The 107,285-nt window shown below is 40.9% G+C and overlaps 2 protein-coding genes, 1 long non-coding RNA gene and 1 pseudogene across 4 annotated transcripts; 2 read left to right on the top strand and 2 right to left on the bottom strand.

Annotated features, from left to right (window-relative positions):
* Window positions 1-41,361: 41,361 nt before the first annotated feature.
* On the bottom strand, window positions 41,362-71,103 carry BST1 (bone marrow stromal cell antigen 1). 2 transcript variants are annotated; one of them, XM_019025295.4, is made up of 9 exons: window positions 70,701-71,103; window positions 68,543-68,669; window positions 66,539-66,674; window positions 62,312-62,394; window positions 58,832-58,908; window positions 58,398-58,490; window positions 55,224-55,310; window positions 51,275-51,334; window positions 41,362-42,403 (listed from the first exon to the last, which is right to left on the bottom strand). In XM_019025295.4, exons 1-9 carry the CDS (start codon window positions 70,898-70,900, stop codon window positions 42,298-42,300), a joined length of 969 nt encoding a protein of 322 aa, XP_018880840.3. In that variant the 5' UTR covers window positions 70,901-71,103; the 3' UTR covers window positions 41,362-42,297. The 2 variants fall into 2 exon arrangements, with proteins under 2 accessions (XP_018880840.3, XP_055241668.2); XM_055385693.2 differs by having other exon boundaries at window positions 70,887-71,042.
* Window positions 42,516-43,407, top strand: LOC101146028 (large ribosomal subunit protein uL1-like; annotated as a pseudogene).
* A 12,477-nt stretch (window positions 71,104-83,580) lies between the features above and the next one.
* LOC101145047 (uncharacterized) lies at window positions 83,581-93,985 on the bottom strand. The gene is made up of 3 exons (XM_004038464.5): window positions 93,981-93,985; window positions 92,128-92,728; window positions 83,581-87,790 (listed from the first exon to the last, which is right to left on the bottom strand). The coding sequence occupies exons 1-3, from the start codon at window positions 93,983-93,985 to the stop codon at window positions 87,728-87,730; spliced, it is 669 nt and encodes a 222-aa protein (XP_004038512.2). The 3' UTR covers window positions 83,581-87,727.
* A 1,699-nt stretch (window positions 93,986-95,684) lies between these two features.
* LOC109026603 (uncharacterized) lies at window positions 95,685-106,437 on the top strand. Its single transcript, XR_010133335.1, has 2 exons — window positions 95,685-100,875; window positions 105,961-106,437. It is a non-coding gene; the product is annotated as an uncharacterized lncRNA (long non-coding RNA).
* The last annotated feature ends 848 nt before the right edge of the window (window positions 106,438-107,285 follow it).

Genomic DNA, 107,285 nt, shown 5'->3' with positions numbered 1-107,285 from the left:
TGCTCTTTGGAGGGGCACCATCTCAGTGGCATCACTGGAAAGTCCAGATTGCCTGACACACTGGTAACCAATTATTGGGGGTCAGGTCCCAACAGGTGTCTGGATTTAAGGGAGTTAAGTCTATGCTGAAAGGTAGAAAGGAAGAAGAGGATTTACAAACGAATGAATTTGTTTTTCCATACCACAAAGCTTTTGTGCCAAGGTGACCATGTGGTCAAAGTCAGGGAATCCCTCCTCCTGGGAGCCAAGAGGAAGTCTTTCAAAACTGCAAGGGGGTTGGGCATGGTGGCTCATGCCTGTAATCCCAACACTTGAGGAGGCCGAGATGGGCAGATCACTTGAGGTCAGGAGTTCGAGACCAGCCTGGCCAACATGGTGAAATTCCATCTCTACTAAAAATAAAAAAAAATTAAAAACTAGAAGGGAAAGGTGTTTTCCCCACATCAATCCAGCTTCAGAGACATTCTATTAGTGACATATGCCCCTTCCCCAAAAAACAATAAAGTGTTCCGTGTACTAACAACATAGCTTTAAAAAGAGTAAAACAAAATTCTGATTTTTATAAAACTTGATTAAAAAAAAAAAAAGTAGGGCCGGGCACGGTGGCTCACGCCTGTAACCCCAGCACTTTGGGAAGCCGAGACGGGCAGATCACGAGGTCAGGAGATCGAGACCATCCTGGCCAACATGGTGAAACCCTGTCTCTACTAAAAATACAAAAAATTAGCTGGGTGTGGCGGCACGTGCCTATAGTCCCAGCTACTCAGGAGGCTGAGGCAGGAGAATGTCTTGAACCCGAGAGGTGGAGTTTGCAGTGAGCTGAGATCACACCATTACACTCCAGCCTGGTGACAGAGCAAGACTCCATCTCAAAAAAAAAAAAAAAATTGATAAAAAGTAGTATTTCAAACTGTGCAGCCACCAGAAGTACACAGTTTTCAAAAATGCACACACTTCCCTCGGCACCCCCAGCACCTTTGGCTTTCTGTGTGCCACGTCTGTTCGGGCATCTCCATTTTCTGCAGGGTTATCCGCTCCTTGCCAGCGTCAACTTTTCCCTTTGGGTACTTTCTCTCCCTTCTTTGCAGGGGTCTTTTTAGGCTTCGGCTCTGGCTTTGGAGGGGCAGGTTTAGCAGACAACTTGCAGATCTACTATGTGGTTCATGCTTCACCTTGGCCTTATCTACTATAGCATCCCCTTCAACTGTTCTCTTGGGCATGGTGGCAACGGCAGTGGGACATGGGCACTGGGCGTGGGATGCAGCAACGTGTGGGCTTTGGTTGGTCCAGGGATTGTTCTCCCCTTTTCTTCACACTTCTCCTGGTCAGAAGGCTTTGAGTGTCACCAGGAAGCTCAGGGTTAACCTGTTTTTTTTTTAGGGAGGTTTTTTTTTTTTTTTTTTTTTTAGGGAGGTCTTTGTCTCCTCAATATGTTTTGTGCCTCCTCAAGTCAGGATACCATCACGAAAAGAAGAATAGATAAATGCTGAATATCAAAAACAACAGAAAAGCATGCTCGTTGATGCCACACAGATCACACCTGTGACCTGCTTCTTTCTAGCAGATTCATGTAAGACAGCTGCATGATTTCTCCTCCCACATCCTGAAACCGAGCAAGGCTGAATCTTGTATTTACTACTCTTTCTGTATTTTTAATGAAATAAGAGTAAATAGAACTTGGCAAGATGCCTCAAAATGCTTTTAATTCACTTGGGCTGCCTGCCCTTCATTCTAGGCTTCCTTGTTTATTTCATCAGAGTAAAGACACGAGTTCATCAAAAGTCAACTTCTCAGCCACATCCTCCCTTAGGTCTGATCGCAGCTTAACAGATCTGGTGACTTTTCAGCTCTCCCACTGCCCCACCTCCCTTACCCAGTTGTTGTTCCTTAACCTTCAGGTGACAGTTTAGACACTCCAAATCTGAGACATCTTTTACAGGCCTTCATGTCTGGATTACAAGCTCGTATCATGGATAACCATATGCATCCTATACTTCCTGATTTTTTGGAACAGTTTTGCCACCCTACCTCCATCCCCAACTAGATTATAGAAGGATACCAAACAATCTTTGTCTCAGGTACGTCCTCAGTGGCTAGCAAGTCCCTGGTGCTTAGAGGGCACTGCACAACTATATGTTGATGAGTATCACACTGTAATGCAATTCTTTTGACTTCCATCCCCTTATTCAGCCATTTGTGCATTAAATATTTACTGAGCACCATGAACTATTTTAAATAGTACTGGGTTTATAGCAGTTAAACAAATTCGGTTGCCAGAAGCTTATGTTTTAAAGGGGAATAGACATATAATAGACAAGATAAGTAAACCATAGCACACGTGAGGTGATGATGAGGGCTAAGAAACAAACTCAGCAGGGAACAGGATAAAGACTTGGGGGAAGGTTGCAATTTTGGGTAAAGGACCAAGGAAGGTCTCACTCAGAAGGTGGCACTTGGGTAAGAATCTGAAGAAGGTGAGGTGAAATCTGGGGGAACAGGGCTCCAGACAGAGAAGAGCAATTGCAAAGGCCCTAAGGCAGAAGCAAGCCTGGTGTGTTCAGAGAACAGCAGAGGTCAAGTAACAGGTGCATGGCACAGAAAGAACAAGGAGGAAATATGTGGGAGATGAGGATAGAGATTTAATTGTGTGTTTGGGACCCGGAGATAGGCAGGCGCTGGTGCACAAGAGTGACATGTCCTGACGTGTTTTGTCAGGCTCACTCTGGCTGTTTGTTGAGCAGAAACAGAAGTGGGGCAGGGACAGAAGCAACAAGGCCATTTTGGAGGCCATGGTGCCATAATCCTGACAAGAGATGATGGTGCCTTGAACTGGGTTGGCATCAGCAGATGCAATTAAATTCTGAATATATTTTAAAGGTACAACAGACCGGATTTGCCGATAGAGTAAAGAGACAATGAGAGTGGTCAGAGACAGCTCTAAGATTTTTGGCTTGAGCAACTGGAAGGATGGAGTTGTCATTTACTGAGTGGAGAAAGGCTATGAAAGGAGAATTCATTTGAGGTATGTCAAGTTTAAGATGCCTGTTACATATCCAAGTGAAAATGTTGAGACAAACACCGTGCCATGCTCCACAAAGGTTAACTTGTTCAATCCCCATAAGAACCCCATGAGGTAAGTAGTATTGACCCCATCTTACAGGAAAGAGACTGAAGCCTGAAGCCCAGAGAGGAAGAGTGACTTTTCCAAGTTTACCTAGCTGGTTGGTGGTGGAAGTGGGGAACTGGGATTCAAACCTATGCAATAGGGCTCTGGAATTCATGCTCTTCTACACTTTGCAAAACACACACACACACACACACACACACCCCTCACCTCATTCTAGTCACTTAAGATATTTCTTGCCATGAGCACTCATTGAGCCCATTTATGAGCCAATCACTGCGGCCAGGGACTGGGGTGCTCCGATTAGATTGGGTCTGTGTCACTTTCTGTGGGCCTGATCTTGGGGGTGGAGCCCCACATCTGTTGAGAGTAAAGCAACGGGCAGCTCTCCAGAGGAAAATCAGGGTATCGTCACCAGAAATAGGGTGAATAGATGCTGAATATATATATTTCTTAAAACCCATTCTGATATCAAATTAAGCCCATCATAGCACATGGACAAAATTTATATATGAGCCATTCTTTATATGCATTTCAAACACCGAGAACACCAACTTGTGCCAAAATTTTCTCAAAAGATTTTCTAATAAGATGTTTACTTGATTCCCTAGGACAATTACACTTTCCGTTCTTATATTCTAACACAAAGAGGCTGAAGGTCAAATATCTCAGCTGAGGGGAGGAACACATTCTTGAATATTTAAGAAGCAACTGTGCAATGCTTTCTCAATGCAGCATTTTTCAGAGCAAGTTAAAAACAAAAGCAAACAAAAATTCCAAAAGAAAGCCCCAAATATAATTCATTGAAAATAGGGATACTGAATATCATTCACTGATTTTTTTTATTTTACTTCATTTTTTAGAGCAGCTTTAGGTTTACAGCAAAATCCAGCAGAAAATACAGAATGTTGTCCTATTCTCCCTTCTCCCTACACATGCACAGTCTCCTCCACTATCAACATCCCACCCAGAGGGGTACATTTGTTAATATCAATGAGCCAACATTGACTTCTCATTATCACCCAAAGCCCACAGTTTACATTAGCGCTCACTCTTGATGTTGTACGTTCTAGAGGTTTCAACAAAGGTAGAGTGACGTCCACGCACTATTATAGTATCATACGGAATTGTTTAACTGCTCATTCATCACTTCCTCTCTTCAACCTCAGACAACCATTGTTGTTTCTTTTTTTGTTTACTATCACTGCAGTTTTGCCTTTTCCAGAATGTCATACAGCTGGAATCATACAGTATGTAACCCTTTCAGATTGGCTTCATTCACTTAGCAATATGTATTTAAGGTTCCTTTATGTCTTTTCATGGCTTAATAGTTCATTTCTTTTTAGCACTGAATAATATTCATTTGTCTGGATGTACCACAGTTTATCCATTTACCAACTGAAGAATGTCTTGGTTATTTTGTTTTGTTTCCTGACAGTAAATTTTTCTTACTCTAATAAATTGTAAAATTCTGCTTATTAATATTTTACTAAATAATTAGTAATCAAAGCAAAGTTCAAACGTATATTTCAGAAAGACATTCCTTCATAAAAAGTAATAAGCGCTACAGATAATTTTTCAGGTTATAATAGCAATTGTGTGCTTATATATAATTTTGAAAAATAAGAGTACAAAGAAAAAAATACAACTACTTGTAACTTCAAAATTCAGAAATAAATGGCATTAATATTAATATTTTGGTGTATTATATATACATTTTCCCCAGAGTTTATATCCTAAGATTTTAACTCCACATTATATGATACATATTTTAGCTTATCTTTAAATATTCTTCCTTTTTAAATTTTTTCCTCCTGTATACATACATGGATAAATATTCTTCTGAAATAGCATTTTTATTTATTTTATTTTAATACATATTCTAAAGCTACAAACTTTAAAAGTCATGTAGAAAAAAGTAACTCAGCTCTTTAAATTAGATTGTCAAAAACATCATCAAGAGCCTAGAAATAATTTTTTTCTTTTCAAAAATGCATTTATTATACATTTCCAGATCAATAGTGTAATGCATGGTTTTTTGAAAAGTAATGGGAAAATAACCTCATGTTCATTACAGCATTATTCACAATAGCCAAGATATGAAATCAACCTAAGTATCCATCATATTCACCAATGGATGAATAGATAAAGAAATTGTGGTACGTATATACAATAGAATATTACTCAGCCATAAAAAAGAAGGAAATCCTGCCATTTGTGTCAATTTGGATGAACCTGGAGGACATTATGCTAAGTGAAATAAGCCTGACACAGAAAGACAAATACTATATGATTGCACTTATATGTGGACTCTAAGAAAACCATACTCATAGCAGAGAGTAGAATGTTGATTGTCATGAAGTTGGGGTTAGCAGAAATGGAGAAATGGTCAAAAAGTACAAACTTTCAGTTATAAGTTCAGAGAATCTAATGTAAACCAAACTCATAGCAGAGAGTAGAATGTTGATTGTCAAGAAGTTGGGGTTAGCAGAAATGGAGAAATGGTCAAAAAGTACAAACTTTCAGTTATAAGTTCAGAGAATCTAATATACAACATGGGTGGTGATGGATGTGTTCATTTGATTGTTGTAAGCTTGTATGCTTTGAATATATTCAATCTTCATTTTTAATTAAATATTTTTAAATGAAATAAACTTTAAAAATAATAAAATGTAGACAATTACAAGTAAGCTTATAAAAAACACCCATAATCATAGTACCTAGAGAAAATTATGTTTTTACTTACCTTTCTACCTATGTGTGCGTGTGTGTATATATATATATATATATATATATATATATATATGTATATATGGGTGTGTGTGTATAAAAGAAATTGTATACATACACACACATATATATGCATGGTTTTGAATTAAGTTCTTTTTTTTTTTTTTTTTTTCGAGAGGGAGTCTCACTCCATCACCCAGGCTGGAGTGCAGTGGCACGATCTCGGCTCTCTGCAACCTCTGCCTCCCACGTTCAAGCGATTCTTCTGCCTCAGCCTCCTGAGTAGCTGGGACTACAGGCAGATGCCACTATGCCTGGCTAATTTTTGTATTTTTAGTAGAGACGGGGTTTCACCATATTGGCCAGGCTCGTGATCCACCTGCCTCGGCCTGTCTCGGCCTCCCAAAGTGCTGGGATTACAGGCGTGAGCTACCGCGCCCGGCCGAATTAAGTTCTTAAAACCATCTACAAAAAAGAAAATAGCACATAAACACGAAAATCATGTAACAAAAGCTCACTCACTCATTCATTTATACACTCAAAACCTGTGTTGAGCCTCTGCTATTTACCTGGCTGTGGGCTGGGTTCCAGGAACATAAAGACCTTCAGGACAAGGTGTCTGTTCTGTGCATGTCTATATTCCATCCAGGAGAAGGAATTTCTATCACATAAGAATAATTTATCACTGTGCACACCATCATGCAAGCTCAAGCACAGAAATGTGGTGGCAAAAGTGAGAGAATGGTGAATTAACTAAAATTACAACTTCATCCAGATTCTCATTCATAAGTTATTTTCTCATATTTTATGTTTTAAGCTTGGTTTTCTAGCTACCAAGCTAGCAACAGACTGGAAGATAACAATAAAGAAATTACTTTCTTGTTTTTTAGCACTTCAATATGTTCCCTGTATTATTGTATACATGTATTGCCACATACAATTTTATCTCACTTAAGTTTCATGCTCAGTTAATTTCTTTTCCTTTCCAAGTGAGAAGGTGGCACACAGGACAACACAAAAAAAGCCTCTTTCCCAGAACTGCACAGCTAGAGTAGAATTTTAAAACTCCATTTTTAACAAACAGCAATTGCCAATTTACAAAACTATATGCCCATGGAGAAACCCTGTCTCTACTAAAAATACAGAAAATTAGCCGGGCATGGTGGCACATGCCTGTAATCCCAGCTACTCGGGAGGCTGAGGCACAAGAATCACTTGAACCCGGGAGGCGGGGCTTGAGGTGAGCCGAGGTCGTGCCACAGCACACCAGCCTGGGCAACAAGAGCAAAACTCTGTCTTAAAAAACAAAACAAAACAAAACAAAACAAAAAAACTATATGCCATACATAATGTTTAAACAAAAATATGTTGGCCGGGTGCAGGGGCTCACACCTGTAATCCCAGCACTTTGAAAGGCCAAGGCAGGCAGATTACTCAGGAATTTGAAACCAGCCTGGGCAAAATGGTGAAACCCCATCTCTACTAAAAATACCAAAAAAAAAAAAAAAAAAAAAGCTAGGCGTGGTGGTGCACACCTGTGGTCCCTGCTACTCATGAGGCTGAAGTAGGAGGATCACCTGAGCCCAGGAAGTGGAGACTGCAGTAAGCCAAAATCACACCACTGCACTTCAGCCTGGGTAAAAGAGACCTTATCTCGAAAAATAAATAAATATATAGTATATATTTATTTATGCATGCTTACATATATAAGGAAAAATTATATCTTTACCAGACAACTATTAATTCATTTATTCAATTTATTTTGTTGTTGTTGTTGTTGTTGTTGTTATGCTTCTGCATTGATTTTTTTTTTTTTTATTATACTTTAAGTCTTAGGGTACATGTGCACATTGTGCAGGTTAGTTACATATGTATACATGTTCCATGCTGGTGCACTGCACCCACTAACTCGTCATCTAGCATTAGGTATATCTCCCAGTGCTATCCCTCCCCCCTCCCCCCACCCCACAACAGTCCCCAGAGTGTGATATTCCCCTTCCTGTGTCCATGTGATCTCATTGTTCAATTCCCACCTATGAGTGAGAATATGCGGCGTTTGGTTTTTTGTTCTTGCGATAATTTACTGAGAATGATGGTTTCCAATTTCATCCATGTCCCTACAAAGGACATGAACTCATCATTTTTTATGGCTGCATAGTATTCCATGGTGTATATGTGCCACATTTTCTTAATCCAGTCTATCATTGTTGGACATTTGGGTTGGTTCCAAGTCTTTGCTATTGTGAATAATGCCGCAATAAACATACGTGTGCATGTGTCTTTATAGCAGCACGATTTATAGTCCTTTGGGTATATACCCAGTAATGGGATGGCTGGGTCAAATGGTATTTCTAGTTCTAGATCCCTGAGGAATCGCCACACTGACTTCCACAATGGTTGAACTAGTTTACAGTCCCACCAACAGTGTAAAAGTGTTCCTATTTCTCCACATCCTCTCCAGCACCTGTTGTTTCCTGACTTTTTAATGATTGCCATTCTAACTGGTGTGAGATGATATCTCATAGTGGTTTTGATTTGCATTTCTCTGATGGCCAGTGATGATGAGCATTTTTTCATGTGTTTTTTGGCTGCATAAATGTCTTCTTTTGAAAAGTGTCTGTTCATATCCTTCGCCCACTTTTTGATGGGGTTGTTTGTTTTTTTCTTGTAAATTTGTTTGAGTTCATTGTAGATTCTGGATATTAGCCCTTTGTCAGATGAGTAGGTTGCGAAAATTTTCTCCCATGTTGTAGGTTGCCTGTTCACTCTGATGGTAGTTTCTTTTGCTGTGCAGAAGCTCTTTAGTTTAATTAGATTCCATTTGTCAATTTTGTCTTTTGTTGCCATTGCTTTTGGTGTTTTGGACATGAAGTCCTTACCCATGCCTATGTCCTGAATGGTAATGCCTAGGTTTTCTTCTCAGGTTTTTATGGTTTTAGGTCTAACGTTTAAATCTTTAATCCATCTTGAATTGATTTTTGTATAAGGTGTAAGGAAGGGATCCAGTTTCAGCTTTCTACATATGGCTAGCCAGTTTTCCCAGCACCATTTATTAAATAGGGAATCCTTTCCCCATTGCTTGTTTTTCTCAGGTTTGTCAAAGATCAGATAGTTGTAGGTATGCGGCGTTATTTCTGAGGGCTCTGTTCTGTTCCATTGATCTATATCTCTGTTTTGGTACCAGTACCATGCTGTTTTTGTTACTGTAGCCTTGTAGTATAGTTTGAAGTCAGGTAGTGTGATGCCTCCAGCTTTGTTCTTTTGGCTTAGGATTGACTTGGCGATGCGGGCTCTTTTTTGGTTCCATATGAACTTTAAAGTAGTTTTTTCCAATTCTGTGAAGAAAGTCATTGGTAGCTTGATGGGGATGGCATTGAATCTGTAAATGACCTTGGGCAGTATGGCCATTTTCACGATATTGATTCTTCCTACCCATGAGCATGGAATGTTCTTCCATTTGTTTGTATCCTCTTTTATTTCCTTGAGCAGTGGTTTGTAGTTCTCCTTGAAGAGGTCCTTCACATCCCTTGTAAGTTGGATTCCTAGGTATTTTATTCTCTTTGAAGCAATTGTGAACGGGAGTTCACTCATGATTTGGCTCTCTGTTTGTCTGTTGTTGGTGTATAAGAATGCTTGTGATTTTTGTACATTGATTTTGTATCCTGAGACTTTGCTGAAGTTGCTTATCAGCTTAAGGAGATTTTGGGCTGAGACAATGGGGTTTTCTAGATAAACAATCATGTCGTCTGCAAACAGGGACAATTTGACTTCTTCTTTTCCTAATTGAATACCCTTTATTTCCTTCTCCTGCCTGATTGCCCTGGCCAGAACTTCCAACACTATGTTGAATAGGAGCGGTGAGAGAGGGCATCCCTGTCTTGTGCCAGTTTTCAAAGGGAATGCTTCCAGTTTTTGCCCATTCAGTATGATATTGGCTGTGGGTTTGTCATAGATAGCTCTTATTATTTTGAAATACGTCCCATCAATACCTAATTTATTGAGAGTTTTTAGCATGAAGGTTGTTGAATTTTGTCAAAGGCTTTTTCTGCATCTATTGAGATAATCATGTGGTTTTTGTCTTTGGCTCTGTTTATATGCTGGATTACATTTATTGATTTGTGTATATTGAACCAGCCTTGCATCCCAGGGATGAAGCCCACTTGATCATGGTGGATAAGCTTTTTGATGTGCTGCTGGATTCGGTTTGCCAGTATTTTATTGAGGATTTTTGCATCAATGTTCATCAAGGATATTGGTCTAAAATTCTCTTTTTTGGTTGTGTCTCTGCCCGGCTTTGGTATCAGAATGATGCTGGCCTCATAAAATGAGTTAGGGAGGATTCCCTCTTTTTCTATTGATTGGAATAGTTTCAGAAGCAATGGTACCAGTTCCTCCTTGTACCTCTGGTAGAATTCGGCTGTGAATCCATCTGGTCCTGGACTCTTTTTGGTTGGTAAACTATTGATTATTGCCACAATTTCAGCTCCTGTTATTGATCTATTCAGAGATTCAACTTCTTCCTGGTTTAGTCTTGGGAGAGTGTATGTGTCGAGGAATGTATCCATTTCTTCTAGATTTTCTAGTTTATTTGCGTAGAGGTGTTTGTAGTATTCTCTGATGGTAGTTTGTATTTCTGTGGGATCGGTGGTGATATCCCCTTTATCATTTTTTATTGTGTCTATTTGATTCTTCTCTCTTTTTTTCTTTATTAGTCTTGCTAGCGGTCTATCAATTTTGTTGATCCTTTCAAAAAACCAGCTCCTGGATTCATTGATTTTTTGAAGGGTTTTTTGTGTCTCTATTTCCTTCAGTTCTGCTCTGATTTTAGTTATTTCTTGCCTTCTGCTAGCTTTTGAATGTGTTTGCTCTTGCTTTTCTAGTTCTTTTAATTGTGATGTTAGGGTGTCAATTTTGGATCTTTCCTGCTTTCTCTTGTGGGCATTTAGTGCTATAAATTTCCCTCTACACACTGCTTTGAATGCATCCCAGAGATTCTGGTATGTTGTGTCTTTGTTCTCGTTGGTTTCAAAGAACATCTTTATTTCTGCCTTCATTTCGTTATGTACCCAGTAGTCATTCAGGAGCAGGTTGTTCAGTTTCCATGTAGTTGAGCGGTTTTGAGTGAGATTTTTAATCCTGAGTTCTAGTTTGATTGCACTGTGGTCTGAGAGATAGTTTGTTATAATTTCTGTTCTTTTACATTTGCTGAGGAGAGCTTTACTTCCAACTATGTGGTCAATTTTGGAATAGGTGTGGTGTGATGCTGAAAAAAATGTATATTCTGTTGATTTGGGGTGGAGAGTTCTGTAGATGTCTATTAGGTCCGCTTGGTGCAGAGCTGAGTTCAATTCCTGCATATCCTTGTTGACTTTCTGTCTCGTTGATCTGTCTAATGTTGACAGTGGGGTGTTAAAGTCTCCCATTATTAATGTGTGGGAGTCTAAGTCTCTTTGTAGGTCACTCAGGACTTGCTTTATGAATCTGGGTGCTCCCGTATTGGGTGCATATATATTTAGGATAGTTAGCTCCTCTTGTTGAATTGATCCCCTTACCATTATGTAATGGCCTTCTTTGTCTCTTTTGATCTTTGTTGGTTTAAAGTCTGTTTTATCAGAGACTAGGATTGCAACCCCTGCCTTTTTTTGTTTTCCATTTGCTTGGTAGATCTTCCTCCATCCTTTTATTTTGAGCCTATGTGTGTCTCTGCACGTGAGATGGGTTTCCTGAATACAGCACACTGATGGGCCTTGACTCTTTATCCAACTTGCCAGTCTGTGTCTTTTAATTGGAGAATTTAGTCCATTTACATTTAAAGTCAATATTGTTATGTGTGAATTTGATCCTGTCATTATGATGTTAGCTGGTTATTTTGCTCATTAGTTGATGCAGTTTCTTCCTAGCCTTGATGGTCTTTACATTTTGGCATGTTTTTGCAGTGGCTGGTACCGGTTGTTCCTTTCCATGTTTAGCACTTCCTTCAGGAGCTCTTTTAGGGCAGGCCTGGTGGTGACAAAATCTCTCAGCATTTGCTTGTCTGTAAAGTATTTTATTCCTCCTTCACTTATGAAGCTTAGTTTGGCTGGATATGAAATTCTGGGTTGAAAATTCTTTTCTTTAAGAATGTTGAATATTGGCCCCCACTCTCTTCTGGCTTGTAGGGTTTCTGCCAAGAAATCCGCTGTTAGTCTGATGGGCTTCCCTTTGAGGGTAACCCTACCTTTCTCTCTGGCTGCCCTTAACATTTTTTCCTTCATTTCAACTTTGGTGAATCTGACAATTATGTGTCTTGGAGTTGCTCTTCTCGAGGAGTATCTTTGTGGCGTTCTCTGTATTTCCTGAATCTGAACGTTGGCCTGCCTTGCTAGATTGGGGAAGTTCTCCTGGATAATATCCTGCAGAGTGTTTTCCAACTTGGTTCCATTCTCCGCATCACTTTCAGGTACACCGATCAGACGTAGATTTGGTCTTTTCACATAGTCCCATATTTCTTGGAGGCTTTGCTCATTTCTTTTTATTCTTTTTTCTCTAGACTTCCCTTCTCGCTTCATTTCATTCATTTCATCTTCCATTGCTGATACCCTTTCTTCCAGTTGATCGCATCGGCTCCTGAGGCTTCTGCATTCTTCACGTAGTTCTCGAGCCTTGGTTTTCAGCTCCATCAGCTCCTTTAAGCACTTCTCTGTATTGGTTATTCTAGTTATACATTCGTCTAAATTTTTTTCAAAGTTTTCAACTTCTTTGCCTTTGGTTTGGATGTCGTCCCGTAGCTCAGAGTAATTTGATCGTCTGAAGCCTTCTTCTCTCAGCTCGTCAAAATCATTCTCCATCCAGCTTTGTTCCGTTGCTGGTGAGGAACTGTGTTCCTTTGGAGGAGGAGAGGTGCTCTGCGTTTTAGAGTTTCCAGTTTTTCTGTTCTGTTTTTTCCCCATCTTTGTGGTTTTATCTACTTTTGGTCTTTGATGATGGTGTTGTACAGATGGGTTTTCGGTGTGGATGTCCTTTCTGTTTGTTAGTTTTCCTTCTAACAGACAGGACCCTCAGCTGCAGGTCCGTTGGAATACCCTGTCGTGTGAGGTGTCAGTGTGCCCCTGCTGGGGGGTGCCTCCCAGTTAGGCTGCTCGGGGGTCAGGGGTCAGGGACCCACTTGAGGAGGCAGTCTGCCCGTTCTCAGATCTCCAGCTGCCTGCTGGGAGAACCACTGCTCTCTTCAAAGCTGTCAGACAGGGACATTTAAGTCTGCAGAGGTTACTGCTGTCTTTTTGTTTGTCTGTGCCCTGCCCCCAGAGGTGGAGCCTACAGAGGCAGGCAAGCCTCCTTGAGCTGTGGTGGGCTCCACCCAGTTCGAGCTTCCCGGCTGCTTTGTTTACCTAAGCAAGCCTGGGCAATGGCGGGCGCCCCTCCCCCAGCCTCGCTGCCGCCTTGCAGTTTGATCTCAGACTGCTGTGCTAGCAATCAGCGAGATTCCGTGGGCGTAGGACCCTCCGAGTCAGGTGTGGGATATAGTCTCGTGGTGCGCCGTTTTTTAAGCCGGTCTGAAAAGCGCAATATTCGGGTGGGAGTGACCCGATTTTCCAGGTGCGTCCGTCACCCCTTTCTTTGACTCGGAAAGGGAACTCCCTGACCCCTTGCGCTTCCCAGGTGAGGCAATGCCTCGCCCTGCTTCGGCTCGCGCACGGTGCGCGCACCCACTGGCCTGCGCCCACTGTCTGGCACTCCCTAGTGAGATGAACCCGGTACCTCAGATGGAAATGCAGAAATCACCCGTCTTCTGCGTCGCTCACGCTGGGAGCTGTAGACCGGAGCTGTTCCTATTCGGCCATCTTGGCTCCTCCCTCCTATTCAATTTATTTAATAAATAGTTTTAAGTTTACCATATGTCAGCACTGGATCAGCGATGAACAAACCAGACAAAAATCCCTGCCCTCAGCTACTTTAGAAAATAATCTGGCAATTCCTCAAAATGTTAAGCAGAGTGAACATGACCTGGAAATTCCGCTCCTGGATATCTACCCAAGAGATATGAAAATATATGTTCACCCAGAAATGTACATGAAGGTTCATAAAGGCATTATCATAATAATTGAAAAACAGAAACAACCCAAATGTCCTTAATTGATGAATGGATAAACAAAATGTGATATGCCCACACAGCGGAATATTATTGAGCCAAAAAAAAAAAAAAAAAAATGAAGTGCTAACGCATACCACAACATGGACGTACCTCAAAAACATGCCAAGTGTAAGAAGCTAGTCACAAGAAGTAACATATTGTATAATTCCACTTACATGAGATATCCAGACTAGGCAAATCCATAGAGACGGAAAGTAGATTAGAAGTTCCCTAGGGCTGCATGTCGGAGAATGAGGAGTGATAGCCCAATAGGAATGGGGTTTCCTTGGGGTTGAGAGGAATGTTCTAAACTTGTGTGATAGTCACAAAACTGAATATACTAAAAACTACTAAATCATATACTTTCAGGGCAAATTTTATGTTTGTAAATTCGATCTCAAAAAAAGATGTTAAACAAAATCCCTCCTCACATAGGGTTTATGGTTTCTGGTGTAACTCCCTTCCATTTTTCCTGGTTCTGATATGAAGATAGCCCATTCCAGATTTGATGCCACTGGGTAAATACTGGGAGTGGAGGGGGGAAGAAAAGGAGAAAGCGGGGTATCGAGCATTTATTAACTTATGGTAATATCCAACTAAATAGTAGCTCTTTGGTGCTGTACCCCATGACACCCCCTGTTACAGAAACAGGGAAAATGGTTTCCATTGGCAGAATAGTCATATGCTGCCTCTTACCAACTCTTAGGAAGAGAAATAAGGAATGAGGAAGAAGAAAGGGGATGGAAGAGAAGTGAAGAAGTGAGAAAAACAGGAGGAGGAGGAAGAAGTTAGAGAAAGAAAAAGAAAAGAAAAATGAAAACAGATGAGAAGTTAAGGTAGAAGAAAATGAAGGAGGAAATGAAGAGAAAACATTAACTGAGCATTTACTAAGTGCCAAACACCATCCTGGGGTCTTTCTATACACTGTGTTATCAAATCTGCATAATAACCCCATGAGGTAAATATTCTTACTATACCTGTTTTACAGATTTGAAAACTTGAGTGTGGCGAATACAGCATTTTCAGAGGTACCACTGCTGGGCGTTCTACCAGTCAGCCCTTGAGCAGCACATCCATCTTCTTTCGCCCAGAAATCTGGGTAGTGGGCTCCATAGTGGACCAGTAGTATAATCTGGATGTTATTCTTGGCTCTTTCCTTAGTCCTTCGCCGTCCCTGAGATGCTTGAGCTTCCTAATATTCTGTAATATACACTAGGAGATAGTTTTTGATGTACATAACTAGGAATTTTGCCTATGGCAGACAGAGGTCAGTTAACTTAACTGAGGACACACAGATATATGTGGTGGAAATGGGACTTGATCCCTGTCCACCTGATTCCAAGCATTGACTCTTAGCCATGATTTCCTACAAAAGGCACTGAGGTGTGTAGACCATAGCTCCGTAATCCACCTGCAGTGAAGACAACACCAGCATTCAGGTTGTGGTTCAGTTGGGAAATGTTTTGTTCTGTTTCATTCTATAGAAATAGGTAGGCATTGACGCCAAATACTTTATACATACTAAAACTTAATTAAATGATCTTAAATAATACTGCATATTCTCACTTAAATGAAGAATCTAAAACAATCAAACTCATAGAACCAGAGAATAAACTGGTGGTTACAGAGGCTAGAGGGTGAGGGTATTAGGGAGATGATGAACAAGGTACAAAAATCTCAGAAGGAATATGGAAGTTTCTTTGAAATCTATTGCATAGTGTGGTGAATATAGTTAATAAACAGTATCGTACGTTTCAAAGTTGCTAAGAGAGTAAATTTCAAATGTTCTCATGACGAAAAAATGCTAAGGATATGATTTCATTCTTTTTTATGGCTGCATAGTATTCCACATATTTTGCAGCAACATGGATACAGCTGCAAAAGATGTAGCTTAGGATAATGGAGGCCATTGTCCTAAGTGTATTGATGCAGGAACAGAAAATCAAATGCCACATGTTCTTAACGTTTAAGTGAAAGCTAAATATTGAGTGCACATGGACATAAAGATGGAAACAATAGACGCTGGGGACTACTAGAGGAGACAGGGTGGAAGGGGAGGGAGGGCTGAAAAACCAGCTGTCAGGTACTATGCTCACTACCTGGGTGATAAGATCATTAGTATACCAAACCCCAGTGACACACAATTTGCCTGTGTAACAAACCTGCCCATGTACCACCTGAAACTAAAATAAAAGTTGAAAAAAAATGCTAAATATTTGAGATGATGGATATGTTAACTAGCTCAATTTAATTATCCTACATTGTATTTATAAATTATAACATCACTTTGTATCCAGAAGTATACACAATTATAAATTGTCAATTTACAATAAAAATTGTTATTAAAAATGCTGATGTTATTGGGTTTTTAAAACATTAGACATTTAATGTTTAAGAAAATCCCACCGGGCGTGGTGGCTCATGCCTGTAATCCCAGCACTTTGGGAGGCCGAGGAGGGCGGATCACCTGAGGTCCAGAGTTCAAGACTAGCCTGATCAACATGGAGAAACCCTGTCTCTACTAAAAATACAAAAATTAGCTAGGTGTGGTGGCGCATGCCTGTAGTCCAAGTTACTTGGGAGGTTGAGGCAGGAGAATCACTCGAACCCAGGAGATGGAGGTTGCAGAGAGCCGAGATCCTGCCATTGCACTCCAGCCTGGGCAACAAGAGCAAAACTCTTTCTCTAAATAAATAAATAAATAAATAAAATTTTTAAAAGAAATTCCCTATAAAGGATTCTCTGTAATATTAATGGAAAGAAATGGTGAAGAGGGAGTGAAGTTGAGGAGAAGTTTTCTTTAACAGGGGACCACTTGTTCAGAACAGTCGGCGGGGGGTGTGCTTTTGTCCTCTTTATAGACAGGAGGATCATTATTCTGTTCAGCCAAGGTCACAGGACTAGGACAGTGGAGCTGGTATTTGACCTTGGGCCCAAAAAAATACACTGCAGTTCGTGCAGGGAGAACCAAATGGTCTACCTCCACCCTCCTGGGTTCTTTGGCAGGGCTGTGAATTAAATCAGCATATAACAGATTAGCAAGAAAAAAAGCTATGTTTAACTACACACGTTGGCACAGGGGTCCCGCGAAAATATGAGAGTTGAAGAAAGACCAGATGATTGAAGCTTATATAGCAGCCTGAGCTACAGAAAGGAATAGGAGGAGCTTGGGGCTTCTCGGGGTGGTAGAGACAAGCTATGAGAAGGGGAGGGAGGAAATACAAGGTGAATAAAAGTTTGTCGTGTTATGCAAATAAAGTATCTCAGGTAATAAAAATTGTGTAGGAACAGCCCTCTTCCTGATACAGATAGTTTTACTAATATAGATTTCTTTTATAAGAAACATAACTTTCAATTTACAATAGGCATACATTTCTTTTACAAAGGGCAGCTTTTCAGAGATACTCCTGCGTCTGCAGTTTGTCTGAATAACCAGCTTGAAATATGCCAAGAAGTGTATTTTGGGGTGGCACATCTTGTCTCCCACAGTATGTTTTGAGGTGGTGCATCCTGAGCCCCAACAAACGAGCATCTTGGAAGGAGATATGGTTGGCCATTGCACAGCCAGTGCACAGAAAAATGTGAATAGCCCTCCAAACCTCACCCTCCAAGGCCGCTAGGGGGAAAAACAGCTCTCCACAGCACAACATACCTGCTAGATGTTACAATAACCCAAGCCTATGATGATGACCTGAGTCATTCATAGAAGATATACCCAGTAAGGGCATCATCTTCACAAAACTAGTTATATGCAACACGTCCTATGTCAAAATGTTTCTCAACATGTGTTAACCTATCAAACACTCTCTCAACTAATCTCCACCCAGGTCAGGAAAATGTGGTTGAGTGTCACTTCCTGAGTCTGGCTGGTACTGCAAATATAAATTCAACGTTTTTTCAAACACATCTCACCCCCAGACCTGCCATTGGCATGCACATCTTTAACCACAAACCACGATTGAAAATGAGAAAGAAAACTCTCCTCTAGCTGGGAGCTTCATAGGACTAGCCAGGTGAGACCATCTCTGAGGGTCTTTGGCAGCTCCGTTTTACTGCATAATCTGTTTTCAAGACCCTTTAAAAGACCAGATTGTCTAGTACTTTTCTTTTATGAGAAGAGCTTCCCCCAACCCACACTGCTGTCTTTTAGCAAAAACACCAGAAAGTCAGTTTTTTCCCCCTTGTTTTGTTGTTGTTGTTGTTGTTTGTGGTGGTGTTTTGTTTGTTTCAGTTTTATTTTTTCAAATTCCACGGTTATTTTCAAAATGAAGATCTAGGTTACAGTGTAATTTTTAAGTTTATGTTTATGTTGCAGAGACTGGGAGAACTGTTTAGTCACCACCTTGAGAACCTTAACATCATCTATCAGTTTACACGGTACTTGCCCTGTGGAGGAACTCAGAGCTCTCAGATTGTTTTACCTTTATTCCCTGGAAGCTTTGGACTATTGGAATATAAGCTGGAATAAGAAACTCATTGATTTGAAATTGGACTGAAGTGATTATCTGTCTAATAACCCAATGGTTAAGTTTTTCTTTTCAAATAGGGTTTTCAGAGTACACAAATGAGCACACACTCACACACTCACAGATGCATCAACACTCTAAGACCTTCATCACTGGTGGTAACCACCACTCTACATTGACTGAAGGTGACATCTGGACTCAGCATTTCTTTTTTCTTTGGGGCTTTTCACCCATAAATAATATGCAGTTGTTCAATTCATTGCTAAACCACAGAGATCCAGTGAAGAATGAATACATTAATATTGCAAATGCATTTACGCTTTGACTCACTGACTCCATTTCTAGGAATTCAACCTACAAATATCTCTGCCCACATGAAAGATAATAAATATACCAGATTAGTCATTGCAGCATTGTTTATAAGAGAAACTGGCACCGGGCACGGTGGCTCATGCCTGTAATCCCAGAACTTTGGGAGGCCAAGGTGGGCAGATCAAGAGGTCGGGAGTTCGAGACCAGCCAGACCAACATGGTGAAACCCCATGTCTACTAAAAATACAAAAATTAGCCAGACGTGGTGGTGCGCACCTGTAATCCCAGCTACTCAAGAGGCCGAGGCAGGAGAATCACTTGAACCTGGGAGGCGGAGGTTGCAGTGAGCTGAGATTGCACTACTGCACTCCAGCCTGGGCGACAGAGTGAGACTCCATCTCAAAAAAATAAAAAAAAATAATAAAAAAAAGAGAAACTGATTGCAAACAACCTAAATGATGTTCCTAACAGGGGGTGGGTTAAATAAATTACAAAACATCTCTCCCATGGAATATTATGCAGCTGTAAAAAATAAAGTGAGGGATCTCTGTATGTATTGATACAGAATAATCTCCAGGATGTACTATTAAGGAGTACAAAGTATTTTGTGTTGAATGCTTCCTTTTGTGTAAGAAAAGGTAGGGAGTAATAACATGTATTTGTATGTGCTTGTGCAAAGAAACCCTGGACAGATCTACATGAATCTTTAAACAAGTGGTCATCCGAATTAGAGGTGTGGGACCAGAACAGGGGACAGGAGTGGGAAAGAGATTTTTTCATAGTGTTTTATTTTTAAGCCATGTGTATACATTACCTTTTCAGAAATAACACAAAAATCACCAAATGTAAACTAAAACAAATCTATGTACTTAAATTACAAAAATGGACCACTGGGAAAGAGCCTGTTTTTTTCCATCTTATCAGGCATGCTTATCAAATACTTCATCAGTTGGAAATTCAACAAAATAAAGTATGTGTGCAGCTACATCTGACGTTGATTCTTTATCTCATTCAAAACCACACAGTGCTGACAGCAACATCCTTCCTCTCAGCATTCATGCTTCTGCTACCACCCAGGGGCACTGAGTTCACAGCCAGCTCACAGAAGGTAAGAAACTGCACACAACCCTTAGAGAGGAGACAATCTTAGATATGTGCATGCTTCAGAGAACATCTGGAAATTCTGCAATGTTCCTGAACTCAACATACCCCTGTTTCCTTGGGTTCTTTTAGGCCAGGTTTCACAATGGGGTCACACTAATCCTCACAACCTCTATTTTAGCGGCTCATGAAGCCTCTATTGTTCTGCAGAACACCATCCCCTTTCAAAGAGCCTCCCTCTCAATATTTCCGGGGGTCTTCGTGGGGATTATCTCATCTGTACTCGAAAAAGCTGCCCACAGTCCCATAGGCCTCCATCGTGGTTTTCCTCTCCTTTCAATCCCCACTGATGATACACACAAAGAAGCTGTGGCCTCACACCCCCCACTTGGCCTTCCAGATCTTCCAGCCTCTCCCTTTGGCTCTCTGCCCTGGATCCAGCCCCAGGAGGCTCTCCCAAAGGAAGGAAGGCGACTGAGGTCCGGTTATCCATTCCCTCAGCTGGCTTCCTCCCTGCAGGGTTGCCTCAGGCCACTGGTTTCCTTGACAGAGGCCACTGCTCTTCTCCAGATGACCTCTCCATGGGACTCTCTCCTTCTGGATTCCCATGACCTCCCTATTGCCTCACTCTATGAGGCCTTGGTGCATCTCTGTACACATCAATGCTTTGCAGATAGTCCCTATTAAACCTCCTCCGATTTTCCTGATTTGAGTGTGCCATCTGTGTGTCTGGATGGGGCCTGACCGATTTGGAGTCTCCCTGCCTGCAAGGCAGTTTATGTATGTCCCATCATTGCCTTTGGTGGGCACCATCTCTGCGAACCTCCAGCTGTGCCATGGCTGGGCCGCACTTTGAGAGCTGGGTCCTATCCCAATACTGTTTGTGGCTCTGTGTCTCGTAACATTCTTAAAGACCCTACTCTTTCTCCTTAGGGCTCACCTAATGGAGAGGGATGCTGCTAATAATTATGCAAGGACAAAGGACACCCACTGGCGCGATCGTGAGCCATTCAGGATGTTTGGTTTCTACATGCATACACAGGAGCACACACATACATAAAAAATCTCTGCTACCGATATGATGAATACCTTCTAATTCTTCTCCCTTTTCCAGACCGCCTTTATCTGAAAAAATCCCTCCCACAAATGGACTTCCGAAAGTCCCATGCTATCAGCTCTGACGTATCTGAGCCCCAGAGATAGAGACAGCTTAGACAAAGGCTGGAACATATCTAATCTGAAATTTTAGAAGAAGAATGCAGCGTGCTGTATTTTGGATATGACATTTATATCAGAGAGATGAAGATGGAGGGTGATATATTGCCAGATGAAATGCTAAGAGGGCAGCCACTTTATCTTCTTAGTGATTTATATTTAAATATTTTTTAGTGATTTATATTTATATTTCTTAGTGATTTATATTTAAATATTTCTTAGTGATTTATATGTAAATCACTTTATCTTCTTAGTGATTTATATCTTCTTAGTGATTTATATGTACTATTTACATTATCAACCAGCATCAATGTGCAGTGGCCAGAAGCCTCTCTCCAGTGGGCCTTTACTGGCTTTCCATCTCATTCCAACAAAAGCCAGTGAAATAGCCTGCAAGGCCTGACCTGATCTGGCCTATTTTCTTCCCTCACCTTGATCCTGCCATCCTGGCCTCCTTGCTGTTCCTCATATAGTTCAGACACATGGCTACCACGGGGCCTTTGCTTCTGCTCCTTCTGCTTGTAATGTTCATTCTATAGATATAAGAATGGCTTGGGAGGCCGAGGCAGGTGGATCACCTGAGGTCAGGAGTTCAAGACCAGCCTGACCAACATGGAGAAACCCTGTCTCTACTAAAAATACAAAATTAGCTGGGCATGGTGGCACATACCTCTAATCCTAGCTGCTCAGGAGGCTGAGGCAGGAGAATCACTGGAACCCGGGAGGTGGGGGTTGCAGTGAGCTGAGATCGTGCCATTGCACTCCAGCCTGGGCAATAAGAGCGAAACTCTGTCTCAAAAAAAAAAAAAAAAAGAATAGCTCGATTCCTTCACTCCTTCAAATCTTTGTTTAAACATCATCTTCTCAATGAGGCCTATCCGGACTTCTCATTTAAAACCATAGCCCCAGCCTAGCTTTCCATGTTGTATTATTTCCTGGAGCATGCATCACCTTCGAAAATACAATTTATTCCTTATACAAGCTATTTATTATCTCCACCCACTAGAATGTGCACTACAAGAACATATGCACAATTGCCCATTTACTGAGTAGATCCTAGCACTTAGAAGAACACCTGGAACTCATAAACACACAATGATAGCTGTTTAATGAATTAATGATCAAAGCACAAATCTGATCATACACCTCTCTTGTCAAAGTTTTTTAATCTTTTATGGTTTTCCTTTGCTTTCAGTGCAAAACTAAATCTCCTTAGCATGTTTATAAAACGGCAATAATTCATTTTCTAGTCTTATACAAGCCACATTCCCCACTGCCATGAGTTGTTGCAAGAAATAAATTGTTATAATACACAAAGGAGGAGTGCTGGATTTTGTGTGCTGTGATGAGAAAAGAGACTGAGACACAAGCATATTAAGATGAAGAAAATAGCGACTACAGTGTATATTTATATACACTATACACAGTACATCTATACATAGATGTATATACATAGATATATACATAGATGTGTGCATACTATATGTGGATGTATACATTATATCTATGTATATCTGTATCTAAGATATACATATACTGTATAAATATAGATCTATAGATATACATAGATATAGTGTATACACATAGATCTATATACATAGATATAGTGTATATCTATATACACAGTATACACAATAGTGACTATAATGTATATATCTAGATCTCCACTATGTAGGAAGAGTATTGAATCTTCCCAGCACCCTCCCTTTATGGACCAATGCTACCTTTCTTTTGAGGAATTGCTTCTCTTCCTCTTCTGAATAAAAATACCTGTCTTCTTTCATGGTACCACCTCCCTGATCACAGCTAGTCAATTGTAATAGTCAACCCAGCTTGCCATAGTCATTGGCCCATGGTGGTCATGTGACTCCAGCCCTGCCAATCAGAATGTTCCCCGAGATTTTTTTCAATTAAAGGGGATTATAAGGGGAAGTTATTTCAACTCACAGGCCTAACCACCGCACAGACTACACACTTTTCTACCTTGTAAAACCCCACTCTTGTGACAAATTAATTCATATAACCCCTCCTCTTTAAAATCTTCTCTAACTTGCTCACTCACCTGCCTATCCACTCCATGCACCACCCCTGCTCTAGTATAAGTCTCTGTAGTGCATGAACTCTGTTACACCTGATTCATGCCTCTGGTAGCCCTGTCTTCTCAATTAAATATTACTGTTTGTCTTCTCCAAACACTGGGCTGAGAGCTACTTGAGGATAGAAAATCATGTGGATTCACCTTTGTATTTCCAGAACCTACTATAATGAGTTTTGACTGATATTGCACACCATTCATAGTGGACCACCTGATAATTTATTCTTGATCAGTACTGACCAGTAGAAATATAATATGAGCCATGTATAAAATTTTACATTTTTATAAGCAGCTATATTATTAAGGAACAAAAAAACCCAGTTACAATTAATGTTAAAATATATTTTAATTAACCCAACATATGCAAAACAAGCATGATCATTTCTACGTGTAATCAATATAACAATTATTAATGTGATATTTTATATTCTTTTATCTTTGTACTAAGTCTTTGAAATATGGTGTTCATTGTACACTTACAGCCCATCTTAGTTGGCACTAGCCACATCTCAAATACTCAGTAGCTGCAAGTATTTTGTGGCTACCATACTGGACAGCATAGTTCTGGATAGTAGTTCCTTGAGAACAACATCTGTCTTATTCACCCGGCTTTCTTTCACAGATAATTAATAAACCTCTCTCTAGTTCTAAGCAGAGACATATTAAAAGTCTTCCACCTGAAGGGATGGGAATGAATTGCCAAATACTCTTTGCTTATGTTGAGTGAAATAAGCCAGGCCCAGAAAAACATGCATCACATGTTCACACTTATTTGTGAGATCTAAAATTCAAACCATGCCAGGCACAGTGGCTCACTCCTGTAATCCCAGCACTTTGAGAGGCTGAGGCTGGTGAATCACTTGAGGTCAGGAGTTTGAGACTAGCCTGGACAACAGAGTGAAACCAAATCTCTACTAAAAATACAAAAATTAGCTGGGCATAGTGGTGGGCACCTGTAATGCCAGCCACTCAGGAGGCTGAGGCAGGAGAATCGCTTGAACCTGGGTGGCGGAGGTTGGGCAGCAAGAGCAAAACTCCGTCTCCAAAAATAAAATAAAATAAAAATCAACCCATCTGAACTCATGGACATAGAAGGTAGAAGGATAGTTACCAGAGGCTGGGAAGGGTAGTGAGGGGATGAGAGGTAGATGGGGATGGTTAATGGATCAAAAAAAAAAAAAAAAGAAAGAAAAGAATGAATAAGACCTACTGTTTGATAACACAATAGGGTGACTATAGTCAATAATAACAATTGTGTATTTTAAAATAATTTACAAAGTGTAACTGGATTGTTTGTAGCTCAAAGGATAAATGCTCGGCGGGGGGGGTGAATACCCCGTTTTTCATGATGTGCTTATTTCACATTGCATGCCTGTTTCAAAACATCTCATGTACCTCATAAATATATGCTACTATGTACCCACAAAAAATAAATTTCAAAAAATAAAAAGTACTCTTTGCTGTCATTTGCTCATGAATGACACCTGTGCTACCTTTCAGGCTTGTTATGCTGCTAAGCAGGGAAGCTCTTTAGTTCTAATTGAAGAAGTGATTTCCAGAGCTATTCTTTGCTTTGAAAACGTAATAAAATGACCAGGACGGTGATAGAATAGTAACTCTTTCATCCATGCAGGCAGATCTGTAGCAATAATGAATTTTGAAGTAGAGGCAAAATTGAAAGGATCCCAGAAAAGATCCCCTGAATAAAGTAAAATAACAACAACAACAACAACAAAATCCAGACTCTCAACTGTGAAGCATTTGGATCAAGTGACAGAAAACCCACTCGTAGCAGAAAGTGCTGGTGTCTCGTGCTTATCCATCTTGGCAATGACCATTTCTGGACCCATCCTCTCAACTTCCAATGGGAAGCACCTGTGACTGCCTGCGAGCCTTCTCTGACTTCCAATACCTGTTCTGCCCCCACACGGGGCAGCCTGGAAGTGTCAGGAATTAATATCCTCCCTGGGAGTGCCCTCAACCAATGACTGGCAGGAATGGAGGATAGACACCTCAGCTTCCCCATGTCTTTGATTAATTAACTCTGAGAAATGTGCTACACTGTCAGCCAAAGGTCCCCGCAGGATTAAGCTCCAGTTGCCCTCAGTGACAACTTGCTTGGTAATGTGTCCTTTATGGGCTGCTTCCCTCCCTTGTCTCATCCTCCCTTCCTCTGGTGTGCTGTGGCATTTCAATTACTGCGACTCTTGCATGAAGCGAACTATGACGGAAGAAAGAGAAAGAGATGCACTGACTTACACGCTATTATAGCAACCGAGAGATGTCATAAAATGGTAATCATAAGGAATGTGGAATTAGCTGTTGCTTTCCACTACCATCATGTGCTAAGGGAAGAAAACAACAGGATCAGATCAACTACCAACTATCAACTCGGCTGTAGTGTGAAGTCAGAAGACCTCAATGGCCCTCGACATTGAAGGAGCCCCTCACTCCCTGCAGCCAGAGGGCAGACTGTGCGAAAATCCTACAAGCACAGCATGTTCCTTATGATCACAGCAGAATAATCAAGAAACCTTGGTCTCTATTCACAGCCCTGGCAGATATCCTTCATTAAAGTCAAGGCCTTTGTGGGGAGAGAGTAAGACCCTGAGATGGGATGGGGACACCTTTGCCTATGAAATGGCAAACCTTGAACCCCTAGATTCCCATGACCCCCCAGAGAGTTGGCAGGAGTCGCTTTCTCCCCCTCTTACTGAAGGATAGCAGCTCCCTTTGCCTGGAAACTGTGCACAGCCTTGCATTGCAAGAGGATGCTTGCCTCTTCAGAACCTGTCTCCCTTCACTGCTTCTAGACAGATAACTAAGCTCCAGTATCAGCACCATGCTCCTGGGAAATACTGTCCCTTATTTTGGAGAAAAGGTATTGTTAACCAAAAGAATTGTAGGATCTGCCTAAATATATGTCAGGAATTGGGAAAGCACGCATGAGAATGGTGTTGGACTGATAATGGTGGTACGTAATATTCAAGGCTGGATAAGAAAGAATGAGTTGATAAAAGGGTACTCTCTCATGACTCAAAATTTAATGACCTGGCAAGGCACTTACAGCTGGTCCTAATACAACTGTAGGAATGGCTCATTGAAATCTGGAGAAAAGAAGGCCTGAAATAAATGAGATAAGGTTGGCTGGACATGGTGGCTCATGCCTGTAATCCCAACATTTTAGGAGGCCAAGGAAGAAGGATTGCTTGAGGCCAGGAATTCGAGACCAGCCTTGGCAACATAGCAAGACCACATCTCTACAAAAAATAAGAATTTAAAATATTAGCTGGGCATGGTGACTTGTGCCTGTAGTCCTAGTTACTCAGGAGACTGAGGAAGGAAGATCACATGAGCCTAAGAATTTGAGGCCGCAGTGAGCCATGGTGGGACCACTGTGCTCCAGCCTGGGAGAAGGTAGGAACTTGTCTCTAATAAATAAATAAATAAATGTTTTTAAAAACTAGATAAGATTTATTTACTACTGTGCTTTGGCTCAGGGAGATAAGCTTACTCCAAAGAATGACATAGAATAACACAGCTCGTTGACAATGTTTCCAAGAGAGTCCAAGAAGACGGTCTTCATTAAAACAGTAAAGAATGTGATGGTGATGGGGGTACCGGCTTCACGGGAAAACTCCAAAGTGGTTTATATTCTGAAGCCAGGATTGATGGTAGTGATATCATTATGGGACTGGGATTCCTAGTACCAAGAAGCAAAATAGGATTCCAGAATAGTGGAGGCTTGGTGGCAGCAAGGCAGCCATGACTACTATAATGGCATAAAGGCAGCATGGCAAACAGGGGCCTGACAGGCACGAATCTGAGACTGTGGTTAATATATGCCATGGTTCCTAAGAGCTCTTAGATGTGCAGTTGATAAGGATATTGCTTGACCTTTACAATCAAAAGTGATCAAGAGCAAGAGAGCCAAATGTAGATGATGTCAGCTACCACAATGGACGATCACAGTCTGATACCCAGTTCCCAGACTGGTGTCTGGAACCTCAGGCCCAGATTTAATCACTTAAGGGAGAGGAAGTCCTGTAAGCCACAGCAAGCACATAACATAGTGATTCTCCCAACCCTTCCCCAAAGGGACCCATACCCATTTGTTGGAGTTCCTGTGCATTTGGAGGAATGGAAATACTCAGATCTTCTGATGGCTTGATCACAGAGTCTGAGCTGTCACTGCTACAAGACCCAAAACACAATCATGGGCCCCCTCAGTTAAATAAGGACTTACTGAGGCTAGATGACAAATGGACTCCAGAACTATCTTTATCAGCACCCATACTGTGATCATTTCCCTAGCCCCCTCTCACATTTGTTTTTTGACCTGTGGAGTAAGAGCATTTATAGTAGGGAAGATGAAGTAAACACCCCTGAAGGTGACCACCATTCCAGAGCAATACCACATCCTAGGTTTCTGTGGTTTGAATGTTCCCTCCAAACTTATGATGAGATTCAATTGTCACAGTAACCATATCAAGGGGTGGGGCCTTTAAGAGGCAGAGCCTTCATGAAGGGATTAATGGTGTTATCACAGGAGTGGGTTGGTTATTGCAGGAATCCTGGTAAAAATGATGAGTTTGGCACACTTCTCTCCCTGCCTCATGCACATGTTTCTTCACTTTGCTATGCCTTCTGCCATGGAATGGTCCCACCAGATACTAGTGCGATGCTCTTGAACTTCCCAGTCTCCAGAACTGTGAGAAATGTTTCTTGTCTTTACAAATTACCCAGTCTATGGTATTATGTTATAGGAGCAGGAAATAAACTAAGACACAAGTGTAATGCAAGGGCTTGGAACCACCCTTAGAGACTCAAAAAGAAAGAACAGTGTGGTGATTTCATCATATCCTCCTTTAATTCATCAATCTAACCCCTGGAAAAAACCAAACACTAAATGGACTATGTCAGATAATTTAGCCAAGTAGTAGCCCCAGTTTGCAGTTGCAGTACCAGATGGTGGTATTTTATGACAGCAAATTGTCACAGCCTTTGAGTCTTGGTATACTGCAAACACCTTATTTTCAATCTCCTTTGGGAAGAAGAATAAAATGCAGTTCATTCACCTTGACTATGCAGGTAACTCACCATCTTGCCCAAGGTCTACGTTAGCTCTACTCTCCTCTATCCCTATGTAGTCTAAAAGAACCTTAATCTTTGTCTAAACATTCTATATGACATCAGTCTGGCCCCTTATTGATAATATCATGTTAACTAAAATTAGTAATCATAAGGTGGCAAGTCTTCGAGATGCCTTATTAAAACACATACAGGCCAGAGGGTGGGAGATAAACCCTACAAAGATTTGGGACTGAGATTATAGTGAGCCAGTGGTCTGGGGACATTCCACAGTATCCCCTACAAAATAAAGGATATGTTATTTCATCTTCCACCTCCTATCACTATGAAAGAAGTACAGCCCATGGAAGGTTTCTCTGGATTTTGAAGACAGCACAAGCCACATTTGGGAATATGGTTCTGATCCGTTAGTCGTGTAACTCAGAAGGCTCTTGATTTTGAATGACCTCAAGAAAAAGAGAGGGCTCTGCAGACAGTCCAGAGCCTGGATCTTGACATTTCAGTCATATTACCTGGAAGAAACCATGATTTTAAAGGCAGGGCCAACTACATAATTTTGGGGGCAATGCAAAATGAAAACGTGAAACACTTTGTTCAAAAAGCAGAAAAAAAGTACAGCTAAGTTAAATATACTGAAACAATACATTTTCCTTTAAAAATATTATATTACTGACAAAATGTAATCAGAGTAATAGTTATCATGAATTACAACATAAACCTACAAATTGCAAGAAAATATTGGTGTCATAATTTTATATTTGTATGTAATTCAATGTATAATATATAATTTTATATGATACAGTAAACAATAATACTTTCTTAATGTGACACCTTGATTTATTATGAGATTTCTCTAATTCATTCTTCCATAAATGTATTAGGTATCAAAATTTATGCTTTTTGCAACTTCTTTATTGATCAATATAATTGAATGTGATATAAAACACTTTTATAACCTGCAAAGTTGCAGATAATTTTAATAATTTTAAATTTTGGAAGAATTTTCTGCTAATAAAACTGTTACTGAAATGCTAAACATGTTTTATAGCATTGGAATAAATCTGATAAAATATTTCATTACATAAATTTTAGCATGTCTAGAAGTGATGACTTACAGAAAACTTTTCCCAAAAAATTTAACTCTTCATATCAGTTCTGTGTAAGCCTGAATTTTTATTTGAGCTTTGAACATTCATTACCCTTGTTTTTAACACGATTTTCAAATTTAGATAATTTTTGTAATGGCTGTTTTTAACAAGTGGCTTGCAACAAAATTCATGAAAATTGAACAATCAGCCCGCCTGAGTGGGTATAGGCCAGCTCCAGCACTCCTCTGCCCCTAAGCCTCACGATTACAGTGTCCATCTTATGATATTGGCCAAAGGGAGAAAGTCTTGGAAGTGCTGCTTATTGTTGAACTTTCTTTTGGAATGTGATATGGTTTGTCTGTGTCTCCACCCAAAATCTCATCTTAAATTTTAATCCCCATAATCCCATGTGTCAAGGGAGAGACACCAGGTGGAGGTGATTGGATCATGGGGGCGGTTTCCCCCATGCTGTTCTCCTGATGGTGAGTGAGTTCTCACAAGATCTGCTGGTTTTATAAATGTTTGGTAGTTTCTCCTGTGTCATTCCCTTTCCTGCCACCTTGTGAAGAAGGTGCCTTGCTTCCCCTTTGCCTTCCACCGTGATTTGTAAGTTTCCTGAGGCCTCCCCAACCATGTGGGACTCTGAGTCAATTAAACCTCTTTCCTTTAAAAATTACCCAGTCTCGAGCTGCTCTTTATAGCAGTGTGCGAATGGACTAATACAGAAGGTATGGGAGAAAGCAGGGAAAGGAATCTGTAGGCAGACTGCTATAAAGGAACCACTATTCTTTTCACTTAAATTCAGCTATGGGTGTAAGTCTTCTTTATTCCTCATCTGTATACTACACAGAGGCCCAGAAGGTGAAGGGATTAGTCAAATGTCCAGAAAAGGAAAAGATAAAAGGACAAGATCCCATCCCCCAAGGAAAGAAAGACTCTAATGCAGAGGGAGCAGGAGCTGTGATGGAGATAGCCACTGCCTCTCTCACCCTCCATTCCCATCCCTCGGCTCAAGAAAGGCAGATGTAGCAGAGTGGGACAGATGCTGTTTATTGGTCTGACCAGCGTCCCTAATGGAAGGCTCAGACAGAGCCTCCTATCAGTCCTGGCTCCCATCTTCCCTTTCCTGGGAGCTCATGACTCACACCAACAGAAAAGAGTGTCCTGAGCAGGGGAGGCAAAGCCAGGGTAAAAATCTCAGAGTTGGGATACAAGAGGGGCTCAACATGTGAGATTGCTAGGCCATCCAGATAAAACATCCATTAGGGCAGAAGAGAGACTGTTTCCCTGCACAGACCACTCTGCCCTTGCCAGAAATAGGAGGGGCAGGAGGAAGAGCTTCCCGCAGAGGCTCCCAGCTGGGCCCTTTGTGCCATCAGCATCTCCCAAATGTTGCCCTCAGCTTCCTTAACATTCTGCTCTAGGTAGGATTTTTTTCTGTTTTAGTTCTTTTATTTTTTTTTCTTCTGCTATTTTCTGACTTTCTAACAGTTTATTGTGAACTCCCTCCTTGGATTGAAGAATAAACATTCTTCATCTTCATACATATATCCTACAGCTTCATACAGATTAGTCTCATCCACCGAAGTCATGATCTCTGCATCTGTAAGATGTGCATGCTTTTTTGTTCTGTTTAGCTGTTTGGTCGGTATGTCTGTAAGCTTCACCTTCTGTTGAGTGTCAAAAACTTTGTCTTGAAGCTCTGTGAAGATCCATGGGGGTTACCATCTTGGTGTCTGAATTTTATTTTAAATGTAAAATTATGCAAGGGAATTTTGATGTTTCCTCTGACATTGTAATTTGTGGAAGTTGGTGCAACAAACTGAAAGTGGGTTCATGATTTTCACATACTTCAAAAGGTCTGTTTATGCATCCTTTCACTGTACCTTAAATTATAAGGAAAAATTAATTTCAAAACTGTCCTCCTTGTAAATAAGTGGCTCATCTGAAACTTCATATGAATTTGTTTTCTTTCCATCCCATCTCTGCTGCAGCTGGTGCCAGTTGCCATCTCAGGGCAGGCCCAATGTCCTCTTGGGAGCAGTCCTGAACCCATGACTGACAAGTAGATAAATATCTCAACCTCCTCCTGTCTCAGGTACAATCAGTCCAAGGTGCATTCTGCACTGTATGCCTTAGTTCCCCAGCAGGCTTCAACCCCAGTTTCCTTCAGTGATAACAGCCTGATAACACTGTATTGGCTTCCTGCCATCCCTAACTCAATTCCCACTTCTTCATCAGTGTTTCCTGTACCTTCAGGTAATTTATTACCTCCCAAATGAACTCCCTGGACTTATCCTCTGTCACAGGGTCTGCTTCTAAAGAAATTCAAAGTCAGTCAACAACTTTGTCTTTGTCTATTTAGTGTTGCTGTAACAGAATACCTGAGCCTGAGCAGTTTATAAAGAAAAGAGGTTTATTTGGCTTAAAATTCTGGTGGCTGGAAAGTTCAAGATTAGGCATCTGTATCTGGTGAGGGCCTCAGGCTGCTTCGACTCATGGTGGAAGTGGAAGGGGAGCCAAAGTATGCAAAGAGATCACATGGCAGTAGGGGAAGCCAAGGAGGGAGGGAGACAGGTGCCAGGCTCTTTTTAACAGCCAGCTCTCAAGGGAACTAAGACAGTGAGAACTCACACACCCATCCCCAAGGGAGCACAGTAATTAATTCATGAGGGGTTGACCCCCATGACCCAAACACCTCCCAGTAGACCCCACATCTGAACATTGCCACATTGAGGATCAAATCTCAGCATGAAGTTCGGAGGGACAAACATTCAAACCATAGCAAACTTAATCTGGCTTAAATAATAAAGAGGATTCCTTGATGAGCAAGAGAAGAGACCACCTTCTTCTCCATCTCAAACCCTGAAAAACTGCTTCTGGGCTTGTCACAGCTTTGGCAGCAGAGCTGAGCATGTTAAAATAAAATGGAGTTTTATTTGTTTGTACTGTATGTTGGTGAAGGAGGCAGCAGCAACAGAGACCGGGGCATTATGCACCAACCATATTACGCATCTGGAGATGCCCAGAGCAGCAACTGGGAGAGGCACTACTGAATCCCTCAGACTTTAGGCCATAAGCCAATGAACATTTACTGTAAAAGGTGAGATAATACTTTTCGCTTTGCGGGCCATGCAACCTCTGTTGCCACTGCTCAACTCTGCAATAGCTCGAAAGCGGAATAGATAAGCACAAACTAATGAGCATGGCTGAGTTCCAGTAAAACTTTATACACTAAAATTTGAGCTTCATGTAGTTTTCAGATGCCATGAAATAATGTTCTTCTTTTGATTTTTTTCAACCATTTAAAAATGGAAAACCCACGTGTGTCTTTGGGGTTGTACAAAAGCCAGAATGGGCCCCTGCTATGGGCCATTGACACATGCTCTCAATAAGGCTGTGAATTACAGGTTTCCCTGCACACAATGTTGTAAGCCCCTTGGAGGTTTGGAGATTCCAGCACCTATGACTGATTTTTCATGAAGGTTATTGAGGATGTGAACAGAATGTTTCAGTACTTTCCCCATCTATCTGCCTCAGCTTTCCTCTTCCTACCCTTCCTCCCTTATCAGAAAGCACTTCTATAATAATAGGATTGCTAGGAGCACAGAATTCTCGGGCCATGTTTTACTCCTGGACAAGGTTACTCTACTCCAAGTATGGTGTCCTCCCTGGCCTGTCCACTCTAGCTGTAGACAGGGATGGCCCCTAGAGGGAAGCCTGACAATCCAGCTGTTACATAATGACAGCTGATCTCCAATCTGTGATTCTACTTGTCTGTAGCAGCCCCGTTTGACAACTTTGTTGGAGGAGGAGTGAGTAACAGGGCCAAATTCAATCTTTTGTCGCTAGATATAATACCAAAAAAACTGTCACTGCTCTTCCCAAGACTCCTAATCAATATCATCGGTAAATATTGGCTGAGTAAATATATGCAACCTCTGTCACAACTACTCAACTCTGCGGTTCATGAGGGATAATGAACCCTGTGGACCCCTCACGAATGGCAGAGTTGAGTAGTTGTGACAGAGGTTGCATGGCCAGCAAAGCTGAAAGTATTACTTCACTTTTTACAGAAAATGTTCATTGGCCTATGGCCTAAAATCTGAGGGATTCAGTAGTCCCTGTCCCAGTTGCTGCACTGGGAATCTCCAGACAGATAGTTTGGTTTGTAAATAATGCTCCAGCCTCTGTTGCTGCTCCTTCTTCACCAACATATAAGAAATAAAATTACATTTTATTTTAATATCCTCAGCTCTGCTGTCAAATATTTGTTATAATTTAACAAATTAATAAATTTGTTAAATAAGGTGCAAATGCTGAAGACAAACTCAGTAGTTGAGAACATAAACCTTTGTATAGATTAGTCTCCCTACCTGAAAATATTTCCAATCCACCCCCTCACACCTTCACCTCTCATCTGGCTAATAGCTCTCGTTTTTCCAGGTTCAACTTAAGGAACACTTTTTCTGGAAAGCCTCCTCTCCCGATGCTAGACTATGTTAGGTTTCCCCCAGTGCACAATCCCAAAGGACTCTGTTTCATCTTCATCCCACAAATGAAAGTAGATAATAACTACTAATTTAGGCCCGACATGGTGGCTCATGCCTATAATCCTAGCACTTTGGGAACCCAAGGTGGGCACATCACTGTGGTTAGAAGTTTGAGACCAGCCTGGCCAACATGGCAAAACCCCGTCTCTAGTAAAAAGAATACAAAAAATTAGCCAGGCATAGTGGCGTGTGCCTGTAGTCCCAGCTGCTAGGGAGGCCGAGGCATGAGAATCACTTGAACCTGGGAGGCAGACGTTGCAGTGAGACGAGACGGTGCCACTGCACTCCAGCCTGGGTGACAGAACGAGACTCAGTCCCCCCTGCCCCAAACTAATTTAGTTATCAGCCAGTGAGGATCAGGAGATACACTCTCTCCCTCTCTCTCTATATCCTTATCTCTCTCTCTCTCCCTTCTTCCCTCTCTTTCTCTGTCTCTCTCTGTTTCTCTGTCTGTCTCTCTCTCTGTCAATGTCTCCCTCTCCTTTTCTCTCTCTCACCGATTTCCCTCCCTCCCTTTCTCCTTCCCCCTCCTACCACCAAATTTTATTACTAGCAGCAATGGTGAACAATGACTTCACTCTGATTATAATTCTGTACAGATCATTTTACCCTACAAAATTTAATTGAGTTTAATGTGTTCCCCTGAGAGCTTGTCACTATGTTAACTATTTTAAAATTTTACAAGCACCATCTTAGAGTTACTGTGTCACATGTCCTGTAGCAAAGTCATGAAGGTGCAGCTGGCACAAGTCAAATGAAAACCCTTCTACTTTTGTGCAGGGGAGAAACACACACACACACACACACACACACACACACACACACACGCGGTTTGGCTTCTTAACATGCATTTTTCTCAAATAAGTAAGTCATTTCAGTGAAGTGTTTGGGTAATTCTGACAGCTACCCTTTAATAGCTACATGATAAAAGAAGTTCCAAAGAACCAAATCACGTAACAAAGAATACATGTGCTTTAGAGAACCTGCTGCATTCTACATCTTTTAGGGGGAAAAACAAAACTATATTCCTAAAATTCTAAGCAGAGTGATTTAATACATATACGTTTCATATTGAAACATGTTTTAAAGAGACTACCAAGAAAACACAAATACATAAGACTTCAAGTAATGAGTAATTATGGTGAAATTAGCATAGTTCAGATTTTCCAACCTGCTTCATTGGTTATGCATGTGGGTGTTTGAAACCCTTGCCAGGTCTTTAAAAACAAGCTCCCAGTCTCAGCAATAGCTGTGCCCTGTTCTCCAGCATGGGCTTTCAATTTGCCCTTCTCTTTGGTGCCAAAAGTCTCCTGAGAAGAGTAAGGCTGAGTTCTGGGTTTCAAATGCCTGTGAATTAAGTTCTAGCAACTGCAGAGTCTCCAATGATGATTCATTGTCCTGAGTTCCACTTTCGCACCCTGGGAAACTTCAGAAAGACTGAAATGGAAATGAGCATTAGGAGCTAGGTCCGCTTGCCTGGGCTGTCTCTCAGGTTAGTGGAACTGGGATTACTTCTCAATCAGCCATGTTCGTTTGGCACCTTTGGCAAACCTCAATTTTCACAGCAGGAGAAATAAAAAAAGCTAGTGTTCACTTGGCACATGCCTGCTTCTAGTCTTTACTTTGGAAATGTTCATTGTTGTGTTAGCTTACCAGGGTGGCCATAACGAACTATGAATTTGAGGGAACACAATTCCGTCTGTAACAATCGTGTTGAAGCTGAACTTCAAACAGGCAAGTTATCAGCTGGCCAAGGTGTGGTCATTCCCACTTCCCATCAAGGTTTTTTATTTTTATTTTTATTTTTTTATCAAACTCTCGTGCCTTCCAACATGTATTTTTAAATCAACCAATATTTAGGAATGTTTTTAGGATCTTTTTCTCCTTTTATATTGACCAACATCATAGACTCCTCACCCTGTTTAACATCTTTGTATTCTCCGGTCTTTGTGAATGTCCCTCTGCTACCTTACTAGACACACCAGACTGATCGACTCTCTTATCAAAGAATGACTTATAGACATCATTATTCTTTTTCCCAGGTGTCTGAAATTCCTTTTCAAATTGGGCTTTCATTTTTTTTAATAGCCTTTAATGTTTAGAGCAGTTTTAGGTTCACAGCAAATTTGAGCAGAAAGTACAGAGCTTTCCACATACGCTCTGTCCCCACACATACATAGCCTCCCCCACTGGCAGCATCCCCACCAGAGTGGTGGAGTGGTGCATTTGTCACAACTAATGAACCGACATTGAAACATCATGGTCACCCAGCCTCCGTAGTTTACGTGAGGGTTCACCCTTGGTGTTGTACCTTCTGTAGGTTTGGACACATATATAATCACCTGTATCCACCATTCTAGTATCATGCAGAGTATTTTCGCCACCCTAAATATTTGGGAGTCCATTTTATCCTGTTTCCTCTGAAGCTTGTGGAGAGCATTCATGTGGACGGAGCTGGACTAGGCAGGCATGTAATTGACTCAACTCTTGCCAGAGCCTCTGGAGATTTCGGCTTCCTGGCTGTGGGAGTGGAAGGCATTTACATCTTTGGACTCTCTGACAGTCAGTATCTTCCCCATCATGGTTCCCACAGTTTCGTGTTCAGGTTCAGAAAGTCCCTTGTTACCAAGTCTATCGTGCTAGAGGGAATACAGCCAAGTGTAAGGTACCTGGTACCTAGGACAGGAGAGGAAAGAGAACTCAGTTCTTCATGTGCCCACCCAGTCCTTGTGCTCAGGGGTCTTCCATGTGCATTTCTCTTTCGGTCAAATGCTCAGCATTGTTCATTCACTTGGTAGAAGAGCATTAACTACCCATTAAGTGTGCCAGGCATGGAGCTGGTGCTGGGACCTGTTTGTTGAAGACACACGAGGCTGGTTTTCTTAGCTGCTTTTGCCAGGGCTCCCTGCTGCCCCCTTGCTGCCCAGACCATGGAGGAACCGAGGCCAAGAGAGGTGACCTTGGCCAAGTAAGAAAAGCTTTCTATGTCTATGTTTTCTCATCTGTAAAATAGGATAATAAGAGAATTGATCCCATGGGGTCGAGTGAGGATTGAAAGGGGCCATTTATGAAAATACTTCACACAGTGCCCAGTGCACAGTAACTTCTGATCTGCAGAGAGTGCTGTATTGCAGATGGTGTTTAGACAGCTATCAAACAACTCTAGTAGTAGTAACAATAACACTAGCAAATAACACTTACACAGGGCTGATCTACTATACTCCTGGCACTGTTCTGGGTTCTTTATGCACATTCGCTCATTGAATTATGAGTACTTATAATCCCTACTTACACACACGGTGATGCAGCTCAGGTAAGGTAAGTGAGTTGCCCAAGGCCACACAGCGAGCAAGTGCTGAAGGTAGGATGTGGGCCAACCTGTTAGGTGCCAGAGTCCATGCTCTTGGCCACAATGTTAGGCTGCCTCCCCATTTCCTTTGTCTTGATTCCCCAAACCCAAGGTTCTCACCCAATCTGATCAAATGCTGACTAGGTCATGGCTGGTCAGGGTAAAGCATTATGACAGACACAAAGACAAAGAGGTAAAGTTGCTGTCCTCAAGAGAGAGAGACATAAAAACAAATGGATCTGGAACTAAGTAAGGCTTCGAGGAGGAGGTGAGCAAAGGTACCAGATCCAAAGGCTTATGTTGAGAATAGGGAACTGAGAGAAGGTTCATGGAGAGTGCAGTGGGGTCTCCTGGGACACAGACCTAGTAAGGCAGTTTAGGGGCAAATGGAAAGATCTTGAATAGCAGGTATTTTTTTTTTTGGAGACAGAGTCTCACTCTGTCACCCAGGCTGGAGTGCGGTGGAGCAATCTAGGCTCACTGCAACCTCTGTGTCCTGGGTTCAAGCAGTTCTCCTGCCTCAACCTTCAGAGTACCTGGGATTACAGGCACGTGCCACCACGCCCAGCTAATTTTTGTATTTTTAGTACATACAGGGTTTCACCATGTTGTCCAGGGCTCCTGACCTCAAGTGATCTGCCCACCTTGGCCTCACAAAGTGCTGGAATTATAGGCAGGAGCCACTGTGCCCGGCTTCTTGAATAGCAGATTTTAAAATTTGAAATTTGTCTTGCCAAGGGTAGGAAACCATTGCTGATTTTGAGTGAGAGGACGATGCACTCAGGACCCTAGCGTAGGACATTGCTCTGGCAGCATTGTGGAAGTTAGGCTGAAGGAGAAACCAAGCAGAAGCAGAGAGATCAGTCAGGAGGCAATGATATGTTTGAAACCCGTGATTTACCTTGTACAAAGGCTAGAACCGGCGGTTGTATGGTTCTGCTCTGGGTCGCACTCCTAATGTCCCACATAGCCTCTTGGGTCTATAAATATAAATATGTGCATAAAAACACATAGAAAAATGTCTGCTACTCTGCATGCAGTATGACAGATGAGATTTGCCTTCTTCCTAATTTTTCTGTATTGTGTAGATTTTTTCAAGTAAAGAGCCATTATTACTCTTATATTCGGGAAAAAAGTGAAGTTATGTTTAGTTTTTAAAAATAAAGCCTTATTTTTCCTAGGGAACTCAAAATGGCATTTCTCTAATTGAGTCGCAGGTCACTGTGCTGTGAGTGGCTAAGTCGCCTGGTAACCCAGGCAACATGAAGGCAGCAGACACTGTGTTCTCCAAGCTTGGTCTAAGAGACACCCTTTGGCTGGGGCTCCCATGGGATTGGCCTAAGGAGCCAGACGGTCCTGAGACAAACCATTAATTATGTATTGGAAGTTGGTTGGTTGGGTCCTTTTCTCTTTCTCTAAGCACCCAAAAGTCTTATGCTGCTTGTCATCTTCCCTCACGGCTCCCCTCACACACCCTAGCAATATCACACACTTCAAGTGTTTTATGAAAGTATGCCATAAATACAGAAAAGCATGGCACACCATGTTATTAATCTTCCCTTGTACCCTCCCTGGCCTCCTCCAACAAAAGAAAGCTAAAGAATCCCCCACCCTCTGTTTTCCTCTATTAAACTTAGTTCATTCACACGTGGAAGGTCTACTTCATCCAGGCAGGGCTAGGCTAGGGCTGCAAAGATGAGTGAGTCTGCAAAGAAGCCACAGTCCCAGGGTGAAGTTAGGCAAGGACCCAAACAATGCTGACACCATGGAGATGGGCCCTGTTAGGGAATTCTTTGCTTTTTTGCAGGGAGAGAGGTCAACAGAAGGATCCAGGGAGGAGGTGATGCTTAAGGTATGTCTTAGAGTCTGCCACATGGGAGACAGGGCAGGAAGGAAAATCAACACAGAGAGACCAACATGTTCAAAGACCCTGAGGAGGGAGAGAGTAGAGAGCACGTCTGGGTAGAGCACCAAGCAGCTTGGTTAGAGGAGCCCAGCTGAGCACACCTTCTGTAAGAAGCTAATACCGCTTTTACAATACACACCAGTGTCTACACCAAATGAACATTCTACCATGCCAGGTTTTCATGGATTTCATTCCCCTGCAGTCTCACTTCCCATAGTCTCTTTCCTTAACCCTTCTGAGCGTGGCCTGGTTCCCGCTCCTGCCTGCTCCCTGTGGCAGTGTCCGACTGAAACCAGCCCAGCTGTCCCAGAGACGTGATGTCTACTGTTTTTTGGATAAACATGAAAATTGACCCTCTCATCTAAGATTGAAACTTACATTTGTCTTATCTGAATTCCTTCCTCAGGAAACTGACCCTTAGGCACCCAGTTAGTATCAAGGAACCGAAACTCACCAGACCACCACATCCACACAATTAGATGCCAGACCCTTCATCCATCATGACTCCAGTTTAGCAGCTTCTCTTCCTTACCCCTCCCCCATTCCTGTTTTCTCACATATAGTTACATTTCCTTCCTGCTATGTAAACCCCTAAGTTTAGTCAACTGGTGGAGGAGACAATTTTGAGAATGATTTCCCGTATATATATTATATTTTAATATATTAAATTTGTATCATACTTTAGACATTTGCATCAAACAATTAAGTTTTATATTTTATCTCTTACACATTTTCCTATGTGATTAAATGTTCTTTGAAAACATTTCTTTTTGGCTTACATAAAATAAAATTTACTCTTTTTCATGTACAGGGCCGTGAGTGTTGACAAACACTTGGATTCATGCAATCTCCACCACAATCAAGACACAGAGCAGCTCCATCGCTCCCAAAATTTTTCTCAGTGTCACTTTGCAGTCAGCGCCTCCTTCTAGTCCTGATCATTCTCAACCCCCACAATCACTGGTCTGCTCTCTGCTACTATAGTTCTGCCTTCTCGAGGATGTCATATAAATAGAATCATACAGTTGGTGGCCTTTTGGTGCGGCAGCTCTCACATTTGGGTTTCATCCATATTGCTGCATATATCAAGGTAGTTACCTTTATTGCTGAGTAGTATTCCATGGTGTAGATTTACCAGTTAGTTTATTCATTCACCATCTGAAGGACATTTGAATTGGTAAACATGGCTTTTACTTGTTGAATGATACTCCATTCTACAAATATACTAAAACCCGTGTAAATAGTTCTGATATGGTTTGGCTCTGTATCCCCACCTAAATTTCATATTGAATTGTGATCCCCAGTGTTGAAGGTGGGGTCTGGTGGGAGGTGATTGGATCACGTAGGTGATTTCTGATGGTTTAGCACCATCCCCTAGTGCTGTCTCATGACAGAGTTCTCACGAGATCTGGTTGTTTGAAAGCATGTAGCACCTCCCCCTTCACTCCCTTCCTCCTTCTCTGGCCATGTAAGACATGACTGCTTTCCTTTTGCCTTCCATGATGATCGTAAGTTTCCTGAGGCCTCCCCAGCCATGCTTCCTGTAAGCCTGTGGAACAGAGAGGTGAAGCCAGCTGGCCTTCCTAGGTCGAGAGGGGACTTGGAGAGCTTTTCTGTCTAGCTAAAGGATTGTAAATGCACCAATCAGCACTCTGTAAAAACACATCAGTCAGTGCTCTGTGTCCAGCTAAAGGATTGTAAATGCACCAATCAGCACTCTGTGTCTAGCTAAAGGATTGTAAACGCACCAATCAGCACTCTGTGTCTAGCTAAAGGATTGTAAATGCATCAGTCAGCACTCTGTAAAATGGACCAATCAGCGCTCTGTAAAATGGACCAATCAGCAGGACGTGGGTGGGACCAAATAAGGGAATAAAAGCTGGCCACCGAGCCAGCAGTGGCAACCTGCTTGGGTCCCCTTCCACATTGTGGAAGCTTTGTTTTTTCGCTCTTCACAATAAATCTTGCTGCTGCTCACTCTTTGGGTCCGCACTACCTTTAAAAGCTGTAACACTTGCCGCCAAGGTCCGCAGCTTCATTCTTGAAGTCAGCGAGACCACGAACCCACCAGAAGGAAGAAACTCCAGACACATCTGAAGGAACAAACTCTGAACACACCATCTTTAAGAGCTGTAACACTCACTGCAAAAGTCCACGGCTTCATTCTTGAAGTCAGCGAGACCAAGAACCCAGCGGAAGGAACCAATTCCGGACACAGAACTGTGAGTCAATTAAACCTCTTTTTTATTTTTATTTTTGTAAATTACCCAGTCTTGGGCAGTTCTTTATAGCAATGCAAGAACAAACTAATACAAGTTCCAAACAGTTTCAGTAAATATGTAAATATTACTGGATATTTTGGTTTTTTCCCTCATTATAAGTAACTATTATGGCTGGATGTGGTAGCTCACGCCTGTAATCCTAGCACTTTGGGAGGCTGAGGTGGGTGGATCACCTGAGGTCAGGAATTCGAGACTAGCCTGGCCAACATGGTGAAACCCCATCTCTACTAAAAATACAAAAATTAGCTGGACATGGTGGCAGGCACCTGCAATCCCATCTACTTGGGAGGCTGAGGCAGGAAAATCGCTTGAATCCTGGAAGCGGAGGTTGCAGTGAGCTGAGATCTCCCCACTTCACTCCAGCCTGGGCAAAGGAGCGAAACTCTTGTCTCTCAAAACAAAAAGGAACCGTTAACTGAACATCTTTATACCAAATAAATGAAAACTTTGCAGACCATATATGCATACATTTATATAGTATACATATGTCTTAAGCAATCAACAAGCATGCAGTGTCCGTGCTGCTGGAGATATAGGAAAATATAGATTATATAAAATACAGCTTTATTAGAATTCTCTAAAAATGTTTGATAATATGCAAGCAGTCTGACTCCCAATGCTTTGTGTCATTATACAAATAAGAAAATAACTTGCTTTAATTCTAATGCAGCATTTTTTAACCTGCTAAATAGAACTAATTTCTTGTTTCTAAAATCCTGAACATATGCCTCATTGAAACACCATTTTCAGGACATCGTTTTCCCAGCAAAAAGCTTCTTTAGATAACAGAATCATTTGGTATACACAGAACACGAATGATGACTGCAAGGGGAGGCTGCAGGGCTGGAGGAGGGTTAGAGCAACACAGTTTCCAGTTACAGCTGAGTCGCGGAAGCCAGCACCAGAAGGAGGGGAATGATAAGACCCGCACTTTGTTCTGTATAAAGACTTGGGGCTTTTCTTTGAGTAGCGGCTGCTGCCCTGCAAATTAACAAGGAAATAGAGAAAGTGTCAGTATTGGTGTATGGAATCTACACTCAAAAATATATGTGCAGTATTAGTCTCTTTTCTGGTTAGCGCGGAGCGAGAAGCCATGAGCAGCAAAGTCTCCCGTGACACCCCGTAGGAGGCGGTGCGCGACGTCCTGCACCGAAACCAGCGCAAGCACCCCAAGTTTCTGGAGACGGTGGAGTTGCAGATCAGCTTCAAGAACTATGACTCCCCAGAAGGACAAGCGCTTCTCGGGCACCGTCAGGCTTAAGTCCACTCCCCGCCCCAAGTTCTCCATGTTTGTCCTGGGTAACCAGCAGCACTGTGACAAGGCCAAGCCTGTGGATTTCCACCACATGGAAAACGAGGTACTGAAAAAACTCAACAAGAATAAGAAACTGGTCAAGAAACTGGCCAAGAGTATGATGCATTTTTGGCCTCAGAATCTCTGATCAAGCAGATCCCACGAATCCTCGGCCCAGTCCTAAATAAGGCAGGAAATTGCCCCTCCCTGCTCACACACAAGGAAAACATGGTGGCCAAAGTGGATGAGATGAAGTCCATAATCAATTTCCACATGAAGAAGGTGTTATGTCTGGCTGTAGCTGTTGGCCACGTGAAAAGGACAGACAATGAGCTTGTGTGTAACAGTTACCTGCCTGTCAACTTCTTGGTGACATTGCTCAAGAAAAACTGGCAGAATGTCCGGGCCTTATATATCGAGAGCACCATAGGCAAGCCCCAGTGCCTATATTAAGGCACATTTGAATAAATTCTACTGCTACCAGTATAAAAAAAAAAAAGCAAATTGTGCACACTGTGGAGAAATGTACATAGTATATAGGAAGTTATAAAGTGGAAAGTAAAAGTCTCTTAGTCTCCCCATTTGCACTTTCCATAGAAAACCAACTTTGATAGTTTGAGTTCTCTTTCCAGGAATGCAATGCACACATGCATGCTAAACCTGCTCAATATAACTAATTCCTATTTCTGCAATCCTGAGCACACACGTCATTGAAATACCATCTCAAGACATTGTTTCCTGAGCAAAAAGCTTCTCTAGACAACAGGACCTGCTGCTGCCCTGCAAATTATCCTTAGATGTCTTTAGATATCCTTTTATCTAAGCACAAATGGAATCTGCAACGTGCGTTCTTCACCTAACATCATATTTTGAACATGCTTCCATATTGGTACACAGGGAGTTAACTCATTCTTCCTTGTGGATGAATTCTTATTATACGGATGGAACACAGTGTTAGCCAGGTTTCCTACAGATGGCTATTACATGATCAGAGTTTAAGTGGTGAAGAAAAACCTGTCCTAACATGAAGACATCAACAGAGGGCCTGCCCAAAATATGGACCCTATTCATAGTAAACAGTATCTGGCCACTGGGTTTGTAAAAACAGAAATTACTGAATTCTTTTAAACCAACTAAAAGATGAATTTTTAAAATTATGAAACCATCTAATGTTGGCTTGGAAATATATCCCATGGCTCTGGACTAGTGGCCCTGTCCTTAAAAGTTCCTGACTCCATTTGAATGCTGGTCCTCTCTTCTTTTTTGCTAAAGAAATCTGACCCACAGGTTTGTATTAGTGTTCCACCTACCGGACATTTTCTACAATTGCACCTGTGATGCAGTTAATGTCCCAGACTCGATTCACTCAAAATTTAAAATTACTTTTGCTTTCAAATAATTAACTAATTAACATAAGGTTACATTTTTCTTTACTTTTTTAAAAAATAAAATAACACATAATTAGATACACTAATAATGACAGCCTCCCTTCATCTTTTTCCAGCTCCTATTCCTTTGCCTAGAAGGAACCCACAGTTAGGAGCTTGGAGTTTACTTTCTCAGACCTATTTCTATCACTTACATCCATTATCATGCACAAATAGAAACATGCTGTTTTGCTTTCTTCTGGTTTACATGTCTCGGTTCATGTTCTGTGCATTGGTTTGTCACTTTGTAGCTTAAAAACCTTTTCTTGTCAATGTGAGACTATACGTGAGGGGGTAACTGCACTATTTGCAGTTACTTTGATTTTTAAAATTGATTCTTGTTATTACATTTATACACTCAAAAGCCTAATTTTCCCATGCCCTTTTATTTAATTTATAAATCACATTGTTCTATTTAAAAACCTGGTGAACTCTGACAATAACTCTTAAGGATGTGTCACACTTACTTAATTCCTGTGATGTTTTAAACTCAAGTTATTTCAGGTTAAATTATTATTATTATTATTATTATTATTATTATTATTATTATTATTATTATTTGAGACAGGGTCTCATTCTCTCACCCAGGCTGGAGTGCAGTGGCGTGACTACAGCTCACTGAAGCATTGACCTTCCCGGGTTTAGAGAATCCTCCTGCCTCAGACTCCTGAGTAGCTGGGACCATAGGTGCACACCAACATACCCGGCTAATTTTTTGTTTGTTTGCTTGTAGAGGCAGGATGGTCTTGAATGCCTGGCTGGTCTTGAAAGCCTGGGCTCAAGTGATCCTCCCACACTGACCTCCCAAATTGCTAGGGTTACAGGCATGAGCCACTGGGCAAGGCTTCAGGTTATTTTCAACTTAGATACTAAAATATTACATCTTTTTAAAAAAATATTTTAAATGACTTTAAATTAGCAAAACTTTCTCAATTACTTGATTGTAGTAAACCTAATAAATGTATAAAATTTAATCTTAATTCTTTTACAAATTCCAATACTGGTTCAAAACTTGGTAAAATTCTCTTATAACTTCCTACTAAAAATCCCAACCCTAAAATCAGTTACTTGGCTGAGCGTGGTGGTTCACACCTATAATCCCAGCACTTTGGGAGGCCAAGGCAGGAGGATTGCCTGAAGTCAGGAGTTTTGAGACCAGCCTGGCCAACATGGTAAAACTTCATCTCCACTAAAAATACAAAAATCAGCCAGGCATGGTGGCTCACACCTGTAGTCCCAGCTACTTGGCAGGCTGAGGCAGGAGAATCACTTGAACCCGGGACATGGAGGCTGCAGTGATGAGCCAAGATCAATCCACTGAACTCTAGCCTGGGTGACAGAGCGAGACAATATCAAAAAAAAAAAAAAGAAGAAAGAAGGAAGGAAGGAAGGATGGAAGGGAGGGATGGAGGGAGGGAGGGAGGGAAAAGAAAATTTTCCAGTGTTGCTGGCTTGCCCCTCCAGTCTCAGCCACTTGAAAGGATGAGGCAGGAGGATCACTTGAACCCAGCAGGTTGAGGTTACAGTAAGCCATGATCACACCACTGCACTCCATGCCTGGGTGACAGAGCGAGAACTTGTCTCCAAAAAAAAAAAAGAAAAAAGAAAAAGAATTAGTTACTTAATAGTAACCCATATACTGGCATCACAGGTTTAATCCAACAGCTGTTCTTATATGCTACATTCTCTAAAATATTGCTAATAATTAAATACCAAAATATACAGATTGTCCCTAAATTTACCACAAAACTATTAATAAAATGGGTGGATTTACATCAAGAGTTGTTTATTTCATTTGAAACCTTTGCAGATTAAAAGCCCTTTACCCCACTATTCCTAAACAAGTAGAGATGAGTAATCCTGTCTCTGTGGCCTGGGGCATTTAGGATAGAGACTTCCAGCTAAGTTAAGAGATCTGATGTTTGCCTTTGGCCCTTAGTGCCACACTGAGTCCTCATTCCAGTACTATATGTCTGTTTTCTCATATCATCACCAATCCTGCAGATTAAAAGTCTACTGAATTTTTGGCTAATATTATAACCTATAAGCACTAAGGTTGGTTTTTTCCCCTTGGATTATTCCTGGGGTCTTCTGCTTGCTGTATGATTATCCTACCATTGTCTTTAAGGGCTACATTCTACTCCCTCCAGTAAGTGTACCCTTTGATGTAACTATTTACTTGTCAGTGGATATTTGAGTCCAGTTCCCAGTATTTCAGTATTATAAAGAATGCTCTGGCTAACGTATTTGAGCATGTAGGTTGTATGCACATTTCAAATCACTTCTTTGGAATAGGGCACCAAAAGTACCCTAAAGTGTGACCTAGGTCAAAGACTGTGATATTTTTCTCATTCTTGACACATATTGTCAAATTGTTTTCCCAAAGCACTTTATCAATTTACAGTGACATCAAGCATTGAATAACATCTCTAAAACATTTTTCTGCTATGTTTTAATGTATGCCAAAAAAGTTTAGGTGAAAATGACACCTCGTTAAATTTGTATTCCACTATTATTAGAGTGATTAAATAATTTCGTATATTTGCTATTTGTGGTTTCTCTTTGGTAAATTACCTATGACTATTCACTGCTAGAATGTTTAAAAAAGAGATTAGTAAAATTCCTGCCAGGGTGATGAAAGTTGGTGAAAAACTTGGCAGAGTGAAAGAGAGTTTTATCCTTGACATTCAAAGGAATCGGCCAGAATTGTCAAAAATGTCTACCAACAGTCACTGAAAGAATGCCCACACACAGGGAAGAACAGGTCAGGAACTGCAAACCCCTTACTTACCTGCTGTGGTTGTGAGCCCCAGGGACATTTTAAGGCAGTGTGGTGTGGTAGGAAGAATGAGAACTTTACACACAGACAAACCTCAGTTTTGCTTCGGCCTCTGAGTAACATTAAGTGATCACTTAATCCTTCTGAACCTCAGCATCATTGATGACAATCAAACTGTCTTCCTTCTAGGAATGTGGTTGGAGTAAAATGAGACGATGACTCCAGAGTGCCAGCTGGAAGCCTGACACTGCAAAGTGCTCAGAAATACTGAGGAAAACTCGGGAGGCTGAAGCAGGGGAATTGCTTGAACCCAGGAGACGGAGGGTGCAGTGAGCCGAGATCACGCCACTGCACTCCAGCCTGGGCAACAGAGCGAGACTCCATCTCAAAAAAAAAAAAAACAAAAACAAAAACAAAAAAAAAAAAACGAGGAAAAGTGAAAAGAGCTACCCTCGTTCTCCTTATTCTTCCTGTAGCAGGGGAGCTAACCCAAGGCACTGGTGCTAGGATGGCACCATTTGCCCATTTCAGGAATGGTGGTGTAGGGTGCAGTGGGTTTTACAACAAGGAATTTTACATGGTCTGTTTCTGTATAGGTTGACAGTCTGATTAATGAGACAAAGAGTAAAACCATACAAACCTAAGTAATTCTAACACCACAGACACTTCCCTATCCAAGCCTTATGAGGTTCCAGGCTCCTTAGAAAGTCTATACCACTAATCTTTGCAACAACTTTATTCCCCCTTTTCCACATAAGTGAGCCACACAAGGATTCTTTTTCTTGCAATCAAAATGTAGACCTTATGCATATGCAGCCTCTGGGCACTTCTCTGAAGCTGTTGTAGAGCATTTGTCATTCCTTCTGGCTGCCCAGCACCTTTGAACATCGTTCTTCTTAAATCTATGCCTTTCCAGGGTAGAATCCAACCATTCATTCGTTCATTCATCTATTCATCCATTCATTCATTCCTAAGTGTCTACCGAGTTGCAAGTTCTGTTTTAGGTCCTTAGAATACCATCATCAGTGAACAAAACAGGTCAAAGTCCCTGACCTCCTGGAGCTCATGTTCTGACAGGTGGGAGGCGCTAAAGAATGAACTTGCAAGCATGGGCAATATAGTGAGACCTCATCTCTACAAAAGAAAAAAAAACAAAACAAACTTTAAAAGTTAGCTGGAGTAGTGGTAAGTGCCTGTATCCCCAGCTATTTGGGAGGCTGAGGTGGGAGGATCACGTGAGCCCAGGAGGTCAAACCTGCAGTGAGCCGTGATTGTGCCACTGCACTACAGCCTGGGTGACAGAGAGAGACCTCGTCTCAAAAAAAAAAAAAAAAAAAAAAAAAGAATGCACTTCACAAGTAGGTCAGTCAGAAGATAAACACTATAAAAAAGAAAAAAAATGCAGTCACATGAGGGTTTTGAAGAGCCACAGTTGTGAGATGGAGGCTATGATTTTAAATATTGAGATCAGGGATCAGGGTAACCTCATGGAGGCTTCGTAGATAAGAAAACTGACAATTTCAGATCATCTGACTAACTCAGTAAGAACAGAGTGCTTACTGCTGCCAAAATGGTGTTTCCACAGGCTGATGAGCAGGAAAGCATATGACATCTTATGGGAAGTGGATCAAAACTAGCCTTGAATAAAAATTCCAGATGAGAAGCTGTGGGTGATGTGTCTGGAAAGAGTATGATGAACCTGGAAGATGGGACTAGAAGTCTGAACTTGGTAGTAGGTAACTTTGGAGGTTTTTGAGGAGCAGCGACATGAGGGTGGACTTCATTTTCAGGTGAGGAAAGGAAAGACCCAGGTTCACAGGCTATCCTTTACCTTCTGTGAAAGGACTCAGAAACGATGCATGCCAAATTCACAGGGAACGAATAGCATTAAAGAATGAGGAGAGGACTTAAATCCATCACCGAACCCTGGGATGTTGGCTCCTAGAATACATGCTGGAGATGATGGGTCTGTTGTCCTAATTTCCAGCCCAAAGAGCAAGACATCTTCCAGAGTGAATTTTGACAGTTCTCAGACTCCTTCAGATCCTGGTTCTGCCTGCACTAGCTGGGTGGTCTTGGGTGAGTCCTTCATTAACTTTTCTGAGCCAGAGTTTCTTTGCTTCTGAAGGGAGAATATGAACCTACCCACATTGGATCAAATAAAAGTCTGGCTTCTGTCTAAATGACAGTGGCTTAGAGAAGATAGATGTTTATTTCTCTCTCAGTAACTCTCCAGGGCTGGTAGAGTGATGCCATGGTACAGAGGCACCCGGCTTCCTTTTGCTGTGTTACTCTGCCACGCCCAGTTGAAGACGCTCACCTCCACATCTTGTGGGCCCATATACCAGCCAGCATAAAAGGAGAAAGGGAATGTAAGTCCCTTCCTTTCAAGTGCTAAACCCAGAAATTGCACATGTCACTTGGCCACAGTGGGTAGAGAGGCTAGGATCATTATTCTTGATAGCCATGAACCATCTAAAATTCAAGGGTTCTATTACTAAATGAAAAAGAGAATAAGAACTATATGGGGATGACAAGCCAGCTCACCAATGCATGTGCTTTCTCTCTCTCTCTCTCTCTCTTATTTTATTTTATTTTTTGAGATGGAGTTTCACACTTGTTGACCGGGCTGGAGTGCACTGGTGCAATCTCGGCTCACTGCAACCTCTGCCTACTGGGTTCAAGTGATTCTCCTGCCTCAGCCTCCCAAGTAGCTGAGGTTACAGACACGCACCACCACTCCTGGCTAATGTTTTGTATTTAGTAGAGATGGGGTTTCACCATGTTGGTCAGGCCGGTCTCGAACTCCTGACCTCAGGTGATCCACCCGCCTCAGCCTCCCAAAGTGCTAGGATTACAGGCATGAGCCACCACACCCAGCCTGACTCTCTTTAATGTACTGGTTATTCAGATAAACATATTATTTTATGTAGTGCACAGAGCAAATGCCTAGCATATAGTTGCTGTGCACTCTGATTAGTTCTCTTCCCTTGTAGATGGAAGAACGGATCCTACAGGCATAGATGGTGCACCCACTATGTGCAACTGTAATGAAAAATACTAAGAGAAACACAAAGAGGAAGGCAGAGTGAGGCAGGCAGATGGTACAGAATGAACGATAGCAGGGCTAGGAAGAGTAAAGCGCTGTCATCAGGTTGTGTACAAAGTCCTTGGAAGCAAAGAGAAGGGAGTTCCTCAATCAACGTGGAGAATGAGGAAAGCCTCACAGAGCAAAGAACACTTGAGTTGGATTGTCAGGATAAGTATGATGTTAGTAAATAGATTTCGGAAAAGAATTCAAGTGGAGGGATCAGAAATCTTCCTGCCCACACAAACTGAAATGACAATAATGCACTATGTTTTACCCCTAAGATGGGCTAAAATGATAGGCTATAGGTACAGGCACAGATACAGGTATGGATATAGAAAATACATAGTGTGGAGGAGTGGAGAACGGGCACTCCTAGCATATACTGGTGGTGGAAGTGTATGCTGGCACAGCCTTTTTGAAACATATCAAAATTTCTCAGAACATATCAAAATTTAAAATACACACACATTCTTTGACTCAGCAACTCAATTTCTGGGAATCTATCCTACACAAATACTTGCACAACAGCTTAAAGTATATAATCAAGGATTATATTTCAGCATTGTTTATAATAGCAAAACAACTACTATAACAACATACAACCAAGCCAGCCCATGACTCAGAAAGGATTACATAAAAGGTGGTGTGGGCCGGGCGTGGTGGCTTATGCCTGTAATCCCAGCACTTTAGGAGGCCAAGGAAGGCGGATCACAAGGTCAGGAGATCGAGACCATCCTGGCTAACACGGTGAAACCCCGTCTCTACAAAAAATACAAAAAAATTAGCCGGGCGTGGTGGCAGGCCCCTGTAGTCCCAGCTACTCGGGAGGCTGAGGCAGGAGAATGGTGTGAACTCAGAAGGCGGAGCTTGCAGTGAGCCGAGATTGCGCCACTGCACTCCAGCCTGGGCGATAGAGCGAGACTCTGCCCCCCGCCTCCCAAAAAAAAAAGGTAGTGTGACCATCCTACAGATTGCTCTACAGCCACTAACAGACTAGGACAGAAGTATGAACAAACTTTAAAGGGTGGCCCCATTACACCAGCAAGTGAAGAAAGCTCACAGCAGGACGTTATGTGTAGTGTGATTGCTTTTTGTACAAAAACTAAGACAGATACATATAAATAAAAATAAGGCCAAACCAGAATCCAATGAGCACACTTACATCTGCCTCTGATAATATGTTCATGTTTGTGAACTGAAAACTTCTGAAAGGAGATGGTTATCTTCAGAAAGAACGATTTGGGTTAAGACATTTACTTACGACTTTAAGGCACAGTCAGGATGGGTGCTGTGGTCCACGCACTGTAAGAGCTTCACTGGTCTACAGAAAGAAAATAATATTTAAGGGATTATTTAAATTACTTTCATCCATCAAACATTTATGGCTTGCCTGAAAAGTCCTGGAGATACAGTAGTCTCTGACCTCAAATAATACACAAACTATTTCCTCTAAAAATATTAGTGGCCCAGCACGGTGGCTTACACCTGTAATCCCAGCACTTTGGGAGGTTGAGGCAGGAGGACTGCTTGAGGCCAGGAGTTTGAGACCAGCCTGGGCAACATAGTGAGACCCTGGCTCTACAAAAAAAAAAAAAAAATCTAAAAATTATCTGGGTGCAGACGCTCATGCCTATAGTCTCAGCTACCCAGGAGGCTGAGGCAGGAGGCCCAGGAGTTCAAGGCTGCAGTGAGCTATGATCGCACCACTGCACTCCAGCCTGGATAACAGAGTGAGGCCCTGTATCTAGAAAAAGTAAAACAAATAAAAATATTAGCCAGCATTTATCAAGCACTTCCTACGTACCAAGACATTTGATTATATCTTTTGTAAGGATCATGTCATTTAATCCTCATAACAACCAAATGGAATAGGTGCTTTATCTTCTCCAGTTTACAATTGAGAAAGCTGACCACAATAACCCACCCAAGTTCTCACAGTAGCAAGTTGAAGGGCTGAACTTGAACTATGCAGGCTGACTCTAGGGCCTGAGCTTCTAACCATTTCTGTACGCACGTACAACACGTACGACCTGATAAGTACTTTAGGCAGAAGGTTGGACTTGAACCACATGGGTGATGGCCAGTGCTCAGGCATCAGAAAGGAAAGCTAACTTGCTGTGCACAATAGAGGGAGAAGATGTGAAGTTCCAAGGCACCAGGAGGGGAAGGGAAGCAGCAATGAAGACAGGAGCCAGGTCTTGGTGGCACACGGGGAGTTAGGTAGGAGGCAAGCCTAGACAGGATCTCTGTGGCACGATCACTGCAGGGGACTATGGAAGAACAGGAACGTGATATTGTTGTCTCTATGGCATGCCATGTCTTCTGTCCTTGACTCAGCTACCTTTCAGTAGTGTCTACTTGATGCACATATTTTTATTTTTTATTTATTTTTTATTATTATACTTTAAGTTCTAGGGTACATGTGCACAACGTGCAGGTTTGTTACATATGTATACACATGCCATGTCGGTGTGCCACACCCGTCAACTCGTCATTTACATTAGGTATGTCTCCTAATGCTATCCCTCCCCCCTCCCCCTACCCCACGACAGGCCCCAGTGTGTGATGTTCCCTACCCTGTGTCCAAGGGTTCTCATTGTTCAGTTCCCACCTGTGAGTGAGAACATGCGGTGTTTGGTTTTCTGTCCTTGGGATAGTTTGCTCAGAATGATTGTGTCTAGCTTCATCCATGTCCCTACAAAGGACATGAGCTTATCCTTTTTATGGCTGCATAGTATTCCATGGTGTATATGTGATGCACATATTTTTAATAAAAGTAGTTATCTGTCATTGTTTATGCCCAAAAACAGGCATGGAGTTTTCACTGAGTCTGATTCAACACAGTACTGGCAGAAACCAACCAGAAGGTAAGGGAGGCCATGAAAAGATAAGCCCCCTCCAAAATGGGCAAGCACCTCAGGGAGAACTTTCTACTGATGTGGGGCAGAAGGCAATGCCACCTGAATTGTGAGGGGCAGGAGTTTCTCACATCTGGGTTGGAGTTGGATTTGTTATGTTAACCCTCATCACTTTCCCATTTATACCTTTCATTATATCCTCTCTGCTCCTGACACTAACACAGAAACAGCCTATGGGCAGTAAAGAAATGGGAGCTTCCTCATTTCTTTACTGAGTCAGGCCTGGAAGAGAAGAGCCCTGAGGCTGACTGAGGTAGGGACACAATAGAGAGGAAGCACATAAGCCCAGACCCAGGGCAGCCGTGAGGGGCAAGGAGACCTGGGCTCCGGCCCGGCTATTATAACTCAGCCCAATGACATAAAAACAAAGCAAAGTGGTTGTGAATGCAAAAATTTTACCTACAATTTTCTCCATCATTGAGCTTTTTTTGGTTGTTGTTTGTTTGCTTGTTTTTGAGGGGGCGATGGCTAGGGGTTTACTTTGTTTTATTTTGAGACCAGGTCCTGCTCTGTCACCCAGGCTAGAGTGCGGTGGCACCATCATAGCTCACTGTTCCCTTGAACTCCTGGGCTCAATCAATCCTCCCACCTCAGCCTCCCAAATAGCTGGAACTACAGGTGCATGCTACTGCACTTGGCTATTGAGCTGTTTCGGATTAAGAACTGATTTTTTTTTTTTTTTTTGAGACGGAGTCTTGCTCTTGTCACCCAGGCTCTTGTCACCCTGACTCACTGCAACCTCCGCCTCAAGTGATTCTCCTGCCTCAGCCTCCCGAGTCGCTGGGATTACAGGCACCAGTCACCACGCGTGGCTAATTTTTGTATTTTTAGTAGAGACGGGGTTTCACCATGTTGGCCAGGCTGGTCTCGAACTCCTGACCTTGTTATCCGCCCGCCTCGGCCTTCCAAAGTGCTGGGATTACAGGTATGAGCCACTGCACTCGGCCAAGAATTGAATGTTTTTTAAAATGTACTACTGGAGCTTCGATTAAGGAAGGAAGAGCTTGGTAGCAGGAGGGAAAGAGCGTGCGTTGAGGCCATGCAAAGCTGGGTTCAAAACTCAGCTCTGTCACTGAGTTTAAAGCTTAAAGACAGATAAAACTGATAAATGGCATTATAAATCTAGAGAGTGGTTACTATGGGGGTGGTGACCAAAAGAGGCCAATGGGAGCCCCTGGGGATGCTGAGTATGTTCTGTTTATTGGTCTGAGGGCTGGTTGCAGGTATGCACTAAATGGGGGAAACTTCATCCACCTGTGTACTCATGGTTTGTATATTTTTCTGTACATAGATTATATTTCCAGAAAAGGACATTTGCCTTGTTTTGTTTTCAAAAGGGGGTGATAAACAATATCTAACTTTTGAGAGCATTGGCAATAATTTATGAGTAAAAGGTACAGATAACAGAATAGCCTTGAGGGGCTCCTTGTCTTGAGGAGGCATGGAGTGGGAGGGAGTGGTTCACACGTTTAGGGTGCTTTGCTCAGCTGGGAGAATGATCCAGCCCATGGGGCTGCTGGCAGGCAGAGAGTGGCAGAGAAGCAGGATAATCAAGGGTGTTAGGCAACAAAAGACCACTGAAGTCATTTCCACCCAGCAACACTCAGAAATGTTCAAGAAAACCACTCAGTTTTTGCAATGTTGGATTCCAGCCCCTTGCAGAATCAGCAGGTCCACAGTCTTAGGGGCTGGGGCAGAGAGAGCCAGAGGCAGGCGTTTGAGTCCAGAGATGGCTTGCAACTACCTTAGGGCTTGAGCCAAATTTTTTTTTAAAAAAAATGTCCAAGCAACAAGGCCCACAAATGATACCTGATTATAAATATAGAAAGTGTCTGGCCCATAGCTGCTCACCAAGTGGTAGTTATTATTATTTTCCTATTGGTCTGTGGTCAAGATGTGTCTGTAAATATCTCAAACAAGCTCCCACCTTAGCACCGGTCATACACAGGGATCCCACAGAGATCCAAAGACATAGGAACCTCAGTCCCTGTACTCCAGCGTCTCACTGCACAGTAAGCACAGTGAGGAGAGAACTGGGCATGAGCAAATGAGAAAGTGCTGCTCTGTGTGTTCTTTAAACGTCCAGTGCCGTGAAGATGGACTCTGGACAGCAGTGGTTGGGGCCCTGGCCAAACTCAGGCCAGAAAGTGCTCCTTGCCTCCACACCGAGAAGCCACCCGGAAGACACCATGGCCTTCAGAGCTGAGAGCCATCAATACCCTTTCAGCAGCCCACCTCCTCCAAAATCATACACCACCTCTACAAGAGCACATTGATATATAGGCCACCTACCGGTAATCATTAATACAGCTGTACTGGAACCCCATGTCCTTCAGCCTCTTTTCCAGGACTTTCATGCTGCCTTCCCCACAGGATTCCCTAAAACATAAAAATATATAATTAAAAAGTAAGCAAATAAGAGGAGGAAGAGGAAGTTGTTTCTGGGTTAAACATAATTTCTTTTGACCATGTGCTCCTGGATATTCTACTCTCAGAAAGAAAACTGGAATGTCTCTGGTTTAAAAAGGGCTGCTTCCGGTAAACCTGCAGGACCCAGGAGACGATGCTCTGAGGACCCCAGCACTGGGCCTGAAGCTGGGCAGCCAGGAGCACTGGGAGAGCCAGGGCCAGTGCATGTGCGTGGTGTCAGCCACCTGTGCAGTCTGTCCCCAGACAGTGACACATATCTGCAATGCGCTCCAGGGGCTCGACACAATGCTACCTGCCAATTTGTTCACCTTACACTACAGTATATTCATGTGAAGTTTTAAGTAACTACCAAAACATACAAATTTTAAAATATTAGAAAATGCAAATAAACGAAAATTTAAAAAAATTACCCCAAATCTCACACCCCTAGAGATAGCTCTGTTAACATTTTGGTGTATATAGGTCTAGTCTTTTAGAATATATTTATTTCTGCAAGATTTTAAAAATACAGCAAAGGGTCTTTGCTGTCCAATGTGTTTTGTAGTCTGCTTTAGCTCCTGTCTCTGTGTGTGTGTGTATACACACACTTCTCTGCCATTATTTTTAGCTCCAGCATGGCCTCCCTTACATAAACAGACCATAACTCATGGAACCCGTCCTCTCTTGTTGAAGACCTAGATTGATTCTTTCATTTTGATACCATTTACACTACAACAAACTTTGTTGCTGTGGAGTCCTAATTAGGAAAAAGGAGCCAGGCTGGCAGGAGCAGGGGAAAGCCAAAAGACAAAGCAGATAAGCTGTAAGTCTACCTTCTTCATGGTCCAGGACACATAGGCTTCCTGCACAAATAACTCACAACCTTCCCATGCCCACCTATCACCAGACGCTCAGCTGATAGAAAAAGGCAAGTTAGCTCACTGCAACCTTGGCATTATCAGAACTGCACAAGTGCTCTTCAGCACACAGCACAAGCACCATTCTGCAAAATGCCCAGTAAGCCTTTGTCTCCATGCAGTCAGCTCGTCTCTTGCTGACCTGCCAGTTGCATCCTTGCAACGTATTTTCATACTTTCTCTAATAAATCTATCTTTCTTTACCTACAACTGTCTTGGTAAATTCTTACCTCCCATGCCACCAGCCCAGTCAGTCACTGATTGGAACTTCATTTTCCTACACATTATTAATTATTTGTTCCCTTGGCATAAATTCATGAAAGTAGGTTTTCTGGCATCAAAGATTTGAATCCATTTTAAGGCTTTTATATGAACGGCCAAATTACACCCTGATAAAGTATGAGAGTGTCAATTTCCCACACTCGTACCAACAGTGATTCTTGCCCACTTTCACTAATGGTCACAATTAAGCAGGGAGAATTTACAAACGCAAACAGAGGTAGATACACAACACCACCAGCTGTGGTTATTAGGCATGGTATATTACAGGCAGGACCCTGAGTTTACATGAAATGGGATGGTAAACAGCCTCACCACCATCAAATTAATAGAGGGGGAGTGTACAGGGAGGAAATGAGCAATTGGAAATTTTTACAGAAGTGGAATTCCAGGCATTATAGGAATGAAGAAAGCACAGTGTTGAATAACATCATTTTTTAGAACTTTGCCAATACCCGGGAAAATGCCTTACTCGGGGCCAGGCTCACTACTTAGAATTTCTTTTTAGTAAGCAACGACATCTAGGCTGCAGGACACCTGGACACAGAGATAAGTGAATGTGTTGTTAAAATAACTATAAAGGCCGGGCATGGTGGCTCATGCCTGTAATCCTAGCACTTTGGGAGGCTGAAGCCTCAGGTGGATCACCTGAGGTCAGGAATTCAAGACCAGCCTGGCCAGCATGGTGAAACCTTGCCTCCACTAAAAATACAAAAAATCAGCTGGGCGTGGTAACGGACACCTGTAATCCCAGCTACTCGGGAGGTTGAGTCAAGAGAATCACTTGAACTCGGGAGGCGGAGGTTGCAGTGAGCTGACATCTCGCCACTGCACTCCAGCCTGGGCAACAAGATAGATACATTAAAACAACAAGCAAGTATAACTTCTAGAGAGAGCAACTTCTCACAAAAATAAGACCAATGATACACGTTTTTCATGCATGCAAAAATAAGTATAATTTGTCTTCTGAGAAGGGGAATGCAGATCTTGGTATAACTTACGTAATTAAGTAGTTTGCAAATTTATCACAATCTATTGCCTAAGAGACGGGAAAAATAACCCCTTATATGGTGAGTCTTAGAAGGTCCTGGGGGCCAACACGGACACAGGGAATTCACTGAAGTTCTCCTAAACACTTTCAATGGGACCTGCACTCTTTGGGGTTAGTAATACCTTCCTCCATGTAGCACCGAGGGACTGTTCTGAAGGACAAGGCCTCAGCTTGCTTCTGAAGCTCCATCATGGCTGTCCAGCTTTATTTAGGCTGTGGCCTCGTTGGCTTGTCTTTAAACCAAATCAGTTTAACTTTTTTATCCTGAGTTTGTGCCAGCAGTGCTCTTTACTGCTGAGAAGAATGAGTTTAAGTTTACATTTACATGTAAACTCGTGGTTTCCCAGAAAATGTGGATCATAAAAGCTTTCTCAACCAGTTATTCAAGACCCAGTTGAAGAGCTGGTTGTTCTCTGAGAATGACGTCTTAATTATAGAGTCCCTAGGTTAATTCTGAGAACCAGTGGTGAGGGCTTTTGAATTTCAAATGACCAGAAGGAGAAACTGGCTTAGACCCTCACAAATGCATAAGGAACTCACCCATCCAAAGCTACCAAGGTCATTCAGAAAGGAACACTGTCTTCGCTGGCTGAGAAGAATATCCCAGATAAAGGAGGCTTTCTCTCTGGGCTCGGGACTGGCTAGTGGCATTCCCAGAAAGTCAAGCTTTTGTCTTTCTCTACCAACCCCATTAGAAGCAAAGAAGGCTGTCATTTCCCCTAAACTGAAAATGTTAAACGAACTTTATCATATCATATACAAGAAAAACAAACTTGTGCAATTATCATCATCAATATCACCATAACTTACACATTGGGTCCCCCAATTTCATGCATAACCCAGATCTCGATTCGTGTAATTTTTTCCTTCTGGAGATTTGGAATTTCATAATCTGCAAAAAAACTGAGAAACATTTCTTGAAGCGCTAAAGCAATATGATATCTTTTCCATTTCAGTTGTTAATTTACACATTACCTCTCTTAAAAAAAAATAAAGAGGTTTTAGAAGTTTTTCTTCTTTAGCTTTTATTTTTAGGTTACTTTTTATTCCTGTATTCATCAGCTGTTAATGATTTAACTCTATAGACATGGCTCTGATCACCAGGTCATTCATCTGTTTTGCTTTACCTGAATTTACAGAAGCAAGCATGAGATGGGGACTAGGATAATTTTCTTTAGCCTCTATTTAAAACAATTAAATATTTTGGCATTCTCTCTTGTGTTTGAATGTGCTGGTGTTCTTACCCTTTGATGGGATAGGCTCCTGTTGGCTCTGAACCATTCAGCATGACGTGGATCACCCCAGAACTATCCTTGGAATACTACGAGAAGAACCAAGTATTTTTAGCAAATAAAGATGTGACATTTTTCTGCTATGAAATGTGCATTTTTTACAAATTGTCAGTTCTAAATAATGGCAAGGATATGATAAATGTGGCATTTCATATGGCTTAGTAGAAATGCAAACTGGTTTATTTTGGAAAGCAAATTGCCTTGAAATGTCAAAAAACTCATAGACTCAGTAATCCATGTCTGGGAATCTACCCTAAGAAGATAATAGAAAATACACAGTATCTTATCAGCTGGAATAAACTAGCTTATGCTCCCTTAGCAAACAACCTCGAAACTGCAGTGGCTTTAAACAACAATGATTTATATCATGCTCACACTACATGTTTATCACAGGACCACTGGGGTTTTGTTCCAAGTGTCCTCATTCTGGGACACATCTGCAAAATATCTGATTGCCAGGAAAGGGAGGAGACAGTGACAAATCATAGACCACCTCTTAAAGGCTTCCACCCAAAAGTCACACTCCCGCTCGCAACTGATTGGCCAGTGTAAGTCACATGTAAATAATTTCATGAGGCAGGGAGTGCAAACCGTGGGCTCAGAAGACAAGCCAGAAATATTTGGCAAACAGCACTAAGGACTACCAGGAGCATTGTGCACAAAGATGTATAGAGCAGCAATTCCTCATAATACTGAAATATTGTAACTAATACAAAATACTCAACAACAACGGAATGGTAAGTAAACTATGATACTTAAGTGTCTGAAATCTTAACCAGCCGTTAGTAAAAGTCTGTATACAAAGTATTTGCAATAGCATAGGAAGTATTTACTTTCAAAGCAAAACGCAACAGTCATTTGAGGGGCATAGGCTCTACTGTGTTAAAAATACATGGCTGAAGTCCAGGAATTCCCAAGGGAGAGACAGGTCCGCAGAAATTCCAAAATCTCCACTTCAGAATACTACTGGAGCATGTAATTTCCCTCATAAAATGTTTATACTAGAATGAAGGAGGTGTAGAGGTGAAATATGTGGCACTGACGTATAGGTGACTGGATTCACTCCCTAGCAAAGTGATACTCAATACCAAACAATACACTCCATGTCATCCATGTCTTAGATTGCTTCCAAATAGTGCTAACAGTCATAGTTAAATTCTTAAATGCCAATACCTGATCACCACTATGCTAAACGGGTTGCCTTTAGGTGGCAGGAATGTGGGTGATTAATTTATATTTTCTATATGTGTCATTCACTATTATGAGCAGCTATTACACTGACAAAAAGAAAAAAATACTTTAAAAAAATGTGTGCAGAGTCAGGCGCGGTGGCTCACACCTGTAATCTCAGCCATTTGGGAGACTGAGGTGGGCAGATCACCTGGGGTCAGGAGTTTGAGACCAGTCTGGCTAACATGGCAAAAACCCGTCTCAACTAAAAATGCAAAAATTAGTTGGGCGTGGAGACACACACCTGTAGTCCCAGCTACTCGGGAGGCTGAGGTGTGAGAATCGCTTGAACCTAGGAGGTGGAGGTTGCAGTGAGCTGAGAATGTACCACTGCACTCCAGTCTGGGTGACAGAGACAGACTCTGTCTCAAAAAAAAAGATAAAAATAAAAATAAAAAGTATGCCAATGCAATAAGGCTGTATAACGTTGTGGTTGAAAGTCTGATCTCAAGCCAGCCTGCCTAGTTTCAAATCCTAGCTCCCCTACTTGTCAGTTCCATAATCCTAGTAAAGCTTCTTGACCTCTCTGTACCTTACTTTATTACCTGTAAAATAAGGGTGTTAAAAGTCTCTGCCTCATAGGATTGCCATAAAGATGAAACTATTTGGCCAGGCACAGTGGCTCATGCCTGTAATCCTAGCACTTTGGGAGGCTGAGGTGGGTGGATCATGAGGTCAGGAGTTCAAGACCATCCTGGCCAATATGGTGACACCCTGTCTCTACTGAAAATACAAAAATTAGCTGGGCATGGTGGCACATGCCTGTAGTCCCAGCTACTCGGGAGGCTGAGGCAGGAGAATCACTTGAACTCGGGAGGCAGAGGTTGCAGTGAGCCAAGATCGACAGAGCGAGACTCCGTCTCAAAAAAAAAAAAAAAAAAAAGAGATGAAAATATTTAAAATAATGACTGCTAACATTTATTGAATACTTATCTGCTAAAGTTCAAATCTGCTTCCCATCACTATACCACACTACCTCTCCTCTTGCTTCGACTACACAGCAAATGCCAAGTTCTCAAAAAATGTGGGCACTAGTATTAGATTTCCATTATAGAATTGGAGGAAGTATAAGGTGGTGGTTTGCAGCACACTCTTGGAAGTCTGGCAGATCCACTGGGTAAAATACATGGTTCCTTTACATGTAATGTTGACATCTCCCCTGAGTTACTGTTTGATCCCACTTTCAGATGATGACACCTCTGTAGCCTCCCAGTTCTCAATGAGGGGCCCTGGCAGCCACTGCCAACTGACTGGAGTCTGTGCTCAAGATGAAACCTACAGGTAGTGGGAGCAAATGGTGCTCTCTTGGGGTGGGCAGCAGAGCACAATAATAAACAGAATATGTTTTATCTGGGAGGGACCCCCTGCTTAGCTCCAAACTGCAGCCACCATGGAGGATTTGGCCAAGGTCCTTCTCACCCTGACTAACAATCTACCTAGTGGATACCTGAGGATCTAGGGTAGAAGATGGGACTGAAAAAGACATGGATAGTCCTGAAAGGGGGTTGGCGGTGGTGGGTGGAAGTGCCCTGACATCCACCTGGTCAACCTAGCTAATGTTTAATAGTCAACAGCTCTTTGCCAGGCACTGAACTAAGAACTTAACCCTCTTTATTTGTAATCTCTATTCTAATTCTCATGACAGAGAGTGTAAGCTGTAGTCACTGGCATGTTATAGCTACAGATAGCTGTCATCAACTCTGGTGACATCATTCTCTGGGAAACAGACCTACCTTCAGGGGACCATTTCTGTGTCTCCAGCTTATCCTCCATCTCCTATCAGTTCCTCTCCTATTAATATTAGTCTTGTGGACATTTCTGATCCCCACAAATTGATCTCCAGCATCCTAGGGTCTTCCATAAAGCAGGAGTTGCCCCATTTTACGTAGCAATCAAAATCGTTGATTTGAAATACTAATGATAACCAGGACATAATGGAAATAATAATGACTAATTAAAACCCTCATGTATAGCTAACATTTACAGAATGTTTTCTCCGTGCCAGGCACTGCATTAAGCATTTTATTTCCTTAAATTCTCACAACTTTATATAGCAAAGAGCATGAATCATGATGTGGTAAAAGTGGAAAGTGAGGCTCAGAGAAGTTGAGTGATGACCTGGGGCCCAGACTCTGAATGACTATGTTTCATCTCTATGGGTCCCACACATGCTCAACCACTCAGATATCATCCCAGCATTACCTGGATGGATGCCCTTTTCCAAAAGGAATCCACAGGATTATTTTCACAGTCTTCTGATGTAGGGCAGGATTGGTAATCGAGTCCTAAGGGGTAAGTAGACAAACACATTTTATTCCAAAGATTATCTATCTCAGAGAAGAATTAACTTACAATATATCCCAGTTCCATGATGTATACTTAGCTTCCATTCTGTACAATGTGTACAAGTTTAACATCCACAGTTCTTCCCACTCAATCCACAAGGAGCCTGGTGAGGGAACACCTTGTCCATGATACTAAAGACGTTGGTCATTTTGCTCATCACAAATGTGAGGAAGGCAGAGAACTAAATAGCTGGCAAGTGAGTGAGTCTAGCTGACCACTGAGCATCAGCGTATTAGCTGGGTTATTTCTCAACAATGTTTAAAAACCCACAAACAACAACAACAAATACCTTTGCTTTATTGGGAGAAGAGCCGTCTCCAAAAATTTAATTGTTAGCCATTATCTTAGTAGTAAATGCAAGGAAAAAAAGGATTAAGAAAGTGATAATGCTTACCCAGAAACAGAAATTTTATACAATTGAAAAATATATAAAATGTTAAAATGTATTACATTTTAAAATGTTTAAGGACAGATTAAAGACCCTAGCAGATCAATGGGATGTGGGATGTGCTTACCATATACTCTATAAAGAAAAAAAATTTCTAATCTACAAGTTGACCTCATATTCCTAGCAAAAACTGCTATTAATGGCATTATTCGTAGTAGCCAAGATATGGAATCAATCTGTGTCCATCAACTGATTAATAGATAAAATAGACTGTGCACAGTGGCTCATGCCTGTAATCTCAGCATTTTAGGAAGCTGAGGCGGGTGGATTACCTGAGGTCAGGAGTTCAAGACCAGACTAGCCAACATGGTAAAACCCCATCTCTACTAAAAATACAAAAATTAGCTGAGTATGGTGGCACGCATCTGTAGTCCCAGCTACTCAGGAGGCTGAGGCAAGAGAATTGCTTGAACCTGGGGGGCGAATGCTGCAGTGAGCTGAGATCGTGCCACTGCACTCTGGCCTGGGCGACACACAGAGACTCCGTTTCAAAAAAAAAAAAAGGAAAGAAAATATGGCATATATACATAATGGAATACTATTGAGCCATTTGCAACAACATGGATGAACCTGGAGGACATTATGTCAAGTGAAATAAGCCAGGTACAGGAAAACAAATATTGCATGATCTCACTTGGAAGTGGAATCTTCAAAAACTGATCTCATAGAAGTTGGGGGTAGAATAGTGGCTACCAGAGGCTGGAGAGGGGAATGGATAAGGGAGATGGGAAGAGGTTGGTCAACAATATTACAGTTACATAGGAGGAATAAGTACTGGGGCTGTAATGCACAATAGAGTGGCCATAGCTAACAATAGTGTATTGTATATTTCAAAATAACTAGTAGAGAGGATTTTGAATGTCTCACCACAAAGAAATAGTAAATGTTTAAGATGATGGATATGCTAATTACCCTGATTTGATCATTACACAATGTATATATGTATCAAAACATCACATTGTATGCCATAAATATATACAATTTTTTGAGTCAATCAAAAATAAAATTAAAATTAAAAAAAGAACCAAGGCCAGGTACAGTGGCTTGTAATGCCAGTGCTTTGGGAGGCTGAGGCAGGAGGATTATTTGAAGTCAGGAGTTCAAGACCAGCCTGGGCAACATGGCAAGACCATGTGTCTACAAAAATAATTTTAAAAACAGCCTAGTGTGGTGGTGTGTGCCTGTAGTCCAGCTACTTAAGAGGCTGAGGCAAGAGGATCACTTGAGCACAGGAGTTCAAGGCTGCAATGAGCTAGGATCACACCATCGCATTACAGCCCGGGCGGCAGAGTGAGACGCTGCCTCAAAAAATAATAATGATTTTAAAATAAAAATAAATAAATAAATAAAATAAAAAAGAGCTGCTGCCAATGGTTTGGGTTTACTATTTTCTTGACTTTTTTCTGTGTGTTTATTTACATAGATGTATTGTGTGTATGTGTTTTTATTTGAATAGCCTCATACCAATCACAGGGTTATGTAAATTTATTTTTTGCTTAAAAATATGCCTCTTTCTGGGTCAATAAATAAAAAACCCCGTCACCATTGCTGCTGGCCCCACAGGATTCCATGACATACACATATGGTTATTTAGCTGACCTGAACTGCTGGACTTCACTTCTTTCTGAAACAAAGAGCCCTGATAGGAGGGCATAGATAGAAAAGGGCAGCGAGGTGAAGAAGAAATAACTGGTGGTTTTCTGGAAGGCTCTCCCTTTCTTTATGTGTTTTTCATCACATTCCTCCCCTCCTTCTCCCCACCCTCTGCAGCATCATCAAACAAAAGCTTCCTGGCAGTTCTCCATTGAAAGAATGGCTGTGTCCATTTGACGTGGAACCTGCAATGCTGCCCATCTCACTCACAGTGAAAAGCAGAGGCCTCACAACATCCTGTGCCACCTGGCCCTCCTTTATTCCTCTAGCCTCATAGCTCACACTTTCCTCTTTGCCCACTGTCCTCTTTGCTGTTAAATATGTCACACATGCTCCCACCTCAGGGCCTTTGCAATTGCTGTTCTCCCATCAGAAAATGCTCTTTCTCATCTCCTTCAGGTCCTTGTTCAAATATCAGCTTATCAGTGAGGTTTTCCCTCGGCATCTAGGTAAAAATGCAACTTTCCTTTCCCTGGCCCTCTACCCTCAATCTTTTTTGTCCTTATTACCTGTTTTATTTTTCTCCATAGCCCTTATAATCTTAAGGCAGTCTGTATATTTCACTTGCCTGTTTATTGTCTTATCTGCCCTCCTATAATGTAAGCATGGGGTATTAATTTCCTGTTTTATTCTCTGCTGTTTTCCTACTGTCTAGAAGATGAGGGTCTGGCACATAGTAGACACTATAAATTTTAGTTTGATGGACAAATGAATGGAGGAGAAATAAACAGAACTGATATTAGGTTAACTCTTTTTTTTTTTCTTTTTGTGCCGAGTCTCCCTCTGTCATCCAGGCTGGAGTACAGTGGTATGATCTCGCCTCAGTGCAACCTCCTTCTCCAGGGTTCGAGGGATTCTCCTGCCTCAGCCTCCCGAGTAGCTGTGATTACAGGCATGCACCACCATACCTGGCTAATTTTTTTGTATTTTTAGTAGAGATGGGATTTCTTCATGTTGGCCAGGCTGATCTCGAACTCGTGACCTCAAATGATCCACCCACCTCGGCCTCCCAAAGTGCTGGGATTACAAGCGTGAGCCACCATGCCCGGCCTGATATTAGGTTAACTTTTGAAGTAACTCTGATACCCAGGAAGGATCTCCAGTCTTCATAATGGGAACACTCCCTAACCTCCTTTCCTTGCTAGCCTCCCTTCTGAAGCTTCCCTGATTATCTGGTGGAGGCTGGTGTCTCACTCTGCTACTCCTCAGAACACCATTTTTCCTGCATTATAGCCCATATCACTCGAGCTGATATCCCCCATGAGGCTATAAGCTCCCTGAAGATGGGGACTGCTGTGTCTCCAGCTCCTAGCACCACAGTTGGATGAATGAGGAGTGTTTGCAGAACATTCAGGCCAGCTCTTGTGACTCTAACTTTCCTTGTGACTTGGATCTCGAAATATCTGCCGGAGGCCTGGAGTGGTGTTACAGAGCACAGGCTTCATAATCCATCAGGACAGGACTGAGACCCAGCCTTATCACTTCCAGTCATTTAACCTCCCTAAGCCTCAGCTTCCCCCTCTGGACAAATGAGGATAGTAAGGCAGAGTTGTGCAAAGTTGAGAAAATGGGCTCTGGAGTCAGACTGTCTGCTGCTTACTAGCTATGCCCCCTGAGCAGATTTCTTAATCTTGCTGTGCCTCAGTTTCCTCATTTATCAAAATGGGGATTATGATAGGATCCCATGAGGCTGTTGTGGGCATCAAATGAGTATGTGTGTATATATAGATATAGATATGTATATATATATGTGTATATATATGTATATATATATAGAGAGAGAGAGAGAGAGAGTGCTTGGACTGGCACCTGCAAAGTTAAGTATTCTCTAGTATTGTTATTATTAACTATTCTTGCCACTTATCTCAGAGGACTCGGAGAGGATCAAGTGAAATAAATGCATATGAAAGCATTTAGCACAAATGGTAATGCATAGTAAATAGGAGTTCTTAAGTCTCCTGTGATTTGTGCAGGAGTCTTACCAGAGTCATTTTTCTGTCGACACCAGCTCAAGAAATCTGCAACCCTGCCATACAGAACATCGCTCAGGGGCATAAAACGACGGGTGTTTTCTGCAAAGCTGTTAACAAGGAGGTGGCTATTTTCCCAGAACAGAGACTAAGGAAAGACAAACAAAACATCAAAATACAAAACAAAATCAAAACCGACTCCTCAGGCACAATATCATCAAGGCAAGTTGGGCAATCCAGTTCTCATTCAACTCTGACCTGCTGCACAACAACTGAACGTTCTTTTTCGTTGTCTTTATTTATTCATTCAAAGACTGCTAGCATCTCTCCTCCCTTTATTCCCAGGGTATCATGCAAATGTTAATGGAATATTTTCTCACTAGTACTAAATATACGTGCATGTGGTAAGATCCCCTACATTAAAAATGATCAAGGGACCTGGGCTGGAATCCTGGCTCTGTCATGTATTAGATATATAATCTTGAGCAAGGCATGCAATCTCCCTGTTTCTCAGTTTCTACTTCTGGAAAATGCAGAGCATGAGCCCTTTCTCTTCTTCCACAGCTGTGGCCAGGTTAATAAGCAGTCAAAAAAGCACTTCCTAAAGTGCCAAGTGCCTCAAAAACACATTGCTTTTATATTATACTTTATAGTTTCCACCATAGTGTTTTTATATAACAATAACACATATCCCCCAGTCACTATTTCATCTGACCCTCAGTAGTCCAATCAGTTTATATTTAGACTAGAAGGTCCCCAAGGGTGGGGGCTGTTTTTCACTGTTACATCCTTAACCCTTAGCACCAATGACTGGCAAACAAATAGCCCCGGAAGTATTTACTGAGTTCATCAACTAGCACCGAATCTATGAAACAGAAGGTTAAAAAGTCAGCTTCCCCACTTTTAGTGACAGGAAGGCAGCAAGGTTCAAAAAACAGCATATACTCAAAAATCATGTTTTCAGTCTATTCTGTCTTTGAACCTCACAGTTCCATTTACTTGCCTTTACAAATAACACACAATGGAAAAAATCAGGTTAACAATGTTTATGTCACAGAAACAAAAATGGTGTCTAGCATTCCTTAAACTTGAGGTATTGTTTTAAGCAAGGGTTTTATGGAAATTTTCTCATTATTTTCCTTTTATTAGACCTGAGAGTGTAGACAGAATATAGATATGTGGTTTTCTTAAATAAACTGGTACTAAATAAATATAATCTTAAGACCCGTTAAATGGAGAGACTGGTCTCCCGGGAGGATACTGAGATTGAGAGTTTTCTGAATTACTCAAGGTTCAGGCCATTGGGCCAGTTAGGATGAAGGTTATTTAGAACTGGCCAGATGTGGAGGCCCAGTGTGACAGGTATGGCCATGTCCTGATGTCCTCATGTTGATTCTCACACTAACTTGCTAACTTAGGAAATTTTCTTCTGCCCACAACCAGCGGGAGATCTAGAATCACTGTTGGAAACTGATATGATTTGGATTTGTGTCTCTTGTAAAATTGTAATCCCCTATGTTGGAGGTGGGGCCTGGTGTGAGGTGATTGGATTATGGGGGTGGATTTCCCCCTTTGCTGCTGTTCTCCTGAGGGAGTTCTCAGAAGAACCAGTTGTTTACAAGCCTGTGGCACCTCCCTCTGCCCTTGGTCCTGCTCGTACCATGTAAGACACCTGCTCCCACTTTGCCTTCTGCTGAAGTAAAAGCTCCCAGAGGCCTCCTAGAAGTAGATGTTGCCATTCTTCCTGTACAGCCTGTGGAACTATGAACCAATTAAACCTCTTTTCTTTATAAATTACCCAGTCTCAGGCATTTCTTTATAGCAATGTGACAACGGACTAATACAGAAACAAAGCTAGCTTCCCACAGAGAGCTCAGCACACACATTATGTGTGCTGCCTGATGTTTCTGTAACATTGCAGCATGCAGGGGACAGCTAATGTCAACCTGGCCCATGCACCATCCATTTCTGTAGAGACAGAGAACACAGTTTTACCCAAGATGGTTGTGGCGTTACCTTATCTCTGGGAATAGAGTGCCTGGACAAGTTAATAAAAAGGTCATAGTCTGAGGGCAGCACGGAGCAGGGATCCTTGTCCAGCGCCACTTTAAAGGCTTCCCAGATGGCTGTGCAGTTCTTGTTCCTGTGCAAAAGTACAAGTTGGGAAGAACACACACATGCACATCATAATGTGTTGTGAAGTATGTCCATTTGTCTAAGAGCTTTACAAGAGATTTTTCATATAGTAACTGCAGAAGTAGGCTTACAAAAAAAAACAACGAATTGTCATGGCTTAGGTGACAGATTCAGAAATCTGACACTGGAATTGTCTCTCTGAAGGCACTGCACAGATTTCTCAGAGCTAAGGAATACAGCCTTGCCCCAGGCTCACAGAGACAAGCAGAAATGGCACCGAGCAGGAGGTGACAAATTCAGTCAACTATACAGCAGGTGCCTCTTCATTTAGACCTAACGGTGGGGCCAGTCTCATTGTCCAGATCTGGTGTGGAGCTTGGGGACCAGGTGAGGCCAGGCCAGCCAGCAGGACGTGTAGTGTTAGGAGGGAGGCCCAATGCTGCAAAAGGCTTCCACCTCTGGCAAAGCAGGTGCACCCTCCAGTGCAAGCCCCTCTTGAGGTCCATGCTAGTTTTCAAAAAATGTTTCCCATAGCATTTGTAATTTTGTTTCTCATACTGGGTGGTGTGTAACACAGGTGGTTCTCTGCTGTTTCTTATTTGCCTGAAATGTGCGACAATAAAAATGATCAGCACAAGAAAGAGACATCACAAACATAAGAAAAGGGGGGCCACAGAAGGAACAAAAATCAGTAAGAAATGCAGCGCTGGCAAGAAAGACCCAAACTTCAGAAATCCTCCAGATTTAGGGGATCTGAAATTTGAATTCTGGAAGGACTGGACTCAAGGAATTCCAACCTGAGACCACATTCTGTGTTCTGAGTATTCAGACTAAACATCTGCTGGGTGGCAATGGGCTGTTACCCAGTTCACCTCTACCCCACCCTCACTTCTAGAGGGATACCTCTCCACCCTCCTTCACACTCACACACACACACACCTCTCACCTCTAGACTACACACACATCCCTCACCTCTAGACCACACACACACACACATCCCTCACCTAAAGACCACACAGACACACATCTGTCACCTCTAGACTACACACACACACCCCTTACCTCTAGAACAAACACACACACATCTCACCTCTAGAACACACACACACATCCCTTACCTCTAGAACACACACCTCTCACTTCTAGAACACACACACACCCATCATCTCTAGAACACACACATCTCACCTCTAGAACACACACCCCTCAACTCCAGAACACACACACACACCCCTCACCTCTAGAACACACACACCCCTCACCTCTAGAACACACACACACCTCATCTCTAGAACACACACTCTCCTCAGCTCTAGAATACACATACACCCCCTCACCTCTAGAACACACACACACCTCACCTCTAGAACACACACTCTCCTCACCTCTAGAATACACACACACCCCTCACCCCAGAACACACACACACCTCACCTCTAGAACACACACACACATCTCACCTCCAGAACACACACCCCTCACTTCTAGAACACACATACCCCTCACCTCTAGAGCGCACACACACACACCCCTCACCTCTAGAGCACACACACACACATCCACCTCTAGAGCACACACACACACATCCACCTCTAGAGCACACACACACCTCCCACCTCTAGAGCGCACACGCACACACCCCTCACCTCTAGAGTGTCTGTGTGCACGCACACACCCCTCACCTCTAGAGCACACACACACACACCCCTCACCTCTAGAGCACACACACACCTCCCACCTCTAGAGCGCACACGCACACACCCCTCACCTCTAGAGTGTCTGTGTGCACGCACACACACACACACACACTCATCTCTAGACCCCGCACAGCGCACCCCTCACCTGCAGACACACTTCACAGCCCCCTCCTCACTCGCCCCCATCGTTCAGGACCATCGCTGTCTCCACACTCACCTCTCCCCTCAAGGCCTCTCTCATTGCCCCCTCACCCCGACCTTTAGCGCCAGTTTTCCCCTCCCCAGGCCGTCCCCCCAGTTGCCTCTTTCCGGCTCCCCTTCCACCCGGCCGACTGCCTCACCGCTGCTCGGCACTCAGCAGTGCGCGGTACTCGGCGCAGCGGCCCAGGAAGATGTCCCGCAAGTGTGCGCTGGTGCCCTCCCCGCGCCACCGCGCGCGCGCCCCGCCCGCCGCCAGCAGCAGCAGTAGAAGCAGAAGCTGCAGCAGCAGCTGCAGCAGCAGCTGGAGCAGCCGCGATGCCGCGCACCCCTGGGCCGCCATCGGGGAACTTTGGTCCCTCCAGTCCCGTGCTTCCTCCACTCCGCTTCTCTCCTTCTACCAAGGCGGCTCCGCAAACTGATGCAGGGCGGGACTCTCGCTCGGATATGTCGCTGTTTGCCGTTTCCCGTTTCAGACTATTTCAAGACTGAGCGTGGGGCGGGGCGCGGCGGCTCATGCCTGTAATCCCAGCACTTTGAGAGGCCTAGACGGGCGGATCGCTTGAGTCTAGGAGTTCGAGACAAACCTGAGTAACATATAGGTGAGAAACCTCCTCTCTACAAAAAAATACAAAACTTAGCTGGTCCTGGTGGTGCGCACCTGTAGTCTCAGCTACCTGCGAGGCTGATATGTGAGGAGGCTTGACCCCAGGGGGTCGAGGCTGCAGCGAGCAGTGATTGCACCACTGCACTCCAGCCCTGGGCTGGAGTGAGACTCTGTCTAAAAAAAAAATTAATAAATAAATAAAATTAAAAAAGAGTGAGCTTGGAACATCACCCAGGACGGGACCAGTGCACTGTGGCCCAGGCTAATCTTGACCGGTGTCCACTGGGAGGGAGCCCCAAAGAAGCCGCGAGGTTGAAGGAGAGGTGAGGAGAGGTCAGTCATCATTAGAAGAAATACTTTTCTGGCTCCAAAGGACGACAACTTTGACAGATGCCCTCTTTCACACCAACCAATAAGTGGTTTTTGTTTGTTTGCAGGAAATAATAACCACAACAACGTGCCAAGCACTTTCCAAGTATAATATTCATTACTTTCCGCAACACCCTTCGTAGCTAAGTTTGTAATTATTCTCGCTTTAGCAATGGATAAACTCAGGGAAGTTAAGCATGTTCGGCCCTCCAGATTTGCGGATTCATCATCCAAATCCAGCTAACCACGGATGAGAAACATTTGAGGAAAAAAAGAATGCTTGCATCTGTACTGAACATGTACGGACTTTTTTTCCTTGTCATCATTCCCTAAATAATACAATGTAACAACTACTTATGTAACAATTACATAGTACTTGATATTACAAGGAATCTGGAGATGACATGAATTATAGAAGAGGATGTGCAAATACTGTATACTACACCATTTAATATAAGGGCCTTGAGCATCTGTGGATTTTGGTATCCAGGAGGGTCCTGGAACCAATTCTCCATGGATACCTACCGCCGACTGTAACTTGTCAGAGGTCACAATCTCCCTTCCTGATAGATGCAAAATCCTGGAGATGTTCAGTTTAAGAGAGCCAGGATTGGCCGGGCGCGGTGGCTCACACCTGTAATCCCAGCACTTTGGGAGGCCGAGGCGGGTGGATCACGAGGTCAAGAGATCGAGACCATCCTTGCTAACACGGTGAAACCCCGTCTCACAAAAAATTAGCCAGGCGCGGTGGCGGGCGCCTGTTGTCCCAGCTACTCGGGAGGCTGAGGCGGGAAAACGGCGTGAACCCAGGAGGCAGAGCTCGCAGTGAGCCGAGATCGGGCCACTGCACTCCAGTCTGGGCAACAGAGCGAGACTCCGCCTCAAAAAAAAAAAAAAAAAAAAAAAAAAGAGCCAGTATTAATAGAATACCACGTGGAGGCCCAAGTCCTCAGTTCTTAAAATAATGACAGCAATGAACTTTGAGTGCCTGGCAAGCACTTGATAAACACAAGGGAGGACAGAACAGGTGTTCTCTACTGTTTTATTTGAATCTCTTTTTTTCTGTAACCAAAATCCGCATTCTCCTGTTCAGTTCCTCCTGAAGTTGAATCCACTTTCCAGAGGAAAGCATTTTTAATTCTTTCAAGTTTTGTTCCTGTGTTTACTTCCATATTTCTAAATAACATGTGTGAACCCCCAAATTTTGAGACAGGTCTCAATTAATTTAGAAAGTTTATTTTAGCAAGGTTGAGGACGCGTGTACATGACACAGCCTCAGGAAGTCCTGACGACATGTACCCAAGGTGGTCAGGGCACAACTTGGTTTTATATATTTTAGGGAGACATGAGATATCAATCAATATATGTAAGAAGTACATTGGTTCTGTCCAGAAAGGCGGGGACAACTCGAAGCACGGAGGGGGCTTCCAGGTCACAGGTAGGTGAGAGACAAATGGTTGCCTTCTTTTGAGTTTCTGATAAGCCTTTCCAAAGAAGGCCATCAGAATATGCATATATCTCAGTGAGCAGCTGAATGACTTTGAATAGAATGGGAGGCAGGTTTGCCTTGAGCAGTTCCCAGCCTGACTTTTCCCTTTAGTTTAGTAATTTTGGGGCATCCCTGGCATGGCTCATCCCACCAAATCTAATGTTAAATTGTAATCCCCAACGTTGGAGGTGGGGCCTGGTGGGAGGTGATTTGATCATGGGGGTGGGTTTCTCAAGAATAGTCTAGCACCATCCCCTTGTTGCTATTCTCATGATAGTAAGTGAGATCTGGTTGTTTTAAACTGTGTAGCACTGGCAGGGCGCCGTGGCTCACACCTGTAATCACAGCAGTTTGGGAGGCTGGTGGGGGGCGGTGTGTTGGGAATCACGGATCGAGACCATCCTGGCCAACATGGTGAAACCCCATCTCTACTAAAAATACAAAAATTAGCTGGGCGTGGTGGCATGCGCCTGTAGTCCCAGCTCTTCGGGAGGCTGAGGCAGAAGAATCGCTTGAACCTGGGAGGTAGAGGTTGCAGTGAGCTGAGATCTCACCACTGCACTCCAGCCTGGTGACAGAGTGAGACTCTGTCTCAAAAAAAAAAAAAAAAAAAAGAAGTGTGTAGCACCTCCTCCCTCTCTCTTGCTCCCTGCTGCCACCGGGTAAGACCCATTGCTCCCCCTTTGCCTTCCACCACATTTGGAAACTTCCTGAAGCCTCTCCAGATGCAGAAGCCACTATGCTTCCTACAGCCTGCAGAACTGTGAGCCAATTCAACCTCTTTTTCTTATAAATGAGCAGTTTCAGGTATCTATAGCAATGCAAGAACAGACTAATACAATACCTATATGCTATTTCTTAATGTTTCTGTTTGGGACATTATTCTTTTTGGGACATTATGACATTTTATTTGTTGTAAACCTCTTGTTTACCCTGGAGGTAATCATTATCTAGAAAGTAACTAGCTTGCTTTAGATATTACAGGCTCATAGGCAGAAGGCATTTGCCTTGTCTCAGATGAAACTTTGAACTGTGGACTTTTGGGCTAATGTTGAAGTTAAGACTTTGAGGGACTGTTGAGAAGGCATGATTGGTTTTGAAATGTGAGGATGTGAGATTTGGAGGGGCCAGGGATGGAATGATATGGTTTGGCTGTGTTCCCACCCAAATCTCAACTTGAATTGTATCTCCCAGAATTCCCACGTGTTGTGGGAGAAAGCTAGGTTGGGGCGGGGGTGGGGAGGCAGGGTGGGAGTAATTGAATCATGGGGGCCGGTCTTTCCCATGCTATTCTGGTATTCTGGTGATAGTGAATAAGTCTCACAAGATCTGATGGGTTTATCAGGTGTTTCCACTTTTGCTTCTTCCTCATTTTTCTCTTGCAGCTGCCATGTAAGAAGTGCCTTTCACCTCATGCCATGATTCTGAGGCCTCCCCAGCCATGCAGAACTGTAAGTCCAATTAACCCTCTTTCTGTTCCCAGTTTCAGGTGTGTCTTTATGAGCAGCATGAAAATGAACTAATACACCTAGATCTCACATCCTCCTCGTTCTTGTTTTATGGAGCACATCTTCCAATAGCTTCTTGAGAAGATACACAGGGACTAAACTTTCTGAGATTTTTTGCATAAGAATTCAAAATGTCATTATTCTACCTTCACACTTAATTGAGAATTTGGTTGGATGTCTGAGATTTTTGCATAAGAATTCAAAGTGTCATTATTCTAACCTCACACTTGATTGAGAATTTGGTTGGGTACATTTTTGCATTGGAAAGCATTTCCCTTCAAAATTTTGAAGACTGTGTTCCATTGTTTTCTGTGTTGCTGTTGAGAAATCTGAACCCATTTTCCTATTCCTGTTTATTTGAACTTTTTTGTTGTTGTTTGTTTTGTTTTTTATCTTTGGCCTGTTTTTTTTCTATCTGGAAATTTTCAGAATTTCCTTCTATTCTTAGGAGTATGAAATTTCAGAGATGAACTTGGGCAAAAGTAGTTGTTTCTCATTGTACTGGACAATCCATGAGCCCTTTTAACCTACAAACTCAGGTCTTTAAATACTGAGATATTTTCTAAATTTTTTGGTAATTTCCCCTCCTCCAAATTCTGTTTTCTCTTTCTGAAATTCCTGTTAGTCATATAGGAATGATTTCCTTGTTAGACTTCCTAGTCTTTAATTTTCTATATTTTCCCCTTTTTTCTTTACTTTGTCTTCTTATACTTTCTTGAATATAAATTTATCATTATTTTCCAACTTCTCTGTTGCTTTTTAAAATTTATACTGTATATATCTATATATACATATATATACAGTTGTGTTCTACATGTTCAGGTCTTTTTGCTTTTTATAATCTTCTCTTGCTGTTTTGTGAATATTTCTGAGGCTTTTATTACAGATGTAGGTTTTTCATTTTTCTTTTAAATTTTCTTCTGCCAATGTCTGTTTCCTTTGAGTGCCTTATTTCCATTTTGGTGACTGGCTTTAATGTGAGAAGTTTCCCTCAAATAAACTGATGACCTTTGGCTGATTATTTTTACAAACACAGAAAAACATAAGGAACAGTATTAGTTCATTGTCACACTGCAGATAAAGACATACCTGAGACTGGGTAATTTGGCAGAAGGCAACAGGCACGTCTTACATGGCAATAGGCAAGAGAGAGCTTGTGCAGGGGAACTCCTCTTTATAAAACCATCAGATCTTGTGAAACTTATTCACTATTATGAGAACGGGAAAGACCCGCCCTCATGATTCAATTACCTCCCACCGAGTCCCTCATATGACATGAGGGAATTGTGGGAACTACAATTCAAGATGAGATTTGGTTGGGGACGCAGCCATACCATATCAGGCACTAATTAGAAGCAGGCTCAAGGCACATGGTCAGAGTTTGTCAAAGGGTGGGCTGCCCCGTAGGATGAACATACTGCACTTTATCACTAAGAGATACCTGTCATTTTCTCTTGGACAGTCCGTTTTTCCAGAGAGTAATATTCCTTTTTTTTTTTTTTTTTTTTTGAGACAGAGTCTCGCTCTGTCACCCAGGCTGGAGTGTAGTGGCACGATCTCGGCTCACTGCAAGCTCCGCCTCCTGGATTCATGCCATTCTCCCGCCTCAGCCTCCCAAGTAGCTGGGACTACAGGCGCCCACCACCACGCCTGGCTAATTTTTTTTGTATTTTTAGTAGAGACAGGGATTCACCATGTTAGCCAGGATGGTCTTGATCTCCTGATCTCGTGATCCACCTGCCTCAGCCTCCCAAAGTGCTGGGATTGCAGGCGTGAGCCACTGTGCCTGGCCTAATATTCCTATTTTCTACCTGAAAGGATATATGCCTAGATGATAGCAATGTGGAGCTGAGTGGGGAAGGTGGCTGGGAGAATCTCACTATTCAGTATAAAGATTTTCACTTATCCCTCCTCTCTCACCACATTTTTAGTAGAAGCTCTGGCCTCAGTGATGCCTGGTACCCCACAACCTAGAATCTTTGGTCTACTCTTCAGGAAATATGTTGCTGCACAGGATTAGGGAGGGCATTCTTGGACTTCCAACTACTTTTTTGACTTCCAGCCCTACATCCACTCCCACTTTCATCTTAGTGACAGACCGTTCTTCCAATTCCTCTTCCTTTTGAGGGTTCATGACATCAAACAACTTTCTTCACAGCTTACATTCTCTTTCCCCACTAGCCAACTGAGGTTTCAGCCTTCACTGGCCAACTAAACTGTTACCCCTTCCTCATTTTATTTCCACCATCCCAAATTCTGTTCCTGACAACTCCTCTTCTTTTCTCTTTTCCCTCATGGTTTACTCCTTTTTCATTTTGTTTATATTCATCTTATTTATTGTCATGGGGGATGAGTTTGTTTTGAGGGAAGAAGTCTTTCATACCTCACAAACCCTCAAAACATGACTTTATCTTGATGTGTGAGGCAACACGAAATACACAGCACCACTTCTGAAGTATCCATGCATCTGTCTGTCTATCTATCTATCTATCTAATCTGAATCTAGCAAACTTTCAGATTTAACTACAGTTTTCAGGAAATATAGAGGATAGAGGGACATGTTAAATGATACCACAGGCAGTCATGCACTGAAACCGGCTGACAATATTTGACAGGTATATTTTCAAAAATGTATCAAAAATCTGGGAGCCATTTGTTAAACACAGTCATATTAAAAATTAAATTATATAAACTTACAATAAAATAAATTATATTAAAAGCAGGCTGGGCGCGGTGGCTCACGCCTGTAATCCCAGCACTTTGGGAGGCCGAGGCGGGTGGATCATGAGGTCAGGAGTTCGAGACCATCCTGGCTAACACGGTGAAACCCCGTCTCTACTAAAAATACAAAACATTAGCTGGGCGTGGTGGCGGGTGCCTTTGGTCCCAGCTACTTGGAAGGCTGAGGCAGGAGAATGGTGTGAACCTGGGAGGTGGAGCGTGCAGTGAGCTGAGATTGCGCCACTTCAATCTCAGCCTGGGCTACAAAGCGAGATTCCGTCTCAAAAAAATAAATAAAAGCAAAGGTAATAAACATCCAAAATACATAACTTCTTAATTATTTTACTACATGTTGCTATTATTTATGCTCTTGGGGATATTTATATCTATTTTATTTTGGGTCTACATACCAAAAGCCAAAAAAAAAATTTATATATTGACATTCATCAAAGCTAAGAAATTCTGCTCTTCAAAAAACACCACTAAGAAAATGAGCAATCCACAAATTGGGATGTACTTGCAATACATGTATCTGACAAAGGCATGTATGTAAAAAACAGGGTTGTCCAATCTTGTGGCTTCCCTGGGCCACATTGGAATAAGCCACACATAAAAAACACTAACACTAACATAAGACTAACACTAACTTCAGCCACACATAAAAAGCACTAGCATTAGCTGATGAGCTTAAAAAAAAAAAAGAAAAAGCTCTGTGTGTTACATGTAGTTAGACAGGCATGAGTGCAGCAGGAGAGGGCTCTTCCCCCACCCACTAGGAATGTCGGGTGATGGTTTGGCACTTATTACATTTCCTCTTTAAAAGTGATAAATTGGCAGCTGACACCAGGGAGAGGCCATTTCCTTATGGTCCACACCTGCGGCACTAAACGGTTAATTGAATGCAGAGACCAGGGAAAAGCAACTTCCAGGGCATGTACATTAAGAGACAAAATGGTGGAGTATGACCTTCCAGGGGCACTCCCCTGGAAAATGGAAGAAAGCCTCAGATGGCATGCATACAGCTTCCTAAACACATTGTGCATGCTCACCTCCCAAGTACATTAAATAAAAGCAGTTGTTATGCTTGTGTGCACAGCCGGCTGGAGGCCCAGAGAGTCCCCTTTCCACTCGGATGGTCTCCCAGTCGACCGGGCATGGGCTGTATGGTAGCTCTCTTCCAGGATTCTACGGCTTGGGGCAACAAATCATGCCAGGCTCTCTCTCCGCTATATCCCGAAGTCCAACACCCTGCGAGTCAGCCCCCGAGGACCACTCAGCTTCCTTTTCCCGACGTCAATTTCACCTTGTGTCTGTCACCACAGGGGGAGAATTTGGCATTCCTTGGAAGCTTAATGGGATGCCGTGAGCTTAAGCCTTTCCAGGAGCTTACTCATCAGTCTGCCCTTAGTCATCCTCAAACAGATGTATGGTGGTATTGTGGTGAACTCTTACTGGACACTCTGCCAGGTAACTGGAGTGGTACTTACACTCTTGTCTAATTGGCTATCCCTTTCACCCTGACATTTCATCAACCAGAAAAAGAAAAACCACAACACCTCCCCCGCCAAAAAAAAATAATAAGAAGAAAAGCCTCTTATGGATCTTTTGACTCTCAAGTTAACATACACGTCATTGGAGTCCCACAAGAAGTGCCTAACAGATTCAAAGTCCATGATCAAATAGCTGCAGAATTTAAATCCATATTTCCACAGGTAACTATTAATAAAAATGTAGCTTGGATAAATTACATCTATTATAATCAGCAACAGTTTATTAATTACACCAAGGATGCTATGAAAGGAATAGGTGACCAATTAAGGCCTACTAGCCAAATGACTTGGGAAAACAGAATAGCTCTAGACATGTTATTAGCCAAAAATGTGGGGTTTGTGTTATGATTAAAACCCAATATTGTACCTTCATCCCAAACAACACTGCTCTCAATGGAATCATAACAAAGGCCTTGCAGGGATTTACCGCTTTATCCAATGCATTAACTAAAAATTCTGAAGTCAATGACCCTATTTCAGAATGGCTAGGAAAGTGGTTTGGTAAATATAAAGGAAACAGCCTCAATTCTTATTTCTCTTGCAATCGTACTAGGCGAACTCGTTAGGTGATGTGTCATACCATGCAACCATAGGCAAATACAAAAGATTGTACAAACAGCACTTACTAAAGCCTCCCTTAGTTCTCCTCCACCTTATTCAAGTAAGCTTTTCCTTTTAGAAGATCAAAACAAATGGCAAAGCCAAGACATGTTAAAGAGTTTGAAGAGAAAAATTGTAAGAAAATTTAAAAGGGAGGAGTTGTAAGATACAATGAATTTCTCTGAGTTTCTCTTCAAAAATGTAGCCTGCTAACTTCCTTGTCTTTTGTTCTCAAACTCAACTTTCCTGTTCCTCCTTGTCCCTAGTTACTGTAAAACAGCCTACCCCTTTTCTGTCATCCCTAATCAATAACTCACATCTGTTCCCTTGGTTACCTGCACCCATTGTGTCCCCGAAACTGCACGTCTCAGATGCTCCACCTCTGTACCTCACGTCCCCCTCCCCTTTTATATTTAGAAAAATATGTACAAGTAGCCAATAGGGTCAGCTCAGATTGTGCAGTCTGACCCTACCCATGGGGGAGGGGCACAGAAGTAGGAATTGCGTTAAGGATATAAAAACCCCCCAGTCTCCTTTGTTCTCTGTGCTCTTGCAATCTTAATTGACGCAAGTGGCACCCTTCTGCAGAAGTCAATTGCCTTGCTGAGAGGATTAAACTTTTGCCTGACTGCTGGTTTTACTTCACGGCACCGAGCATTTATTCCTGGAGCTTTTTATATCCAACAAACTCAAAAATAAGAAAAACAACCACATCTTAAAATTGGCAAAATAGTTAAACAAATGCCTCACCAAAGAAGATATTCCATTCCTAGGTATTTACCAAAGGAAAAATGAAAATACATCTATGCAAAGATTTGTGCCCATGTTTGTAGAAGCTTAATTCGTAACTCAAAACAGTAAACAATGCAAATGTCCAACAATAGATTAATAACTTGTAATATCATCATATAATAGAGTATTATTTAGCAATACAAAAAAATGACAAATCTTTTAAAAATATGCTGAATGAAAGAAGCTAGATGTAAAAGAACACAAACTTTATTACTCCACTTATATAAATTTCTAGAAGAAATAGTAGTATGCTGATATACACAGTTGGCGGAAAAGAGATTTCAGATGGAACGAATTGCCTCAGCAAAGGCAGAAAAGGAAAAACCATGGAGCTTCTGAAAACAGTTGAAAGTTTAGTTTGATTGGTAAACAGGATGCAGATGGAGATTGGACAGGAAAGTTAGGGTCATATCTTAAAACCATTGAGCACAATGCTAAGGCATTTTCACTTTGTTCTCTTGATCATTATGAGTTATCAATAATTTCTGAGCTTCCTTATTGAAAACTGTGTTTCTTTTCTTGGCCAAAATTCTTGATTGCCAGAGAATGAAGACAGATTATGCATTTAAAGGCCTTAGAATAGTGTTTCATAGTGTGCTCTCAATGATGGTTTTGAATGCTTATCTAATATGTTCTGTGTGTTTATTGTCTGTTGTGGAAGGCTGAAAAATAGCCCAGCAAAGATGTCCATGTCCTAAACCCTGGAGCCTATGAATACGTTACTTTACATAGTAAGAAGGCCTTTGCAGATGTGATTAAATTAAGGATCTTGAGATGAGCAGATTATACTGGCTGATCTGGATGAGTCCAATGTCATCTTAAGAGTCCTTACAGGAGGAAGTCAGGTAAATCAGAGACACAGAGAAAATAATGTGATGGCAAAAGCAGAGAGATACTTGAAGATATTATGCTGCTGGCTCTGAAGATGCAGGAAGGAGCCATAAGACAGGGGACGCAGGCAGACTTCAGAAGCTTGGAAGGGTAAGGAAACATTCTTCCCTGAATAATCCAGATGGAATGAATCCTGCTGATACCTCGACTTTTGCCCAGTATACACTGGACTCCAAAGAAGAATAAATTTACGTTGCTTTAAGCCACTATGTGGCAATTTGCTAAAGCAGCAATAGGAAACAAATACAGATTAGGGTACCTGAAACCATCACTCTTTCTGCCCCTTTTCCCCTTCATTTGTAAGGTTGAACTTGGGAATCACCAGGAGTAGGACTATTATTCTTGTTTAATCTTGACCAGAGTCCACAAGGAAGGCACCCCAAAGAAAAAGCAAGATTGGAGAATAGGTGAGTTCAGTCATCAAGAGAAAGATTTTTCTGGCCCCAAATTATGACAACTTTGCTGTAACAAACACTAAAATTATGGAAGTAATTTGGATTTGGATAATCTGTAGAGAGACTGGAAGAATTCTTAGGAATATGATAGAAGAGGCCTAAATATGCTCAAATAGGCTGTTAGTAAAAATACGGGTGTTATGAGGGCTTGGAAGTAAGTGAACAGCATGGTAGAGAAAACCTGTATCATACTAGAGAAAATCTTAACACACCATAAACTGTAGAAATATAGATGTTAAAAGTGCTGCTGGTGAGGGCTCACAAGAAATTGAGAAACATATTTTTGGAAACTAAAGGAAAGAGGGTTCTTGTTATACAGTGGTAGAAAGCTTAGATGAATTGTGTCCTATAATTGTAAGAAAACAGAACTTTTAAGCAATGAACTTGTACAGTTGAAGTTTCCAAGCAGTGATGAAGGTCTGACTTGGATTTTTCTTGTTACTTTTAGAAAAATGAGAGAGAAAAGGGATAAACTGAGAGAACTGTTAGAAAATGAAACTATGATTTGATGATTTGAGAAATTCTCAGCCTATCCAGATTGCAAAAGATGCCAAAGCTAAGAGATCCACCGTAAGGAAAACATGCTCTGGCGAGAAAGCCAACAATATGGCTGCACATCCTTTTTTAAAAAGTTTTTGAATTTGAAATTGTGGTAAAATATACACAATATGAAATTTATTATCTTAACTATTTGTAAGTGTGGGTAGTCTTTTGCTACTGCTTAGGAAGCACAAAAGATTACAGTATTCAGATACACAGAGGGCTCTTTGAAGAGGCATGTGACTCACAAACCCCCTCAACCAATCTCAGCAGAAGCCCCAACTAGAGATAGGAGTATTCGGGAAACATCTGTTGAGAAGCCTCTTTCAATGGAGTGAATCCCTATGACTCACAATGTTTTGTTTACCAATAGAAACACTGTCAAATTGGACTAAAAGGGACAGAGTGGTTGAAATGAAAGAAGGCAACCGAGTTCCCTAAATTCTACTAGCAGGAAATGGGCTAATAAAACTATTTAGTAGCAGACATGTGGTACTCCTCATCAAAAAGGATGGCTCTGAGGGTGGAGCCCCAGGTACAGAGGGCAGGTGCAGGAGCCACAGCTATTCCCAGGCTTAGTAATCTAATGCAGTTTGTCCATGGGACTTTGAAAGGGATTGGCTGGTGTCTTCTTTTTGGCTTTTTCTCCCTTTTTGAATGGGAACATCTATGACTGTTACCCTATTTCTGTCCCACTACTGTTGTAGAGCACAGAACTTGCTTTCTAGTTTCATAGGTCCTTAGATAAAAAATTTTGCCCCAGAATAGATTATACTCAGAGCTGCACCCATATCTAATTTAGATATAAGATTTGGGACTTTTTAGTTGATGAAACTTAGATGAGGTTTGGACTTGAGCTGATGCTATAATGGGTTGAGATTTATGGGGACCCTAGGAGGGGTGAATGTATTTTTCACATGGGATGGATGAGTCTTTGGGGACCAGAGGGTGCTACAGTAGGCTTAATAACGGCCTCCCCAAAGATGTCTACATCCTACTCCCTGAAACCCATGAATGTTACCTTACATGGTAAAAGAGATTTTACAGAGGAGACACACAGAAACACACAAACCTCTGGATCAGAGACACAATTTCTTATTCATAGCAAAAACAGCAGCCAGAGTAGCATTCTATGTGTTCCCCATGCTCCAATTCCTATAATGTAATACAGTAAGGGCCAGGTGTTACCTCTGCATGGAGTGGGTTGCACTACAGAAGAGGAGCCCCAAATTTTAAGTCTCTAGGTTTTTATGGGGCTGCTGACATGTCTGCCCATCTTCTCCAGAGAGATTACTCATTATTTCTGGAATGTAGGCAAATTCCCCTCCTGGCGTGAGAAAAGAGAAGGCTTTATCTTTACTTCCCTGGGATGTCTCTAGGGGAGGTGCTATCTCTAGCGTCACTATCCTGGAATGTTTCCTTTACACATTCTTAATTTGGATGTGAACACGATCAAACAGGGGATTCAGACTGTGCAGAAATATGAGCTATTCACAGGGAATTGTTTTTCAACACTTTATTTCAAGCACAAAAAAAAGAAAAATCAATTACCTTCAATAGAATAGAAAATCTGAAAAATTAAATAAGGCTAGGCATAGTAGCAGATGGAAAGGAATTACTATCCTGTATGATTTTAATGAGAATGACCATGCCAAATAATATCACCTAGTGGGATAAGGGAGTACACAGAAAGGCAGAAGTTGAAATTAGTTTGAAGACTATATTGTATATTACACAATATACATTGCTTAAGCATCAGCAACAACGTGAAGCAACATCAATGCCGTTTCTGGATGGTTACAGAAGTTATGTCAAAATTAGATTTTTAAAAGTAAAAAAGGCAAAGAAATTTGCCACATATTTAATAATTACTCTTGGGAATGACTGCAAATTAGAGATGTTAGGTATTATGGATTCATTTATTCTTTAGCAAATGTGTATTGAACACATACTATGTACCAGGCAAATGGATATCACCTCCCCTACTATGGAAGAATAACAGTAATCAGATAATTAAAAATTATATTCTCCAGGGTGGCAGAATGACAATCAGTAATCAAAATTATTACAAATTATATACTACAAGGAAAACAAAGAAATAAAGGAATAATGGAGGATTTACCCTAGGGTGGTTAGAAAAGGTTTTTTTAGAGAAGTAACATTTAATTTTTTCGAGACAGGGTTTCACTCTGTTGCTCAGGCTGGACTGCAGTGGTGCAATCATAGATGACTGCAACTTCAAACTCCTGAGGTCAAGCGACCCTCCTGCCACAGCCTCCTGAGTAGCTGGGACTACAGGTGTGCACCACCACAACTGACTTATTTTTAAAATATTTTTAGTAGAAATAAGGTCTCACTATGTTGCCCAGGATGGTCTTGAACTCCTGGGCTCAACAGATCCTTCTGCCATGGCCTGCCAAAGTGCGGGGATTACAGGTCTGAGCCACCATGCCCAGTGAGGGGAAAGTAACATTTAATTCAGACTTACCCTAAGAATTTAAAATAGTGACCAGAGTGTCTTTTAAAACCTAGCTCAGATCATTTCTCTCCTTCGCTTAAACCCTTCAACCGTTCTCTAGTCCACTGACAAAAGCCAGAGTCCCAATAATGGTCTACAGAACCCTTCATGGTTTGGTTCCCCAGTACTTCCCTGACCTTCCTTCTTACTACTCTTTCCATAGCACTTAATAGCTTCTAAATATTATAAACCTTATTTATTAGGTTTATTGTCAATTTCTCCTTGCCAGGATATAAACTCTACTAGGGAATTATCTGTTTTGTTCACTTTTGTATCCCAAATGTCTCTGGAATAGTTCCTGGCCTCTAACAGAAATTCATTAAATTTTTGTTCAATGAACATAAAATAATTTTATTAAATATAACAAAAATTAAAACATAACAAAAGTATCACAATATTATAGTACCATTTAAATATAACATAGAAAAATACTACAAAGTAAGAAATACAAAGACAAAAGCTAGGTAAGATTTTTATTTACTATGATGGGTGTGCTTGCCTGTTCATAAGTTCATTCCAGTCTGGAACACAGGAAGATAATGCTACCCGCATAGCTGCTGCACAATTCAGCCCATTTCTTTCCTTTGTTTTTAACTGCGTTAAGATGGAAAACCCTAGTTCACACAAACTAGTTGTTGTGAATGGTAGCAATAGCAGGACACTCTTTCTACTTAACAATGGAAAGTCTTCCTTTACCTTCATCCAAAATGCTGATAAACTTAAGGTTTCATAATCATTCTTCAATGTATATGAAGAACTAAGCTGCAATAATTCATTCTCTTCTTCAGGCACCAAGTTTAGCTCAATTATTGATGCAGGGTTTCGAAAAGCAAATGGATCTTTTACCCAACTGTTTTCCCTTAATGTTTCAAATTTTTCTTCTGGAAAGAAATGGTTAAAAGTTTGAGACAGAGAAGTGAGATGCAACAATATCTCTAATTTTATTTCTTTCAAAATGTTTTCATTAATAATATTCTCTTCAATATGCTGCAAAAATCTTGGAAACATGTAATAGCTAGGACGATTACTTTTAAGTCTTACTTGCCATAACAATAATGTCTTTCGAAATCCCTGGATACGTTCAACATGTTGGAATACATCACTGTTTTTCCCCTGTAGTTTTAAACTCAGTTCATTAAGAATGCTAAAAATATCAGTTAAATATGCCAATTTTGTTACCCAAGTATCATCTTCAAAAATACTTGCCAAATGAGATTTTTTTTCAATGAGAAAAAAGTGAATCTCCTTCCTGAGCTCATAAACCCTGCTTAGTATTTTCCCTTGAGACAACCAACGAATTTTGGTATGATATAGTAAGTGGGTATGATTAGTTCCAATCTCTGAACAAAATGTTTCAAGAAGCCGGCTATTCAATGAGCTTCCTTTAATAAAATTAACAACTTTCACTGCATTTTTCAATACTTCCATGAGATTCTGTGGAATTTCTCTGGATGCTAAACCTTCACGATGTATAAAACAATGATTCCACACAGCACCATTATTAGTAACTTCTAGTAATTTTTTAATTACTCTGCTATGTTTTCCAGTCATGGTTGCTGTGCCATCACTTGTAATTCCTTTACAGTTTTTCCAGTTTAATTTATATTGGCCAACTATGTGCCTTTCTAATTCTGTAAAAATATCTAATCCACTTAGGTGTGAGGTTAAATTTAAAAAACACAAAAAATCCTCTAAAAAATCATCTTGCCACGCATATCTGACATAAACTAAAAGTGTTGTGCAGCTTCCAATATCAGTGCTTTCATCAAGCTGGATTGCAAAATCTATACCAGACTGTAAACGAGTAATAAGCATTGTTTCTAAATGTTCTGCAATAGTACAAATTCGAAGAGATACTGTGTTATCATTAGGTATAGTTTTTAATTTATCAGCTGATTTATCATCAAATATTGTACGCACCATATCCAAACATGCTGGAAGAATAATTTTTTCAGCAGCTGTGTTAGCTATTTTCTCTTTTGCCACACGATATGCAACTAAATATGATGATAATAAGGCTTTCTCACTAACAGCAGTAGAACAACTAAGAAATTGTGTTGATAACTTTATGTCTTTTTTCTTTCTTTGAAAATATTCAAGAGGCTTATCAATAAGTTCAGCATGCTGAGTTTCTAAGTGCCTTTTTAATTTCGAAGGTTTTAAGCTTTCATTCGCAAGAATATTATTACAAATAACACACTGAGGTCTGTCATTTTCAAAGGGTTTTTCACATTTGATAAAGCCATATTTTAAGTAATCTTCATTATAACGTCTTGCACTTACTTTTTTCTTTTTGAAATGTGGCTCAAATGAAGTTGAAGTTTGCAGATTGGAGTCAGTATTTTTCTCAATATTGTCACTATTCACAATTCCAGATTCAACAGATGAACTTGAACATGCTTCTGTATATTTCACTTCGCTATTCCTCTTTCTTTTAATAAAGAAATGATCCATTTTAATAGCAATTTGTCCCAGTTTGATTAAAATGTTATAATTGGCACTAACTCAAAAAAGAAAAAAATATACAGTCTAAATAACATCTTTTCAAAAACTACACTCAAAGTTTGCAATTGAATCGAATATTTCAGACTTCACAACTAGTTGCAAGTAATTGTAATATAAAACTTGACTATAGAACATTAACGTTGCTATTATGAAAATCAAGCAAGACACCCAGGAATCAATGACTGAAAACCATTTCTTAGCCAATATACATTCTATTCATCGTATCTCCTCCATCAAATACCCCTCTCGCATATTGAAATTGACCTCAGCATTCCTTGCAATGTGCACAATTCAGGCAAAGGATTCATGCAAAACACTTTGGTATTTTACATTTTATTTTGTTTTTTAGAAAAATGTTCATTGTGACTCACAGAACTGATTTCATGCCTCACTAATGGGTCTCACATATACCATGAAAAATACTGATATAGAGACATTTTGTGCCTTTGCTGTGTTGGTACCTTGAGTATGTCTGCTTGATGACGAAAGAGACTGGCTGATCTGCTAGACTGTTGACTTGTATAAGAACATCTTGAAGTGGTGGGAATTTATCTTAGATTTTCATTCCTGGATCATTTTTATGGTCTGATCCAGTGAGGAGCCAATCAGGTTTTCCATGGCTAGGTCAAATATCAGGTTGGAGTTGATGGTATATTTTTATAGAACTTTCCTGGAATGCATCCTTGACCTGGGAATAAGACCAGAGATAAGACATTAAAGCATCACAGTACAAAGTAGTATTACTGCCAGCTATGGGGGCCTTTATGATATCCAAGATCATAGATGGTGAGGCAAACAGTCTATAGCTCTCTTTATCACTATCTTATATTGGCTTAGGCCTATTTCTGTAAGGCAAACCACTTTCTATTTACTGAGGTTAGTAAATAGAAAAATAGTGACAGTAAAACCCAGAAGTTGGCATCAGGAGTTGGAAAGTATATTAACAAAACAGAATACGTCAAGTCATGAAGGGGTATAGCTTATTCACCTTACATACTTCCTTTTTTGCTTGGCCGCACCTATCTTGGTCATGCCTGCCTTGGTAGTGCTGCACTGCTCTCTTGGATCATAGTATATTTCAGTCTTATGACCATAACAGTAGTTTCAACCCTTCCTTACACACCTTTCCATCAAATTATCTCAAATTTTTTGGGAGGGGTGCAGTCTTACATTTACTGTAGTGTTTATTAAAATTTCCACATCTTAACTGTGTTAATACTGTATCTTTATTATGACTGTTTGTATTAATTGTACTTTCTTATTTTTGTATTGTTAATCATTTGGTATCTAGGTGGGTCCTTGATGACTGGAGAGGTACTACCTCTCCCAGGGTTAGCTAATTCCTATGCAAACTAACCAATCCAGAATCCCCCAACTCCCAACACAGACATCTTGGGTTCTTATACTCCTGGCCAATATTGCCCTATCCTAATCACTCCAGACCAGCTACCAGGCAACTAGGGATATCCCCTAAGCCCGAAGTCAGCCAAAATTATTTCAACTAGCCAATTTTAAACCTGTTTAAGCCTGCTTATCCAGTTTTGCCCATTCCTTCCTAAGAAAACCAAATAAAGGCTTTCCTGCAGTTTCCTTGTACTTCCTCTCCCCACTGACCCTGCTGCTTCTAGGTATGGCACCCTTGCATGGTGTAAGTTGCCGTGCTTCCTGTTTCTAGGGATCCATGAGTATAAAAATTTCTTCTTTCATAACAATCATTTTCACATCTGCATATCTTACCATATCTGATTAAAATAAATCCTGGGTACATTTTAAAACACTATTATTTTGTGTTATTGGTCTAGTTACAAAGTTGTATAGTTTGGCCCTAAACCTCTTTTTCCTGATCAGGTTTTATACCTTTTAATACAATTATTTTGCAGACCATGATTTCTTCTAGGAAATCAAAGTCCTAAATGCTTTAACGGTTAAATAGCTACAGATTACATATGGTACCTGATTGTACCTTAAAAGGTGTGCATCTGGGAGAGAATTCAGGACCTGGTAGATGCCTTTGACTTAATCTTGGTTAGATGCTTCCTTGAAAGATGACATGTTACAAATAGTTAACCTTGGCTGGAAAGAGACAAAGCTTTTCTTAGGAGGTTTTATGGCCTCTGCCGAGGACATTAGCAGGACTAAAGAGTTTATGGTACATACCTCTTGCATGTCCCAGCACAGTGGGTGGTCATCAATGTATTAGACCGGAACTACACTGCTAAAGGCAAATGCATCTAGATCTCTTTCTAATGCATAAGAAAAGCTGAAGGGCAATACACAGCCTTGAGGCAGTCTAAGCCAGATAAACAGCTGCCTGAAAGGGAATACTGACTCTTCCTTCCATAGTTAAAAGTTCATATAAGGATGCTAACATGTTTTAATGCTTCAACTTTCCCCCAAGAAACCTCAAACTACTACAGTTTTGTCCTTCTGCCAGCTCTCCCTAGATATTTACCATATATAGCTCAAGAAAAACAGTGCTAAACAAAACATGTTAAACAAAACATGCTACAAAGTCTTTTGTTTGACTTTCTTTACTTATATCTCCGAAAGCGGCTTTAATGAGAAGCCAGAGGAATTTTAGGGGAGAAGTTCAAACCTGAGGTTCTGGCCTAACCATAAGTTCTGGAACTTTAATTTAAATAGACATGCTCAATTAGTACTCAATGTAAATCAGAGCATGTTCATACCCGAACACGATCAAGTACACCAGTGTGATTCCATAACCCAGGTGGGTTCTGCTGGCCAAAACACCAAAGACCTATAAATGTGTACACTGATGCTTAAGATGTGTGCACTGAAATTGGCTCCTGCGGCTACATGGCAACATTTCCAAGTAATAACTTTATTCAGCTATCCATCTACTTAGCCTCCCTTAAGAATTGCAATTAAGGTAATCAAATATTTGTAGTTGAAAGTTTCTCATACACCAAGGTGCATTAACACGGTTATATGATGTGGTTTTAGGTAAGTGATTTTCCACTAATAAATCTTATCTACCTGTTCCTAGAATAGTGCTTGCTGTATGGTAGTTACTCAATGCATTTGAGAGAATGATAAAATTAATGACACCTGTAGTAAACTGTACAATGTACATTCTATTTTTATCACAGTCAGTAACAAACAAGTTATCCAACTATATTTGGACAACTGGGAAATATGTAAGACAAAGGCTAATAAAACATATTATTTAAAACAGGATTGTTAAAGATTCTACTTCATAATAAACTGCTTATGTTAAGAAATAGTAGAAACAATGATCCTATAAAAACATACATGTAAATTTAGATTTAGCTTTTAAAGCTTAGAACCTAAATCTACCTGAAAAAAAGAAATATACATTAAAAAAGTATCTTATTTTTATATTACTATATATGGATCATTATTCTCTTAGAAGCAATTGTCTTTTAACTATTCCATTCTTTCATATTCTTACTATTCATGTTTCAATCCCCCCTTGAAAGTTTGTAACACTAGTTCAGTTATATTGTATTAAAAAGGTATTTTTAAAGGGTTTACTCTCCCTCCTAAATCAGACAGTTCATCTATAGTAATAGCAGTGGCAGTATATTAGGGAACAGGTCTGGTAGATGTGGTGATGAAAGCATGGGGAAGTTCTTTTTTAACTCAATAGGATGTGAGGTATCATCTAAGTAAGAGGCCGAAGTAGAAAATGTTGCAAGTTTGTCAGAAGAAAACATGAAATATTAATAATTGTTAAGGAATGTGATAATATGATGGACTAGGAAAATGTTTTTGGATTTTTAGTCTGGCTGGTTGTCTTACTTGCTTAATGCAATGATTGTTATTGTTACAATGCTTGATAGTCTAAAATTTCCTGTCACTAATCTTTTATATCCTAAGATATATCTCTAGTGCGCTGTATCATCTTCTGAAAATACAGCTCTAATCAGCTTCCTCATAACTGGAAAAGCATTTAATGGCACCGAGCTTGTGTAAGCTCTTCAGGATAATATCCTTTAAGCTTAAGCCTCATCTTTCCAGGTTTCTCCTTCATCACATGATCTCCATACATTCTACATTTCAGTACTAAAAGTATGGAAATTCTTGAAATAGTTCATGTACTTTCATGTCTCTGCTTTTGGCTAGTATTCCTTTTGCCTGGAATACTCTTGTTGGGTCACATGAAGTCCTATTTATTCTTTTTTACTTAGTTCAAATGCTACAGCAGCCATGCATTCAACTAACATTTAGCTACCTACAGTACCTAAAGTATGTCAGGCACTGGAGATACTAAACAATGAACAGTGACATATTAAAATAACAGAATATCCGTTCAGCTATTAAGATGAATAAGGTGGAGTTACACAACACTGACAAATCTCAACAACATTATGTAAAACAAGCTAGCTGCAAAAAGATGTACACATTACAGATAGCATAAAGGTGGTTAGGAGAGTGGTTTCCTTAGGCAAAAGGAAAGAGAATGAGACGGGGTAGAGCTGACAAAGGACTTCAATCACTTATATAATCACTTATTTCTCCAATTCAGTGGTGAGTACACATGTGTTATAGTTTTGTTTCTACCTTTTTTTCTGTCTAAAATCGTCTATTTAAAAAAAGGATCTTTAAGGCTGGATACCTTCCTGAAGGCACTGGAAATCTGTCATACTGCCACTAACTTAAAATTACCTTCCACCTCTTGCATTTCCTTTTGTTTCCTGTTTTGACATTGCGCACACATTAGTTAGTACACTAGGCCTTAAGAGTGGAAACTGCCAGGTACCAGCTTTAGCTAGATTAAAACATGACCCTCTTCCCAGGAGACTCCTGACCGGTTTTCTCGTCCTCCAGGGACCCAACTAGGATTTCAATGAACTTTGGCCTGAACCCCTCGGCCGACCCTAGAATAATCGCCCTTCAGGCCCGGATTGCTTCTGCTCTCACCTTCCCTCAATTCATACGGGGGGCAAAACCAGACTGTATTTCCCGCAACGAACCCTGGAATGCTTCGCTTTAGCGGACTCCGGTCCACTCCCATCAGAGGATGCCCTTCTTTCGCCTCACCTCCAGCCCAGCCGCAGCGACCCGGCCGGGCCCAGCGCTGCAAGCCTCAGGTCTCTCCAGCAGAGCTGCCCCTCTGCTCTCCCCACAGTTCCCTCCGCAACACCACTTCCGGCCTACCTCACAAATTCCCCATTCCAGCCGAAAAGAAATGGATCGGCCCTCTGCGCATGCGTGAGACCGGGGCGGTGTCCGGGGGTGCCGAGAGCGGGCGGTGCAGGCTCCACTTTTCCACTTCCCTACTCTGTCGGCAGTCTCGCGGGATTTCCGCCTCTCGCGGGAGTTATTTGAATGCCAGGGCGGTAACGACTCCCTAGGCGCCTGGGGCCCTCTGACCAGAAACCCTAGGAGACGCCGCGGAGAACTCTGCCTCTGAGCTGGTGGGCGGGCCGGATGTAGCCGAGCGCGGACAGGGCTAGTCCGGACAGAGTCCCAGAGCCATGGGAGCGAAAAGAGACTGCTGCGGATTAAGGAGGCCTTTCGGTTGGCGCAGCAGCCACACCACAACCAGGCGAAGCAGGTGGTGGCGCTGAATCGCTCCTGCCGCGGGGTAAGCGCTCCCGGCCCGCGCCCGCCCCAGCCCCGACCTGGCGGGGCCGGGACGCTGGTTCATACACTCCAAGGTGATTTTCGTAGTCTTTGTGGAAGAGTTAGATAATTATGAACCTTGATATCATTGCACCTGTTTACTTATTTAGAGAATCGCATTGTGTTTAATAGTCATAGTATTCCTGTGCGACTCTTTAGGTTAGCAGATCATTGATTTTTAACATAAACCTGCATTTCATTAAATAGATTTAAATATGTATGTATATTTCTGTCCTCTAATGATTGTAACAAAGCAGATTTCTTGATTATTAACAAGATAGGTTCGTGCAAATAAGTGCATCTTTGTCACAAACCAAATATTTTTCTGGTTGAGATATATATTTATATATATATGTGAAACAAAAAACATATAAAGGAGAATATATATATTCTTATATATATAATATATACTTTATTTTTTGGGTTGACATATATATGTCATATATAGTTTTTTTAAAATTCTACCTTAAACAGGGAAACAAATGTTAGATACAGAAGCTTGAATTTCAACTCTGAAACTTAATGCGACTTTATCAGCATTTCTCTTCCTCAAGCTACTTACTTCTTGTAGGATTACACAGTCAAATTTTTAAAATTTTTTGATTCTCCAACTGGATTTTTTTTTTTAATTTTTGAGACGGAGTCTCACTCTCTCGCCCAGGCTGGAGTGCAGTGGCGCAACCTCGGCTCACTGCAACCTCAGCCTCCTGGTTCAAGCGATTCCCCTGCCACAACCTCCCGAGTAGCTGGGATTACAGGCGACCGCCACCACGCCAGGCTAATTTTTGTATTTTTCAAAAATACAAAGACGAGGTTTCACCATTTTGGCCAGGCTGGTCTCGAACTCCTGACCTCAGGTGATCCACCCACTTGGGCCTCCCAAAGTGCTGGGATTACAGGGGTGAGCCACTGCATCCAGCCTCTCCCACTGGATTTTTAAAGCTGTTTTTTGATTAGCAAATATTTCTTTTACATGGCTCAAACTACATGAAAAGAAATGCAGCGAGAAACACTTCCTCCCTAGTCCCTATCCAGTACCATTCCTAATAGTCTTCACGGGTAATCATTTTAAATTAGTTTCTTGTTTATCCTTCCGGTCTTCATGCAGAGATACAAGCAGATGAGAATATACAGTCTTATTTCACTCGGTCTCTCCTTCAATATTTTCTGCATTGTTCATGTTTTTTTTTTTTTTCCTGTTTTACTGTATATTCTGGATATTCCTCCTTATCAGTATTCAATTAAACTTATTTTTTCCTGTCACATACTCCATTTTGTAGATATACTCCAGTTTATACAGTAAATCACGCGTAGGTGGACACTTGGCGTTGTTTCCAGTCTTCAGATATTAGAAACAACTCTTCAGTGAATACATGTCATTTCTGCATTTGCAGAGGTAACTGTCAGATTCTGAAAAGAATTGCTGGATCCAAGAGGAAATGTGTTTGCAAATATGATAGATATTTACAATTGCCCTTCATAGAGTGATCCATTTTACACTCCTATCAGCAGAGAAGAGAATGAGAGATACTGCTTTTTTTTTTTTAGGGGGATTGGAAAGAACAGGAATATAATTGGGATTTTTTGATAGATAAGTAAAATCCTGAAAAGTTTGGGAATATGAGTTAGAATGATAAAATATATAACAAAAATAACTTGTTGTGTGATAAGAAGCCTTAATTTTAAAAAGCAGTGTTGAATTGGGACCATTGGGTGTTGGTTTCTTTTTTTTTTTTGTTCCTGAACTGTACCTTTAGCACATTTCTCTAGATAGATTCAAGGATATTTAGAAAAATCAAAATCTCTTGTGATCAAAATCTGTGCTTCCTTGCTCCATGACAGAAGCAATTCAAAAACAAGAGACTTGGGTAAATATTACTCAGGTTTATTTTCCTCAGTTTTTTCTACTGGATGGATAATTAATAATTGTTAAAGAGTAGATATTTTAGCCCGACATGGTGGCTCACACCTGTAATCCCAGCACTTTGAGAGGCCGAAGCGGGCGGATCGTGAGATCAGGAGATCCTGACCAACATGGTGAAACCCTGTCTCTACTAAAAATACAAAAATTAGCTGGGTGTGGTGGCACGTGCCTATAATCCCAGCTACTCAGGAGGCTGAGACAGGAGAATCGCTTGAACCCAGGAGGCGGAGGTTGCAGTGAGCCGAGATCACGCCGCTGCACTCCAGCCTGGTGAGAGTGAGACTCCGTCTCAAAAAAAAAAAAAAAAAATAGAGATTTTAGTTTGGTAAAAAATTGTTAAGATTTTTGAGAATTATGATAGTGCTAGGGACAGAGACTATTATCAATGTAGTTTGTGAAGGGTTTGTTTTTTATTTCTGCTGACCAGTAAAAGTTTTTTAAGAGGCATTTGTTCATTATATCAATTAAGCTATGATGATCTGCAAATATGAACCAACAGTAGAGTGAGAAACAGAATTTGCAGCAGTTTATTACATCATTTCACCAAACAGAAGGAAGATAATGAGAAAAATGAAGACAGTGACATTTCAAACAAAATGACCTTATAAATATTTTTCTGTAGGCTAAAATAATAAGCTTATAATTAAAAGCTGATTTGTTAAGTAATAGTAGCTTACCTTTAAAATTATAAGAAACCAATTTTAGGTAAATATACTTAAATTAATGCTCTACCTAGGAAGGAATGCAGAAGATCATTTTTTTTGGTCAAAAAGTTGTTGCATTCTTGTTATTTAGCAAATATTTCAGACAAGGAGTATTTTGAGACTATGTAAATGTATATTTAGTATACCTATGCATGAAAGTAGCATTGTAGCTTTTCTTCATTTGCATGAATTGTAACCCCTTTGAGTTATTAAAGTCTTCACTTGGGGAAAATCAAGTGGTTGTTAACAATGCCGCTTGGGAATAAGTTTTCATTTGTTTTTGTTTCAGTACTGAGGTAAACAGCAATGAAGTTTTTGATGTGCCAAATTCTGAGTAAGTTATTGGGAAATAAGCCAGAAAATGCCTAGATTAATAATGTTTTGTGTAAAAAATTAATGAAGCCATTCTTGTTAGATTGAAAGATAAAATTGTAAATGAGAGAATCCAGGCAATCCTGCCTGTTTTGAGACTTAACACCTATGAATAATGACTTGTCCCATAAGTTAAAAGTATGTGCAACTTCATAGTTTTTTGTTTGATTTTTAAATTCACAGTAGTTGAATTATTCCTATTAAATATATAATTTATGAGAGAAGAAAGTATGTATGAAACACACCCACCCGCCCATTTAATGATACATCATTCCAATAGCAATTCCCTGACACCAGCTGAATGTCCTACAATGCAATTCAATTTTGTTACTAATTGCCTGAAGTTAGCACAGTTGCCACAGGTTAAGCGCTCAGTCCCACAGGACTGCCTCCATTTCAGATGCCAGCCACAAGTCTCAGGTATTCCCGACCTACTTGGACTTCTTACAGGCTGACTCCATATTTGGGCATTCCCATGACCTACTCCCCAAGTTTGATAATTTGCTAGAATGACTCACAGAACTTAGGAAAGCACTATATTTACTACTACAGTTTTTGTGTAAAGGATACAACTTGGGAACAGCCAAATGGAAGAGACACGTAGGGGAAGGTATGGAGGACATAGGGTGCAAAACTTTCATGCCCTCTCTGTGCCACCCTCCCAGCACATTAATGTGTTTGGAAGCCCCTTGAGCCAGATCATTTCAAAGTTTTTATATGAGGTTTCATTGATCAGACATGACTCATTAATCATTAATCACTAGTCACTTATTTGAACTCAGTCTCCAGTTGTTCTCCCCTTGTCAGAGATAGTGAGATGGGCTAAAAGTTTCAATCCTATAAACACCTAGTTGGTTTTTCTGGTAACCAGCCTCCATCCTGAAGGTACCTAGGGTCCCTCTCTATCTCCCAACCCCTATGAGTCACCTCATGAACATAAACTCAGGCATAATTGAAAGGGATATATTATGAAGTATAAAAGACACCTCCTATCAGGAAATTCCAAGGGTTTTAGGAGCTTTCTTCCAGGAACCAAGGACAAAGAATAAATATATTTTTTATTATGCCACAGAAGAGTAATAAGACGAACATACATACCCAGCATCCAGATTAAGAAACATAACATAAAGGTATCTTTTAAGCCTCTTGTGTTCCTTTGTGAATATATTTCCCCTGCTTCCCAGAGGAAACCATTATCTTGAATTTTGTGTTATCTATTACCTTACTTGTCTTCAGAGTTTATTATAGTTTTAATGCTATCTAGCGGTATATCCGAAATAAACCTCTTTTTGACCTTAATATAAACGGAGTTGTAGTGCATGTATGCTTTCAGTGGTTTATTTTCTTAATAAATATAGAACATATCATTTGTTAGATAATTGTATTGGGCCATTCGTGACTACTTTTTTTGTCTTTTTGTTTTCTTAAGATTTTGCTCTTAGCTTTGAGAATTTCATTTCTTTAACATGGACTAGTGATATATTAGGTAACATGTACTTAACAGAACTGAAAATCATACTTTAAAATTATTTATTCTGAAAGTCTTCAAATATACACAAAAGTAAAGAATTGTATAATGAACCCAACAACCCAACACCTAGTTTCAACCATTATCAAGTCCTCCCCCTCCCCCCGGTAATACTCATTCACATGTACACACACTCTACCCTTCTCTCAGCCAGAATTATTGTGAAGGAAATGTATGACCCTGTAACATTTTTATCTAATATCTAATATTGAGTGTTAAGATTTTTATAATTATTGCCAAAAAATGTTTTTTACACTTGTTTCTTTGAATTAGAAGCTAAACTATGTCCACATATTTCATTTTATTGATATATCTTTGTCTCTCTTAATATATAACAGAGTCTCCCTTTTTTTTGTTGTTGACATTTATTTGTTGTAGAGATTAGGTCATTTGTCTGATTGAATTTCCCATATTCAGGATTTGGCTGTTTCCATCCTCATACAATCTTTCAACCTGTTCTATCATGTTTATTTTCTGTAAACTAATAGTAAAATTTAGATGCTTGATTAGGTTCAGGTTTGACTACTTCTTATGCTTTTTATGCGGTAGTTTATAAACATCCTATTGCATCATATGAGGAGGTGAAAGGCTTCAATAATATTTTTGAAACAGTGTCCTAATATATATGGATTAAGGATTATAGAGCAATAATATATAATTTCCATAAGCTGGGTTGCTCTGTAGTCATATCTCCTCTAACCTCCTTTCTGGTTTTAGATGGAGAAGCTAAGGTCCAGAAAGTTAAGTATTTGCCAAAGGTCAGATGGCTAATTTAATAGTAAAAGTAGAGCTCTTTTTCACCTCTCACTGCTTTTAAAATTTTGTCTCATAAATCTTTGATATCTGTGGATCAGAAAGAATTCTGTTTGAGGTAGTCAGAATAGCATTTCTGCGTATTCAACTAGAACAGGAGTTTTGGCCAGGCGCGGTGGCTCATGCCTGTAATCCCAGCACTTTGGGAGGCCGAGGCAGGCGGATCATCTGAGGTCAGGAGTTCGAGACCAGCTTGGTTAACGTGGTGAAACCCCATTTCTACTAAAAATACAAAAAATTAATGGGGTGTGGTGTCAGGTGCCAGTAATACCAGCTACTTGGGAGGCTGAGGCAGGAGAATTGCTCGAACCTGGGAGGCAGAGGTTGCAGTGAGCTGAGATGGCGCCATTGTGCTGCAACTTGGGCAGCAAGAGCAAAACTCTGCCTCAAAAAAAAAAAAAAAAAAAAATAGGAGTTTTGTGACTGAGAAGTTAAGACATAGTGAAGGTTCAACTCATTGAGTGGTTCTGTTTTTGCACTGCCTGTGTGGTAGCTAAGACTTGAATTTGAAAGCAATAGTTAGAGGGGTTAGATAGGATCTAAGCCTGAAGGCTGGTAAATCCAGGATAGGAACAATGCAAGAAAATCTTTATAGGCTATAATAGTAGTTGGTCATTTAGTCCTAAATAATTTTTATCTGTGGTACTTATTCACCTCATTTTTATATACTAGTATTTTGCTTCCCATATTAATTTCTACTTGTCTTATAAATGTTAAGTATAAATTAATCTTAATTTGAAGAAAATGAATTATGGAACAAAATACAGGAAGTGAAAACTAGAAGGAGGTAGCTTTCCTCTATAAATTATGTGACTTAACATAAAAAATCAATGATGTGGAAAAGTCTTCTACAAGCCTGGTTACACATCACAGAAATACCTTACAGTTGCTTCATCTGTTTGATGCATAAAGTGTTTTGTAGTGGCAGGCCCACTGCTTTTTTTTTTCGTGATTCCTAGTGAACTGATGGGAATTTGTGCAGACAATGATTGTAGGTATATGACAAATTAATTTATCATTAAAACCATAACTGACTGGGTGCGGTGGCTCGTGCCTGTAATCCCAGCACTTTGGGAGGCCGAGGCAGATGGATCACAAGGTCAGGAGATCGAGACCATCCTGGCTAACACGGTGAAACCCCGTCTCTACTAAAAATACAAAAAATTAGCGACGCATGGTGGCATGCGCCTGTAGTCCCAGCTACTAGGGAGGCTGAGGCAGGAGAATAGTGTGAACATGGGAGGCGGAGCTTGCAGTGAGCCAAGATAGCGTCACTGCACTCCAGCCTGGGCGACAGAGTGAGACTCTGTCTCAAAAAAAAAAACCCAAAAAACCCATAACGTTGATAATCTTCTAAGATGATAGAAATGAGTTGATAAGGAGAAAAGAAGGTTTTATGATTAAAATGAAAGTTTCATGAGTAATAACTTTATTTTGTAAGGAAAAAAGTTATGATTACATATAATTTCACTAATATATAAATGTAAAGTGGAGAAATAATCCCAAATAAATACAATATAATAAAAATTGGGGGACATTTTATTTAAAGTGATGAGTGTGCTTTGTATTCATAAGTTGATTTCAGTTTGGGATCTCAAGTGCAGTTCTCACATACCTGGTACAGTGTTAACTCTGTTTCTTTGTTTTTGTGGGTTAAGAATTAAAAGTACCAATAGCGGTACTACATTCATGCCACTTAGCAATGAACAATCCTATTTCCTCCAAAAGAATGATACATCATTATGACATAGGGCTAGAGAGTTAAAAAAAAAAATTAAATAACGATGCATTTGATATTTCATAATCATTCTTTAGTATTTACAAGTAAATACTACTTTACTTGAAGTAAGCTACAATATTTCCTATTCTGCAGGCACCAAGTATAACTCAGTTTTTGATTCAGAGTGTTGGAAAACAAATCTATCCAGTTTTTTCCTTGAATGTATCAATTTTTGTTCTGGCATGTAATGGTTAAAAGTATGATACAGGCCAGAAACAATAAAAAATGGACAAAATATATAAAACAATGTTTTCCAAGATATTGGATATCAGGCAATGAAGGACAGTGAACCTTGATCAATAGGAAACAAAGTGAGTCCTATGATTGCCTCAGTTTATTGCCTTGGGAGAATTTCTAAGCCATAGTACAGGGAGAGGGGAACATATGCAGCCTAGTGGAATCCCTCTGTTGATAGAGCCTGGAGCCTGGTGAAACCAGTGCAGCCAGAGTTTGCTAGAAGGGAGAGAGCTGCCTAGAGAGAGGATTCTAGTGATCTGGAATGAATCTCTCCTGATTCTTCAGGTAAGTATTGATCACTGTATGCATGTGAGGAAATGACCTGAGGCCAAGGAAAGGATCATCCAAAAATATTACAGTACAGTCTTGGATCACATAAAGACATTTTGTTCAATGATAGACTGCATAAGATTATAATGGAGCTGGAAAATTCCTACCACCTAGTGATGTCATAGATCTCAATGATGATGTCTTATGTGTCTGTGGTGATGCTGGTCTACTGTCTTGCTGATACGTTTATCCTTATTTTATCTTTATTTTTTTTGAGATGAGGTCTCACTCTGTTGCCCAGGGTGGAGTAGAGTAGTGCAATCTTGGCGCACTGCAGCCTCGACCTTCTAGGCTCTGGTGATCCTCCCACCTCAGCCTCCCAAGTAGCTGGGACTACAGGCACGCGTCACCACACCCAGCTAATTTTTTGTATTTTTTGTAGAGACAGGATTTTGCCATGTTGTCCAGGCTGGTTTCAAACTTGTGGGCTCAAGCGATCCGGCTACCTCGGCCTCCCAAAGTGCTAGGATTACAGGTGTGAGCCATTGCACCTGCCCTATTGTTATTTTAGAGTATACTTTTTCTACTTATGTATATTTTCAAAAGTTAACCGTAAAACAACTTCAGGCAGATCCTTCAAAGTACTACAGACGAAGGCATTGTTATCATAGATGACAGGTTTGTGCATGTTATTGCCCTTGAAGACCTTCCAGGGTGACAAAATCTGGAAGTGGAAGACAGTGATACTGTTGATTGTGACCCTGTGTAAATCTAGGCTAATTTGTGTCTCATAAAAATAAATTTTTTAAATAAAGTTTATAAAATAAGGATATAAAAAATATTTTTATACAGCTGTACAACATGTATTTTAAGCTAAATGTTATTACAAGAGAGTCAAAAAGTTAATTTAAAAAAATTTTTAAGTTTATAAAATAAAAATTTACTGTTGAAGAAAAACATTTTAAAAATAAATTTAATGTATTTAAGCCTAAGTGTGCAGTGTTTATAAAGTCTACGGTAGTGTTATAATAATGTCCTAGGCCTTCACTTTCACTCACCACTCACTGACTTACCCAGAACAACTTCTAGTCCTACAAGCTCCATTCATGGTAAGTGCCCTTTACAGGTATCTTTCATACTGTATTTTTACTATACCTTTTCTATGTTTAGATACAAAAATACCATTGTGTGACAAATTCAGTACAGTAACTGAATGCTGTACAGGTTTGTAGCCTAGAAACTATAGGCAGTGCCATATAGCCTAGGTGTGTAGGAGGCTGTGCCGTCTAGGTTTGTGTAAGTACTCTATGATGGTCACATAATGATGAAATTACCTAAAGGTGCATTCCTCAGAACATATCTCTGTCATTAAGCAACACATGACTGTAATTGTGTCGTGCTCAGAGACGGCTGGGAATATTGGCTGTTTCCACAAGACAGACTGGAAAGCCTCATTCACGGAGCATTGGGTAGAGTGCATAGAATGGGCCTTGCCTCAGCTGTGGGAAACCATTAGCCCTAGACTGAACACTGTCCCTGTCTTGCCTAACAAGTGTTTAAAGCAAGGCCTGAAAGCATCAAACTATTTCTAAGTAGCTTAACTGAATTCTAGAACAAAGCTCAAGAAGATTTATAGGGATACAAAAATATCCAGCACCTAGAAAGGTAAAATCCACAATGTCATCTCCAAACTAGCAAGGATGCAGAAAAGCAGGAAAATAGGACCCATAATGAGATAAAAAGTGACATGTTAGAATTCAGACAGTATTCCATATGTTCAAAAAGTAGGGACATGGAAGATAGATGTCAATCCAACTTCTAGAGATGAAAACTGCAGTGTGTGAAATGTAAAACATACTGTATGGGATTAATGGCAGATTGGACATTGTGGAAGAAAAGATTCATGAGTTTGAAGAAGACATAGCAATAGAAACAAATCAAAGTCACACCAAAAAAATAGTCTATCAGTGAGCTGTGCATACGTTTAAGCACCCTAGTGTGTAATGGGAGTAGGGGAAGGGAGCATACAAAGTATTTGAAGAAATGATAGCTTAAAAATTTGATGGAAACCATAAACCCACAGATTCAAGAAGATATGAACTCCAAGCACAAGAAGCATAAAAAAACCACACCACCCAGGCGTGGTGGCTCACGCCTGTAATTCCAACACTTTGAGAGGCTGAGGCAGGAGGATTGCTTTGAGGCCAGGTGTTTGAGACCAGCCTGGGCAACGTGGAGAGACCCTGTCTCTTAAAAACCCAAACCAGAGTACACAATAATCAAATTGTTTAATACCAGTGATAAAGATAAAATCTTAAATGGACTAGGGGCAAAAAGGTACTGTTTTCAAGTGACTTGGAAATAGTTACAAAGGTAAGAAGTTAGATTTCTTATAGAGAACAATTTGAGAAGCCAGTAGAGCAACATATTTCAAGTACCAAACAGAGAAAAACCCTGTCAACCTAAAATTACGTGCCCAGGCCAGGTGCGGTGACTCACGCCTGTAATCCCAGAATTTTGGAAGGCTGAAGCTGGCAAATCACTTGAGGTCAGGAGTTCGAGACCAGCCTGGCCAACATGGAGAAACCCCATCTCTACTAAAAATACAAAAATTAGCTGGGTGTGGTGGCGGGCACCTGTAATCCCAGCTACTCAGGAGGCTGAGGCAGGAGAATCACTTGAACCCAGGAGGCGGAGGTTATAGCGAGCCGAGATCACGCCACTGCATTCCAGCCTGGGCAACAGAGTGAGACTCGATCTCAAAAAAAAAAAAAAAAGTCTATGCACAGAGAAAATGTCTTTGAAATACAAAAGCAGCATACTTTTTCAGACAACAACTGAAAGGATTCATCAGTAGATCTGTTGTACCAGAAATGTTAAAGGAAGTTAAGTCAGGCAGGTAGAAATACACTAGGGACCAGAAACCCATGGTCTGCAAGCTGCTATTTTACTGCCTGCAGGCTAAGAAGGTTTTTTTTTTCCTCCTTTTTTCAAGGGTTATAAAAGAAAACCAAAAATAACTGCTGACATTGCCCAGTGTTTCTTTTGTGGGGGGATGGGGCAAGGGGCAGGGGACATAAAACTGCCTTCAGTTGAGAACCACTGGCTATATATGCATCCCAGTTAAAAGCTAAAGGTTGTTGCATTGGATAAAACAAGATCCAATTTTATGCCTCTTATAAGGCACACACTTTAAACGTAAAAAACCCAAATAGGTTAAAAGGATGAAAAAAGATATGATGGTAACACCAATTAAAGCTGGAATCTCTGTATTATTAGACAAAGCAGATTCTAGAGCAAAGAATACTGCCAAGGATGAAGAATGCAAAATGGAGCAACCACTGGAAAATACTTTGACTGTTTCCTGTAAAGTTAAACGTATCTATCATACATATGATCTAGCCATTCTACTCCTAGGTATTTACCCAAGAGAAAATGAAATATTTGTTCATGCAAAGACAAATGTCCATTGTAGCTCTATTTGTAATGACCAAAATTTAGAAACAACCAAAGTGCCTATCAAGTGAATAAACTGGAATACAATGGAACACATATGAGAATACTACTTAGCAGTGAAAAGGAATGAACTGTTGATACACACATGCAATTCATTTCAAGGTACACCTCCATAAAGCTCGTTAAAAGCTTGAGTCAGGAAGTGAGATATAACAATACAGTAGCTCTAATTTTATTTCTTTCAAAATTTCTATAATAATGTCCTTTTCCATATGTTGCAAAATTTCAGGAGCATGTAGTACCTAGGGTGATTACTGCCCCTTTAACAATAATGTCTTTTGGAACCCTTGGATAAGTTGGAATGTTGAAATCCCTGTAATTATAAATATAGTTCATAAAAAATGCTGAAAATATCAGTAAAATATGTGGTATTATTACTTAGATATTGTCTTTGGAAATGTTTGCCAAATAGTAATTGCTTTTCAATAAGAAAAAAAGTACTGACCAACTAGTATTGAGTATTTAATAAAAATAACTTTTCATAGTGTGAAATCAGCAGACTGTCTTTGGATGCCAGAGTTTTGTTACATTTTCTGTGGGTTGATGATCATTGAAGCCAAGTATTGGGTAAAAGGGGAGTATTTATTATCATTCTTTCTACTTTTACGTTTGTTTGAAATTTTTTATCATAAAGCATTTTTTTTTGAGACAAGGTCTCTGTTGCCAAGGCTGGAATGCAGTAGCACAACATTTAAAAAAAATTATATTATCTAGCAATAGATATTCTATTCCTGAAAATACATTTCTGTTGTTTGATATATAATGACATTCTGTTAACAAAACACTACATATATGATGGTGGTTCCATGAAGTAATACTGTATTTTTACTCTACCTTTCCTAGTTTTGGATACATTTAGATACAGAAATACTTAACCTTTGTGTTACAATTGCCTACAGTAAAGTAACATGCTGTACTGGTTTGTAGCCTAGGAGCAAGAGGCTATATATATAGCCAAAGTATGTAGTTTGTATCTGGGTTTGTGTAAGTATGCTCAGATGTTTGGGCAGTGACAATGGCCTAGTGACAGATTTCTCAAAATGTATCCCTGTTGTCAAGTAACAAATACTCAACTATATATCTAATTCAGTTGTGTCTGAGGTTATATTTAAACAACATGGTGTATCCTGTACTAACCGATCTTCCTACATTTTTCTACAAGTGTTATGCAGCTTATTTTCAACAAGGTGGATTATGAAGTCTGTACAGACTTATAGTAACTATTGCTTCCAAATGTTCTGCAGTGGTAAAAAGTAAATGAGCTACTGTGTTGTCACTCTGGATAGTTTTTAATTAATTAGCTGAGATTTAAAGTTGTACATACCATATCCAGACATGTTAGAAGAAAATATGTGAGTTGTTTTCTGTCTCACAATATGCTTTAATGATGATAATAAGGCTTTATCACTAACAATAGTGCAATAACTAAGAAATTAGTCTGGGAACTTGAATGTATTTTTTTCCTTTGTCAGTGAGTTCAGCATCTTATATCCAAAGAGCTTTTTTAATTTTGAAGATTTTAAGCCTTTATTTCAAGAATACCATTGACACATTTGATAAATGCACATATTAAATTATCTTCATTATAATCTTTTATACTTCCTTTTTTCTTTTTAGAATGTGACTTGTACAATGTTGGCTGTTGGTTTGAAATAAACAAAGAACAATACAAAAACCAAGTACAAAAAAAAATGTGATTTGAATAAAGTCAAAATTTGCTGTTTAAACACTCAACACTTTTCTCTGTTTTGTCACTTATTTTACATCCCAGATCCAGCAGTTGAACTTGAGCAGTTTTTACTTCATCATTCTTGATTATTTTTATTTTTGAAAATGTGGTTCAAGTGTAATTTGTAGTTTGATTAAAATGTTACAAGTTATAAATTTGAAAATACCATGCTAGATAATGTGTTTTGACAAATGAACTGACCATTTACAACTGATACTTTTTTTGTCTTTATACTTCTGTCAGTAGCAGATGAAATCCTTCAAACATTAAGTCACAAATAATTGAATTTTATTAACCAAAATTTTAATTGTTACAATCATTGGCTTTTCGATTAAGTTGATAGTTAAATTGACCATCTGTTTTTTTTTTTTTTAGAGATAGAGTTTTGCTCTTGCTGCCCAGGCTGGAGTGCAATGGCACAATCTTGGCTCACCGCAACCTCCACCTCCCGAGTTCAAGCGATTCTCCTCCCACAACCTCCTGAGTAGCTGGGATTACAGGCACCCGCCACCACGCCTGGCTAATTTTGTATTTTTAGTAGAGACGGGGTTTCTCCATGTTGGTCAGGCTAGTCTCAAACTCCTGACCTCAGGTGATCCGCCTGCATTGGCATCCCAAAGTGCTGGGATTACAGGCGTGATAAATTGACCATCTTATACCAGGAAATCAAATGAGAAGACATCAGTAAAAATATTCTGGCCTACTCATGTTTTATTTATCATATCCTCATCATTAATTGCTTCTCGTAATGCCACAGTTTGTCATGGTATTTGTGGCAGCAGGCAAAGTCCTTGTTCAGACTTTGATTAAATTGCTGTGGCATTTTTCTATTAAAAAGATCTCCTGTTTCAATCTATAGTTTGCCTGTGATCTGTGGGTTAAAAAAGAGCACTATACTATTCCATTTGATTCAGTGTTTTGAGATAATATATGATTTTGCTTAGTCTCATTTGGATGAAATGAATATTTCCAGATCTACATGTCAAATAAGAGGGTACTGCAACTTGGTATGTAACTCCTAAAAAATATAAATTGTTTAATATGAGTTAAAACTTCAATTTTAACAAATGTTGAGTGCCTATATCATATGCCAAGCATTGGACTAGGTACTTGTACATGTTTTCTCATGGACTGCCATCAAGGTTAAAGAGGTTGCCCATGATCATGTGGCTGTTTAGTGAAAGAGCCAAGAACCTAAGTACTACGACATGTATTCAGGTGCCCTTTGCACTATCCCATGATTCAAATAATTAAAGGTGGGATGTGATTTTCAAGATTATTTAATAGCTGCAATTTGTAATGGGTACAAATATGGTTTATAATGTTTACATTAAACTAGAAACTATGCAACATCTAGTAATTTTTAAATTACGATTTTGATTGATAATTTATAATTGTATACATTTATGAGATACAATGTGATGTTTTGATATATGTCTACAATGTGGAATGATTACATCAAGCTAATTAACACATTTAGCACTTCATTTGCCTATCTTTTTTTTTTTATGGTGGGACATTTGAAATTTACTCTTAGTTTAGTTTTGTTTGTTGAGACAGGTAGCAGCTCTGTCACCCAGGCTGGAGTGCATTGTTGGGATCACAGCTCACTGTCGCCTTGACCTCCCAGGCTCAAGCCTCAGCCTCCCGAGTAGCTGGAATCACAGGCACACACCACCACACCTGGCTAATTTTTTTGA

This window comes from Gorilla gorilla, chromosome 3, assembly GCF_029281585.2.
Source record: "Gorilla gorilla gorilla isolate KB3781 chromosome 3, NHGRI_mGorGor1-v2.1_pri, whole genome shotgun sequence".
NCBI classification, from domain to species: domain Eukaryota; kingdom Metazoa; phylum Chordata; class Mammalia; order Primates; family Hominidae; genus Gorilla; species Gorilla gorilla.
The sequence above is the reverse complement of the archived record's forward strand: the minus strand, read 5'-3'. Positions and strand labels throughout refer to the sequence as shown.

Bases quoted from the DNA above. Each gene is read 5' to 3' on its own strand.
- LOC101145047 (XM_004038464.5), bottom strand. The intron at 87,791-92,127 runs GTGAGGCGAAAG...TCTTATTCCCAG, and splicing joins TCGCTGCGGCTGGGCTGGAG to GTCAAGGATGCATTCCAGGA.
- BST1 (XM_019025295.4), bottom strand. From the start codon at position 70,900: ATGGCGGCCCAGGGGTGCGCGGCATCGCGGCTGCTCCAGCTGCTGCTG. The intron at 58,909-62,311 runs GTAATGCTGGGA...TTCTTCTCGTAG, and splicing joins GGAAAAGGGCATCCATCCAG to TATTCCAAGGATAGTTCTGG. The intron at 58,491-58,831 runs GTAAGAACACCA...AATGTTTCTCAG, and splicing joins GGAGCCTATCCCATCAAAGG to TTTTTTTGCAGATTATGAAA.